The sequence below is a fragment of the Macrosteles quadrilineatus genome, unplaced genomic scaffold, assembly GCF_028750875.1.
Source record: "Macrosteles quadrilineatus isolate MER2022 unplaced genomic scaffold, UCM_ALF_1.0 Scaffold_2__2_contigs__length_208266976, whole genome shotgun sequence".
Lineage (NCBI taxonomy): Eukaryota > Metazoa > Arthropoda > Insecta > Hemiptera > Cicadellidae > Macrosteles > Macrosteles quadrilineatus.
The window spans coordinates 52,328,810-52,472,988 of NW_026542595.1; the positions used below are offsets into that span (position 1 = coordinate 52,328,810).

General features: G+C 34.8%; 2 protein-coding genes across 2 annotated transcripts; both read right to left on the bottom strand.

The window, feature by feature from the left end:
* Positions 1-3,574: 3,574 nt before the first annotated feature.
* Positions 3,575-28,473, bottom strand: LOC128986060 (proteasome subunit alpha type-1-like). Its single transcript, XM_054406156.1, has 5 exons — positions 28,335-28,473; positions 23,797-24,047; positions 10,409-10,568; positions 5,127-5,336; positions 3,575-3,985 (listed from the first exon to the last, which is right to left on the bottom strand). The coding sequence occupies exons 1-5, from the start codon at positions 28,335-28,337 to the stop codon at positions 3,779-3,781; spliced, it is 831 nt and encodes a 276-aa protein (XP_054262131.1). The 5' UTR covers positions 28,338-28,473; the 3' UTR covers positions 3,575-3,778.
* Positions 28,474-33,520: 5,047 nt separating this feature from the next.
* Positions 33,521-71,098, bottom strand: LOC128986301 (rab proteins geranylgeranyltransferase component A-like). Its single transcript, XM_054406596.1, has 11 exons — positions 70,877-71,098; positions 65,597-65,663; positions 63,814-64,011; positions 62,867-63,086; positions 61,146-61,389; positions 60,322-60,544; positions 51,720-51,941; positions 47,729-47,853; positions 44,482-44,618; positions 38,021-38,215; positions 33,521-35,379 (listed from the first exon to the last, which is right to left on the bottom strand). Exons 1-11 carry the CDS (start codon positions 70,920-70,922, stop codon positions 35,227-35,229), a joined length of 1,830 nt encoding a protein of 609 aa, XP_054262571.1. The 5' UTR covers positions 70,923-71,098; the 3' UTR covers positions 33,521-35,226.
* Positions 71,099-144,179: the final 73,081 nt, after the last annotated feature.

The following is a 144,179-nucleotide window of genomic DNA, read 5'->3' on the forward strand; positions in this document are numbered from 1 at the left end:
CTGTCTGTAACACTCAAGATGGCATTTTACGCAATCTTCTTCGTGAAGTCTATCCTATCAAGATCCAAGTCATTTTAATTTATTCACAGGATTGGCGAGAGTGTCTTTAGCGATTAAAATATGGCCTCACTACTTTGTAAATAAAATTACGGACGTTCAAAAATGCAGTTTTGTGCAGTTTTTGTCAAATTTTCGTTCAATTTTTATCCCATAATCGTCTATGAAATGACGAACAGCTGTTCGGATCAAGATAATTTTTTCTAGCTGTCACTGATATGTTTACAAATGTTGTTTACTAATACCGCAACCATTTCGAATCACGTTTTGAAAGCAAATCCGAAACAAGTGAGATTAAAAACGTTTTTCTTACATGATGGATTTAATTAATCGCAAGTGCAATATCATAGTGTAACCGTAAATGAAATTAAATAACTAGGCATCATCCAGGTCAGGAACCAGAAATTCATTGTGTATAAAATTGTTCTTGAGTTTTGATAACCAGAAAAAAGACCTTGAATCAGTGCTGTATATGGCTGGGACACTTAATGATCGTCGTCAATAGCTTACAAACAAGGTTTCCACTCATAGACGATTATGTCAATACACCTTCAATGGCGATTATGTAAAGTGTAAAGTAAAAAAATCACAACTGCAGTGGGTGATTGTAATCCAAGAAAATCAATAGTATAAGTACAGAAAAATCTTAAAGTAACGTAAATTGAGTCACTTTTAAACACTTAAAAAAATTAATTATTTTTTCCATTTTCAACCTTTTAAGGTTTAAGAGCTCTAATATAACTATTCAACTACATTGATACCAACTTTGAAGAACATCTGTTGAAAAACGGCCTCCGAAACGGGGGACGAAATTGACATGTTTTGTCAGAGGCTACTTCGCTACTAGCCTTTTACAAAACTTGGCTCAGGCGGCAGATGAATCACTGACATGTCTATTTAGTAGTTGTGTGTTTAAGATGTTTTCATAATGGCGTGCATAATGACCCCACGCTACCCTCCCGTCTACAACACCTTCCCCCCCAAGGCCATATCCCCAAAACGCAGGGTGATGAAGACTCTTAAGGGCACGAGATGCTCTCAAAGGTCTCATTTTCCCCATAAGAATTACATTGAAAAATAATTTAAAAACAAAAACAGCTATATATAAAAATAAACTAACCAACTTTTTGGTAGTAAATATTGATGTCTGTAATATTTAGGAGGTTATAGACAAATCTAAACAGTCATTCAGTTTTGTTGGAAGAACAGAAAATTTCTTGAGTTTAAAGGAGAAATCTTGAAAACAGGAGGAGGAGACAATTAATAGGAAATCTTCTTATACGTATGAGAAGAGTAGAGGAGAGGCTTGGTCTCACAGTACGGAATCCAGGTACACAATCACTTGGGGAGATGAATCATTTTTGCCAGTTACGCTAAGCGACTTATTTGGAAGTAAAAAAACTTGTGAATGTTTATTGAAAGAAAATATTGTCCTTGAAAACAATCATAGCCTAAAAAACACCTACGATTTCATAAATAAAACGAAAGACTTTAAAATAAAAATGCACCAATCTCTTGCCTCATTTGACATTGTAAACCTGTATACCAATGTCCCATTGAAAACCACATTGGACATCGTTCATGACAACCTAAATAAACATTCAAACTTACTACCTGAAGCAATAAATGAAATGTTACAACTATTAACTGAAGTACTCCGTCAAAACTATTTTACTTTTAATGGTAAATATTATTTACAGAACGACGGCCTTGCTATGGGTTCGCCACTATCAAGTATCTTATCTGATATCTACTTGAATCACGTTGAAAATAATAACATATTTTCAGATAAAAACAAATATAAAGATAAAATACTCATGTACTATAGATATGTAGATGACACCATTGTATTGTTTGATGGCAACAAGAGACAATTAAACCTCCTCCTCAAATATTTAAATCAAATAGCACCAAAATTAGAATTCACACTTGAAACAGAAGAATCGAACTGCATACATTTTTTAGATTTAACCATAAGGAAGAATGTTGACAGTTTCGATTATAGCATCTACAGGAAACCAACTACTTCTGCACAAACTATCCACAATACTTCATACCACCCATATTCTCAAAAAATGTCAGCATTTAATTCATTGGTCCATAGGATGTTAACAGTTCCGTTAAATGCAGTAAATTATGATATTGAATACAAAATTATAAAACATATAGCTACAGTCAATGGTTATAAAAGCGGTTTGGTAGATAGGCTCATCAAAAAACATAAAAACAAACAAGGTGTGAAGATTGACAGCTCAGAGAAGAAAAAATATGTCTGTGTGGAATATAGTCACACTATCCAACACGCATTAAAGAAAGAACTCGCTAAACAAGGCATTGAACTAGCCTTCAGAACCACAAACCGTACCAGGAACGTATTGGCAAATAAAGTTGAGATAGGTGACAAAGTAGATAAGACCGGCGTGTATAGGATATCTTGTCCGGATTGTCCTAGCAAATACATAGGGCAAACAGGTCGTGCCTTTCAAACACGATATAAAGAACACCGACCAGATCCTAAACACCATAAACAAAAATCTGCGTTTGCTCAACATCTTGTAGATTGTAATCACTCAATGAGTGATATTAAGAACGGCTTGGAAGTTCTACATTTTTGCGGGAAAGGTAATAAGTTGGACACACTTGAGGAGTACGAGATATATAAAATGAACGTAAACGAAGAACACAAGGAATACATCCTCAATGATAAACTACAATTCAAGTCCCACTCCCTCTTCAACACCGTTATCTCATCTGGAACAGCTGACCACCGAGCTGATAACAGAGAAGGACGGGACGAAGTTACTTAACCCGTGTCCAGTCTACCTACAACCGCTGCCGTGCCGTGTCGATAGCGCTATCGTGTTATTACGTGTTTAAATGTTTCGTGTTCCGTGTTTTGTCCTATGTGTAAATTATTTGATGTTTTTGACAAAAAGCTCTGACGATGTTGCAATGCAACGAAACATGTAAGCTTTGAACAACATTAGTTGAAAAAGACACAATTTTGGACTACTGACGTAGGTAAGCCTATATAAGTCATTATTCGTAGTCCAGGGGCTATCAAAATGAATAATAGTAAAAAAACCATAAAGTATATACACATCATGTTGTCACAGTGGTAAAGTAAACATACATAAAGTCAGATCAAATAAATACATGCAAGAAATGTTTACTCACTGGTAAAAGCTTTAAGTCGGGAAACATTTGTAGAAAACACAAAAATATAAGGCCGGGTCCTAAAATATTTTTACAAGAAGAGTTTATTATTTGAAAGCGCTATTAAATAGCGTGAGTATTTCAATTAGTTATGTAAGCATTTAGTCGGGTCTTTTAAACTCATCGAAAATTATGACTGTTATTACTGTAGTTTTAAAATAACTTCTGTATAATACCGGTAACTTGACAATTGCTCGATTTCGAACAACAGGTACACTAGTATTTTATATTGTTCAATATATTTTCTTTGTACAGTACATGGTATTGTTTAGTTTAGGTTAAAAAATAATACTTCAATTACCAAAAAATCAATTTTATTAATTTAAAATGCATATGCAAATATTGTTTATTTTGGCCGTGGTTGCAAATAAAAATTATTAGAAACACAATAAACAATGATAGAATAAATTATTGTTGAAAATGACCAAAAATTCAGCTATCTGCAACCACGGCCAAAACTTGTGGTTTAGGATCTCCAGGTAGGGGAAAGGATTAGAGAAGGCATCTATTCTGTGTCCATGGCTACAGATACCCGGGGATCCTGGGACTCTTCCCCCGCATCAGGGGGGCCCGGAGGAGGAGCAGGGGGGTCGTCAGCGGGGGCACCACCACGTCGCTCCTCTCCCTCGATGAGAGCCAGGTATCGGCCAGTTTCCTCCTCATCAAAGATTCTAAGAGGTGTTTTCTCTCCAACCAGGGCAATAGCAACGTTCTAAATAACAGAATACAAGGGTTAAAATGCATTAATTAACAAAACTAGTTTCAGAGTTAACTAAAGTCACTCACACATATTTATGCAAAATAAAATTAAAATAACATTAATGCTGCAGGTACCAGTTCTACATAAAATGCTACATTGTATTGCTATGTCAAGGAAGTACATTAGATATCTGATTTTACAATAAGCAATAATAATAAGTTAAGACATTCACAGTCTCATAATTCACAAGTAAATAATTTTTAAGGCATTTTTAAAGGTTTTGTTGAACTAAAAGCAATACCGCAAACTAGACCTTAAATGAACAGCCGAGTCAAAAATTACAACTGTTCAAAGATGCATTGAAATTGCAATGCTATTATACGCTACCTCCTCAGGTCCGTCTGCTAGAAGACGGAAGAGAATTAATTATAAACGTTTGCATAGGTCAATATGCACATCGATTTAAAGGTCTTTATTTGTAGAATACAATGCCACAGATTTGAGCTCAAAAGAACAACTGAGTAAAAAATGGCAGCCGTTTGAATATTCAAAATGGCAGATTCAAGAAATCTTTAACAGCTGCCATTTTTCCATTTGTCCATTTGAGGTCCGTTTTCGGCATTGTTTTTAGTTTAACAAGACCTTTAATTTAATGTACATATCAACCTTTGCTTACCTTTAATATTGTCAACTTACTCCCTATGGGGCATCGCCCATAGGTGACATCGGATCACCATGTACACCAAAAAGTAGATTACTATTACCAGTAATGATTTGACAAATTTGGTTGTGATATCTCTTTTTGTTTTTAAGTTATAAAGTCGTCTTAAGACTTAATTGTCACCCTGTGTATGTGAAGGGTATACTTGCGTCCTTATAACTGATTGCAGGAAAAACAAAGATCAAAACGTTAATTTTTCCTCCAGTGCAGCGTTAACTAGCCTATTGATGATTCATGGTTTTCACTAAAAAACTCACGCATAGTCTGGCTACAACTGACATGGCACTACATCGTGCCCAATTGGGATATTTATTTGAGAAGTACCAGAGACTCAGGCCAAAAAATTCAGTAAGACAAACAACACATTTTTTATCACTACGCAGGGTTTGGATGGTACATATTTTCTATGGCACGATGCATGTAAGCTAATACCTTTGTGTTCAGATCAACTTCATTAGGCAGAGTGTCCCGAAGAGCGCGTAGGCCATGTTTGAGCAGTTCTTCTGTGTCACATCCAGGGAACTTGTCTAGATTCTTCTCAAGGTAGGTGCGAGCACTCTGAGAACGAGACCCGATAGCCATTGCCTTGCAGTCAAAGAAGTTTGCTGATGGACAAGTCTGGTAGATATGAGGTCCTTGATCCTAAAAATAACAGTGTTCATCAAAAACATCTGCCAGTTCTAGAGTAATATCATAGACAAATAGAATAAATATAGACCGACAGCAGTGCTGCGGTTAGCATATGTTAAGGCGCCAACTGCTAGGAGTGCCGTGTAGTAACGGCGCACACTGCTACAGGGTCTGCTTGTAACTACACGGCCCTACTAGCGGCACATTGCGGAACCTTCCTTTGACAGTATATATATTTATTCTATTTTGTCTATGGTAATATCAAACAGATGGTAAGTAGGATAAAATATGTTTCATTTCATACCGTAGAAGTAAATTATTGAATATAACGTAATAATACCGATTTTATTAGTTTTGGAATTTTTTATAGCCTATTTTATTTGTTGTGTCCCTATTCTATGCCTTGGTATTTCATTAATTTTTTTTAGGGATTGGTATAAACCCTCATCTTGTTGCTATATTTTAATTATGTCTGATGTTGAAAAAAAAACATTTCACGGTACTAACTTCATCACACAAATGGTAAAATGGTGTTTGCAGTACATGTAATAAAAAAAAAGCAAACTACAACAGTTTACTTATTCTCCGTAAGAATAACATGGGAATTAAATTTTAAGTTTACAACTTTTGAATTTTCCCCCATAACCAATAACTGTATAAAAACACTACAATATAGAAGAAGCAGATGTAATTGGAATGATTCGTTTCTTAAGCTCCTCAAAATAGTAGAGAGAAAGTAGGAAATTGTATGTTTTGAGGGTTGAAAATAAGAAAAACAAAATTTTGTACCCATAAAACCTCATTTCCATTGTCCGATCCTGCTGTTTAAACTCTTTGAAGTTTATTCCGCCCTAAAACTTCAAGCCAAATTTGATCAAAATCAGAAAAAAATTACTCAAGTTATCAACACAATAATGGACACACATATTATATATAAACATATATAATATTTTAAAGGAATAGTGTTTTTGGCCTCTGGGGACATCAAAATGAAAAAGTAAATCGGTCCTAGCCTAGGTCTTACCGTGCCACCTATGTGTAACTAAATTGCACTAAAATTGTCTAATACCCCTGGCATAACATAAGAGGAAGTAAGTTGGGATTTCCTAGTCTAAAATGGTTTTCTTTATGCAATGAAATTTACTGTGTTTTATCATACAAACTCTTACGTTGAGGAAAGCCATCAAGAAATTGACAAAAGCTAAGATCTAAAAAGAATACCGGCCATGCAATTTTTACCAAATATTAGGTTAAAAAAATTTCTTCACAAAAATATTAAACTATTTATGTAACATTCATTTGATACTCTTTGTAACAGGTTAAGATTAGCAGATCTACTTTATACTTTATACCTAGGAGGTGTTAACAACGCCAACTTTACCTCGTTTATGATTTAAATAAACCGTTACTTTCTTGGCATCTTAAAAGTTGAACACTATTTATAGAAAATGTAAGTCACTTTCTTTCAAATGTAATGTTGTGTGTAAAATGTATAAACTCCAAAACCAAAAGTTTGTCTGTAAAACTAGTCTCAAACTAAATGTAAATTGTCATGCATTGTATTTAGTTTAAATCATCTTAGTTATTTTTTCAACTCTTTTCTATGTTAGCAAAGCAGTAATTATGTTTCAAAATGTTTTGTAAATCGGCAAATGATAACAAAACATGTTTGGTAAACTAAAAAACACATTCAGCAAGCAGTTTGTGTGAGCAGCGCACTAGGGACACTCATACGTGAAGTAGCTGCACAAACTGGACGAGTTTACGCCTCGCGATGCACACACCTTCCTTTATAGCCTTGAGTGTATATAGTGTGTACAGTATAGTAATCTTAAAGAGATAAAGGCCTTGTCAACAGCCCAAGCACTACAGTGTAGACGTTATTTCAAACACCCAACACGCTATGGCGTGCTTACTATCCATGTTAAGTATTCCAAGAATCATGAAAAGCACACTTTGAAAATGTAGAAAATTCTATGCACTTTTTCTGGGATAATTTTTTTTAAGAAAAAAATATCAGTAAAATTTTAGTATTTATAACATTAACCAGGTCAATATCAGTCAGTTGGTAGTGGGTTTGGCAAGTTTTGTAGGCATATCCATGATGGTTTTTTCAAAAATTTAAACAAAGAGTCGTAATGTATGATCATAACAAACCATCTACACAGTATACAGGCAAATTGCATAATACAGTTCAAAAGAAAAGTAAATTTGGATGAATACCATTGATCATATAAATTCAATTCATACACCCAAATTACTGAGAAATAGTATAAATAAATATGACTACTTTAAATAATGTTTTTGGCTTCAGGGACTGAAAAATGAAGTCAGTCCCAGATCTAGGTCTTCCATGCCACCTACAGTAATTAGCTACTTCCATGTAGGGGTAAGTTCACTAAAACACTGTAACAAAATGTAAGAAAGACTGATTCAATTTTGCCAAAGACATCAGTGTGTGTGATGATTTTATCACAAAATTAACTTGTGATTTTAACAAATCATCATCATTATGTAAGGATGAAGGTCCTTACAGTGATTACAACATTATTATGAAAGTTTAAGCCACAAAAAGACATTTTAGTCTATTACTCTATATATAGAGTGGCAAAATAAGGGACTCGTTAAAGGTCCTAATAGATTTTTTATTTTATGCCTCAAGAAATTAACGTTTAAATACAAAATAGGCTATCCAAAAGTTTGTTGGCAAGTGGAAATATTGTATCTATAGGTAAACTACATAAATAGAAATTTTTTCAATAACTACAGTCTAACCTTGATATAACGAACCTCAATATAACGAATTCCTTGATATAACGAAATTTTTTTAATCCCCTAGAACTTTCCATAAGAGACTATGTATATTTTACCTCTACATAACGAACAAACCATAACAACGACCTTGATTTAACGAATTTCTCGTGATTTCGGCTAAAATAAGACACCTCAATATAACGAATTTATCATTGTCAGAACCTCTACATTGCGAATTTAACCTCTGCATAACGAATTGTCTACGTCTTTCCCTTGATATAACGAATCCCCCACCCCAGTATTGTTTTTGGAAAATCTGTTTCTTTATCAAATGAAATGGAAAGGTGACGTCATCGCTTGCGCTAACATTCGTCTGCTCCGTTTTACACATCTCTCTGTCTGCTGTCGCTGCGCACGCAATGTTGCAACTGAGAACTGATTTCATTCCCTGAGGACTGATGACGACGTAATCTGTAGTAAGCTGTGATTGGGTGAGAAGTAAATATGGTGAATTGTACAATTTTTGGATAAAGAGAAATCTAAGAAAGAATATAAAAACAAAAGCAAAGAGAAAGAATAGCAACATCGTTATTTTAACATTCCTTAATTTACGAGTGTTTTTATTATCTTTAAGTTGGCTATGAATATGCACTTTTATAATGACTTATCTAATAATTTATTGTTTTCAATACGATTTGTTTCAACTAGCAACACCAATGCTATAGTTCATGATTATTATTGAGATTCTTCTGATGTGATAAATCACTAAATCAGTACTGTACTGTAAGTAGCCTATCGGCCTATCACGGAGCCGTCAGTAGCTTACAAAACTTTCTACTGTTTTGTTTTGTTTTTTACATGGTTTATGACTACGCAATGTAGTGTTTGGCTAGGTTTTAGGAGGGTTATAACAAGCTGTGATTTTAAACTTACAGTTTTTAACCTGTACCAAGGTCAATGCCATTGTCATGATTGCGCAATATTCAAGATCCCTCACCTTTATTAGGCCGGATAATTTAGGTTCTAACATTGACTATTGGATACAGAAGGTTCTACTGTACAATGAACACTGTACTGTAAAGTATTGTAGCCTATGCTACTTTAATTGTGTATTATTGAGGTCAAATCCCGGCCTATATTGACCGACGCTGGTTCTGAACCTTGACTTAGCGTAATTCCTACAAACCTAACCTCTATATAACGAACCTCATTTTAACGAAATCCTTGATATAACGAATATTCAGTTCGGTCCCTTCAGATTCGTTATACTGAGGTTGGACTGTATTAAGTGGTCAAATAATTACATATCTTGACAGGCCAATCTTAATGTCCAAAGGGAACGTAGTTAGTGGTCAGTGAGAATTTTCCTCACCTTACCTACTCATAGTCGAGAAATGCAAATTAAAAAATTACCCCAATAGGTCAAATAATACTTAATACTTACTTTTTACTAGGTATTGTATACAAGACCTTTTTAGCAATGGTAAATGAAAGAAAGTCAGTTTTTTACATTAAGGGCAATGTGTGCAATATTATGTATAACTTGCAAACTCAGTTGTAATACAATCTTTAGAGTAGTTCATTAGCTCCTCGGTGCAGTAGTTGTTTACTCAGATACTTAGGTTATGTTAATGTTATGCAGCCGATGACATTTTGCTGAACCTCAGCTGTTGTGCTGTTGTTTCTAAGGTAGGGTCAGGTGTAGGATATGGAATTGCTTCCCCTAAAACCGCCTAAATTTTTTGAACGTAGTAACAAAAGGATGCTTAAACAGTGTGCTGTTTAAATTTGAAATCAAAATATTATATTCTGCCTCATGTATTAATACGGTAAAAGTAAAACATATAATCCTTTGCAATTTTGTAATAAAATCACAGTTACATTTTTAAGGGAAGCCAAGTAGCTGATTGGGATTTTTTGTAAAGGGAATGAGTTCAGCTAGCTTTCGTGAGAAATTAGTGTCGAGTTTTAGTGACAGATTTTACTCTAAAAGAACACATGACGATTTACTATCACAGTATCGCTTATAACATAAAATAAGCGTTGTGTTATGCAACCTTTTCTTGTGCGTTGTTGGCCCATGAACTCTAACTGTCTCAGGCAAGCTTGATGAACTCTATCCCTTAAAAAAAATTAAACTGATGTAAGTTAACCACAGGTCAAATGGTACACTTTGCGAAAGTAAATATTTAACATAGTAAAAGGTGAAGCGTTCAAGCTAAGTATGTGATTTTCTGGATGTGAGCTGACATGAAAATGTAAATGACTTCATCAAAAATATTGTTCATTTTAAAAGTAAAGTTGAATACAATATTAAAAGTAAGACTTACATCATAGCCAGCAACCAAAAGTCCCACCCCAAATGGTCGGCGGTCGTACCGCTGAGTACACACTTGCATCTTGTTCCCCACATTGGCAAGAAGGCGAGATACAGGCATTAAATCATCATGGCTGTATTTGTAGTTCAAACACTCTGTGCGCATGTAGCGGCTGAAGACAAACAATGAGATCAAAGACCTAATAATGTAGAGGTTTTAAAAACTAAATCAATATTACAATAAATTGTTGAGGTTGATCGTTTTAATTTGTTTTAGATGAACTTAGTAATTCATAGTCTTATAGAGATGCCCACCAATTGTTTGACACACACTCTCTCTCGTTCAGACACAGCACGATCAGCATGCGTAATTACCGGTACCCTAAATATGGCCACTGCTTCACGTGAAGGGCTGCTATGGTGAAGGGTTGCAGTTGGCCTACAGCGTGTAAAATATCATAAAAATGTTTAAGACCACATCCAAACAACATTGACCCTTTGTGTGGATTTTCTACATTCAAACACTTTACTCCATCCAAACAGATAGATAATTGCACCCCTCTCCACCTATATTGTGAGGAATTTTTCTCTACCCCGCATCCTCCGGCCCATTTATAAAAGCGGCCCTGCATCAAAAATCAAAGAACATCAATAGGGTTGCCCACTGAGACAACGAAAATTTAATCGCAGAACACTATTTATACTTGGTGGGATTGTACATTTTATTTCACAACGTTAACTAATACCATGACAATAGTCACATAATACATAAGAATAAAGTAAGGAACATGACGTTGGTCTAAGATTTGAACTCACTTAGCTGCGACCAGAGCTTGATGGAGATCTCAATTTTCTGATAACGCTTATCTATACAAAACTTTATTACAATGATGACAATTATTTCACACAAAAATTACAGGGTGTCTATTTAAAAATTACAGTTTATTTCCATTTTAAAATTCAAGACTAATTCCGGACTTTTTCAAGACTAATTTTTCAACAACTAGGATAGTTTTTCAATCAAATCACCACTTAGACCTTTACCAACTATATCGCCACCTAAACCTCAAGCAGAGTTAATTAGTCCAAGACAATCATCAAATCAAAAAGTTCAATGATGGACAATCTCAACAAGGTGAAGACACAGAATCCATTAGGCGGTCCCAAAGCCATCAGGCGGTTCCAAAGGACTTGAAAAGCACCTGATAAATTAAATCTACTGTATAAATACCCCCGCCACAGCAAACCTGCAGACTAAGCGAATTTCCATTAACCTGATTGGATTTACACTAAAATGCCTTCATAAAAATAGCACATTTATTTCCTATTTAAATAGAATTAGTTTAACGAGTACTTAGGTTTGCTGCAAAGGGGAGGGTAAAAAAGATTTTTTTTATAAATAGTTTAGTAAGAAATAAAAGTATTTTCCAAAATCAATCAAAATATGTTCATAAAGAAGCAAACTACAACAGCTGACTTATTCTCCATAAGAATAACATGGGAATTTTAAAATTACAATTTTTTTGAATTTTCTCCGTAACAATTAGGCGCATAACAACGCTTCAATATACTTAATTATTTGTTTTTTTAAGCTCTACAAAATGGTTTAAAAAGAAATTGTGAAATTTTGTGTTTTTAGGATCAAAAATGGGAAAAACCTATTTTTACCCCATAAAACCCCCCATAAACCCCCGTTCCCATAGTCCGATCATGCTGGTTCGCGAACTCGTTCAAGTTTATCCTGCCTTACACCTTCAAACCAAATTTTATCAAAATCGGACAAAAATTACTCAAGTTATCGTGCGGATGGACACATATATATATATATATCTCTATATATAGATATATAAAAATTTGAACGAATGGTGTTTTTGGCCTCTGGGGACATCAAAATGAAAAAGTAAATCGGTCCCGGGCTTAGGTCTTACCATGAGACCTACGGTAATAGCTACTTCCCTACAGGGAAATTCGCTAAAAAGAAGATAGATGTTCCCTTCCAGGAAGATGAGTATTTCAGTATGTCAGTATTTTGTTGTTTTATTTAATACTAGCTGTGTGCCCGTTCTACGCATGGGGATCTTATCATAGTCAGTTAAAACCTTCTTATATAAAGCACAGCAGTTGGTTTGTATACTTTCAGATATGCTGACAAAACTATTCCTTCGCAAATACAGTATCTGACAGTTTCAAGCCAAAACTAATGCTTCGCAATTAAATGTCACCCGGATCTTGTTGGTCCATATGTTATATCCAATGATTAAACTAAATAAACGGTATCAGCATTCTGACACATACTTTCTCCCATAAGTTTGTCAACAGCCTTTATCATGTGTAAGCGGTGAGAGTAAACATACGGAAATGGGATTTGTACAATTTTGTTCAGAATTTAAAGGACTATAACATAATGGTTAAAAGTATTTAAGGTACTACCTCAACCTCTTAATTTAACACTTTATTCGGGTTGACATTTTCATTATCAAGGCGCTCTTGTCCTTTCCGTGAAACATTGAGAAACAAGGACATTAATGCGTTACCATCATACATACACACAAAAATACCGAACTTAATTAGGGAATCTGCTACGCTTTAAGCATAAAAAGGTACATATAAAATTAGTACTTGAAATCTTTGTTAAAGCCATAAAATTTGATCATAACAATTTATATTTGCTTGGACCGGAGATGACTCGAAATTCTGTCGAAATGCTATCTGAATCGGTTTGCTATATGAAATGAAGTACAGTAGGCCTACTATAGACGATTTAGATTGGTAATTTGTAATAAAAATTACCAAAATAGGCCACGAACTATTGATACATAAACAACGTTCAAAGTGTTTGAACAATTCATGATGGTTTGCTGAATAAATGTTTTACTAAAATGCGTTATAGTTTTCTTAGCATAACATTTTGGAATCCAGACAGAAAAAGCAAAAATTATACAGTTAAGACATCAATTAAATTGAATAGGCCTACGCCTGTAATAAATAAGGTGCAACACCAACGATAACTAATTTGTAAATTACTGTGATGTGTTGGTACGTAAAAATGATTCTTGCTGCTACTAAAGGTTAAAAGGAAAAGAACCAGTACCGTACCAAAAACCAACGTTTACAGTTAAGAACTGTAGTACAGCCGACCAATTATATGCGTTAATCAAGGTTATTGATCTCTTGGTTTTGGATTTTCTCGTAAAAAGTTATCGGCAATCAAAGTTATTTCCCATTAATTGCTTTATTTGTACACAACTCTTAATGTAAACTTATCGGTGTCAGTTTGAAAAAAACCTTATACAACATAACTTTCTGTTATTTAATAGATTACGTATTCTCTAAACAATGGTTGCTGGTATATATATTAACATTATAAGGAAATGTGACAAAAATCACACAACGTTGGGTTTTTTGACATTTATAATTTCATTTCTTAAGTACCTAGGTAGGCCGTGTATTCTATGGAAAAGTACCGGTATCAAGGATCGTTGTCGAAAGCGTTGTTATAAATAATTGGGTAAGCATACGTACCACACGTACCCAAGAGAAGGGCTATGGGCCTATTGGCTGTATGGTCCAGCGATTACATCACACGGTGAGTAGGAACTATTGACTTTATATAGTCAATGGTAGGAACAGAAAGTGACACATTGGAAAATCGAGTTCAGCATCATCCGTAAACCTCTGTTACAATCACCCACTGCAGTTGTAATTTTTTGCTTTACACTTTACACAACCGCCATTGAAGAGCCGTCAATGAGTGGAACATTGTTTCTAAGCTATTGGCGACGGTCATTAGTAAATTTAAGTTTCCCAGCCGTATAAAACACTGATTCAATCTTGATTCAATGTCTTCTTTCTGGTTATCAAAACTCCAAAACAATTTTATACACATATTTCTGGTTCCTGACCTGGATGATGCCTAGTTATTTAATTTACGGTTACTTTATATTATTCCACTTGCGATTAATTAAATCCTTTATGTAATAAAAACGTTTTTAATCTCACTTGGATGGGATTTGCCTTCAAAACGTGATCGGAAATGGTTGTGGTGTTTGTAAACAACATTTGTAAACATTTCAGTGACAGCTAGAAAAAATAATCTTGATCCGAACAGCTGTTCGTTGTTTCATAGATGATTATGTGATACAAATTGGAAGAAAACTTGACAAAAATCGCACAAAACTGCATTTTTGAACGGCCGTAATTTTAATTACAAAGTAGTGAGACCATATTTTAATGGCTAAAGACACTCTCGCCAATCCAGTGAATACATTAAAATGACTTGGGTCTTGATAGGTACTCTCGTTTTCCTGGAGAAGATTGCGTAAAATGCCATCTTGAGTGTGTCAGACAGACAGACAGACAGACAGACAGACAGACAGACAGACAGACAGACAGAAATTTAGATGAGATTTGTTTCGGCTTCTTTAATGTATAAAACGTAAAAATAACCTAAAAATGTATGATTCTGAGCAATGTACAGACAAAACTCTAATTTTATTTATATAGATTGGAAGGGAATTGTCTTAAAAAAGGTGAAGTAACCTAACAAGTTTTTATTTTTTGAGAAGATTAAGTTTTCTTTTATAAGTCGGAGGGAGATGTAAAGTAGCCATAATAATACTAAGAACAATAGATAAGAAGTGAAGGTCCAAACAAGTACAAAGGTCAAACAATGGAGACGAGACGGTGAGGACGACAACATAGTCTATTTATACTCAAGATACGTGCATGCACATCGTGTTTTACCGTAGGCCAATGTACATTAATCTTTAGTATAAAGCATAACAATCGTCTTTTGAGACCCCTCAAAATCATGAACTCCTACCAGAGTTGTGTGAATATTATCGTGATCTTCCAGAATCGCAGCGAAATTCTGATCATTTTCTGTGGTCTTGTACACATTATCATCGCCTCCCACAGTCATGGAAGCTATCATCGTCTTCCTCTATTGCAGCAAACTTCTGATTCTCACACGCAGTTCATATCATTGTCTCTTGCGATGAAAGCAAAATTCTTATCACCTCCCGCGGTCGTGTGGATATTATCAACGTCTACAATTTGTAGCACAATTCTGATCGTCTCCCGCGGTCATGTGGACATCATCGTCGTCTCCCGCTATCGAGAGAAAATACTGATCATATATCGCGGTTGTGTGGACATCATCGTTGCCTCCCACGATTGCAGCCCAATTCTGATCATCTCCTACAGTCGTGTAGACATCATCAATGCACGGGAAATCGTGAACATGCTTGCGGTAACGGAAACATCACCGTCGTCTTCTATGATCGCAGAAAAAGTCTGATCGCCTCCCATGGTTGTGTGGACATCATTGTGGTCTCCCTTGGTCACGGCAAAATCTAGAATATCCCCGCAGCAATGGAACTATTATCGCCGCCTTCTGTTTTCGCAGTAGAATCACACACATCTCCTGCGGGCGTATGGACATATTGTCGACTTCCGCAATTGCAGCAAATTAAGATTAACTCCCCTGCTGTCATTTACACATCATCTTTGTCTTCCGGGGTCACAAAAACGTTATTGTAATCACCCATGGACTTAGGAAAAGTGGTAATTTTTGATTGCGTGATCTTCACAGGCACGTCGGTAATCGGTATTGACTTTAGATGATCAATTCCCAATACCAATATCCAACTATCGGTGGTACCTATCTAGAATCAGTATCGATAATAGACACATCCTTTAAAATATGTTTCAAGCATTAAGTGGACATTTGATTAGATTATACATGGTCAATAAAATTCCCAACTGTGTCAACAAAATAAGACTAAATCCTGGCTTTTCAAGAAAATTTTGAAATTCAATACTAATTCCAGATTTTTCTGTTTTTCCCGACTACTAAAAACGGTGAATAAATATTGTTATACAAGGCTAAGGCATATCAGAGTATAATAAAAGCATGTTTGCAATTTACATCATTGTGTTATAAAATGTGCAGTATATTTCTTCAATTTTTGCACTTTAAAACAAAGAGCATTTTTTGCCCATTATAGCACCATACCTAAGTTGGCCTATGCATTTGTATTTTCGTTTTTCTTGTGGATAAGGTTACTGTTATGTTAGTTAAAGGTTTAATTATATTGAACTTTGTCTTTCTTTAAACAGATGATTACAAAAAATATACTTCTATTCCAATTTGTAAATAAATAAAGATTTTTAGTGTTGCTTAAATGTTCACCAAGGAACATCAGTTTTTCATTTACAGATATAATAAATAATTTAAACTATTCATTTTGAACATTGGTGCCGAAACTTTTGCGAATCAACTAAATGTCGACTACTGGAGCATTTACAAGGTCCAAAGTCAAGAAGTCTGCTATAAAATCTCAGGATTTTGATGGTAAAAATAATGAGGCAGTAAGTGATAAGCATATTCCTTTGTCGGTAAGATCTCATAAAACTAGCTCAAGTAGGAGTAGGAATGAAAGTGTTTTAGAGGTTATGGACGAATTGATTAAGATACAGGAAGAAGAAACGTCCCTTGTTGTATCATGTGCTAAAGCAAAGGCGGCGGCGGAGAAAGCAGAGGCAGAGGCAGCAGTAAAAATAGCAGCAGCTGAAGCAGAGGCAGAGGCAGCAGTAAAAATAGCAGCAGCTGATGAAAGACTTGCCCGAGTGGAGGAAGAAGCCAAGCGGAAGGAAATAGAAATGAAGAAGAAGCTACTTGAAGACAGACTGTCATCGCTTAGCAGGGGATCGTCAAGAGTCAGTAGCAGATCATCTAGGACTTCAATTTCTTCTCTTCCACGACCATTGCCCACAAAGGAAACTGTTGAAAAGTGGATGCAGACAAAGGATCAAGCTGAAGACATTAATAAAAATAACGTTTTGAAGCCTTGTACTAATGTTCCAGTAAATATTATGAAGAGTGTACAGCAGGAGGTATCCTTGCCGCATCACGAAGTACAGTCTAGTTTCCAGCCTCGAGAAGAAAACTGTGAAAATCCTCGAGAAGCAAGGACTGTAGCTTTCAGCGAAGGAAGGAGAATTCCTCGAGATGTTTTGTGTTTCCCTCGAGATTGTCAACCTGATAAAATGATATTTAGAGAGAAGATGCCGGCGAGAATATTGTCAGCTCTACCTAATTTCAGCGGAGATCTAGACCAATGGCCCGCTTGGATAGCTGAATACAGGCGATCTACTGAAATTAATGACTACACTGATTTGGAGAATCTTCAAAGACTTCAGAAGTGTATTACTGGAAAAGCTAAAGAAATGATATCAGCACTGTTGATATATCCTGAGAACGTACCAGAAATTGTTAATTTGTTGGAACGGCGTTTTGGAAGACCAGATATAATTATTAAAAATCTCATAGCAAGCGTGAAAGGTCGACCACCAACTAAGGACTATAAGCCTGACACTTTGGTTGCTTTTAGTGACATGGTAAGGAACTTAGTAGTTACGGTAAAATCCTTGAAGCAGGACCACTACTTGTTTAACCCACAACTTATGGAAGAGCTCACAGAAAAACTGTCCACCAACATGAAGCTCAACTGGGGAATGTTTGTCACTTCACCACAGTCTCAATTGAAACAACCAATTGGCCTCGACAGCTTTTCGACGTGGCTCTCTTCTGTGGCGGATGCAGCAATTATATGTGCTCCCAGTACATCTACTAGTGGAAACTTTAAAAACATGTCATCAAGAAATGAATCAAACTCCAAGAACTTTGTATTAGTACAACATGAAGGTGACAAGAAGTTTAAAAAACGTATATGTGTTTGCTGCAAAAAACAAGACCATACATTGACAGAATGCAAGCAATTCCTAAAGTATGATGTAAATAAAAGATGGGAGACAGTCAAGAGTAACAGTCTGTGTTTCAATTGCTTGAAGACTAAACACCGAGCGATGACTTGTCGTAACAAACTTGCTTGTGGAGTTAATGGCTGCACCTATTTCCATAATAAACTGTTACACGTGACCTCAAAAGAAGAAGGTGCTAATAAAGAGACACCTAAATTGGAAATTCACAGTGAACATATGGGGTTTCAAGAAGAACCTGTTGCAAGAGTGTTGTTGAGGGTTCTCTCAGTAACATTGGTAGGAAAAAATGGCAAGCAAATTGAAACATTTGCTTTAATTGATGACGGTTCAACTATTTCTGTCATCGAAAAGGGATTGGTTGAAGAACTCGAAATTGATGGACCTACTAAACCTGTATCTTTCTCATGGACAGATGGATCTGTTTATACAGAAAAAGAATCTCAGACTGTAACACTGACAGTTATAGGAGATACAGGCGAACACTTGACTCTAAACAACGTGAAGACTTTGACAGCCTTGCAGTTACCAATACAGTCTATGAATTCAGAACAAATGAAAAATAAATGGTCTTATTTACAGGAAATCCCTGAAGAAGTGTTTCAGCGTGGTCGTCCACGACTACTGATTGGACATGAACATGTACATTTGACAGTGCCTCTGAAAGTAATCATTGGACCTACAAATGCACCGATTGCTTTGAAGTCGAAACTAGGTTGGACAATAAATGGTCCTACTGGAAATGTAAACTATCAAACTCGTATAGACAACGACTTTGTTATGTTTAAACATGAAACAAATTCAGATATGTTGGAGCTTAACACACTAGTTAAAGAAAGTTTTGAGAGGGATTTTATCGACTGCCCGATTAAGGAATCCAATAAAAGTGATGAAGAAGTTAGAGCAGAAAAAATATTGGAAAATACCTGTTCACAAACAGAAGATGGTTGTTGGCAAACTGGTTTGTTATGGAAAGAAGACAAACCATGGTTACCAGAAAGTCGTTCCGTTGCATTGAAGAGATTTAACTACGTTGAAAATAAAATGAAAGAGGACCCAAAACTATGTCAACAATATCATCAGAAAATAGCAAGTTATGCTGAAAAGGGATATGCAAAAAAGTTAAATTTGGATGAGGTGAAGAACAAAAGTGAGAAAACCTGGTACCTTCCTCACTTTCCTGTCTACAATCCCAGAAAACCAGACAAGTTCCGTTTTGTGTTTGATGCTGCGTCAAAATCACATGGAAAGAGCCTGAACAGTTGTCTACTACCTGGACCAAATTTATTCAATAGCCTGATAAGTATTCTGTTCCAGTTCAGAAAACATGAAATCGCATACGCAGCAGATATTGAAGAGATGTTTTTGAGAATAAAGATTATTCTAGAAGATCAAGACTCACTACGTTTTTTATGGAGGGAAGAAACTGACGGAAAATTACAGGAGTGGTGTATGACATCAATGCTTTTTGGGGCAGTTTGCTCACCAACCAGTGCCATTTACGTAACTAGAAAAAATAGTGAAAAACATGGAGAGGAACATCCAGATGCAAAGCTAGCTGTAAATCAACAATTCTACATGGATGATTATCTTGATAGCAACCAATCTGTGGAAGAAGCTAAGAGCTTAATAGAAGGAGTTGTAAACATATGTAAAAAAGGTGGTTTCAATTTGAGGAACTTTATTAGCAATTCACCAGAGTTAATGAGCTGTCTGCCAAAGAAAATTTGGTCAAAAAACTACTTGAAAGAAGAAGATGTTGGGAATAACAACTGATGACACAGAGCGAGTACTCGGGATACACTGGAATTTCCATGAGGATTTCTTCCTTTTCAAAATCAACTTTGTAAAAGTGAAGAAAGAAGTCGTTGATCTAAAAGAGCCATCAACCAAACGACAGGTGCTCCAGGCTGTGATGTCCATTTATGATCCAATAGGCTTTATCACTCCAATCACAATGAAGGGCAAAATTCTGGTACAAAATCTGTGGAAAATGAATGTCCAGTGGGATGAAAGAATTCCAGCGCAGTTGGAAAAGGCATGGAGAAATTGGATGAAAGATGTGAAGATTTCGGAAAATCTGAAAATACCTCGATGCTACAACTTGACTGCAAACTGCACTGTATCATTACATATTTTCTGTGACGCAAGTGAGAAAGGATTTTGTTCAGTTGCTTATTTTAGGACTGAAAAACCAGAAGATTGCGTGGAAGTTGTTTTTGTACTGGCAAGATCACGTGTTGCTCCCCTAAAGTCGTCCACCATCCCTAGACTTGAACTGCAAGCAGCTGTATTAGGCAGTCAAATTGCATCTTTGATCTATCAGTTTCACAAAATGGAAATAGACCAAACATACTTTTGGACGGACTCAAGAATTGTGTGGTGCTGGATTCAAGCAACTCAAAAGCAAAAGTCAGCCTATGTTGCTAATCGTGTTGATAAAATACTGAGCAACTCAGACAGAAATCAATGGAGGTGGTTACCTACGACAGAAAATGTAGCTGATGAAGCTACACGGGAATCAGCAACTCCATTAACGAACGATTGCCGTTGGCTCCAAGGTCCATCCTTCTTACTTAAAAAAGAAAAAGAATGGCCAAAAATTGAAAGCATTCCGAGAAAAGAAGACTGCAATGAAGTAGCCTTAGCAATTTTACCTGAAAACAAAGAAAATGTTATCGATATGGAGAGATTTTCAAAATACTCCAGACTCATAAGAGCAGTAGCATGGATGCAACGATTCATTTCCAATACGAGATGTAAATCTGAGAGAAATACAAATGTGAGTCTTGGTGTTGAAGAGCTTCAACGAGCTGAAGAAACCTGCTTCAGACTTTCACAACTAGAATCTTTTCCTAAAGAAATGAAGAATCTTGAGGAGAACAAGCCAGTTCCTCGAGAAAGTCGACTTCATAAGCTAAGCCCTATTTTGACAGGGAACTTATTGAAAATGAGAGGAAGGACTGAATATGGGAACCAAATCAGTCAAGACCTGAAAAATCCCATAATTTTAGATCCTAAACATCGACTTACAGTCCTATTGATCCAACATGAACATGAACAGGCAGCTCATCAAGGTCAAGAAACCGTGGCAAATAATTTGGGACAACGATTTTGGGTAATCCGTTTGAAGCGAGCAATTAAGAGCTGTTGGGCAAATTGTAAGAATTGTCAGCTGCGCAGAAACACACCTAAAAATCCTGAGATGGCTCCTCTTCCGGCAAACAGATTAGAACCTTATGGACGTCCATTCACCTGTGTGGCTGTGGATTATTTTGGGCCTCTGGAAGTCACTATAGGTCGCAGAAGAGAAAAGCGATATGGAGTGTTGTTCACATGTCTGTCAGTGCGAGCGGTACACTTGGAGATTGCAGCTTCTCTCAATACAGACTCGGCAATTCTTGCGATCAGGAGATTTGCAGCAAGGCGGGGTTGTCCTTCGGAATTGATATCAGACAATGGTACCAACTTTAAGGGCGCAGAGAACGAATTAAGAAAAGGACTTGAGTCGTTTGATAACGAACAAATTAAAACGTTCTGCGTGGGGAAGATGATGAAGTGGACTTTTCTACCACCGGCGAGGCCTCACATGGGTGGTGCGCATGAACGTCTTATACAATCGGTGAAGAAATGTTTAAGAGTGATTTTAAACACCCAAGCTCCTAAAGAAGAAACGTTGACTACTCTATTATGTGAAGTAGAATACATAATCAACAACAGACCCTTATTTCCTGTATCAGACGACCCTAATGATGAGCTCCCTTTGACACCAAACCACTTTCTCCAGGGAGGAGCAGATAGAGTCACACCAGCTGTCATTATAACGGAGAAGCACCTGCATAGACAATGGAAGATCGCACAGGACATGGCAGACAAATTCTGGAAACGTTGGCTGAAAGAATATGTGCCTTTACTAAACAAACGCTCCAAGTGGCACACAAAACAAGTAAATCTGCAAGTCGGTAACTTGGTCTTAATAACTGATGAAAACCAAGCCAGAGGAAGGTGGACAAAGGGTGTAGTTGAAGCTGTTTACCCTGGACGAGATGGCCAAGTGAGGGTGGCAGACATCAAAACGTCCACCGGCACCTGGAGAAGACCGACTGCTAAACTAGTCAAGCTGATGACTTAAACTCGCCCCGGAGAAAATGTTATGTTAGTTAAAGGTTTAATTATATTGAACTTTGTCTTTCTTTAAACAGATGATTACAAAAAATATACTTCTATTCCAATTTGTAAATAAATAAAGATTTTTAGTGTTGCTTAAATGTTCACCAAGGAACATCAGTTTTTCATTTACAGATATAATAAATAATTTAAACTATTCATTTTGAACAGTTACTTTGTTACAAAAATTTTGATTTTTTTATAACTTAAAAACTATACATAAGCCTACAAAAGATTTAATTCTTGCGCCATATTATGTGGATGGATGTTATCTATAACTTGTCCATTGTAAACAAATTTTGATGTTATAGATAAAAATAAAAAATATTTTTGAGACTGTTCAAAGTAAGAACATGGAAGTGGATGGAGCTTCTATGAACATAAACTTTAACCTTTTATGTCTCTGGTACTGTTAAACCTAGGGGCTTCATTGATATACCATAAAAAAGCTTGGGTTTCAATGAACAAATACATCCAAAAAATATTGAAAAATATGAAATAGGCCTATTAAAATGTTTACAAAGTAAAAATTGAAACAACTCGCCGAAACATTTGTGATTTACTCCTCTATCAGTGTATTTGTTTCTAGTTCTTCCTGAGGCCTGGTAGCTTACACTTCTTCTTAATTAAGTAATTAATGAATATTAGAGTGAAAAATAATTGTTCAATATTTTTAAAGTGCTCTTAAGTGTCTTCAAAAACACCACAAAAACCGACGCCAAAAGAGCGCCTAAATTTTACTAAAAACGACTAATATATTTACAATATTTACAGTTTTTTCTTTCTTTTCTCTTTTTATTTCTTTGACATGATACTGAAGTTGCTGAGGTCAGCATAGAAGGTAAATAAACCTGATCCTCGTGAAGATATCATTGACGGTTCGTGGAGAACTTGTACCACATCACTGTATGCTATGTTGTAAAAATCTTCCTGAGGGGGCCAGATGAACTTATTATTTCCCTGGTTCCTTAGGAATTTTACCTCAGCTCCCTTCTCATATGAGCTAATGATTTGCCCTATGAAATAGTGATAAATCTATTTTTTAGAGGCATATTTCACCACTACCCATGAGCAGATGATGGCGGATCAGCACCTTTCTCTGTACCAAACATTTTTTTGTGTTTGAATTTTTTTAAGAGACATGAATATCAACCCAATTACCTGAGGTAACTAAGGATTCGTTTTTTAAGGAAAAACGAGGTCTCAGTTAATATCTTTTTAAAAATGTTTAAAACAATATTGCACTAAATTTGATATATGATATGATATATTCTTAAAGTAAATAAACCAAGGAATTAGAAAATGTGTATTAGATGCAGGATTTGACATATTTAATGTGTGTTACATAGAGTCAACATCTTTTTTTTTACTTTTCGTTCATAGTAGCCCCACATTTCAAAGTATCTGACAGTATTTAAATATAAGCTTAGTCATAAAAACCCATTAACTTACCTCAAAACACGTGCATCTGCTGTCAGGCCAGCAATACTGACTCCAATATGACTATCTATTGGGATAATTTTTTTCTGGTGAGCTGAAAGTTCAGATGTTGCTCTCTTTAATGCTATTATTAAAGCATGGGTCTTGTTTTTCAACCCTACTGTAGCAGAACCAAGTTTAACTGCCTCCATGGCATATTCAACTTGATGCAAACGACCCTGTGGACTCCATACCGTGACATCACTGTCATATTGGTTTCGGAACTGAAAAATAACAAATAATGAATGTTAATATCTGTAATCTCTATAAAAAAATCTTTTATCATAGATTTACAATTTTATTTTTGTAGAAAAACAAGGATTTGATAAGACCATAGATTAACCAACACAAGGGAGTAGCCTACATGTTTTATTTCTGATAAGACTTAATTGAGCGGAGCGAGCGAAGCTCTTATACGTCGACTTTTATGCATTTCGTAATACGCAAACTCCTCCTAGACGGCTGAATCAATCGTTTTCAAATTTTGGATGGTGATAAATACCATATCGGTGAGTGCCAACATCTATATGGCGTTAAAAATAACTCTCAGGAATCCGCCCCACTGGGTCTCAAAGTTTCAATGTAATCCTTATGGAAGCAGTATTTGACACATAAACAAAGACATATGATCAGCTGTTGACTTTTGAATGCAGCAGATGAAGAAAAAGCTGATAGCATTATTCCACAGATATTAGAACAGAAACGGTATAGATCATAAATATAATCAAATGACGACACTAGCTTGAGGTCCGTGACGTAGGAAGTGCTAAAGGAAGTACTAAAGGTGAGCAGTCTGGAGTGTGGAAACTGTTTATGACGATTAGATTTAGGTATCTGCATTCCTAAAATTCTATGGGGGGAAGGGAGGAAAACGGGTCCGCGAGGTAGGAAGTGGTGAAGGAAGTACAAAAGGTGACAGTCTGGAGTGTGGGAACTGATTATGACCATTAGATTAAGGCATTTGCAATCATAAAATGTTATGGAAAGTGAGAGAAACAGGTCCCTGGCGTTAAAAGTGGCGAAGGAAGTAGTAAAGGTGAGCGGTCGGGAGTGTTGGAACTGTTTATGACCATTAGATTAAGGTATTTACAATCCTATGGTGCTATGGGTAGGGAGGGAAACTGGTCCGCGACGTCAGAAGTGGTGATGGAAGTAGTAAAGGCGAGCAGTCCGGAGTGTAGTTCCCACACTTATGTTATGACGATTAGATTAAGGCATCTGCAATAATAAAATGCTATTGGAAGGGAGGAAAACGGGTCCGCGAGGTAGGAAGTGATGAAGGAAGTAGTCAAGGCGAGCTGTCCGGAGTGTGGGAACTGGTTATGACGATTAGATTGAGGTATCTGCAATCATAAAATGCCATGGGAAGGGAGGAAAACAGGTCCACGATGTAGGAAGTGGTGAAGGAAGTAGTCAAGGCAAGCTGTCCAGAGTGTGGGAACTGGTTATGACGATTAGATTAAGGTATCTGCAATCATAAAATGCTATTGGAAGGGAGGAAAACGGATCCGCGACGTAGGAAGTGATGAAGGAAGTAGTCAAGGCGAGCTGTCCGGAGTGTGGGAACTGGTTATGACGATTAGATTGAGGTATCTGCAATCATAAAATGCCATGGGAAGGGAGGAAAACAGGTCCACGATGTAGGAAGTGGTGAAGGAAGGAGTCAAGGCAAGCTGTCCGGAGTGTGGGAACTGTTTATGACCATTGGATCAAGGTATCTGCAATCCTAAAATGCTATGGTAAGGGAGGTAAACAGGTCTGTGACGTAGGAAGTGGTGAAGGAAGTAGTAAATGCGAGCAGTCCGGAGTGTGGGAACTGTTTATGACGATTAGATTAAGGGATCTGCAATCCTAAAATGCTATGGGAAGGGAGAGAAAAGGTCCGAGACGTATGAAGAGGTGAAGGCAGTCGTCAAGGTGATCTGTCCGGAGTGTGGGATCTGTTTATGACGATTAGATTAAGGTATCTACAATCTTAAAATTCTATGGGAAGAGAGGGAAACAGGTCCGCGACGTAAGAAGAGGTGAAGGAAGTAGTAAGGTGAGCAGTGTGGAGTGTGGAAACTGGAAACAGTTTGTAGCAGTTGCTGAAATGCTATGAGAAGGGATGGAAGCATCCCCACGACATAGAAAATGGTGAAAGAAGTAGTAATGGCTAGCATTGCGGAGTGTGGGGAATGTTTGTGGCAATTAGATTAACGTATCTAAAATACTAAAATTGCTATGGAAAGTGGTGAAAACAGGTCCACGATGTAGGAAATGGCTTAGAAAGTAGTAAAGTATGAGCATAGTGTGAAAACTGTCTGTGGTAGTTAGATTAATGTATGTTTAATCCAAAAATGCTATGAGAAGGGAAGGAAACAAGTCTCTGACGTAGGAAATGGTGAAGGAAGTAGTAAGGCTTGCAGTGCAGAGTGTGGGAATCTTTGGCAATTACATTAATGTATCTGCAATCCTAAAATGCTATGTTAAGAGAGGGAAACAGGTCCACGACGTTGGGGGTGGTGAAGGAAGTAGTAAAGATGAGCGTGTTGAGTGTGGGAATGGATTATTGTATCTGCAATGCTAAAAGGCTATGGGAAGAGATTGTAGACTGTAGGTTAAAATAACTACGAAGCACGAATCGATACATATTTCGATACATGCAATCGTTTACAATATAGAAATTTACAACTGAGTTGACAACAGCTGATTTTTACTCCATAGAGGATACAAACTATTTTTACTTCCTAAAGAGTAAAAATGCTACTTTAGACCCGCAACGCATGCTTTAAAAACAACTGGTATTACTGTAGTATGACCAAAACAATATAATATAAACTCTTGATGACTCCGCTCAATTTTGTGGATGCCTCTGCAAACGCCACCTAGTATATCTCTGAATGAGGGACGGTAACTTTACCTACTTTTTCAATGGCAAGCTATAGGAATTCATTAAAATTATACTAAACCTGCCTCTTTTCAGTTTGATGGGTTTTGACATGTGACAGTAGATCAAGTTTAAGAGGAGTGGCTTTTTCAGTATTTTTTTTTTAAGTTTTTGGCCATGATGGCTCCTAATTAGAGAAAAAGTGTTTTTAATGAATGACAAATTTTGTTACTAAGTTGCCTAAGTATATAGTTAATTAGTTCAAATAAGACAGAGAAATTATATCAGGCCTACTTAAGACAAGAAGGTCAACATTAATATAAGCAAATATAACTAAGTTTAAAATTGACGATATTTATTTTAACCTTTGACTACAGATAGTTACTCGCAAGAAACTTTGATGTCTAGCTTAAAAACTTACTAAAAATTAAAACATAAGTTTAAGTTGACGGGAATTCTGCTAGAAGTAGTATTATAGGGTAATTAATAAGTCATTAAATCATATTAGCTCCTGACCATATGGGCATGGGTTTAATACCTGATCCTGTATTCCTCTGACTAGGGTAGACTACTGTAAAGATAGACTGAAGACGGACAAGGTAAGTTACGTTTAACTTTTGGAGGCCTAAGATTCTTCCTTTGTTTGCTCAATTCTGGTAGGCCTAGTAAGAATGTTTTAAATTTCTGTCCCGCTAAGTCTCAATCAATGTTATTAAGTAGGTGAAGTGAAAACAAATGCATACGGACTGAGTGTAAAACATGTTTGAATCAAAAAAAGATTATGGCTTGCGAGTTATAAGTCATAAGCCCAATATTCAACCAAATATACAAAAAATGCATTAGCTACAGTCAAAAACATAGGTAGGCCTAGAGACACTAACAACTATGCTACTGTATTTACACTACCAGTTTTAGGCCAAAGAAATTCACGAGCACGCTGCAGAAGGCATTATTCAGCCAAAAACTCTTTAGGCTTTTCTGACATTCATTTAAATCCTGTTCAGTCTTTAGAGAAGGAGAAAGGTCATTAAAAAGCTTGACGGAATTGTATTGAAAAATCTTTTAGATGAATGATGTTGAGTGATTAGGAATTGCAAGGTCGGAAGAATTACTAAATGTATATCTGTTGTTAAGTTGCTAATAAAAAGAAGATTTATTTTTATTAGTGAAGGATAATGTTTCAAAAATGTAGCCTACATGAATAGAAAGTTTAGAATTCAGAATTTGTTTAAAGTTTCTGTAGGCCTACTGTAGGATTGACATTTAAGTAGGAGGGAAAAATACAGTGCGGATGGCCTTCAATTGACGTTGAAAAAGAAACTTAGTCGACTTTAGTGGCTTACAGACTTTAGTGGACAATAGTCTACACATTGTTTGAAAATTCACCTAACATTCAGTAATATTTCTTTCAATTATAAATAATGAAGTAAATTACCTACCAAGAATAATAACAATACAATAACACTTCTTTATCTTTGTCACCGGACTCTACAAATTATTAGGCCTAAGGCCTATGTTCAAGAGAATTAGATTCTAGGCTACTAAAACGGAGCTTATGATAAATGTGAAGTAAACATGATATGAGGGGAGAAAATCGTCTTATTATTTATGAATATAGCTATTAAAGTATTAAATTACTTACCATGATAAATATTTTATTAATCCAACACTTCTGGACTTACTTCAGCTTTCTTTGGCTTTGTCGTCACCGAAACCGATAACAAACGCACAGATACAGAACAGACTACAACACACACACACACACAGACACAGCACAGTTTAAGGTTAGGTTTCAAACAGCAAGTCATAGACATGACATAGAGTACAAACTTAAAGGCGACATTGGCAGGCCAAGGATTTCACCATGGTAATAATCAATAATGAGGCTTTTATCAAAGTGACTATTGACATTGATTATAATATTTTGTTTCAAAATCAGTTATTAATGGTCCAAAATTCTAGAACTAATGACATAGATCCAACAAATATCAAAATAAATAAACATTATCGACAATCTGACACATAATTTCTCCCAACAACATGTCAACACAACAACGTTTACCTTTATCGTGGGTAAGCGGTGGGTTAACTATGCTATTTTATAGGGAAAATCACAAAAGTTGCAATAACTCTTGAAACATAATTTTTACAGCAATGGTGGGTTGCACTACATTTTGTTAAGAAATTTTTTCCCCCGTTTTAGCGAATTTCCTTATAAGGAAGTCAATAGATTGTTTTCTTTTTCTTTTTCTTTTGACGATTGTCATGAACTTTGTACTCAGTTTTAACGACAATAAAGCATTTCATTTAATTTCATTTCATTTCAAAATTAGTCATTTACGTAGGTGGCACGTTAAACCTAGGCCCGAGGCCGATTAACTTTTTATTTTAATATCCCCATAGAGGCCAAAAACACCATTCGTTCAAATTTGGTTTAAAGGTGTAAGGCGGGATAGACTTGAATGAGTTCGCTAACCAGCATAATTGTTGGACCATAGTAACGGGGTATTACGGGGGGGGGGGGGGTAATCACAGCCACCTCTAATACAAGGCCGCGGCGAGCGAAAAGTGGCAACGTTGCATCCGTGTCTTGGTGCGCGGTCGTCTTACCATTACAGTGAATGGAGGAGTCGCGTACTCTACGTACATAATCGCGTTTCTACTACCCTTAATCATTACATTAGTAATTACATTGAACTTGTTACTACAGCATGCCAGATAGATGTGATGTGCCTGGATGCAAAATTAATTACGATAGCTCAATTAAAAATTAATAATACGTACAGTGTTCTAAGATTGTAAGTGATCCGCCGCTTAAGCAACAATGGCTTCCTGCTATTCTTCGGTCAAATAAGACTTAAAACAATTCTCAAAACATTTTCACGAATATGAACTTAGATTTGTAAAAAACTTTAAGAATAAGACAATGATTCGTGTAAAATATAGACGCGAGAAGTGAGTTTTAGGTATGAGAATGCCGTAATATTTCCTTGTTTATTTGTCTATCTTATTGATAAAAGCTGTTGTTAAGTGATTAAATTAACTAAAATAACTTGCACTTCGAAGAAATAAACCGGTGTTTCTATTAAGTAGGCCTACTAGTAAAAAATATTTACTAAACCATCTAACACAATAAAAGCATCATAGTCTCCGACTCCAGTCTGAATGTTGATGTGATAACACAATTCTATTAATATTGTGGAAAGCAATATAGAAACCTAGCTTCTGAAATCGTTTACAAAATGAAAAACGTTTTGCTTGGTAACTATTCAAAGAAAATAAATTATTTATTGTGTAAAAAAACAAAAATAAAAGATTAAATGCAGAGAGATTAATTAAGCTTTGCAGGGGTTTATATAGCTGGAATACATAAACAATTAATTTGTGTAGATAGTATATAATCATAAATAAAGTACCTATGTAATACAATACACTGACAAAAGGAGAAATTAAGGAACGTGGTAGCGTTCCGCAAGTCCCCCAGCGGTACAAAGCTGCTGCAGAAGTGTATATATACATGACGTGAAAAAGTGGCTTTTTTACTCGTCTATAGCTCTGAAGAAACAAAAGCTATTAAAATAATTATTCATCTACTGGATAGGGGCACTCATTCTCAACAAAATAATTAAAAAGAATTTGAAAAACGGTTGTGTTTGAGCCAAGAAAAACTAGTTTGAAAATTTACATATTTTCCGTGTTCTCCTTCTCCTTCTCCTTGAATGTTGACGGACCTACAGCCCAAACCACTGGCTAAATTTTAATGTTTTTTATGTTGTTTGAAAGCCCTTAACTTGTAGATGTGCCTTTTGAGGGTCTCAAGTCGGTGGTGCGTTGACCCATAAACCCTTGGCAAGCCCTCAAAGTACGATTTTGGCCCATTTAAATAACATGGGATTAAAATCAAAACAAAAGAAGGACCAGCTGCGATTAAATATCAATTAATTTAAATGTTAGACAAATTCATAGGAAGAGCTGATATAATTATTTTAAAACTTGTATAAAGTTTTTTTTTCAGGCATACCGAATGATTTGATCTACTTACTATAGTTCGGCCGCTTAGAAAGCGACCTCCTCCAGCATTGGTTTAGCATTAGTGCGCAAGTCGTTTTCTAAGCGGCCGAACTATATATACAATTACTTAGAGCAGTGATATTCCCCGATACTTTCCATTGAAAAATGCAGTGTACCCATGGTACATTGGTACAGCAGCTCGTCATTTTTAACAGTTTAATACTACTTATCAAAACATATGAAACCTAGGAACTTGAAACGTAGTACTATAGTTCGGCCGCTTAGAAAACGACCTGCGCGCTAATGCTAAACCAATGCTAGAGGAGGTCGCTTTCTAAGCGGCCGAACTATAGTACTAAGGTTTGTGTTATGTTTTGATACAGTAAAACAAATAAAACAATCGGGAAAACAAGCAATTAAAAAGTGATATGTAAATTTAGGATGAATGAGTTTTTCAATATTAGTTTTGCCTTATGCTATTTCTAACCAACCTAAACTGTTTGATTACATTTTTACTTCTATAATAAGGGCTCAATTTACACTAGTCTTTAGATGTACAAGTTTAATTATCAGAACACTTATGTAACACCAACGCATTTTATGTTGTTCAAGATGAACATTGATGAATTTACAGCCCCAGACACAGAACCTATATTACGGTAATAGATGATGACTAGATTAATTTAATGCAGTTGCAAAGTGTGTGTTTAGTGTAAAATAAAAAATGTTCTTGACAAAATCAGAAATAGAAAAAAACCGCCCTGTTGACTACACGTTTAACACGTGTTTTCAAAAACTTCAAACGTAGCAATTTGAAACTGAGTTTAAGCCCAGGGGGTTTGTTAAATAGTAATTTTGGTACGTGTGTCAAAAAGTTTTTAATCGGTTTAAAGCAGATAAGACCAAAAATGTAGAAATTAGTTCTACACAAAAAATATTATTTAAATGAAAGAAATGAGATGTAGTTGTACTATATATTTCACCCAAACTGTTTTTAATTTAACTAAATTACCCTTTAATTTATTTCAATAAAATGCTTACATTACAAGAGATGGCTTCTTTTATTCTTTATATTGGAAGGATATGTCTTTTATACACATTTTCCAAAAAAATTAAATATAACCCTACAAAAAATAAAAAAATAAACTTTAAAATTGTTAATTTTTGCCTGAATTTTAAGTCAATTATAAATTGGTGCTAAGTAGGCCACCAGATGCAAACATATTTTATACAGCATCCAATGATGAACACATAGCAAAGCAAAGATGGCCCATTGGATCAAGGAATTTGTACATGCTGTTATTATCAGAACAGTTGAAGCAGCAGTAATCAATTGTAGTTAAATTCCATCAGCTCAGTTTGTTTTAACAGAATTACTTTGTTACAAATAAAATTTATTTTAATTTTTTTCAAAGAAAAGAGGACTTTTATTTTAACTGTTAATTTTCTACAAAAATAAATAAAATCTAACAAAAACCACTAAGTGGTAACACTTTCCCCGCTAAGTCAGCAATCCAAAAAAGATAATAAATCATTGCTTTTTCCGCCAAGAAAAACAATGTAATGTATACTTACTTACTTACTTACTGCCGTGGCTCCACAAATCTCAGTTGATTCTTCGCCTCGTGTACCAGCCTCTTCCACCCTTCTCTGTCTTCTGCCAAGTTGACACTTGCACCCATTGTCCTGATGTCGTTCAATACTTGGTCAGTCCATCTCAATTTTGGCCTTCCCAATGGACGTTTACCTCCAGGTGTGGCTCTCCAAACTTCATACAGTCTTGTTCCTTTCTCTCTTCTTAGCACATGCCCTATCCAACTTAACCTTCTTCCTTTAACTATTGCAACAATATCTGGGTCGGTGTATAGTGATCTTAACTCTCTATTTTTCCTTATTCTCCACATCTGTCCCTCCTGTACTGGACCAAATATTTTTCTAAGTACTTTATTTTCAAACACCATGAGTCGGTTTTCATTTTTCTTGGACAATACCCATGTTTCACTACCATATAACAGAATATGTTGAATTATTGTCTTATATAACTGTATTTTGGTTCTGTGAGATAATACTTTAGATGAGATCAACTTCTTGCAGGCTCCCCAACACTTATTGGCATTTGATAACTTAGTTAATATGTCTTCGTCTTCTGAGTTTCTACTATTTACAGTTACTCCTAAATATTTGAAACTTTCTGTACAATTTATAGTTAAGTTCTTTATCTGTATGTTTCTGTTTCTATTGTTTGCTTGTCTTCCAAAGTTAATGATTTTAGTTTTTTCTACATTTACTTGCAATCCTATTTTGTTAGCTTCTGTGATAAGTACTTCGGCCAAACTTACCAAGTTTTCAACTGTTTCTGACAAAATGACCACATCATCAGCAAATGCCAAAATGTTTAGATCTACTCCAAGCTTAACACCCAATCCTAGTTCTTTTGTTTTCTGCAGGGCTTCTTCCAGTGCTAAGTTGAATAGTATGGGAGATATGCCATCTCCTTGTCTTACACCCGTGTTGATGGAAAACTCCTCAGATAGGTCTCCTTCCACTCTCACTTTGGCTTTTATTAACAGTAAACTTTTGCCATTGCAAAGATGTCATTAATGTTTTGAAGTATTTAACAAGCCATACATTACATTGCTTTTCTTGGCGGGAAAAGGAATGATTTATTATCTTTCTTGGATTGCTGACTTGGCAGGGAAAGTGTTACCACATAGTGGTTTTTGTTAGATAATATACTACCCCCATGAGAAAATTTCCTAGGAAAGACTATAAACATGAATAACTTACTAATAGACACCAAGGAATGAGTAAAAACAGTTTTCAGTTAAATAATAATATATTGGAGCATCAGACAAACACAATGTTCTATTTCTGGCCACTAAGCAAAGCAGTGAGGTTGAAGCTAGACTTTGAGGCTTACCAGTCACCAAGCTTCAGTTTCACAAAATATAAATCAGTAAACATACAACATGTTAATTTAACTTTATCATCACAGTATTTGGTTTACAGCACACTCTTTAATAACATATAAAAATAGGAACAAAAATATTAAAAAAAAACTAAAAAAAGATGTAACGTAAATACTTATTTTTAACAATAAACAGCCAGAAAGTATGACCCAATACAATATATCCACAAACACAAAAATTCCAACCCCAATCTTTGACTAGTGTAAAAAAATTGTCTGAGATCCTGAATCCTTGACTACATTTCATCAAGTGTAAACTATTAGGGAATGTTCCAACACAATTTAACAAAAATACTAAACTAATTTACTATATAAATTTTATAACCTGCTTTCCAAGATACAATTTTTTTGGGAATGTATTTGATAGCAATTCAGCTAAAAAGGTGCATCTGTGCATATAAAATAAGACTTCAGCATAAAACTATTAACAATATCTGATAATGTTTTTTGAACAAAAATATTACTACGAAAGACAATTGGTAAAAACAATTATTGGCATTATAGTACTTTTATTAATATTTTTAAAATATATGTATATAAGTCAGTTTGCCAATATGATATACAAAAATTGATCAGTAAAACTACAGCCTATTTGAAAGATTGCATTTTTAGTTTAGTTTTAGATTTCCAAAAAAACACAGAATGTTTTACTGGTTGTTACCTACTATTAATATACTATCAATACATTTCTATATTTGACAACTAAAAAAGTTTGGATTTTTAAAAATGTACCTAGTTAAAATTATTTCTAATTTGGGAATTTACTTGTAACTCTTAATGTTTCAGAATATTTGGAAATCCGAGTTAACTAGACAAATTTACTTCATTATTTACAATATCAAATTATAGTAATGTTTATAATGATAAGATTAACACAATTAATTATTTACTTTTGCTCAATATCGCAATATAAAAGGCACAAGGCCAAAAAACTACAAGTCCATTTAAGAAAAAAAATAAAATGAATACTTATTTTGAAAATACTGTACTACACAATCTCCATTTACTAGGCTATAAACACGAATCGAGAAAAAGGAGATGAATGTGAATTAATTTCTGAAACATTCAGTACAAGGTTAAAGTAGGCCTAATTCCAAATTACAGAACGATTATTACTTATGAGATTAGTAACAATATGACTATTTTTGGAAATCATCGTTTCAGTTTAACTTAATTAATTAACTATATTTGATAAAATAGCAATTATAGTGGTAATACATAAATAATATTACCATTTACAACTATAATACAGAAATAATGTGAAAAGTAAAAACTAACGCTAAAAAACAAATTGGAGCAATAAGCAGCTTTCATTAACCTTGATCCTTGCAAAAATGCAAAGCTTAAATTCTAGGTAAATAAAAAAGCAATTATATATTTGAATACATAGTTGTAGATTAAAGTGGAATATCTTAACCATCAACACACAATCATACTTTTAAGTACTGAGTTGTTTAACATGCAGCACAATAGAAATTTCTTGATGTTTAAATAAAGTTTTCACATTGTTAACTACAAAATATAAATAGTAAAGAATCAACACCAGTTATAAAGGCTACTCAGCGGGGGCGGGGGTGTCAGACTCCGCCTTGTTGTCTATGAAGGCGGGGCCGGGCTCTGTGTCATCATCTAGCACTATTTCTTCTGGGTCTGGAGCTCGGGGCAGAAACTCACAGTCTGGGTACATCTTCTTGAAAATATCCTTTGCCTAATAAACAACATACATGTATGTACATTTTACTGTAGCGGGGTTTGCTGAACAAAATATCTTCACATTGGGCAAAAAATGAGAACCAAATTTTCTCCACCTCATACGAATATTTTCTACCACCAAACACGGTTCCATTTACGGTTGTCAACTGGCCTTCAGAACAGAACATCAATTGGGGTTGACACTTTAAATAACAGAAAGTGATTTCTAACTTGGCGGGAGCATTAATTTTCACTCACACTCTTATTGGCTACTACAACAAGACTAATTGTTGCATAGTGGTAAGGACCTGCAACAGCAGCAATCCATTTTTTGTTACCTATCAAGTTTTCTTTATGCAATATTTTTGTTAAAAATTTCAATACTGTACTTCAAAATCAAAATATAAAAATGAAAAACGGATCGTGGAATTAAGTTCAGCTTAAAAAAGTAATTCAAAATGATGGGTCACAACACCCCCTTCATATTTAAAATAATTTATCCCATTTCAAAATGGCAGATCCAAGATGGCGGCCAAAAAAATTACATCCGTCATAACCAAGTGAAAATAGGTCGACAATGACTGGTGGTGTATACTTATCTTAATCTAGCACTATTTTGAGATTATGGTCTTAGTTTGTAAATGGACGATGTTAAAATGGGCTAAAAATAAAGTTATAAAAAGCCCTCATAATTTTGTAATGGATCAAGATTATTAAAAACTGTTTGTGGCATTGTAATCAGGGTAAAAAAATAGTTCGAAATAATGGGTCACAAACCCATTTTTACATTAAAAAAAATATTTTGCATCCAATATGGCGAATCCAAAATTGCGACCGGAAATGACCACCTTGTCAAAATGAAATACTTACCATCCAACAATGTTTGGAAGTGGTCTGGGATTGATATTTGAAAAAATGTAGAAAAATCCTAGGGGGAAGGGACTTTATAACCAACCAGTATTATTATTATTATTTTATGGCCAGCATTGGACCACTTAAGTCAATATAATGGTTAGATTCTTTTTAAATTCTATCTCTTCTTCTTGTCCGCCCAATACTTCTTCATTCTTTCCAACCGTTGTTTTCTTTCTTCTTCCGAAACCACTCTTCCTTGTCTCTGATTGTTTGCTCCTATTGGCAGGATGATATTTTTGTCTTTGAGTACTGCAAGCGCCTCTGACTTATTTTCCAAATCTTCTAATGATATTTTCAACCTTCTCAACCTAAAGTCACTTTTGCTATTCCACAACTTGTCAATTATTTTCTTGCTTATTCTATTTTCCGGTGTCCTTAAAAGATGACCAATGAATGAAATTCTTTTCTTTTTAATTATACTTAATAATGGCTCATTTCCTTATATACAGTTTTATTTGAGGCCAGTCTCCAAACTCCATCTTTTTGATATTTTTTGTTTATACATGTTCTGATGATTCTTCTTTCTATTTTTAGTATTTTATCCATTGCTTTTGCTACAGTGTTAGTTGTTTTAAACATAGTTTCACATGCATATGTTATTTGTGGAAGTATAACTGCTTTGTAGTTTTTCAATTTTGTTGCTATTGATAGGCATTTTTTTGTTGTATGTGTTTTTAGTAATATGTTGCATACTGATCAATTTATTAATTCTATTTTGCCATGATGGATTTTCTTTAAGATTGTATGTTATAACTTCACCTAAGTATTTGAAATTTTCTACAATTTTGATGCAATGTTCTGTTCAATGCAATGTTTTGTTAACATTATTTCAGTTTTCTCAAAAGAAATTTTTAGACCTATGCTCTGGGCTATTTCCTGAAGTGATTTTATTTGTTGCTTGGTTTCTTGGATGTTATTAGAAGAGCCAGATCGTCAGCAAATCCTAAACAGTTTAACTTTATGTCATCTTTTTTTGTTCCAACAGTAATATTTTTTGGGTTTGTTTTAAGCCATTCCCTCATAATGTATTCAAGTGCACAGTTAAAAAGAAGTGGTGAAAGGCCATCTCCCTGTCTCAAACCAGTTTTGACCAGGATAGGTTCTGATATTTCTCCTCTAAATTTAATTTTATTGAAGGTATTTGTCAAGGTAAGTTCTATAAGTTTTATTAATTTTGGATGGAGTCCGAAATATCTGAGAATCTTTAACAATGATGGTCTATGGATGGAATCGTAAGCTTTCTTAAAATCTACAAATGTTATTGAAAGAAGTTTGTTTCGTTTTCTGTAGTAATCCATAATCAATTTCAGCGTAATTATTTGTTCTGCACAGCTCCTCCAAGGTCTGAAGCCTCCTTGGTATTCTCCTAGTTCATTATCAAGTTGTTCAATTTTTGTTCAAGTTGTTCCTTAATCCTATTGTATAAAATTTTTGAAAAAATCTTATATGTGCAATCCAAAAGTGAAATTCCTTTATAGTTATCCGGGTTGCTCTTATCTCCTTTCTTGTGAAGTGGATTGATTACGGCTGTGGTCCAATGCTCTGGGAATTTCTCGGTTATCCAGATATTTTGTAATATCATATGTAGAGATGTTTTTGTCGATTTGCCCGTATACTTCCACATTTCTGCATAAATTTGATCTTCACCAGATGCTTTATAATTTTTCATATTTTTTATCTTTTAGTGCTAACCAACCAGTACATTAATTCAAAGCATAATAGTACAAGTTATGACAGATTACCTGTTTCACAGCAACTTCAAAGTCCAAATCAAGATCAGGACCCGAGCAAAGGTGTACATTACTTGGAACATCCGCTGATAGATCACAACTGGAGGTTTCTGGACAGTTGAAGTAGAGAGACCAAAGTAGCTGAGGTTTGACAGGCTGAATCACTGCTTGGCTGATATCAGTGCCTTCTACATCCTTATCTTCATCCTGTTTTGGATCATAGAAACAATAGATACAACTTTTTCGCTAAAAGAAGCGAATTATACATTATACACCCTCCACTGCAAACCTGCAGAGTAAAAAATTATTTATTTATCTGGTTGAATTTTCAAAAAAATATCCCCTTAAAATTGTCAGATTAGTTTCCTATTTAATTAAAATCAATTTTAATGAGTACTTATGTTATGTTTGCTGATACAGGGATGGTAATAAAGTGTGTTTTTTATTGAAATGTTAATAACTTAGTATAAAATAAGCAATTTTGTAAACTTTTATCTATATACATACCTAATAAAAAAACTAATACACTTTATTTATTTAACATGAGAATTTTTAATTCCCTTCAGTCATTTGGCAATGAATTTTGTCATTTGGTGCGTGTCTTGTATGTGCATTAGATATTTTTCTTGTAACCAAAAAACCTGCGGCAAGACATTCTATAATTTTCTATAATTTAAGTTAAAACACACAGCGAAGGGTACAAGTAAGCTACAGAGTTGCAAATTGTGTCATTCTGTTCAAAAATGATGTAAACGGTAAGAAGCCGCATTGTGGCATCCACACAAACTATGTAGCTATACGCAAAAACAACTCTTACTAAAAAACAACCCTCGTACGTTAGCCAATTTCAATGTGTGAGGTGTATAAAAGATTTTCCTGTTTATTATTTCTAATATTTTTGCCCTCAATAGCTAACAAACTGATACATAAACTTGAAGGACATGACATCTAATGATAAACTACATGCAGCTGATGGTTACAAAGAAGTTACGTATTATGCATGTCATAAGGTGATTTTTCCCACCTTACAGACAATTTTTAATATTATTTTTCCGACGCACTCCCAATTCTCTAAGAGCATGACTTTTAAAAGGGTATTAGATAACCCGTTGTTTAGGAAGATATGGGGGTTTAGGGAGTGGGAGAACCTTTTGCGGCGTTCCGGCCATACCTCCCATGCGGGGCTGGTTTGGCAGATTGGCCACACACTTCAACTCTCACTTTTTAGCTGCGGAGAGCTACCTTCTGCCCACTGTGTGTTGGTCCACCTACAGAACCAAGTGAGGGGGGCCCTAGACTAAGGTGTAACGCGATCCGTGCTGAGAGTCTCATGGCACTGGGGGCCTAATATTCAGTGTCTTAACGGAGCCTTCTGGGAACCAGGAGGAACCCAGTCGTATGTACCCCTTATCTCTCTAATCGGGTCGCTGGGGAGGTGGACCTTAGATACCCGGTATTCATGGGAACACATAGACCATCTGACCCCAATGGATGAGGAAGATCTACAGTAGACTCCCTCTAGTTTGGCCTCGGTTGGATCGGCTGCCGGATGGTTCGGCCGGTCTCAGAAGTGAGTGAAACTCCCTCCAGTTCGGCCGCGGTTGGATCGGGCGCCGGATGGTTCGGCCGTTATCAGAAGCGTGAGTCATATCCGCTACATCGTCGCGCCACTAGTGACTACTGTAGTAATTAAACTTCGACAGGATTCAACGTGAAAAGTTTAGTTTCCGCCCGTTGTCGTTGAAGTTAACATAGTTACCTACTGTGGTATTGTAGCGTGAGTTAAAAGTTGTTCGTGTACCTGTAGTGTGTTAAGTGTGTGTAGTGTGTTCGAGAAAAATGTTTTCTAAAATGTCTGAAAAACAGAAACATACTTTTGTTTTAATGGAACAGAAACTGGCTATCCTAGAGCGGTTGGATAAGGGCGAATCCGTCCAGAGTATTTGTAGAGAATTTAAGGTGGGCAAGAGTACGGTTAATGACTGGCGTCGGAACCGAAAATCAATAGAAACCTTTTGCACGCAAATCGAAGGTGAAAAAGTGTTGTCTAACCGTTGTACTTCAAAAAAGCCTAAACTAGAACAAGTTGATGATGCTTTGTGGCTGTGGTTCATGCAGGAGCGTAGGCGAGGCACACCAATAAGCGGTCCAATTTTAAAGGAGAAGGCAATAATTCTTCACAGGAAACTGGAAGGAAATGACTTGTTCACAGCAAGTGATGGCTGGCTATCAAGGTGGAAAAAACGACATGGAGTACATTTCATCAGCGTGTGTGGTGAAAAAATGTCAGCGGACCAGCCGGCGGCAAATGAATTATTTCAGAAAACCTAAGGAGAATTATCCTCAATGAAAACTACAGTCCAGAGCAAATTTATAATATCGACGAAACGGGACTAAATTACAAACTGTTGCCACGGAAAACTTTTGTCACACCACAAGAATCGTCAGAACCTGGGTTTAAAATAAACAAAGAAAGAATTACAGTTGCATTGTGTTCAAATGCGTCAGGGTCACATAAGCTCCCTTTGTTTGTGATTGGAAAATCTGTTAAACCTAGAGCATTTAAGAACTTGAACTTGAGTTGTCTACCAGTGTACTATAGGGCACAGAAATCGGCCTGGATGGACACGTATTTGTTCAAAGAATGGTTTGTTTCCGAATTCGTTCCCAAAGTAAAACAGCATTTAGCATCTTTGAAGTTGCCGATTAAGGCGCTTCTTTAACTTGACAATGCTCCTACTCATCCTGAAGAGGGCCTAGAAAAACTTTTGTATATGCCACCAAACGTCACAAGTATTTCCCAACCAATGGACCAAGGGGTCATCGAGTGTTTTAAAAGATATCGAAGGAAACTCCTCTCTGAAATTCTAGGCCAATTGGACAGTGAGGGTGACACAGGCCTAATTTAGGCCCTAAAGTCAATCAACTTAAAACATGTAATTTATATGGCAGCTGAAGCTTTTGACGACATTCCTCCCTCCACTTTTACGAAGTCTTGGAGAAAAGTGTGGCCAGATGTAGATGAGATAGTTGACGCAGTCCAACAAGGAAACCCAAACACCCAGGCATTGGAACCAGATGACAACCTGTCAATGTTGTCAGACCTTCAACGGCTGCGTAGAGGTTCTGTTGACCTTGATGAAAGTGATGTTGCAGAAAGGATTGTAAGCAACGATGATGAGCTTGGAAATGAATTATTAAAGGACGATGAAATTGTCCAAGCAGTAATAAATAAAGAAGGTAATGACGAGGATGAAGATGAAGATGACAACGGGGAAGAGGTAGGAATTGAGGGAAATTCAAGCCACGAAGAGGGAAGGGCCGCACTGGAACGTGCCGTCATGTACGTAGAGCAACAAGCCGCTGCAACTGCTGTCGACGTGATGTTATTGAGGAAGTGGCGTGACTATGCATTCAAAAACACTATAACGCAGAAAAAGCAAAAGAAAATAACTGATTTCTTTTAACTTTTGTCGGGTTTGAGACAACCAATAATGTCAAAATACATTATTCAATACACGTGAGCAGTTCTGTAATTTTATAAGTGTTTTGTAAATAAAGTTGTAGTTTTTTGTAGAGTTGTAATATGCGTTTTCTGATCAGTTTCATCCTTACTACAGTATCGTGTTTATTTTCAATGTGTGTCACCAAAATATATTTATTTTTGACGTCAAACACATCCCTTTGGTAAGTAAATTATGTTTTGATACGTATAAACTAAGTCTCTGTTTAATTTATCCGTAGGTGATGCAATAAATAGGGTTATTTTACATTTTTGTCGTACATCCGGATAGTCCGGCCATTTTGTAGTTCGGCCGGGGGTCCGGTCCTGAGGTGGCCGAACTAGAGGGAGTCTACTGTACCGGTACTGAAATCTGACGATGACGACAAACTCGCGGAAACCGGAAGGAACGGAACAAAAACTACTTTCCAGGGGCGAGTTGCAAAGAAGGAGGAAAGCGGATGCTTTAGCCAAAGGCGAAAAGGTGCTATCCAAAAACTCTGCTCACTGCAAAGCCAGTTTCTCCGGGAACCAGGATGCTGGGAAAAAAGCAGGGCAAGGGCGGCACACCCAAAGCTGACTCTAGTGAAGGTGGAAAGAGGGGGCGAGAGCACCTGACAAACGAGGATGTCTGGGCGAGAAAAAGAAGACGAGGACGAAAGAGAGAGAGGGCTCGGGTGTTTCACAGAGAGCACCGGCACCAACCTATTCGGAGACACTGTCCGTGAAGGAGATGGCCATCGCCAGATCTGAACACCCGGACAGGTAACGGATGGAGGATGAAGCCAACAAAATCAAGGGGGAGCTGTCCAGGTGGGCCATTTGTGGCAAAGAAGTCAGGATAAGCAGCTGCCATCTTGAAGGCGGAGCCTTGGTGGTTGGCTGTGCTAACATAGCCACAATGGATTGGCTGGTCAAGCAAGTTTAGGAGCTGAGTCCCTTTGGGGAAATCTCGCTACAGCTTACCCCAGCCAGAGACCTTGTGAAAGCTGTGAAGGTATCAGCATTTGTTCACCTCAATGGGGGCAATGACCAAGAAGGCCTCAAGCTGCAGAATGACCTTGACACTGACCACTGGGCGGTTGTCGGGGGAAACTCAAACCCTGACGGACAATTCCTGGAAATGATAATGGCAACGTACAGTCAACGAGAATGCTGCAGACACCTACCGGTACGATAGTGGCAGATGCCCTTGAGCTGAATAGGAAGACCTTGCAGAAGGTGGTTGGCTTCATCAGCGGCCATTGGATATTCCCCGAACATCTACACAAGATGGGAACTCAAGTTGAAAGCCTCTTAATGTAGGAAATGTGGTGAGGAGGAGGAGACAGCTTTCTATGTCATATTACGTGCCCAGCCCTACAAGGTCTGCGTATGAGATCCCTTGGCCTATCGACTGGAGATCAAAGGGAACAGGTTACCATAGTCAAAAGGATCTCGTGGTTCACCAAGGACCTGTGAATGAGGGTGCACAATAAGCTGTTTCAGCTGCGATGCAATCCCATGGTCACCTGTAAGCTCTCTGTTAAAAAAACCTCGTTGTTTAAAATCAAGCAAAACGTCAACTTTTAATAAAAGATTAAAGAACGAAAACATAAACAGCTAGACCTCAATCAAAGAGTCACGTATGAATCTCATTTGACTCCTCGGAGCTTGCCAATCATATTAAAATTGAAGCGCTTGAAAAATAATGTCCGAACCGCCGTCAAACAGCAGAAGGCAGTCCTAGGGTAAAAAAATTGGACAAATTGGTTGGGGTTTTTAATGTGTGACCCAATTTCCCGCATAAGATTTTTATTACATTTTTTGTCTGCATTTTGTTTCATACACTGTTGGGTTACAGTTTCAAAATATGTCGTACATATAAATCTGTGTGTATTTAAGTGCCCAACCTTCTTAAGGAATGAGAGGACTTACTCGGTGGTAAAACGTGCCATTGATCTTGAAATTGTAGATCCCATGCGTGACCCTCTCATCTAAATGAGCTTTGGAGCTGACCTCGACAAAAACGGAATTGAGTTGACCAATGTTATCCGAATAATTTCTGAGTCTAAGTCACGCACTCCTGTTTCCTATAAATTCCTTAAAGTATGACGAATTCTGCAAATGAGGTAAACGAACCTTTTCCTTATCGCAACAAAGAGTTAAAATTGAACTGTCTCGGCCAGCTAAAAATGTTTCCATCACAATGTAAACATTTAACGTTCATTTGTCCGAGGTTGGATGTATCACCACGGTGGTCTAGTACTGCCACTCTGTATCTGTCAAATGTTCCATTGGGAGGGTGTTGCAAGCGGTCACGTTCGTGTTCCCTCCGGCCACTCTCAGTTCTTTGTCTTATAGGGGGCATTTAATTTTAAATTTAAAGGTTCACCAATCAACAGAAAACTACACTACAACTATTACAAACAATTTGTTGTCAAGTCTTGCTACGAAATACTTTATTTATGAACCAGACTAAGTTAACAGATATTTAAATAAAAATATAAATTCGGGCTTTGCTCTGGAAGTAATAAGTCCTGCAGTCTGTGGTTAACCTTCAAACCATGCCCATATGTTTAGTTGTAAACAAAGTGAATTGAGTTTTTCCAATGTCGACGGATAGTGCCACCGTCCCAAAATGTTAGCCCTTAACTCTACTTAAGTAATGCAATTTTTTAATATTCTGATACATATTTGCACATCTACGTGAAAATAACTTTAATTTGACACTTCAAACATAAAAATCCGTTCGACCGTTATTGAGTTATGACTTTTAAAGCCAACTGTGTTACCGTAGGTCTACTCTTTACACTAATTTTGTTCCCACGTAATAACTGGTATGAATACCAAAGGGTATTTAATACCTTTTTTGTGTTTTTACAATGCTTTATACAGTTCACTGAACTTAGCTTCAACTCTCTAATGTAACTGGAAGTATGAGAGACAAACAATGCATATTTCTTTTATAAATGTATTTCATAAAACTTACATTCTTCTGAGAGGCCTGAGATTGGGTATCGGATCTATAAACTCCTTCACAAGGTTCGGTGTGCAGTAGTGTTGATACAGCACTAGCCAAGTCCTCCCTTGCACTCTTCACTTGGCGACAAGTCATGTGTACAACAACTGCCAAACACAAACATTTCATACAATTATCTACAAACTTTTTCACAAGGTTCGGTGTGCAGTAGTGTTGATACAGCACTAGCCAAGTCCTCCCTTGCACTCTTCACTTGGCGACAAATCATGTGTACAACAACTGCCAAACACAAACATTTCAAACAATTATCTACAAACTTTTTCACAAGGTTTGGTGTGCAGTAGTGTTGATACAGCACTAGCCAAGTCCTCCCTTGCACTCTTCACTTGGCGACAAGTCATGTGTACAACAACTGCCAAACACAAACATTTCAAACAATTATCTACAAACTCCTTCACAAGGTTTGGTGTGCAGTAGTGTTGATACAGCACTAGCCAAGTCCTCCCTTGCACTCTTCACTTGGCGACAAATCATGTGTACAACAACTGCCAAACACAAACATTTCAAACAATTATCTACAAACTTTTTCACAAGGTTTGGTGTGCAGTAGTGTTGATACAGCACTAGCCAAGTCCTCCCTTGCACTCTTCACTTGGCGACAAGTCATGTGTACAACAACTGCCAAACACAAACATTTCATACAATTATCTACAAACTTTTTCACAAGGTTTGGTGTGCAGTAGTGTTGATACAGCACTAGCCAAGTCCTCCCTTGCACTCTTCACTTGGCGACAAGTCATGTGTACAACAACTGCCAAACACAAACATTTCATACAATTATCTACAAACTTTTTCACAAGGTTTGGTGTGCAGTAGTGTTGATACAGCACTAGCCAAGTCCTCCCTTGCACTCTTCACTTGGCGACAAGTCATGTGTACAACAACTGCCAAACACAAACATTTCATACAATTATCTACAAACTTTTTCACAAGGTTCGGTGTGCAGTAGTGTTGATACAGCACTAGCCAAGTCCTCCCTTGCACTCTTCACTTGGCGACAAATCATGTGTACAACAACTGCCAAACACAAACATTTCAAACAATTATCTACAAACTCCTTCACAAGGTTTGGTGTGCAGTAGTGTTGATACAGCACTAGCCAAGTCCTCCCTTGCACTCTTCACTTGGCGACAAATCATGTGTACAACAACTGCCAAACACAAACATTTCAAACAATTATCTACAAACTTTTTCACAAGGTTTGGTGTGCAGTAGTGTTGATACAGCACTAGCCAAGTCCTCCCTTGCACTCTTCACTTGGCGACAAATCATGTGTACAACAACTGCCAAACACAAACATTTCAAACAATTATCTACAAACTTTTTCACAAGGTTTGGTGTGCAGTAGTGTTGATACAGCACTAGCCAAGTCCTCCCTTGCACTCTTCACTTGGCGACAAGTCATGTGTACAACAACTGCCAAACAGTCCTCCCTTGCACTCTTCCCTCAAATTAATTAATTAAATTTAATAAAATGACTGGGAACATGGCGTCGTCCTGAAATCCAGCTAGTTGGAGGTCACCAATTGTGGATATTTATAGGCATGATCTGTGGATGCGTTACTCCCCACCCAGCACAAGAATATCCTTGGAATGTCCTGGGGATATCCTATCCCGCAATGTCCTCAGGATATCCTGGGAAACTCCCTATGTCCGCCCAAATCCTGATCCCTGGGATATCCCACCAGGATATTATATCAAAAAACACAAAATAATAAATATTTAGTCTGAAAAGCACTTTTACCAGTTAAGTATTTTAATTAAATAGGTCATAAAAACAAATTTTGGAAAAAAATAGAAACAAAAATATTTTTGCCCAGACGAGTATTGAACCGGGTACCTTTGACTTATGAAACTCTTACCTTACCTCCTGAGCTATTTGTGATTGTTGATATTGCTAGTTTTCAAGCGGTTAAAGAAAAGCCGACAGCTGAAATGGTCGCAATACTTAAATATTTTTGATACTACGATTCTGTTTAGGAATCAAGTTGTTAAATTGTTTTCATGGGAGTTGTAGAGGATACTGTAATAAGAATATAGATTATAATTGTTATATGATTAATTAATATTTCCCCTAAAATTATCAACCAATAAGTTTTCTCAAATAAGTTAGAATTTAAATTAAAAAGAAAATATTTGCATTATTATTATGATTGTAAGCAGGTGTATTATTATTATTATAAAATGGTAAAAATTTAGAGTTTGATAGTTATTATGCCCCACGGGGATATCCTACGGATCTCATAAGGATGTCCTATGGATATGATCGGAAGACATGATTAATTTTTATAAATCATTAGTAACGTTATTAGTTATTTTAATTTGAAATAGTATTGAAATACTTTTTAATAACGTTTCTCAAGCACTTGTCACTTGAAAAAATACATCCAATATTATAAAATATGTTTTAATATAGGTAGCCTACAGAGAATTATAGGAAGTCCCCAGGATATCCTCAAAATGCATTCGTTTGTGTTGGATATGTGCAATATTTTAGAGTGATCCTAGGGACATTCTAAAATCCTGGGATCTATGTGGGATATGTGGGAACTCGCCAGAATCCTGTGCTGTGTGGGAAAGCTGTATTCGGTAGCATATTTCGAGAAGTACTTGAGTTATTAGTGGATTTTACAAATAAATTATGAAAAAGGATATAGTGGATATTCTAGGGATATGCCAAAGATATTCCTGTCCCTCGATTAAAACCCCTAAAAAAATTCAATTAATTATTGTAACGGGAATATGCCAGGAATGTCCCAGGGATATTCCTATATCTCATGGGATATTGGGACGTTTCGGGAACTCTGTGGGATATCCTGAGGTTATTCTGTGCTATGTGGGTCCCAAGTGTGGATTAAAGTCTGCACTAGTGAGTACTACAACTATTCGCAGTACTATACCGATAATTAGACCTCAGAATAATTAGATAGAAGGCAAAAATATGGTTCGGATTCCACTATAAACTGTGAACCCTTGGTTGCAATTTGCTGTATGTGCTATTAATTATTAGTCCTGGCCAAGGGACATGTCGGCCTTAGTCAGTAACAAGACTACAGGATCGCGCCACTTATCCCCATTTATACTTGGCTTAAATACCTAGGCCACCTTTGTACAATTAATTCGCCATTTCAGATAAAAGTATAACAAATTTACAATCCATTATCACCTAAACAGTTTTATTTGTTTATTGACTTACAAAGACCAGATGGACAGGCGTTGGTAGAAGGCCCCACTTCGATGACAGTAACAAGTTCTCCATTGCCGTCTTGAGGAGGAAACTGAAGCAAAGTCAAAGACTCCTTGCTTCCAGTCAGGATTGACCTGTTACAAAATACAGTCTTATGGTAGTGTTTGTTGGAATATGAAAATTTCTTTGTTGGGAATAAGCAAATCGTATTTTGTAGGGCGACGACTGTGTCAAACTCGACAAAACATTTAAGTTTTGGCCTCCATGCAGAGTGCCATCCTGGGGGTGACTTGACTTCCCAACAGTTGACAATCAGATCATCCCGATGATGGCAGTCTGTGATAATAAAGTTTTGTCAGTTTATACAAGTCACGGTGACACAACTGTTGACAATGACTTTGATTCAACAATAAGGATTATTATGTACAAGGATAGGGATCAGCTAGTTTACCTGGTAGATAGAGTCCAGATTAGCTTTGGTAACACACACAAAACACATAACACAAAACAGTAAAACTTAATATTTCGTCCATGTTAGGGACTTCATCAGAAGAGAGAAGAAAGAAGACTGGCTGTTAAATGTTCAAATTCAAAAGTTCCACAAAAATTCCTGTTGCTTTGTACATATATATACACACACTCATATATTCACATGGTAGGTTGATTTTATTTAAAGCTCAGTAAAAAAATGTGAAGCTAGCTGTGGAAAGGGGTGGGTGGATTATCTATGGTCAGGAGGGTTTCCGGAGTCACTAATGTTATTGGTGTGTTATTGGTCTTTGGGGAGGGATTTGATGGCTTTTGTGGTAAAACATGTATCATAGTCTAAGTTATAGTTTGCTGCATGTATGGCAATGGGTTTGTATTTGTTGGTTTTAACATCCTGTCTATGTCTATTCATTCTTTTTCTTAGGGTTTTTTTTTGGTTAGGCCTATTATAATAATAGGCTTTACAGAGTTTACACTGTAAGATAAGGTAGATAAGGTTTTCACTATTGCATGTTATGTGGTCCTTTATTTCGTACTCTTTGTTGTTATGTAGGATGTGCTGGTAAAGGTTTGCAGATGGAATGTTGATGCCAAAGGTCTTGCATTTACTTCATTTGCATTTATTTCATTGCATGGGTAGGGACTTGGGGGCAGTCTTAAAGGTGATACAACGGACAGGTCAGGGTGTCTACTACATTCTGAATAAAAAATTCATGGACAATTCCCGTACATTTAAGGGCACTTTGGCGTAACCTTTGTCGGTGTCATTAGGCCTACCGAATAATTTTCCTGATTGGTCAAACTGTATTAATCTTGTTATTAACTGTAGTTGTACCAGATAGAAGAGTAAATAATAATAGATAGCCTAAGAGTTAAAAATTTCAAAATAGAAATTTATTGACAGTAAACAAGCATAGGCCTACCTATACTTTAGGTAAAACTTTTATAGTGTAACAGAGAAACGCAATCTCTTTAATGCATATTGTTGCTCAGTTCTTAGTACAAAATCAAGGTATGGTAAGCGGCTACCAATAAGCAATAAGCACAGAGTAAGATTATTGTATTTTCATTTGCAAAGTTAATATCGACACATAGCAATCATTAGTTGTTTATCTAGGCTCAATTACATTTTCTTAATATATTTTACAGCACTTTCAAGAATCAAAATACCCAGGCCTAGGCCTAATTATTTAGGAGGGCCTAAATAAACTGAGTAACAAACAATGAGGTTATAATAGCAGCAAAGTCACTATCATCATTCTAGTTCTTAAGATTTAGATTGCTTAAAGCATACAACTCAACAAATAAATATATGGGAAACAAAAAACATTTAAACCTGAATAGCCAACAATATAAGACAAAGATACAGAAAATGCAATGACATAATTTGAAACCAAGAAGGCCTACATAGTGATAAAACATTCATGCAAATAACAATGCTTGTAGTTTTGTCAATTGAAAGATAAAACATCCATAAAAAAGGGGTTAACTTACAAAATAAGACTGTAGATTATTTACATGTTTAATATGAAACCATAAACAGTTTTATGGCACTAGGCAATGGCCGCGGCAAAATGAATCTTCAAGCCAAGTACAAGTAAGAAGTGAAATTTAACAGCCATTATAAAGCTATTATTTTCACGATAAAATAGGTTTGGGATCTCATAATAATTCCTCATAATATAATCTCATAATAAGCCCTAGTAATAAAAACAGAAGTTGTAAAGGAATAAAAGTGATACAACTTTTATGAGCTAGCTAACTGAGTCAACAGTTCTTGGAAGTACTTGACTTGACACTTGATTGTCGTGATAAAATATTAATGGGTTTGAGATTGTTAATGGGATTTTTATTGCATAATTACTCTAGTAATAAATTATGAAAATGTAAACAAACATCTGATAAACCTTTTATGTGCTCCTAACCAACTAGCGATCAATAAAATTATGACCCATTAAAAATTTAAGGACATAGTCTGGCATTTAAGGACAATTCCCGTACATTTCATGGCCAGTAAAAAATTAAGTACAATTCCCGGTTTTCCCGGATTTCCCGGTTGGTAGACACCCTGCAGGTTGAATAACTTGGAATGTTTTTTTTAGATTAGCTGGTTGTCTGCAGACTATGGTGGGGGTTTTTGAAAGAGTTCTTTGGTCTGGCTGGAACTTCAAAGCATGTTATAACTGGTTTTCAAAAAGGTAATAAGCCTATTGAGACTTGGATGGTATGTAGTCACCAGGTTGACGTTGGTGGTTTTGGTTTGCTTTGGTGGACTATCATTGGCATTTTTGGCATTATCTGCGAAGAGACTTTTTGTGTCGGGTATCCTATACCTTCCAAAGCAGTTTGGAGTTGTTTATTGTAAATTTTAAAGACTTTTCTCGTCCGAGTTAAATCGTTTCCCTCTTAGAGCACGACTGTATGGCAGGGAACGTTTGGTGTTGTTGGGATGGCAGTTGTTGTAGTGTAGGTACTGTTGGTGGTTGGTGGGTTTGGTGTAGACAGATGTAGAGATTTAACCATTTTTCAGCTTAGATAAGTCCCAAGTGAATTTTAATGTTGAAAATATGTTTAGGTTGTTTAAAAAATAGTTGAGGCTAGTGACTTCCACATTTGCTATCAACCCCTATCAAGGAAAATTTTATCTGTTTTACAAGTAAAAAAATGTAAACTACTGTCGGCTTTAACAAATTTCCTTTGTAAAAGGAAGACAATAGGAAATGAAGATACAGTTTTAACTATTGTCTGGAAATACAATGTCATGGACATTTTTCAATCAATATCAATCAAAATCCATATGTTTAGCCCCTGAGCTGATCTTGTGACTAAATCAATAAATAGAGTTACCTTCGTTAATCAACTCATAGTAGTTGTACCATTGTTACGGCCGTTTCAGCATCTCCGTGCCATCATCAGACGTTCAGCCTTAGTGGCGTCGTTAATATACAAAAACACAAACTGTCACACGCGACGTACACATACATAAACATAAACATTTAACTAAACAGGCCTGTTGATTACACATATCCGCACTCGAGCAAGTAGCTGACTGGAGTCATCTTGCGGTGTCGTGTCAGCAGCGGCATTATCATTTGTACTTTGCCCTCTTGGTCTTGAATCCTTCTTCTGTTTTAAAATACTATTGAAAATTACGTGTGATTTGAATTGTAGTTTGTCATTTAAAATAAGTTCCCTATTGTGCTCGAGTGCGGATATGTGTAATCAACAGGCCTGTTTAGTCAAAAACCCCCGTTTATGTTTATGTATGTGTACGTCGCGTGTGACAGTTTGTGTTTTTGTATATTAACGACGCCACTAAGGCTGAACGTATGATGATGGCACGGAGATGCTATGCAGACGGTCACTATTACAATCTCTATAGTCTCATGGTCTCATTGTAAAGATTCTCTCTGAACGTTTTGCCAAGAAGGGTACTGCAAAAATCATATGCTGGTATGTAAATAGTTAATGAGCACCCAAATTATTTACTGTTAATTTCCTCAATAGATACCTGTCAGTAATGAAGATGCCTCGAGATAGGCCCCCCGTAGGAGCAGACTTGAGAAAGGACTTGGGTGCATCAGACACAGCAATCACCAGATGTTGAGTAGTGAGACGCTGGGAACCTGACACAATACCCGCACAATGAGGACCTCCCTCCCCACCCTGGGCGACTATCACAGAGTTGGCTGCTCTCTTCAGGTGATACACTCCACCAAACACAGCACACAACCTGAGGATCAAACATACACAGCAATCACCAAGATGTTGAGTGGTAAGACGCTGGGAGCCTGACACAATACCAGCACAATGAGGACCTCCCTCCCCACCCTTAGCGACTATCACAGAGTTGGCTGCTCTCTTCAGGTGATACACTCCACCAAACACATCACACAACCTGAGGATCAAACATACACAGCAATCACCAAGATGTTGAGTGGTAAGACGCTGGGAGCCTGACACAATACCAGCACAATGAGGACCTCCCTCCCCACCCTTAGCGACTATCACAGAGTTGGCTGCTCTCTTCAGGTGATACACTCCACCAAACACAGCACACAACCTGAGGATCAAACATACACAGCAATCACCAGATGTTGAGTGGTAAGACGCTGGGAGCCTGACACAATACCAGCACAATGAGGACCTCCCTCCCCACCCTTAGCGACTATCACAGAGTTGGCTGCTCTCTTCAGGTGATACACTCCACCAAACACATCACACAACCTGAGGATCAAACATACACAGCAATCACCAAGATGTTGAGTGGTAAGACGCTGGGAGCCTGACACAATACCAGCACAATGAGGACCTCCCTCCCCACCCTAAGCGACTATCACAGAGTTGGCTGCTCTCTTCAGGTGATACACTCCACCAAACACAACACACAACCTGAGGATCAAACATGCACAGCAATCACCAGATGTTGAGTGGTAAGACGCTGGGAGCCTGACACAATACCCGCACAATGAGGACCTCCCTCCCCACCCTGGGCGACTATCACAGAGTTGGCTGCTCTCTTCAGGTGATACACTCCACCAAACACAGCACACAACCTGAGGATCAAACATACACAGCAATCACCAGATGTTGAGTTGTGAGACGCTGGGAGCCTGACACAATACCAGCACAATGAGGACCTCCCTCCCCACCCTTAGCGACTATCACAGAGTTGGCTGCTCTCTTCAGGTGATACACTCCACCAAACACAGCACACAACCTGAGGATCAAACATACACAGCAATCACCAGATGTTGAGTTGTGAGACGCTGGGAGCCTGACACAATACCAGCACAATGAGGACCTCCCTCCCCACCCTTAGCGACTATCACAGAGTTGGCTGCTCTCTTCAGGTGATACTCTCCACCAAACACAGCACACAACCTGCAGATCAAACATACACAGCAATCACCAGATGTTGAGTTGTGAGACGCTAGGAGCCTGACACAATACCAGCACAATGGTCTCTACCCACCCTGGGCGACTATCACAGAGTTGGCTGCTCTCTTCAGGTGATGCTGTCCTGCGGATCAAACATACACAGCAATCACGAGATGTTGAGTTGTGAGACACTGGGAGCCTGACACAATACCAGCACAATGAGGACCTCCCCACCCTGGGTGACTATCACAGAGTTGGCTGCTCTCTTCAGGTGATGCTGTCCTGTGGATCAAACATACATAGCAATCACCAGATGTTGATTGGTTAGACACTGGGAGCCTGACACAATACCAGCACAATGAGGACCTCCCCACCCTGGGTGACTATCACAGAGTTGGCTGCTCTCTTCAGGTGATGCTGTCCTGCGGATCAAACATACACAGCAATCACCAGATGTTGAGTTGTGAGACACTGGGAGCCTGACACAATACCAGCACAATGAGGACCTCCCCACCTTGGGTGACTATCACAGAGTTGGCTGCTCTCTTCCGGTGATGCTGTCCTGCGGATCAAACATACACAGCAATCACCAGATGTTGAGTTGTGAGACGCTGGGAGCCTGACACAATACCAGCACAATGAGGACCTCCCCACCTTGGGTGACTATCACAGAGTTGGCTGCTCTCTCCAGGTGATGCTGTCATGCGGATCAAACATACACAGCAATCACCAGATGTTGAGTTGTGAGACGCTGGGAGCCTGACACAATACCAGCACAATGAGGACCTCCCCACCCTGGGTGACTATCACAGAGTTGGCTGCTCTCTTCAGGTGATGCTGTCCTGCGGATCAAACATACACAGCAATCACCAGATGTTGAGTTGTGAGACACTGGGAGCCTGACACAATACCAGCACAATGAGGACCTCCCCACCCTGGGTGACTATCACAGAGTTGGCTGCTCTCTTCAGGTGATGCTGTCCTGTGGATCAAACATACATAGCAATCACCAGATGTTGAGTTGTGAGACACTGGGAGCCTGACACAATACCAGCACAATGAGGTCCTCCCCACCCTGGGCGACTATCACAGAGTTGGCTTCTCTCTTCAGGTGATGCTGTCTTGCAGATCAAACATACACAGCAATCACCAGATGTTGAGTTTTGAGACACTGGGAGCCTGACACAATACCAGCACAATGAGGACCTCCCCACCCTGGGTGACTATCACAGAGTTGGCTTCTCTCTTCAGGTGATGCTGTCTTGCAGATCAAACATACACAGCAATCACCAGATGTTGAGTTGTGAGACGCTGGGAGCCTGACACAATACCAGCACAATGAGGACCTCCCCACCCTGGGTGACTATCACAGAGTTGGCTTCTCTCTTCAGGTGATGCTGTCCTGCGGATCAAACATACACAGCAATCACCAGATGTTGAGTTGTGAGACACTGGGAGCCTGACAAAATACCAGCACAATGAGGACCTCCCCACCCTGGGTGACTATCACAGAGTTGGCTTCTCTCTTCAGGTGATGCTGTCCTGCGGATCAAACATACACAGCAATCACCAGATGTTGAGTTGTGAGACGCTGGGAGCCTGACACAATACCAGCACAATGAGGACCTCCCCACCCTGGGTGACTATCACAGAGTTGGCTTCTCTCTTCAGGTGATGCTGTCCTGCGGATCAAACATACACAGCAATCACCAGATGTTGAGTTGTGAGACACTGGGAGCCTGACACAATACCAGCACAATAAGGACCTCCCCACCCTGGGTGAAATTCACAGAGTTGGCTTCTCTCTTCAGGTGATGCTGTCCTGCGGATCAAACATACACAGCAATCACCAGATGTTGAGTTGTGAGACACTGGGAGCCTGACACAATACCAGCACAATGAGGACCTCCCCACCCTGGGTGACTATCACAGAGTTGGCTTCTCTCTTCAGGTGATGCTGTCTTGCAGATCAAACATACACAGCAATCACCAGATGTTGAATTGTGAGACGCTGGGAGCCTGACACAATACCAGCACAATGAGGACGTCTCTCCCCACCCTGGGTGACTATCACAGAGTTGGCTGCTCTCTTCAGGTGATGCTGTCCTGCGGATCAAACATACACAGCTATCACCAGATGTTGAGTTGTGAGACGCTGGGAGCCTGACACAATACCAGTACAATGGTCTCTTCCCACCCTGGGCGACTATCACAGAGTTTGCTGCTCTCTTCAGGTGATGCTGTCCTGCGGATCAAACATACACAGCAATCACCAGATGTTGAGTTGTGAGACGCTGGGAGCCTGACACAATACCAGCACAATGAGGACCTCCCCACCCTGGGTGACTATCACTGAGTTGGCTGCTCTCTTCAGGTGATGCTGTCCTGCGGATCAAACATACACAGCAATCACCAGATGTTGAGTTGTGAGACGCTGGGAGCCTGACACAATACCAGCACAATGAGGACCTCCCCACCCTGGGTGACTATCACAGAGTTGGCTGCTCTCTTCAGGTGATGCTGTCCTGCGGATCAAACATACACAGCAATCACCAGATGTTGAGTTGTGAGACACTGGGAGCCTGACACAATACCAGCACAATGAGGACCTCCCCACCCTGGGTGACTATCACAGAGTTGGCTGCTCTCTTCAGGTGATGCTGTCCTGCGGATCAAACATACACAGCAATCACCAGATGTTGAGTTGTGAGACACTGGGAGCCTGACACAATACCAGCACAATGAGGACCTCCCCACCCTGGGTGACTATCACAGAGTTGGCTGCTCTCTTCAGGTGATGCTGTCCACCAAACACAGCACACAACCTGCAGATCAAACATACACAGCAATCACCAGATGTTGAGTTGTGAGACGCTGGGAGCCTGACACAATACCAGCACAATGGTCTCTACCCACCCTGGGCGACTATCACAGAGTTGGCTGCTCTCTTCAGGTGATGCTGTCCTGCGGATCAAACATACACAGCAATCACGAGATGTTGAGTTGTGAGACACTGGGAGCCTGACACAATACCAGCACAATGAGGACCTCCCCACCCTGGGTGACTATCACAGAGTTGGCTGCTCTCTTCAGGTGATGCTGTCCTGTGGATCAAACATACATAGCAATCACCAGATGTTGATTGGTTAGACACTGGGAGCCTGACACAATACCAGCACAATGAGGACCTCCCCACCCTGGGTGACTATCACAGAGTTGGCTGCTCTCTTCAGGTGATGCTGTCCTGCGGATCAAACATACACAGCAATCACCAGATGTTGAGTTGTGAGACACTGGGAGCCTGACACAATACCAGCACAATGAGGACCTCCCCACCTTGGGTGACTATCACAGAGTTGGCTGCTCTCTTCAGGTGATGCTGTCCTGCGGATCAAACATACACAGCAATCACCAGATGTTGAGTTGTGAGACGCTGGGAGCCTGACACAATACCAGCACAATGAGGACCTCCCCACCTTGGGTGACTATCACAGAGTTGGCTGCTCTCTCCAGGTGATGCTGTCATGCGGATCAAACATACACAGCAATCACCAGATGTTGAGTTGTGAGACGCTGGGAGCCTGACACAATACCAGCACAATGAGGACCTCCCCACCCTGGGTGACTATCACAGAGTTGGCTGCTCTCTTCAGGTGATGCTGTCCTGCGGATCAAACATACACAGCAATCACCAGATGTTGAGTTGTGAGACACTGGGAGCCTGACACAATACCAGCACAATGAGGACCTCCCCACCCTGGGTGACTATCACAGAGTTGGCTGCTCTCTTCAGGTGATGCTGTCCTGTGGATCAAACATACATAGCAATCACCAGATGTTGAGTTGTGAGACACTGGGAGCCTGACACAATACCAGCACAATGAGGTCCTCCCCACCCTGGGCGACTATCACAGAGTTGGCTTCTCTCTTCAGGTGATGCTGTCTTGCAGATCAAACATACACAGCAATCACCAGATGTTGAGTTTTGAGACACTGGGAGCCTGACACAATACCAGCACAATGAGGACCTCCCCACCCTGGGTGACTATCACAGAGTTGGCTTCTCTCTTCAGGTGATGCTGTCTTGCAGATCAAACATACACAGCAATCACCAGATGTTGAGTTGTGAGACGCTGGGAGCCTGACACAATACCAGCACAATGAGGACCTCCCCACCCTGGGTGACTATCACAGAGTTGGCTTCTCTCTTCAGGTGATGCTGTCCTGCGGATCAAACATACACAGCAATCACCAGATGTTGAGTTGTGAGACACTGGGAGCCTGACAAAATACCAGCACAATGAGGACCTCCCCACCCTGGGTGACTATCACAGAGTTGGCTTCTCTCTTCAGGTGATGCTGTCCTGCGGATCAAACATACACAGCAATCACCAGATGTTGAGTTGTGAGACACTGGGAGCCTGACACAATACCAGCACAATGAGGACCTCCCCACCCTGGGTGACTATCACAGAGTTGGCTTCTCTCTTCAGGTGATGCTGTCTTGCAGATCAAACATACACAGCAATCACCAGATGTTGAGTTGTGAGACGCTGGGAGCCTGACACAATACCAGCACAATGGTCTCTTCCCACCCTGGGCGACTATCACAGAGTTTGCTGCTCTCTTCAGGTGATGCTGTCTTGCGGATCAAACATACACAGCAATCACCAGATGTTGAGTTGTGAGACGCTGGGAGCCTGACACAATACCAGCACAATGAGGACCTCCCCACCCTAGGTGACTATCACAGAGTTGGCTGCTCTCTTCAGGTGATGCTGTCCTGCGGATCAAACATACACAGCAATCACCAGATGTTGAGTTGTGAGACGCTGGGAGCCTGACACAATACCAGCACAATGAGGACCTCCCCACCCTGGGTGACTATCACTGAGTTGGCTGCTCTCTTCAGGTGATGCTGTCCTGCGGATCAAACATACACAGCAATCACCAGATGTTGAGTTGTGAGACGCTGGGAGCCTGACACAATACCAGCACAATGAGGACCTCCCCACCCTGGGTGACTATCACAGAGTTGGCTGCTCTCTTCAGGTGATGCTGTCCTGCGGATCAAACATACACAGCAATCACCAGATGTTGAGTTGTGAGACACTGGGAGCCTGACACAATACCAGCACAATGAGGACCTCCCCACCCTGGGTGACTATCACAGAGTTGGCTGCTCTCTTCAGGTGATGCTGTCCTGCGGATCAAACATACACAGCAATCACCAGATGTTGAGTTGTGAGACACTGGGAGCCTGACACAATACCAGCACAATGAGGACCTCCCCACCCTGGGTGACTATCACAGAGTTGGCTGCTCTCTTCAGGTGATGCTGTCTTGCAGATCAAACATACACAGCAATCACCAGATGTTGAGTTGTGAGACGCTGGGAGCCTGACACAATACCAGCACAATGGTCTCTTCCCACCCTGGGCGACTATCACAGAGTTTGCTGCTCTCTTCAGGTGATGCTGTCCTGCGGATCAAACATACACAGCAATCACCAGATGTTGAGTTGTGAGACGCTGGGAGCCTGACACAATACCAGCACAATGAGGACCTCCCCACCCTGGGTGACTATCACTGAGTTGGCTGCTCTCTTCAGGTGATGCTGTCCTGCGGATCAAACATACACAGCAATCACCAGATGTTGAGTTGTGAGACACTGGGAGCCTGACACAATACCAGCACAATGAGGACGTCTCTCCCCACCCTGGGTGACTATCACAGAGTTGGCTGCTCTCTTCAGGTGATGCTGTCCTGCGGATCAAACATACACAGCAATCACCAGATGTTGAGTTGTGAGACACTGGGAGCCTGACACAATACCAGCACAATGAGGACCTCCCCACCCTGGGTGACTATCACAGAGTTGGCTTCTCTCTTCAGGTGATGCTGTCTTGCAGATCAAACATACACAGCAATCACCAGATGTTGAGTTTTGAGACGCTGGGAGCTTGACACAATACCAGCACAATGAGGACCTCCCCACCCTGGGTGACTATCACAGAGTTGGCTTCTCTCTTCAGGTGATGCTGTCCTGCGGATCAAACATACACAGCAATCACCAGATGTTGAGTTGTGAGACACTGGGAGCCTGACACAATACCAGCACAATGAGGACCTCCCCACCCTGGGTGACTATCACAGAGTTGGCTTCTCTCTTCAGGTGATGCTGTCTTGCAGATCAAACATACACAGCAATCACCAGATGTTGAGTTGTGAGACGCTGGGAGCCTGACACAATACCAGCACAATGAGGACGTCTCTCCCCACCCTGGGTGACTATCACAGAGTTGGCTTCTCTCTTCAGGTGATGCTGTCCTGCGGATCAAACATACACAGCTATCACCAGATGTTGAGTTGTGAGACGCTGGGAGCCTGACACAATACCAGCACAATGGTCTCTTCCCACCCTGGGCGACTATCACAGAGGTGGCTGCTCTCTTCAGGTGATGCTGTCCTGCGGATCAAACATACACAGCAATCACCAGATGTTGAGTTGTGAGACGCTGGGAGCCTGACACAATACCAGCACAATGAGGACCTCCCCACCCTGGGTGACTATCACAGAGTTGGCTGCTCTCTTCAGGTGATGCTGTCCTGCGGATCAAACATACACAGCAATCACCAGATGTTGAGTTGTGAGACGCTGGGAGCCTGACACAATACCAGCACAATGAGGACCTCCCCACCCTGGGTGACTATCACAGAGTTGGCTGCTCTCTTCAGGTGATGCTGTCCTGCGGATCAAACATACACAGCAATCACCAGATGTTGAGTTGTGAGATGCTGGGAGTATATATGCTTATTATTGTTACTTTTTTCATTATTTATCAATAATTGTTAAAAACTGACTACTTTAAATTTTATGATTGGTTTGTTATTTATTTTGGTATAATATTGTATTCTGTGTCATGATATAGTTTATTTACAGAAACACAAGGGAAACAAAAGACTGATTGAATAAGAAAAGACTGATATAATAACAAAAGACCGAATGAACAAGAAAAGACTGATTGAATAAAAAGGCACTGTGAAATAACAAAAATTATAATAATTGCTGGAGACAAACCATAAATGGCTTTTGTAGCTAAGTTATATGAGTTTTGTAAATTTGTAATTTTTGGAAATAAATAAAATTAATATGCTGTAGGCTGGGAATTGACTGCTGGTGCCATAAAGCTTATGCTTACATCTGCCTCTAGAAACTTATATTTACTAACCTACAAAAGCATTGGGGGAGTTCTCCACTGCCATACATAGGCCAAAGGAAGGGAGTGTTGCCGTAACGTCCCAGGCTTGTAAGGAAGCGTTGAGTCCGCTCCACACCCTCCATGCATGGTGTTGAGTTGGTGGACATTGCGATGGCGTACAGCACGTAATGACGCAAGTTGGTTGTCAGCTTCTTGGAATCCAAGTACTCCACAAACGTCTTATTCTCAAACCCTAAAACAACATCCATATTAGTTATATTACCTAAGTTAAGTTTAACAACTTCTTATGTTTACAGAGAATGTGGTAGGTTCTTTACGGTTTTTAAACTAGGCAGTAGATTTGTCAGTTTTTGTTTGGGCTTTCATGCTAGGCCTATACTTCAATAAAAAGATTCAGGATTTAAGGGGAAAAAAGAAGCAATCTAAAAATACTATAACAGTGTAAATGGTATTATGAATCAGCATGAGACAAAGTAAACCAGAGCTTAAGTAGAATACAATTTACCCATGGGGCTTTAATTGATGAATGTTTACGTATGCTTTGAATTTGATCAATGAGCACATCAGGTAAGGTTTAGTCATACATGCCACATACAGGAAAATACTAAAACCAACAACCTGAAGAGACAGAACTTAATGTGGTCATTGCAATTGATTTAACCCTACAAAACTTGTGACATTACCTTGGTATAGGCTACAAGATTGTCAAAACCAACAAAACTACGTACCATATTTATTTGCCTGAAAGCATGCCTTTCAATTCTGAATCCAATATTCAAAGATTCTACTGTATAATTACAATACACAAGTAACATTGAATAAATGACACTGACCTTGAAATTCCTTATTGTCTGGATCTTTAGCATACTCATGACATAACGTGAGCAGTTGCATCAGCATTCGTTTTTCAACGACTGAGATTTCTTTTGTAGAGAAGACATCAGCTCGAGAGCATGGGACAGTTTCAAGCTTGTCATTAATGTACGTCAATACTCGAGATACACTTCGGAATTCTGCATATCGAGCGATGTTGGAAGAAATTAAAAGCTCTACAAGTGATCCTCTGGCATACAGAAGCTGGAAATGATAAAAGACGGATGTTTTAAAATACTGTAAGTCTTTAAGAAAAACTAAATGACATGTTAAACAATAAAAAGCTAGAATTAATTTTCATAATTGTTAAGGGTCTGCGGATCCCCGAGATCAGGTCGGGCAGGGCCAATAGTTGGCCCGAGAGATAGATTCGGGCTAGAAACAATTTTTGGGTCATTGATATTGGAGATGTGCAAGTAGCTTGATTTACAAAGTTTTATTCTTGCAATCGTTTAGTGTCTGAGAAGATTGTGTGATAAAACATTCATGATTTTTTAGCATCTGCAGGGATGTTCATGCTTTCATATTTTTTTTTAATTTGGAAAACGAATGTTCCTAATAATTAATTAACACTCAGTAGGCCTACCTGTTAGTTGTATTATTTTTTTACGTTAGACAATCCTGGATATTCTGGTTTTGTTGTAGGAAGGTGATAGGTGGCTATTTTTGGGGGGGGAGGGTAAAAAAAGGGCAGCATTAAATGTTGGGGGTGGGGGTATGCACCCTTGACCTTGGGGGGAGTGGGCAACTCTGCCGAGACCCGAAGGTGATCATTTTGTTTTGAAACAATTCAAAATGTAAAGTCTGCATTCAGACTTTAACTACTTCTCTAATTATCAACAGACAACTAGATTTAAACATTTTTTAAAAAAATTCTAATATTGAGTATTTTTAGTTAATTTCATTATTCAGAAGAACCTAATAGTGTAAGTGGCACGGCAAAACCTAGACCCAGGACCGATTTACTTGTTAATTTTGTCCCCAAAGGCCAAAAACACTATTAGTTAAAATGTATATTTAAAATAAATATGTATCCTTGTACACAATAACTCGATTAATTTAGGTCCAATTTTAATTAAACTCGCCAAGAACGAGTAGGGCTTTTAATACACCCTAATGTGTACGCAAACCAGTAAGATCGGGTCATGGGAACTTTAGGTTATTTAGGTCTAGGAGAGTTATGGGGTTGTAATTTTTTTTATTCTCAAATTTTTATCCGTACAACAAAAAAATGCCCAATTATCATAGCAAACATTGGGTAGAGCTTTAAACAAAAAAATGTGTATGTTGAAGCGTTGTAGGATTAAAGGTTACGGAGAAAATAAAAATAACTTCTTGATCAGCATTGTACGTGTAGTCTTAACAAGAAAATAATAAAAAAAAAACAAAAAACAGTATGCCTACATTTTTAATTCTAATGTTATTCTTGTTTATACTGTAGATTATTATTAGTTTGCTTGTTTAATATACTAGCGAACCTGACGCACGTAATCGTGCGTAATCTAGACATAGGAGAAGAAGGATTTGTATTGATCTGGTTTATTTGGCGTTTTTTTTTTTTATTTAGGCAAACAAAAATTTGCTTGACACTGGGTTTGAGAGGTACGATTAAGTTAAAAATTTTGAAACCCTAAAAATTTTATTTCATACCTACTCACTAATAAATTTACATTTTATTTACCTTGGGAGCAAGATCCAAATTGAATTTCCTGTACAATGTTTTTAGTTTGTTTTGGCTCCAACACTTAGACTGTGATGAATCCTTGTCCTTTTCACTTTCAGACGATTCTTTTTCACCCTTTTCTAAGCCACCTTCATGTTCCTCTTTGGCTAGATCACAATTGCCTTCAGTCTGTGTGTCTTTTGATGGTTGAGGTTCCCCATCTTTTTCTTGTAAAACTCTAAAAAAGGTACAGGGTATATTCTTTAATGTCTTTCTTAAGGAACATTAGATTGAAGTATTTAAACATGGTACCTTACTTACAAAGACAACTCATCACTATAAAAACAACAAATGTCAAAAAAGATGTTAACACTACCAACTGCTTTTGTTATCTTTATCTTTGAGCAGAAAGATGAACACATAGTGATTTTTACCATAACAGAGTTAAGTTTAATGTAAATTTTTATGATTTTAGCATGTTGTTGTTTTAAATAGGAATAGCGAAAACATCTTGCGTCTGCAAACTCAAATACTGCCAAAGCACTGCAAAGCTGGAGAAGGTTTGCGTTTGTTTAAAGGTTGATTCAAATGTCATACACATATTAAGGTAGCCAATTTATGAGTTTGGAGAGGACTACATGCAGTTATAGTACTGAACATTTATTGGCAAGTCATGACATGAAAAGAGCAAACCCACTGGTTTAGCTGCGATCTATCGATGGTATAGAAAGTCCTGAGTGGTTTTACTTCTATAAAATATAAGTGGGTATCAAATTGATTGATAATAAAAGCAAACTGAAAATGTTAATATCACCATAATACTTTCTAAGTTATAATTCATTAATTAAGTTTATAATTAATTAAAAATTAACATTGGATATATAGTATACTTATATACTTATACCTAGTATACTGTATAAAAATCTAGTTATGCTAGTGCATAGTCATTGTTAATAAAAACTTACTCAGGTATTAACCATTTCTCCTCGATGTTGAAAACAGTTGCAAACTGACTACCAGCTTTGACCAGACTTTCACCTTCTTTCAACAAATTGTCAGTGCTCTCATGTTCTAGTTCACTTGATTTGTTTTGACATTCTGCTAACCATTTTTGAAGTCCATCGAAATTGAATGCTGCCCACATTCCTCCATAGTATTCATTACTGAAACACACAATATTATTATTAAAATTTATACAATTTAAAAGAGAAAACAAAATTTACAGAGCAAGAACAATGTAATTTTATGCATACATTAATAAAAAAAGGTATAAAAACTACGTATATCAATAAAAGTCCCCTCTCAGGGACGTGGAAGGGTGGTGGGGTAAATCATCATAAGAAATCGTCACTAAGTTTACCAACAAGTTACTGATTTCTTTTTAAACAATAATAAAGTTATTTACCAATAAAAAATAACAATTAACAGTAACTAATACAGTAACTAACTTTAACTTTGAATGCTGTAACAGTTTCAGAGGATGTAATTTTCATAGTAGGCCTACTAGAATAAGTTAAAAATGAGGTTAAAGGTTATAGTTGGAACAAAAGATATACAACACCTAAGGTGAAAGTTTTGTATTTTAGTACAATAAAATAATATGAAATTATTACATTTTTAAGAATTAACTTTCTTTTTCTGTATAGGCTTTATATACATCTGAATCTGATTAACCATTTGGCTTACTATAGGTCGGCCGCTTAGAAAACGACCTCCTCCAGTATTGGTTTAGCATTAGCGCGCAGGTCGTTTTCTAAGCGGCCGAACTATAATTTGTAACTGCTTTGCTACGGGGTGAGAATGCAGAAAAGAATAATTCGGTTTTTTAATCTACTATAAGAAACAGTTTCAACACACTTACCAGGAAACATAGGCAAAGTTCAACGGAACTAATTGATTATTTAAATGCTGATTTCTTAATGTTTTATAGTGAATTGCATTTTAAATATATGCAAAAGTCTAATTCATTGACCACATGGCGCCAAGAAACAAATCTTCATAATAAACAAATTTAGTTAAATAGCAGAACGAAGCATAAACAGCTGGGTTAGTACATTTTCTTCATAAGAAATACATTGGGATTTTAATGGTGGGGAAATGCCCGGGGACTTTTATTACAGGAATTGGTGAAAGGGGGTCTACACAAAATATACTTAATTTTGACACATTGTTTGTAAAAATCCGTCCATTATAACGGCTGTAGTGTTTCGTAGAAATCACCTTCACGTATATACATATATAAGGATTTAGTACATGAAGGGAGGGACCAGACTCCCCTATGGCTATGTCACTGTTGGAGTGCCCCCTTGTTCAACACAACTTATTATTTATCATAAAAGTTCAGAATATAGTTCTGCTGTATTAATCACAGGCATTAAACAGCACTGGCCGTAATGGTATGGTTTTTACATCATACTACGGTTAAAACAGGTGCTTTTTTATTCACACCTTGCGGTTCTAAAGTAGCATTTTTACTCCCTAGTTAGTAAAATCCTTCTTTTAGTTCCTAGGGAGTAAAAATCAGCTGTTGTAAACAGTTGTAGATATCTATGTTAAACAATCACATGATATGGATCAAAACTATTATTGATTGATTTGGTAGATTAGGGATTTGCTTATTGTTGCATTCTTGTCAATTGTTTGACATATTGGTACAATGTACACTAACACTATCATAGCTAAGCTTCTAGTAAGATTTAAGGAGATATTTTAGGATTAGTCTCAGATGCAATAGGGTAGTGAAATTACCAATCAAGATGAAGTACCCTTTTACCAACACGACTAGCAGCTGCAGCTACAATTGACTCAGTCATCCCTGTAAATAAAAAATATTTTGATTAGGCTACAATAATTACCGTAGTAAATTTATTGACAATAAATACTTGTGGTTTTATTTGTAAAGATAAAAACTTTTGTAATGTTTACACAATGATCCCGTGAAGATATTGTTAACGACACAAAAAGAAAATTTAATGTACAAGCCTTGGCGAGTGCCTTAAAACTTCTAATGTGTGTCATTAAGGCTATCTACGCAAGTTGCGTACACTACTTTACATAAGACAGTTTTTTAATTACTAACAATCACTACTCGTAACTTCTAAAAGAGGTTATGTTTTTGTTTATAACCTCTCATTGCCACTGACAGTGATGCAAGGAATCATTGTACCAAACACTAATCCACCACTCATTAACAATTAAATTGGTCTAAACAGCTGATTAGTTGATGTTAGAAAATGCATTACAATTGTACTTCTTCTCTCTCAATCCTTGACCCCCATTGGTCCATTACCTGAGTTGGTAAGTAAAATAACGATGCTGTTAAGTAAGTAAACAATGCTGTTATGTGAATCTTTTCAATTCTAAGACCTGGACTGAAACAGCTACTTTAAAGGTAAAACTAATAACGTAATTAGGTCTTCTTTGTGCCAGTACATCTAGATACCTACTCAAAGAACCTATCCTCATTTTAGCATATTTCCCATTTAGGGAATAAGCTATTAAGCTTATATGATGGGTGAATATCTCATTATAAATTATGAGGACTGTCCAGAAAGTAACGGATGCAGGCTGTGGCTGACTTCCGTTGGCCTTGCTCAGCTCTAACTCATTAGGTATTTCTTTGCTACCTAAAATACTACCTTTGACTATTAATACAACAACTAGACATTCCATCCCCATGTTAAAATTGTAGCCAGTTTTTTTATAAAATTTGTCTTAGTTGATGTGAGTCACCTACAGATTGCGCTGATCTAATTACTGATTTCAGCAGATTACATGATGGTTTTTACCAAGTCAAACTGATGGAATGACTTATTATGAGCTATAGCAACTGTTGTGACCCAGCAACTATGTCAGTACCGTAAAAAAAAAATAAGGTACAAAATAGAGTTTTAGCGCAATCTGTGACTGGCTCACACAACTACATTCTTTTTTAGTAAAAAATTGGCGACAGCTGATCCATATAGATGGGATGTCTTCTTCTGTATCCAATAGTCAATGATACTACACAGCCTGACAATAAATGAGTTTTTGTAAAAAAAAATGCAACAATGATGTAGGATACATCACAGCTGGTAATACAGTAGGCTACCGGTAGGACTGTTACAGCTTGAAACTTGAGACTGGTATCTCAAATATCTCTAATTTTGTTTCAAATCCTCTTGAAATCGCATGTTAAAAGTACCTTTATAAGTCAAAGGTTTTAAATATTTAACCCCAATAAATTGAATTTGAACAGGTTTTACCAGTAATACTCAACCTCTAGGTATGACTCAAATTTTCCCGAGCCTTACTGACTCAAAGTTTTATTATCTTCATAAGTCGATGTTATCACGATGTGCCCCAAAAACTCAAAGTGTTGCTTTACAATACAAGTCAGCTTTGTTTAGATTCCTGTTGAGACATGAAAATCCAACTGAACTAACATAACTGTCAGTATCTTAAAACCTCGGTATCTCAAATTTTCGATACAGCACCTTCATAGCTCGAACCTCGCTTACTCAAACTTTGGGAAGGCTACAGTTCCATAGGGAGCCTGAGATTTATTATTGTTCTTATCAACTTCAACAAATCACTAGAGACATTGTACATAAGTTAAACTGAAACAGTTGGTTGTAGAAACAATCTAGCTAATTCTGGCAATCAAGGTAATTAAGGCTTAAATTATTAACTTAAGCTGAGCCAAATTTATGTCGCCATATGGACATCCCTTAACAACTTAGTAGCCTAGTCATTCCTTAAGTAAAAAGGCCAAAAAAGTGCAACCATTCCGTATATCTAAAATGGTAAAAAATGTAGTTTTGGTATGTTTACTTACAGTTTTTTGCATGCTGAATCCGAAAATTCAATCAGTTTTTGTCAGGAGATTCCTAAGTGGCTCAGTTAAAATGACGAATCTAAGGTTCATTGAGCGGTACTGGTGGTAATATGGTGGTCTGGACAGGTCCGTATGTGAACTGAGGAGAGCAAACAGCTGTTTATACTCGACTTAATGCGCAAAGGAATCAATTTGTTCTGAACGAATCGTTCAGAAAGATCCGTTTGCAAACTAAGTTAATCAGCCCTTAAGTTATTTAGGCATGTGGGGAAGATAGGACGGGTTTTATAAAGTGTATTCGTGACTGTATTAAGTGTTTTGAAGTTAGGTTACATCAAGGAAAAGTTTAGGTTATAATGAACCGGACTTGTTAATTAATGTTACCTCCAGACTGTTTTTGCACAATTGAAATAGTGGGTGAAATACAACAAAATAACAAATTTCAAAAATGCTTAAACTATTTATGCACTATGGCAAGATTTCCCTTTTAAAGCACTTTGATATTATGCACTATGGCACGTTTTCACTTTTTAGGTACTGCGGGTTTATGCACTATGGCACTAGTTAACAGACGTTGAGGGTTGAGGTGAGGACAATCCTGTTGTTATTGAAGTGGCAGTGACGTAGCATCTATTCCTTGTATTTTACGAATATAGATTACATTTTTTAATGTTTTTAATAGTTTATGTATTAATACACAACAAACAATTGTTGTATTAGGTCTACTGTATTTTCGAAACGGCATCGAAGTCTGTTTGTTTTTACAAATCAAATCGTTGTTAGGTAACTGATAGCCTATTAAGATTTTGTTTTCATGTCGTCGTGTGTGGTTTTGTTTCTTTAACAACGAATGTAAACAAATAACAGCTGTTTCCACTCCACAAATCTTCCTCCCCTTCATGTAGCCTATTAGTCGCTGCTAGAGCTTGGACTCGCCCAAACCACCACTATCTGGATTACACAACGAAGTTACTCAACTTAAGTTTGTTATTAATTAAATTGTACGGTCACTTAGGAATTGACAAAATTATATTGCATTTTTCGATTCAGCGTGGAAAAACAGAAAGTTTAGGTAGACATAGTCCTATCAAAATTAAATTTTTAACCATTGTAGCCATACGGAATAATTTTTCCAAAAAATATAGAAAACTCCCTAAAAATATAAGAAAGGCCTTTTAAAATTCGTAGACTGCTTTCGGGTACACTTCCGCAGTACTGTACTGTACGATATACCATCAGATGAATAAGTTAACTGATAAAAATATAAATATTTATCTGGTTATCTGGTTCAATATTATAATATTGAAATGATTTTAGTTAAACCGTTATGATAACAATTAAAAATAAAATTTAAAAAAATGTATTCCTTAGTTTACACAAATATTAAAGATTAAAAATGGAAGAAATGGTTTGTAGGTTTTTTTAGTTTATTAAATACCAATAAAAACGTACCAGTAAACAAACCAATTTTGAAATCGATGGTTAGGCCTACAATAGAAACAAATTTTAATCGGTAGGCTAGGCTATATCAAACCGAACAAGTTTCGATATATATATCGTTATTTATCCGATAATAGCCTATATCGTAGGTGCTTTGCGGAAGTCTAGCAAAAATACTGTTTATGTATCTCTGTTAAAAATGCTACAGCCGTAGACAATAGAAAAAAGAAATCATAAACATAGGGCTGACTAACTTATCGGTTGAGACGTAGTAGGCTATGCAACAAATTTTTCAACAAAAGAACTTTTGTTGAAACACTAAGACAAAAATAAGACACTTGTTTCATGTAAGTTGACTTATAACTTAAGTTGATTTTGTTTTTAGAGAAGTTAAAATGAAATATTATAGTGTTCCCTACGAATACTTGAACAGCCGGTATGGTTCATAAACAAAAACAAATGACATTGCTGGCCCGAATCCTAGTAGGCCTACAATAGCATCAACCCTTCCAGGACTAGCTATAGAGGAATATATCCGTTAGCATTTTGTGCGTAGCGGATGGTAGGTGGATATATCCGCTATATATTTGGGCTCTACGGACGGTAGGCGGATATATCCGCTGATTATTATGTCAGTTATTGTTATAGTTGATTGTCTAAGTTATAACATCATTAGGCTAACTTAATCATTTCTAAAAACGTCATTTTATTAAATTATACCTTCAACCGATGTAGGCTAATAGGAAAGTTTTTCTAGAAAAATAAGAAATTTAATTTTTAAAAAATTGTTATTATGAAAAAGAGTTAAAAAAATATAAAAAAAAGTAGGCCTAGGCCTATAAAAAAATATTTTGGATAAAAGTGCTGCACAGATTATATTTAGGTACCGGTACAACATTCTATAAATTATAGATATAAAAAAAATATTATTTACTTAGTTTTTATTTAACCTAAATAAAATAATTTTGTTGTCTGTAAGTATACAATAGGCCGTCTGGGAAGGGTTAACATATGTTTAGGCAGTTCCATTTAAGCAATTTTAAATAAAGTTCCCTACAGTCTCCTGACAAAGTGGCCTTCCTTGCACTGATTATAGCACAGAAAGTTGCTTGCTGCATCTACTTACTTTTGCCGCACACTTTTTACTTTTGCCGCAAACCAGTATTCCAACAAACAGCACAAAACAGTGTGATTTTATTAGGCACGCAATACAAGAACGCTTGAAAATAAGTTGGCAACGCTTAAATATTACGACTACAATTAACTTTAAGTTAGCTGGTGTTTAGCGTTTCCCACTTCATTCAATGTTTGGATTTAACCTTACCTAAGAACATGGTGTACAGTGTTTGAAATACTAATTATTTATATGCTTTATAGTAACTGTAGGAGGAATATAATGTGTAACTAAAGTGAGTGCAAACTGCCTTTGCTGCACTTAAGAAACTTTCCAAACTCGCCTACAGCTACCGGTAGTGCGTAAACAATTCTCTCGTGTGCAGCAAAGTGCCACTTTTCCCACTAATTATCCAAATAACTTTCATTTGTTTTTATTATGTTTATGATCCACACCAAGTCTGTTCAAGTATTCATGGTGTTCCCTGCCCTAGGTCTTGGAATGAAAACTACGAAAATTAGTAATCTTACTTCTCTTTGTAGAAATTCCCTAAGAGAGCCCCCAAAGATAGAGGAGTGTAATATCTCTATAGTTCTTGTGATCTCAGGTTAACTCGTTAACTAGCTTGGTAAATATATAAAACTAATCCTAAACTTACCAGTACCAATGACAATAACATCGTATTCACTTGGGAGATCATCCATGTTGAATAGTCCAAAAGCTCAGATTAGTATATCACACAGAATTAGAATAGAAATGTACACATAACAAAATCAAGTATAATGTAATTTGAGTTAGATCGCAAGAGTTCAGGAAGCAATTACTTGGAAATACAAAATTCGTCACAGTGGGAGTCAATACACTTGGTGTCCTGCTTGCTGCTGACGGACGCTAGACGCTACGCTTTCTCCAATCTCCTGCCTGACTTTTCTTCTGCTAAAACGTCATTCAATCAGCTATACCATGGAGTAACAAGAATTGCTTAAAAAATAAGTAATAGTACTATATCCAGTGGAAGTTAATTTGTTAGCTTTGACTTGATGCTTCATGAGCTTCATTATCAAAATCTTGTTGTTGCTTACAAGCGTCTACAGCCTGACTGATCACTTATTGCAAACGAAAAAAACTGGCCAGTAGCCACTGAAGAAGAAGAAACAATTTTTTCCTACAGTTACCTAACAATGTACATGTTCTCTCACTGATTTGAGAAAGCAAAGTGGCCAATTCGCTCACCAGTGAGACAATGTTAACATTGTCTCACTCTAATTACTTTGTCTCACTCCAGATTTGCAACGTGAAGGCACGAAATAGTGAGCGCGTAACATGCAGGCAACGTCGTATGCGCGCGAAATACGTTGGCAGCACTGGCTGTAAATCAGCTGGTCAGCTGTTGTACTGTTGTATTTGTCACTTCACATTAAATGTTATATTAAAAGTTCACTTCTGTGTAAAAATAGGTTATGTTTCTTCATGATTCTTCACAAATGTTTTTGTTTTATGGTAACTGTAGGAAAAGTATAATGTGCAACTCGAGTTCAAAGTACAATTGCCTCACTCGAGAAACCATTCCTCACTCGCCTACGGCTCGTGAGTAAGGATTTCTCTCGAGTGAGTCAATTGCTCACTTTTCTCACTAGTTGCACAAATAACTATTGTCTGCTTGATTTTATGACGTGACGTATCGTATCGTTCTGGCTGTCGGCTGTGTTTTGGTTTAGCTGTTTGTTTGTTTCCATTACATCAAAAGTGTAGTATTTTGATTTTGTCTATTTCATTGCAATTATTCATTTTGTTTCCATCTCCATGTAATGATTAAAAAGAAGTTCTTTTCCTTGTGATATTTATTTATGATCGCTGGACATGTAGAAGTTGTGATATTTACGTTTTGTTATCCTATTGTGTAGTCTTTTGTAAAATATTAATCTTGTGGGTAGTGTTATACATTTTTACTGCATAAATTAAAATCCATTTCTGTGAATAAATAGCATGTTTACTAAACTTTATAAAAATGTACTTTTATCCTTTTGTAATTTTGCCCCTTTAATGTTTTTTAGTGTATGCCTATGCCTACTCAATTTTTACATTTTATTCTTAATGATAATTAAAAATAAGACATTTAGGCCTATGTCTATCATGGTTAACCTCCCGGCCAAGCCTATGAATTCTTGCTCCTTAGCATTCTTTTACACTCCATAGCAAAGATCTAAACATTTAAAATGTCCGTTGAGTCTTTCACCATAGGCAATGCTATTTAACTTACATGAATGCAGGCTACATAAGTTACAATGAAAGTGCAATGGATGAAACTGTTGAGAGATTGTAATACGATTTTTGGGTGGACTTCCGTATCTGTTAGCACAAACAACCGAATAAGGGTACACTTCCATATCTGTTGGCACAAACAACCGAATGAGTAATTTTGATTATTCGATTGTTTAATTCGATATATCGTTTGGTTAGTTAGGTTAGGTTAACCTTACCTAACTAACCAAACGATATATCGAATAATCGATATAGCCTATCGATCGTTATTTTCATTCGGTTGTTTGTGCCAACAGATACGCGATTTGTTTTCTATCCGATATATTGATTATAACAAATTGAAGGCTGCACTTTACTTTAGGTCCTACACTCATTCGAATGAAAATATCGATCGATATTGATTAATCGATTTTTTCATTCGATATATCGAATGAAACAATAGAATAATCGATATTTGCATTCGAATGACTGTAGGACCTAAAGTAAAGTGCAGCCCAAAAAATATTGTAATTTATTTATTTATTTATTTATTCGTACATACGGCAATCGCCACTTTACAAAATATGTTTGATTAAGTATACAGAATATTATGATACATTTTTCTTTCAAAGCCGCTTAAGTTACATGTAATAATAACTACTAGATTCAATAATTTAAGTTGATTCAGTTGCAGGTACAATTAATATGACACACAAATAACACAAAAATAGAGCATCAAAGACAAAATAGAACAAAGTAAATTTAAGCGCAGTAATAATATAGTTCATGCTACATGCTATAAAAATCATTAAATACTACATGCCAAAGTGCATTTTACTGTAATGAAATAAAACTCTTTTAAACTAAGCTAACAAACCAAACTTGCTGTAACATTTCAACTTTCCATTAGCCCCGTTTGATAGCCTATTCCCCATATGCATTTTCTGTTATCAAATGGAATTTTGAAATGGTAACTTAGCCTACAGCAAGTTTGGTTAGTATGGGCTATTATTTTTGCCTAAACAAGGTTAGTTCTTAATTTGTAATTTAAATGTGTTTGAAGATATTAAAACAGAAGGAATACGGATCGTAAAGTAAAACAAAAATATCGATAAATCGAAAAGAAATCATCGATAATAATTAATGTTCCCTTTAACAGGAAAGTACCCAAACAAACTTTGTGGTCTGGTGAAGACCCAGTGTTAAACAATTTGCCCACTCCTGTTAAAAATCTGACCTTTGCCAAGTTAGAGCAGTATTTGGTGGAAGGAAATTTGTCTTTGGAAAAGTTGTTCCTGTATCCTTGGATTCAAATGTAATGAAGGATATACTTGTAAACTGTTTGTTATGACCTAACTTAATCAATCTAATAGTGGCTGTGGCCGCCATACACAAAAATTGCAGTTGGAATGAATTTCTAAATTTTTATCTTCTTTTTTGACACTGTTCTCTGTATACCAGAGGCATTTTGTAGGAGAGCTAATCACAAAAACATTCAAGGTAAAGCGGTCCAAGCCCATCAAATGTTGTGGATGATGTGTCAGAAATCGAACCTATCATTCTTGCTCTGAAGTCGAAGACACTAACCACTAAGTAGGCTAGCAACACACCACCTTGTATTTCCTTTCAAAAATAAAAAAGGTTAAATTTAAATACTTGAAATGTAAGTATGGAAGTATAAACAATAAAATAATAATAATAACAACAATAATTACAAACCCCAATTCCAGTGAAGTGAATACAAGAGGCAATGTTTTCCAATCTACTTCAAAAATTTGTAATTTCATTCAAGGGTACAGTTTCTTAACTGGGCTACGCAAACATTGATTGAAACTATCGAATTGAAAATATTGATTAATAATCGATATTTTAAAATATATCTATTATAAAATTAAACTATCATAACCTAACCTAACCAACCAAACTTGCTGATGGTGAAAAAATCGCATGAAAGGTTTACTAATCGAGTCGATAGTTTCAATCAATATTAGCGTAGCCCAGTTAAAAAACTGTACCCAAATTCGATTCAACACATTTACTTGTTACTTGTGGGTGTTCGCCTCCGCTGTCCTTAAGAAAGGGGGCTCGTGGGGGCATTAGGACTAGTGTTATAGATTTGCCATTGGTTTCATCTAATCAGAATTAAATTTGGTTTGTTAACATAAAATTATACTATCCAGGTAGGTTTAAACTAGGTTAACCCTCATAACCAAGAAAGTATGAACTGTCTAGTTTGTTTAGAACCTAACTTACTAATTTGGAAATCAAAGTAACAAATGGTGTAGCAATAATTTAAAAAAACAATAAGATAAATGATAACGTCAACATTAAAAATAGCTTATATTTATATACTGTACGTTAGTAGGATTCAAGGTGAAATAATATACTACAAAATATTAGTTGGTTTTGAGGGTTGAGGTTATGTTTTATATCTGGGAGTCTGTTTGTTGACTTTGTTTATGCTGCTAAGTAAAGCACGGGTCACACTAGGCTGGCATCAGCGGCGAATTGAAAGAAGCCGCGACTGTCAGCTTAATGTGACCACAAAATTCGCAGCTGACACTGAGCTGACTCAGCCTGGACTGGATTGGTGAGCCGGTGATGCTGGTGCCAGCTGCTGATCACCAGCGGCTGGCAAACAGCCTAGTGTGACCCGTGCTTAAGAGACGACAGACCGCAGTCATCAACAAGATGGTTCTTCTTCTTCATGGGCCAGTTTTTTTCGTTTGCAATAAGTGATCAGTCAGGCTGTAGACGCTTGTATTATGCTTTGATGTATTGTGAAAAAATTTAAAAAAAGTCCTTATCTATGAACCAATTCTCAGTGTAACAACTATTGTTTCAGAATAAGTCAAAAAATACAAAATAAATCACATTTAAAGACTAACAGTGACCAAAATAACAATTCTATTGAAAAATTGGTTATTGTTCACATGTGGTGTATTTTAACGATTCACTTTTTTTGTCAGGTGAAGGTAATATTTTTTCCTACAGTTACCTAACAATGCACATGTTCTCTCACTGATTTGAGAAAGCAAAGTGGCCAATTCGCTCATCAGTGAAACAATGTTAACATTTTTTTTTTTTTTTTTTTTTTTTTTTTTCTTTCTTATTCTGAGCTCTTATGGCTCAAGGCTTGGATAATTGCTCCACGCAGCCTGTTCGATGTCTAATGTTAACTATTACTCACTGAATCCTTCTGTGGTTGTCTTTGGGCATTTGACACTTTCTGTAACAAAGGTTAGGTTATGTTAGTTACACAGTTTACATTAATGTTGTTATTATTTTGATTGTTATGTTTCTTTTTTTGTTACGGAGCACACAATAGGCTTTTTGAGGTTTGTTACGTTATTTTTTTTCATACATGTGTAAAACAGATAGGAAATCTAGGGTTCCTGGGATTTAGGGAAGGGAGAGAAGGTATCTTCTTCGCCTGGGGCCCGTCAGGCTTGCCTAACCCAGAAATGGGGAGGGGGGCCACGGATGAAGAATCCCAAGAATGGACAACATAAATGTGACAATTATGTGCAGTTGGTGTTTGGAAGGTTTCTTGTCTCTTTAAAGTCTCTTATTTATTTCTTTCAGATATATGTTAATTTCCTTATAAATTTTGTCGTTTTTGGAGCTGAGTGCTGCTGCAAGGTTAGTCTTATACTCTTTGTAGATTTGTTTTAGGCAAGATTTCCTCTCACTCTAATTACTTTGTCTCACTCCAGATTTTCAACGTGAAGGTACGAAATAGTGAGCGCGTAACATGCAGGCAACGTCGTATGCGCGCGAAATACGTTGGCAGCACTGGCTGTAAATCAGCTGGTCAGCTGTTGTACTGTTGTATTTGTCACTTCACATTAAATGTTATATTAAAAGTTCACTTCTGTGTAAAAATAGGCTATGTTTCTTCACCAATTCATTTGGTTTTTTTTATGGTAACTGTAGGAAAAGTATAATGTGCAACTCGAGTTCAAAGTACAATTGCCTCACTCGAGAAACCATTCCTCACTCGCCTACGGCTCGTGAGTAAGGATTTCTCTCGAGTGAGTCAATTGATCACTTTTCTCACTAGTTGCACAAATAACTATAATCTGCCAAGCCCTTTTAGCGAATTTCCTATATAGGGAATAAGCTATTACCGTAGTACTCCATGGTGGAAGGAAAAAAGGAATGTTTCACCATGGTAGTACTCATGGTAAGACCTGGACCCGGGACCGATTTATTTGTTCATTTTGAGGTTCCTAGGGGCCAAAAACACCATCCGTTCAAATTCATATATATATACTAGCTGTAACCCGCGGGCTTTGCCCCGTTTAACTTCTTAATTTTCAAGATTATCTCGTTCGCATGGCTCAATCACGTCCTGGTTGAAGTTTGTTCGCTACGCTCACTCACCTTTAGGTTGGAGCTCGTTCGCTGCGCTCACTTGCCTTCAGGTTAGCTCGTTCGCTACGCTAACTCGCCTTTAGGTTGAAGTTCGTTCGCTACGCTCACTCACCTTTTGGTTGCAAATTAGCTGTTGTCATAAATGTAAAAGAAATAATATTGCTGCACCCTTTTGGTAATCCTTGTAACTTTAATGCCATTGAACATCATAGAACAGAACCAACTTGTTTAATTAATTGAAACAGCTGTTAAGATTCAATAATTCCATTTCTCATAAGGTTAACATGGGAAACTCCAGAGCCACTGGGGCGGAGCCCGAAAGGATTTTTGAAATAAGAATATGCCTATATGTTAATCGGGAATGTGAGCTATCATCATGCCAAATTTCAGCCCAATCCGACCAGTATTTTTCGCGTTCACTTGTCACAAACATACATCCATACATCCAAACTTTCTCATTTATAATATTAGTAGGATATATATATATATATATATATTTATTTATTTATATATATATATGTGTGTGTGTGTGTGTGTGTATGTTAGCGCGATAACTCAAGCAAAAATGATCCGATTTTGATGAAATTTGGTACAAACGTGTAAACCTATGTTTATTCGAACGAGTTCGCGATCCAGCATAATCGGACCATGGGAACAGTGGTTTATATGGGGTTTTATGGGGTAAAAATGGCGTTTTTTTACCCTAAAAACAAAAAAAACTGCAATTTCTTTTTAAACCGTTTTGTAGAGCTTAAATAAGAAATAATTTAGTATATTGAAGCGCTGTTGTATGCCTGACTGTCACGGAGAAAATTCAAAAGTAGTGTAAATTAAAATTCCCATGTTATTCTTATGGAGAAAATGAAAATTGTTGTAGTTTACTTGTTTATGGATATATATTGATAAAACTTGGCAAACACTTTTTACCTTCCCCGTAGCAGCAAACCTAAGTACTCGTGAAATCTAATGTTATTTGAATAGGCAATAAATATGTCTTAAAGGTCTTATTTATGGAAATATGTTAGTAAAAATGTAATCAGACAAGTTGAAATTCGCTTAGTCTGCAGGTTTGCTGCGGCGGGGGTATTTTAAGAGAGCCAGGCCGCGGCCTGGTAGAATTGGCAACGTGGCAAGTAGGGGCGTTTACTTTCATACGTTCCATAAGATAACATGGCAGACAGGTGACATCAGCTCATTAAATCGCACTTAATTGTTTTAAATTTAAATTTATGAACATAAATTTATTAAAATATTGAAAATAAAACATACAGAATTGAAAGTCAAAACAATATGAATTGAAAATCTATATCCTATATCTGCGCATATAAAGCAAGTCAATATTTTCATAGTCCAGCGACTAGGCTCTTGTAAATATACACAAATACCATTAGCTGCTTCCAAACAAAACAGTTGTTACAACCCTACTTTCGACGTAGCTACTTCGTCGGCCGCGGCCTGAAGTTAAAGGCGGCCTTGGCCAGGCTTATAAGCAGACCATGGGATTGCTTCGCAGCTAACAGCTTATTGCTCATCCTCATTCACGGTTCCTTATTCTCCGTCAGTTCGTCAAATCCCAGGTTCTTAGTGAACCATGAGATCCTGTTAAGTATGTTTTCCTGTTCTGCCATTTGATCTACAGTAGGCCAAGGGATCTCTCACGCAGACATTGTAGGGCTGGGCATATAGATATCACGTGGAAGGCTGTCTCCTCCTCGATGTTCTATGCCCATCCTTTGGTGAACATCTCTCTGTGCTGTGTTGTAAGCAATGTCACACGTCTGATCTGGACCCATGATCGGGCTTTCAGCTCCTTTATTTGCCCACTCGTCACCTTCCTCGTTGCCATCAGCAATACCTTTGTGCCCTGGAACCCAACTAAGGATAACCTTGTTCTCTCCCAGGGCTTTCATAGCCTGATGACAGTCCCATACTGCCTAAGAGGTAAAGTCAAAACTGTCAAGTGCCATTAGTGCTGCTTTGCTGTCCGAATTCATGCATATGTTGTGGCCTGTCAGACCACGCTCCAAACACACTCTTGCACACTTGGACAGGACAACCACTTCAGTCTGAAATGCAGAGGTAGCCAATTTCCCCAGGCTTACGCATGACTGCACCTTGGGTCTGACTCCATATATTCCAGCCCCAGTGCCTGTTGGCTTTTTCGAGTATACCAAGTGATCCCCCTTTTCATGTATTCAGGTTTACCTTTATCCCAGGCAGCCCTGTCAACAATGATGACATTGTATGGCTTTTCTAGATCTGTGATTTTCACCATTCTGTCTGGTAGCATTTCCAAGGTGTCTATCTGCACTGAGTCCACAATCCTTGTATGCTCACTGGAAGCATACTTCCAGTTGCCACTACAACCCATTCTGAAGGATGCCATCCCTGCCTCCCCTTTCACAATAATGTCGAGAGGTGGAAGGTTTAGCAATACTTCCAGGCCTGAAGTTGGAGTACCTACCTCTAATGGCTCCTGTGGTGCTAAGGCATGCCACTCGCTGGAACTTTTGTAGTCTCTTTACAGCGGTAGTTTACATTACATTGGTCCACCAGACTATCGAGCCATACACCATCATTGTTCTTGCAACCCTAGTGTATAGCCAGTTAGTCATTATTGTAAGGTGAGACCCCATGTCTTCCCCACAGCCCGTCTCATCATCATAAGTGTGGTCTGATAGCGTTGCGTTACATGTGACAAATGGCTGTTCCAGGCGTGCTTGTCGTCCGGCCTTATTCCTAGGTACTTGAACTTCCTCTTAACCTGGATCTGATTACCAAAGAGAGTTGGTACTCTAGTAATATCAAAATTTCTCTTCCTTGTAAATGGTACCATTACGGTATTCATTGGATTGGATTGACCCTCAGACAATCCTGGTTACACCACTTTCCACTATGACAATGCCCTCTGCATGAGTTCAAGGTAAGTGTTAAAAAGTTTTCCTCTTATTAGGACAAAAATCTCGCCAGCATATCCTTGAGCGTACATTCCCTGTGTATTGAGCTCGGAAAGGAGATCGTCAACCCCCAGATTCGACAGATTTGGTGACAAGACGCCACTCTGTGTACACTCTCTTTGGGCCTTGGACTCTCTCACCGACCCACAAGATGATGCTTGCGCTCCCCTACTTTCAAGTATGTTGCCTTCCCCACCTCACAACAGTGCTTTCCACATTCCTTGACACCATCAGCTTTGATACAATAGAGCGAGTACTAGTGTTATCAGAAGCTCCTTCTATATAAAAAAATTTCAGCCACCGCTATTACCTTGTTCGAGATAGCATTTTCAATCTTACAAACCAGTGCATGCAGGGCGGTTTCGCACGACTTTTATTTCTGATTGGCATGTTGGTTTGGCTGCAAAGGATGGCTTACAAGGACCCTATCCTTTATTGATCGTCTATCTACTAATATCGACGCACCAAGGGGAGTATCAGCTGGTCCCCACCCTCCTACAAGAACACAGGATAGATGCCATCGGTACCATAGGAGCTTGATTTTTTTAAATGCCCTAAGAGCTCATTTTATACTCGTAAAGGTAAAACATGTATTATTTTATTTATTTACTTTACAATCCTATAAAAATACCCATGTAGCACAGATGGTTGGGCCAACGTTGATAAATTGTGGAGCCACACAGTTGGCCAACGGTAGAAATGTCACCTCTTTAAACTGTTCCAACCAACCATTGTCCAACAATGGCCCAACCATCCAAAAATACTGATGGGCAACTCACCATAACACAACTGATATCCAACCAACCGTTTTATTTCACACAAAATAATAAAGATTTCGTATGAAAAGCATAATTATTAGTTGAGTAAATTGATTAAATAGATCATAAAAACAAATTTTGAAAAAAAGCTAGAACAAAATTTTTTGGCCCAGACCGGGTCCTTCGACTTATGAGCACTTACCTTACCACTGAGCTATCTGTGATTGATGATATTGAGAGTTTTCAAATGGTGAAAGAGTAGCCGACAGTTGCAATGGTCGCAATACTTAAAACATTTTTGATACTACACAGTATAATATGATTCTGTTAATCTGTTAAGGCATCATAAGTAGTTTTTTTGGGGGGGGGGGGAGTTAGAGAGGATACTGGTATTTGAATATAGATTATTAATACTATTATAATTGACTGTTATATGATTAATTACTCTTTCCCCTTAAATTGTTGCAAATATAAGTTAAAGAATATTAATTAAAAAAATATTTGCATTATTATTATAATTATGTTGTGAAAGCTAGATCCAGAGAATAAAAGTCGTGTAAACTCAACTATGGACCATCGTTGGTCCAACAAAAGTATCTTTTGTTGGTCCAACAGAGTGAAAAACTGTTGGACAACGGTTGGCTTGATGTATGATACCCAGCAATGCATATTAATTTATTTCATTAACAATGAACCAATGTTGGTCCACAGTGTTGTAAATATTGGTTGGCCTAACTACGAGATATACAGTTGGACAACGAATGGTTGGTTGTGGAAGCTCCAACCAACCATCAACCAACTGTCCCACAGTTGGCCAACGTTGGCCCAACCATCTGTGCTAGGTATGATGAACAATAAGTAAATTCCATGCAATAACAAAGTAACTTTTAAGCATTGGAAATAGCTGTAAAGCACTGTCAACAACAATAAATTAATAAACCAAAAAGTTAAGTTATGCCTGATGGGCCCCTGGCCGAGAATAATATCTCAATTTCAAAACCATATTTCCTATAAAATCCTCTCCTTTAGGAAATCCCTCTTTAAAAGCATACATAAGATTTTGAGGTGATTGGGATTCCGTCTCTTCATGTTTATGCTATGGTTCACCGAGTTGTTGACGGGATACGTACGTCAATGTATGGAAAACCACCAAATCAAGTTAGTTCGTACCGACCTATCAGTCTCCTCCCCTACAAAGGCTCATTGCCTCAAAGGTTTTTGAAAGACTTTTAAAGCGCCTTCGTTTTGTGATTGATGAATCGAACTTAATTCCTAATCATTAATTTTGATTTCAGCAAGAACATTCTGCCATTGAGCAGGTTCAACGGGTGGTGGATGTTATCAAAGAGGATATCGAGACCAAGAAGTTTTCTTCTGCTGTGTTCATTGACGTGAGTCAAGCGTTTGACAAAGTTTGGCATCCTGGTTTACTCTACAAACTAAAACTTAATCTTCCCCACACATTTTTCATTCTCATGAGGTCTTACCTTTTCCATCGACACTTCAGAGTAAAATTAGGTGATATTGTTACCCCACTTCACGAAATTCAAGCAGGAGTTTCCCAATATGAAGTGTATTGGGACCCGTTCTCTACACATTGTTTACGGCGGACCTCCCTGAAAATCCTAATGTCGAAATTGCAACCTTTGCTGGTGATACTGCGCATTATAGCATATCATGAAAACCCTGTGATAGCTTCACAAATGTTGCAGACTGGACGTATGGTATCCAACTGTGGGGGCCATCCAGTGAATCAAATCTGAACGTCATCCAAAGATTCTAATCTAAGGTTCTAAGGCCCATTCTACACGAACCATGGTGCCTGTAGAATGTGCCTTATATAGTTGTGTTCGATGTTGCCAACAAAAGAGCCAAACTTGATTGTTCTTATTCTTCTTAACAAACGGAAACTGAAAAAACAAATGAAATCGGAAAAAGTACTGACTCTCGACCAGTGTTGCCACTTTTGGGGATTTTTCTAAGCCTTGGGGATTTTTTTGGTGGATTGTGTCTGTTGAAGGATTTTTGCGGATTACTGAAATGTTATCGAATTTATTGGAGAATTGTGATTTTGAGCACAATGTTTTGAGTCAGGAATAAGGTTAATATAGTTAAAGAGGGATTTCAGACAAATAAAACCGCGGAATGGCAGAATAGATTATGCAAACACTTTGTTAACAATATTGTCCTGAGATTTAGTAGGAATATACAACATGACTCATTTTGTAATATAGGCTATTATAAATGTATGATTATAAAACTAATAATGAGGAGTAGAAAGTCAGTGATCAATAGAACAACCTTTAACTGAGGGGGAATCATTTAAGAAGGAAATCTGAAAATGTTATCAGTCCCAATCCTACCTACTTCTATATAGTACTGTAGTAGTTACTATACATTTCATATGGAGTGAATGTATGTATGTTTAAATAATATATTTTAATCATTGGTACCATGGTACCGGTAGTTAAAAGGGGATGTTTATAGAATTTGCCAGTTGGATGGAGGAGAGTTGGGGATTTTCTTTAGATTTTTATGGCTTGGCGGAAAATTGGAGGAATTTTACTGTAGCTGGGGTCCTGGGGATAAAATGGCGATTTTTCCTCGTCAGCACATTTAATATGGAGTGAATAATAAAATATGTATGTCATAGTGTAATATAATCACGGAGAGTGAATTTTTACCCACATAATATGGCATAGATAGGTATGAATTCGGGATATTTGGTAGTTAAATGGGATTTTTGTAGAATTTGGATGATGGATGGAGGAAAATTGGGGACTTTCTATAGATTTTATGACTTGGCGGATTATTGGAGGATTTTTGCTTTAGCTGGGGATTTTTTCTTAGTCAGATGGGGAATTGTCACAGGTCCAGGGTGGCAACACTGCCTTGACTCTGCGACGGAGCGGAGGGAGGAAGACTGAGTCTTTTCTGTGTCTGTGTGGAAAGTTAGCAAGAGTAAGAGAAGAGAAGAGGTTAGGTTTTAGGTTATAGCATAGTAGCATAGTAAACATAGTCCCTTAGGTTCTTAGGTAGGGTGCTACATGTGTGATCGTCGAGTAGAGTAAACAGTGTAACAGTCTAAGAAAGAAGATGTCGAAGATGATCTGAGAGTGTTTTTTGGGCGTGGGTCTTTGTCTTGGTTGGTCGGTAGGTAATGCGGTAATGGGTAATGGTAAGTTAATTATTGTGGTTTGGTGGGAGTCGGATCGGAGCTGATCTTAGCTAGAAGAGTCCTTGGAACTTGAGATGGAGAAGAAATTTCACTTTTCACGTTGGAATTAGGAACCTTTGTTTGTGTTTAGGTCATAAGCCAAGCTTAGGTCTAGGTCTAAATGCACCGTCGCTGTTTAAGCTTATGGACTAAGGAATGAACAGTTCAATTCAGCCTAGTAAGGCACATACCAATTTGGTTGTAGCCTAGGCAATTTGGATTTAATTTTGATGATTTGCCTTTAAGTTAGTTAGTTTTGTTAACCCTCCGAGTGTCACGTGTTTTGGCCTTAATGTCAGCCTATTTTTTGCTCATTTGCAAGGTTTTATTAAAACTGATCTGAGAAGCTTAAAAACAATGTTAATTATACTGTTCTATATACCATTTTGTTTGGAAAATCTTGGGCTTCAATATTATATATAAAACATAAGGAAGATTTAAAAAAAAAAAATTTTTTTGGGTAAAAAAATGTATAATTTCGAAAATTTTCAAAAAAAATAAGTTTGCGCTCAATGAAATTGTATAAATTATAGGCCTATAAATATTTGAAAATAGCCACTTTGTTCTAAATTTTATGAGGATTACAAATCTATAATAATATAAGGAAGTAGATTTGCAAATAAAAAAGTTATGGGCAAAAAACAGATTTCAGTACATAGCGTTTAGCTAAGAATGCATAGCCCAACCATAGCTAGGAATCTGGCTGATAATTTACATCAATATCACTACCTACTTCTTCAGGATCATCAACCAGCACTTCAAAATCACTTAAATCTTCTTATAATGCACCACGTATATCACTACTTTTGATTTTTAACACTAAAACAATGATAAACGTAATAAAACACAACAGTCATCGGTCCGAGGGTAACCTAGCTGTTTACAAATACACGCACGTCAGCTCAGTCAGCTGTCTGCTACAATATTTTCGGAACTAAAATGAATAGTGCTTAGAGACAGGCCTCTGGAGAAAGCTTAGAATATTACGGACAGAACGATACCTAACTCAATCCAGTACAGTCCGATTCAGTTAGTCATAGAGCCTTCGCCGTAAACAGTGTTCGCGAGTCGCTGCAGCGACGCACGACACTATACAAAGTGCGTTACGCGTCGCTGCAGCGACGCATGACACTCGGAGGGTTAATTTACGATCCCTGTAGATACCCATTAGGGATGAGCATCAATAACTTAGGTCATTCATCGATGGTAAAATTTACGCTTACCATCGATGTACTGTCAACACCTCAATATAGGTACCAAATTAGCCTAGGAAACTACCCAGTAATTGGCAGTGTTGTTGAAACTTTACGTTTAACCCTCCGAGTGTTATTTGAACACACTTGGTGTAGTGTTTTGTGTCGCTGCAGCGACTCACAAACACTGTTTACGGCGAAGGCTCTATGACTGACAAAATCGGATTGAACTGGATCGAGTTAGGTACCTATCGTTTTATTTGACAGATTCAGAGCTTACTCCGGAGGTCTGTCTCTAAGCGCTTTTCATTTTAGTTCCGAAAATATTGTAGCAGACAGCTGATGTGCGTATTTGTAAACATCTTGGTTAACCTCGGGCCGATGACTGATGTGTTTTATTACGTTTATCATTGTTTTAGTGTTAAAAATCAAAAGTAGTGATATACGTGGTGCATTATAAGAAGATTTCAGTGATTTTGAAGGGCTGGTTGATGATCCTGAAGAAGTAGGTAGTGATATTGATGTAAATTATCAGCCAGATTCCTAGCTATGGTTAGGCTATGCATTCTTAGCTAAACACTATGTACTGAAATCTGTTTTTCACTCATAACTTATTTATTTGATAACTTACCTCACTATATGATTATATATTTGTAATCCTCATAAAATTTAGAACAAAGTGGTTATTTCCAAATATTTATAGGCCTATAATTTATAAAATTTCATTGAGCGCAAACTTTTTTTTTTTTTTTTTTTTTTTTTTTTTTTTTTTTTTTTTGAAAATTTTTAAAAATATTTTTTTTTTTTTAACAAATGTTCCTTATGTTTTATATATAATATTGAAGCCCATGATTTTCCAAACAAAATGGTATATAGAACAGTATAATTAACATTGTTTTTAAGCTTCTCAGATCCGTTTTAATAAAACCTTGCAAATGAGCAAAAAATAGGCAGACATTAAGGCCAAAACAAGGGACACTCGAAGGGTTAAAAATTTCTGCAAAGTTTATTTTAGTGATAAAAAAATAAGAAATGAGGGATTACTCAAAAACTTACTATGATTGTGGTTGGATAATTTATTTAACAAATAAACCTTAACTTGAATTTAAATTTTATTAAAAGTAAAATACCCCCGCCGCAGCAAACCTGCAGACTAAGCGAATTTCCATTTGCCTGATTGGATTTACACTAAAATGTCTCCATAAAAATATCAAATTTATTCCCTATTTAAATAGAATCAGTTTAACACATACTTAGGTTTGCTGCAACAGGGAGGGTAAAAGTGTTTTTTTATGTAAAATGTTAATAGTTAGTAAGAAATTAAAACATTTTCCAAATTTGGGCGAAATATGTTAATAAACAAGCAAACTACAACAGTTTACTTATTCTCCATAAGAATAATATGGGAATTTTAAATTAACAATTTCTCCGTAACTATTAGGCGCATTATAACGCTTCAATATACTAAATTATTTGTTTTTTTAAGCTCTACAAAATAGTTTGGAAAGAAATTACAAAATTTTATGTTTTTTGGGTCAAAAATTGGAAAAACCCATTTTTACCCCATTAAAGCCCCCATAAACCCCCGTTCCCATGGTCCGATCATGCTGGTTCGGGAACTCGTTCGAATAAACGTAGGTTTACACGTTTGTACCAAATTTCATCAAAATCGGATCATTTTTGCTCGAGTTATCGCGCTAACGGACACATATATATATATATATGAATTTGAACGGATGGTGTTTTTGGCCTCTAGGGACCTCAAAACGAAAAAAAAAATCGGTCCCGTGTCCAGGTCTTACCATGAGTACTACGGTAATAGCTTATTCCCTATATGGGAAATTCGCTAAAAAAAAACACATTGCACAGTAATTGGCATATGTCTTAAGTAATTGGCACTCAGAAACCTAGTCTTTGGCACAGTGTCTTTGGCAAAATAATAATGTTGAAAATACATCTATATATGCCTAGGCTTGATTTATCAACAACTTTTGAAAGTAAAACTGTAAATAGGCACTACATATCATCTTCTTCCTCATCTTCTAAGTAGTCTGCTAAGTTGCTTTCTTCGCCTTCAACACATTTGTGGCAGACAAAGGCAACTTCATCATCATCGTCGTCATCTTCATCCAGTCCGTATTGATCTAGGTGTTTTTTGGGCAGACAGTTATAGTGGTATTGTCCTTTGCATTGGTCACATTCTATCCATTTTTTCCTAAATTTTCTTATCAGTTCAGACGAATATCGCTCGTTACAAACCTTACACTTCCAGTCTTCTTCTTCATCATTTATTTGTTTTCGCTTTCTTCCTCCTTGTTTAGTCTTGCATTTTTCTTGTTTCAACAGCTCTCTTTTCTGTTTCCTTTCTTCTTTTTCCTTTTCTTTCTTTTACTTCTCATTCCTTTTATTCTCTTCATATTCCTGCCATTTTTTCAATGATACCACACTTGGCATACGGACAGTACTACGTCTTTTTGCGGCTTTCTTAGGTGTTCCTGGCCAAAATAAATGTTTCTTAAAAGGTGAAGGCACTCCCTTTCCATTAGTTGCAGGGGATATGGCCTTTAGCATTTTTTCGGGAACTGGTTTAGATCCGTCACTAGAAACTGGTGAATCATGCTGGACTCCAAAATTCGCAGTGCCTGATGTTGAGGGCTGATGGATTTCAAGGACTTCTCCACAGATGTTTTCTGTAGAAGAACCCGGTGAAGAATGCTGAACTTTATAGCTACTTGCGTTGTGGGTGGAACATGATCAGGTACATCACAGTATGCATTTTCCATTACACACAAACTGCTAGGAATGCCGGGGTCATCCACTAAACTTTCAGATTTGTCATCTTCAGAAATGATTTGTTTTTCCGTAATATTTACCAGGGTGTCCACATTCTGGAAAGTCAGGGATAGTCATGGAAAAAAATTTTGGTCATTGAAAGTCAGGGAAATAGGCAAGAAGTCATGGAAAGTAATGGAAATTTCCAATTATGGATGGATTTGAGGGGACCATTCAATGCTCTAGTCAGCCGTAACCCGGACTGTTGTAGCATTTTTCAGGATTTTTCACAAATGTTCAACAATTCAATTTATTACAGTTGTATTATTTTATGAGTTTTCGGTTTCTTTTAGTTCATTGTTGTATCTATTGTACTCCATTGTTATCTGTTATTACATATTTCAGTATTTTCTGCAAAATAACATATCCAGGCAGTATTATTTTTGTGTGTATGTTATATTACAATTTGCGTGTAAAGTTCGTGAGTCATGGAAATCAATGGTAAATGGTCATGGATAGTCATGGAAAGTCATGGAAATGAATGACAAATTTTTTGTGGACACCCTGTTTACAGCAGATTTTGATTGATCAGTTGCTTTCTTCCAAATAACATACAAGTCCTGGGATCTTTCTTCTCCCATCCACACTGGTGTAAATTTTTCGTACGTTTTCTTAAACTCGTTCAGTTGTTCTGGATTAATGAAGGACTCTAAAACATCAATGAATTGTTTAGGCCTAGAACTACACTCAGATTTGTCCTTTACACCAGAATGTGATTTAGAAATCGTGATTTCTGCTTTCTTCTGTGTGTCTATAACAATGAAGATGTCCACTTTTGTGTAGTCAACGGTTTCGGCGTCATATGGGTACAATCCACACTTTTTGAACCCATTTTGAACAGTTTTATCTTTAACTGTTTCATCCATTGCTTTTTTCACCAGGAATGAAAAATTAAACTTAGTGAGACGTTCCCCAGGGTGGGTTATTTGCCAATCATGAACTAGCTGTGCCCAGCCATGTTTCAACGGTCTGAACACAGATACGTCAAGTGGCTGTAACACATGTGTCGAGTTTGGGTGCAATGCTATTTAAGGATAATTTTGTTCTCTTCACAAAACCTGCTCAGGTAGTATGTTAAACGTGAGCAATGTCCGTATCCTTGGGGAAGTCATTGACCTGGCAACACAACCATGGATGGAGCTACTGTACCATCTGCAATTACATTAACTAATAGAGTAACACTCTCTTTCTCAGGCCCATTCACTACTTCAACCACATTGTTCTGCCCTTTTATGCCTATGACTTTGTCGCTTTTTGGGCATAACTGAAAAGCCGTTTCATCGGCATTGAAAATACGGGACGGTTCATTTAGAATTTCTTTAAAACCTTCACTTTCTAGGTATTTGTCAACTTCTTGGAACCAGTTTTTTATTCCGGCTTCTGTCACATTAGCCCTGACCTGGCTCAATTTTTCAACTGTCTTGAGACCCAATGTCCGGATGGCGTTTAAGAAAGAGGCTAAGCCATTTTTTCCTGACTTTCCATCTTTAAAGTTGTTAGGCAAATTCATTTCTTTTATGATTTGCTGGACTGACCTTATAATATCCTCTTTCCATACTGGAAATCCTCGTGCTTTAATCCAATTCACTAACATCTATTCTCCCTCCTCCCCGAAAATTGGTGCCGGACCCATCTTCCTTCCAAGTGGACTCTTGCCTTCTACTTTGTTCATTAATGTTGATCTTGGTATACTTGATATCTTTTGCTGGTTGAAAATCCTGACTCCCCCTTCTTCACTGCCTCTACAGCCAGCATCATATTAGTTTCACTATAAAGGAATTTCGGCCTTTTCTTCGGCGGCGGACTCATTTTGGCTCCTAGAAAGAAAAAAAAAACATGTATTAAAATAAATATTAATAAGCTATTTACTAGGCCTTAAGGTTTTAAAGTTAACCTACCTCACCTAGCCTAGACAAGTTGGCACTTTTAAGGTAACAAATTCATGATGCCAATTACAATTTTGGGTGGTTTCTAGTAAATGGCACAAACTGCCAATTACTGGGGAAAAGCACATTCTGCTTTCTAGTAATTGGCACAAAGCTTTCTCCTCCTAAAATTTAGAGGTTAAGTTATAAAGACATATTGTTAGTATAAAGAATTTAATGTAGAATCCAGTGATATTAATAAGAAAATGATAGTGAAATAAATAAGTAAACTACGGAAGAACAAAGTTATGCTTACCTTAACGGGCGAACTATAGTTTTTGACGAAAATGGTGTAGAATAACTTGGTAGAATTTTTTCCATCCAAACTGAGAACTGTAAATGGCTGACTGATGCTGCAGTTGGAAAAAAGTGTCCCAAAAAACACTTACAAAGGCCACAGAGTATAAATGCAAATACAAACCTTATTATACCCATTATATTGTAATAGTAGGTACCAATTACAAGAATTTGCCAATTACTGGGTACTTTTATTTGTTTTTTTAAGCTCTACAAAATAGTTTGGAAAGAAGTTGCTAAATTTTATGTTTTTAGGGTCAAAAATTGGAACAGCCAATTTTTATCCCCATAAAACCCCTGTTCCCATAGTGCAAACATGCTAGTTCGCAAACTCGTTTAAATAATCATAGGTTTACAGGTTTGTACCAAATTTTACCAAAATAAAAAAAAACCGAAATGTATACACGGCCAGAAACCAGTTATTTACTGGGGATGTGTGCTCTTATTTTTATTCTGAGCCTGAAAGGCCCTCCAAAAATGTTATGGAAACACTCCTTATGGATACCACAGTTGCAACGAGGACACCAATAAGTAGCCTTCCTGGGAAAAAATCCACATACTCTATTGGATTTGTTTTTGCTATTTGTTAAAGCATGTGTGACGAGTCACCGGAGGGGCCCAGATACTGGTGCGAAATCACTGCTCCGAGCAAGGTCTTTGACGATGTCCACCAAGAAATTCCTCCTTGTCATTGGCTTCCATAAAACACTGCTAAATATACATGTTATGACCAAAAGCCACCCTTTTTGACCGAAGTTAGTGTAATTTATCTTGTTAATGTTTATGTTTTATAGGCCTAGCCTTCCTCATCCTAAAATTGACCTAAGAATTTAATCATTAATATAACAACTTAGTCTAATTTAAATTGAATTGTTAATAATTGGCGTTTTCTTTTGTTACAGAAGGAGAAAGAATTTCACCACCATCGCTAACCATGTTTTTAATAAATTATAGGCCTAATCTAAATAACCCTATAGCTAAAGCTACACGTTTTCTTTCCGTCAGAGTTTTTTCTTAACTCACATCATCTCGTGTAAAAATAGTTATGAAACATTTATATATCTTACCCAATTGATCTCTAGTTAAAATTTGTATCCAGTATTAAATTTAAAAATTGTTTTTAACATACTTTAATTTGTAAGTTCTCTCCAAAAGTGATAAGTTAAGCCCGTATCTACAAGCATAAAACTTAAGTTTCTGTAATACCTAATTACTTTGATTCATAATGTTTTAACTAGTGTGTCCCTCTTTTCCTTTAGAGGGGGTATCTTACAAGTCATTGGTTAACTGTTGTGACAATTTTGAAACGCCCCTTCTAAGGCCCCGTTTATGCACCAAGAGCGGGAGCGGGGCGATAGCGGGCCCGCTCCCGCTGTGAATGGGCCTGTTTATGCACGAAGAGCGATAGCGGTAGCGGTTGGTTAAAGGAGAATGGAAGGGGGGCACAGTCTTGCCAACTCAAACTCTGCAAAATAAGTAACACAACTATTTGTCCTAAGTGCACGTGCGCGTGGGTCAAGTTGGCAGCCCTGGCTTGCGCCCAAGCAACCGCTGCGATTTCTAACTACACAGCGGGCGAATTAGAAACCGCAGCGGGAGGTCAACCGCTATCGCTGTCGCTCTTGGTGCCTAAACAGCCCCATTTAACTCAATGGTGTTAGAAATCGCTCCCGCTGTCGCTACCGCTCCCGCTCTTGGTGCATAAACGGGGCCTAATATGGATGCCTCTCTATAGTTTTTAACATACTTCAATTTTTTAGTCTCTTCAGAGTTGATGTCCCAAGTTTATTTACAAACATAAAACTTAATTTCTGTTATAATTATTTTGATGGAATACTTAAAATAATTTTTACTTTTGTATATGTCCCTCTTGTCTTTTAGAGGTAACATCTTATTTAGGCTACAAATGTCAATCACAAGCCTTTGGTTAAACTTTCATGATAATTTTGAAACACCCCTTCTCATATGGATGTTTCTCTATTGGTTTTAACAAGCTTCAAATTTTTAGTCTCTTCAGAGGTTACGTCAAGTGTTTATATAAAAACATAAAAATTAAGTTTCTGTTACCTATTTTAACTTCTGTATATGTCCCTCTTGTCCTTTAGAGGTGATATCTTATGTAAAAGATTTAACACTGGCTTCTGACCTAATGATTTTGAAACACCCCTTCACCTATGGATGCCTCTATTGTTTTTAAAAAGCTTGGATTTTTTAGTCTTTACAGAGGTTATGCCACGTGTTTATAAAAAAAACATAAATCTCAAGTTTCTGTTACCTATTTTAACTTCTGTATATGTCCCTCTTGTCCTTTAGAGGTGATATCTTATGTAAAAATGTTAACCCTGCTTTCTGCTCTAACGATTTTGAAACACCCCTTCACATATGGATGTCTCTATTGTTTTTAACAAGCTTGGATTTTTTAGTCTTTTCAGAGGTTATGCCACGAGTTTAAAAAAAAACATAAAACTCAAGTTTCTGTTACCTATTTTAACTTCAGTATATGTCCCTCTTGTCCTTTAGAGGTGATATCTTATGTAAAAATGTTAACCCTGCTTTCTGTTCTAACGATTTTGAAACACCCCTTCACATATGGATGTCTCTATAGTTTTTAACAAGCTTGGATGTTTTAGTCTTTTCAGAGGTTATGCCACGTGTTTATAAAAAAAACATACAACTTAATACTGTTAATACTGTTCTATGAAATGGCGACCATACAAAGTAGGTATTTTAGCCAAGTTCTAACGATTTTGAAACACCCCTTCACATATGGATGTCTCTATTGTTTTTAACAAGCTTGGATTTTTTAGTCTTTTCAGAGGTTATGCCACGTGTTTATAAAAAAACATAAAACTCAAGTTTCTTTTACCTATTTTAACTTCTGTATATGTCCCTCTTGTCCTTTAGAGGTGATATTTTATGTAAAAATGTTAACCCTGCTTTCTGTCCTAATGATTTTGAAACACTCCTTCACATATGGATGCCTCTATTGCGTTTAACAAGCTTTATTTTTTTTGTCTCTTAAGATCTTATGTACAAACTAGTGGCTTGTGGGGACATAAGCCCCTAAAAAGCTCAATAATATAAAACAAATTATTCTAATATCTAAACAAATTAAGAAATATATTATCTATGTGTCAGAATAGATATCCCTGTGCGCCATATCTTTGTGTAAAAAACAGTTCGTTGATGTTATGTTTAATAAATCATTCAAATTACTGCATAGGTTTAACTCTGCGAAAGGCAGTAAACATATAATTGTTTGTGAATAAATGGGTCGTTTTACGCTTTAGGAACAATTTGGAGACAAATTTTTTTTTATATAATTATGAAAATTTGTGTGGTTTAATACTTCCAAAAAATCAATTAAATATTTCCCTTTAAGATTATTAACCCTTTCAGTGCTATGAAACGATATATCGTTGTTTTAAAAGATCTCTAAGGGATATAGAGAGGAAGGTTATTTAAAGAAAAATAGCAAAACGGCCATTGGTGACCTGCATGATCATAGGATACACTAACAACCACTTAGCTAAAAGATTCGCCCAATCCGATGTTTCGAGGTGTATGTCTAAACCTAGGATTAAGAACACCTCACTATGCCCCAGTGGTTGTAGTATATCGCTACAAACACACAGGTCGCCAATTATTTGCCACACAGGACGGGTTTCGAACCCGAGCAGACGAATGCCACTGGCCAAGTGACACACGCCCTAGCCTTCTCGGCTATCTGTGCTTGAAGACTGAGGAGTCAAAACCCGGTATTTAAGCTGACGCCACCGATTGCGAACAGATAGCGCTACAGATGGTTGTTCAATGCGTTACTAGGTAGCAGCACCAGTTAGTCACGGACTATTTCGATGAAATCTTTTAGTTTAAACACAACAGTGATCATAAATGTGTTCCTGAGGTTTTGCTGCAAAACATTAGTTTCCCTAAATTGGCTATATTACGATAACCTCGTCCAACTAAATCAAGGTTAAATTCAATATTACATTGTAAACTATATGTCTTGATTTTATGAGATTTTGGTTTCAAATAATGCTATCAGAACATAAAAATTTATAGGAAAACCAGGAAAATTACAACAAAAACTAAGTTTTATTTAATGTTTACTACAAATATCAGGATTTATCTTTCTTATATATTTTCTTATTGTGTTATTATTCAAAATTAGCTTAATTAATAAAAGAGTAACAAGATGACAGTTAAAATTCAACAACAGGTAATGGAATTAAAAGGCAAACAAAAAAGTCTTACAAAAGAATAAAGATGAATTATTCACTGAAAGGGTTAAAGAGGCAGAGATCAATCTTTTTTTATTTACTCAAAATAATATATTTTCAGTTTTGAAAATGTGAGGGTATGATGCGTGAGGGAAGGACAGATTGAGGGAATTAGGTTGACATCGGTTTTAATAAAACTCACATGGTTAGTGCAATAATAGTTTAATTATTATTTGTGATAAAGCTTTAGGGTAACAAACATATTATTTTTCAATAACTTGTACTGATTGGTCAAATTTATAAGAAATCCTGTCCCCACTGACAACAAGGTTTGGTGGAGGCAAAATGCAGAGAATGTCTGTGTAATGTATAAAAGCAATGTCATTTTCAACAGTTTTAAAAGTTGTATTATTTCACAAACTTTTTAAAAACATCACTTCCATTTCACCGTTATCATCCAACTCATCATTACAAACAGCCACGTACTTGTAATGATTGCTTGACTTGCTGTTGTCTTTCACTTTGGCCAAAATAAAAATTCCAGCTTTTATATCTGCTGGATCTGTAACAAAAATAAGCCCTTGACATTTTTTACCTTTGGTCTATGTGGAAATAACTTAAATACATGTATTAGAACATAAAACAATTTTGATCAGGTCTTTAGTTAAAGCTCCTTTAAAACTGTAGCTAGTATGTTGGCATGGTTTAGAAAATATAATTGTTTTTTAATAATTGGGCAAAATCTATTATATTTGGTCATAAATGGATTTAAATTTAAATATGCGAAACATACGGATGCATTTTGAAATTTTGCATTATTATGAAGAAAGTTAATTGTTGTTACAGTACTACAAAATCATTATAGCTCAGTAAGCTATGCAATATTTTCTCTTGAATTACTCACCTACGGTTTGACCCTCATGAACATTCATGGACTTATCTCCTAGCATCTCAAACATAGAATCTTCTTGTGCTTCTTCAACTTCAAGTGATTCTTCTGTAATTGGTCGTTTTATTTCAAAGGCTTAAGCTGCACAAACTTTGAGAAGCTTACGTAAAACTCAACCTCAGAAAGAAATTTTGCATACAACACTTTTTGTGTCTCGTACAGTAATCGTTTTTGTACTTTAACCTTATTTTTGGTCTAGCAATCTTTTTTCCCAGGAAGGAGCATTGAGTTGTGGTCCCTTTCATAAAACTTCCTTATTGCAGATACTTTTTCATCTTTGATATAATTTTCACGTTTTTTACACTTTAATACGTAAGAATCTTGTTCAAGATATACTTTTAAAGCAGCTTTTTTCAAGCCTTTGTATCTTAAAAAGTTACCATTAGCTTGGTTTATCAATCTGTATTTTTTCCAAATCTTTCCTTTGATGATTGAGTAGAACATTTTTCTCCCTCTTTGAGATTGTTTGATAGAGTTGTAACTCTCCTTCAGTTCTTCATTTAATACTTCACCGAAAAGAAGCTTCTTTCGTACAGCAGGTGAAACTTTTTCATTGCCAATCAGTTTTGCAACTTTGCTCTTGGGGGTTTTAGGAGACTTCTCACTTTTTCTTTTTAATGTCTGGTACCTTTTCTTGTACCTTTCAGCGCAAGCTCTGACTAATGTTATCTCTCCTTTAAGTCTTTGGTTTTCTCTGAATAGCTTTGTTCTATCTCTTCTAATTCTTTTCCTTCCCAATGCCTTTCGTGTTAAAGAGTTCTCTATACTTCTTTCTTCTACACCATCTTCTGATTCAGGAGGAGTATTGTCTTCTAAGTGTTGTTCTAAAACAATATTTTCTTGGAGTTTCTTTCTGTAGGCCCTTGAATTTTTCTTCCACTGTTTTTTCTTTATTCGATGTTCTCTGTTGGTCATTTGTGATTTCACCTGCTTTTTGGCCTTTTTGTTTAAATATTTTCCTTTTTAATTCTCTCGGAGCTTTTCAGGATTATTTTTTTTTTCAAAAGTTCTCTTCTCTTTTTAATATTCTCTTTTTTTCAAACGTGCTTCTTCACTCGTCAGTTTTGTTTTAGCCATGATTTTAAGAATAGTTGCTGGGTTCCAACCAACCTGAAACCCAAAAGCTGCATATAATTGACTGGAATACACTATTAAAAATTTACAATAAAGTTTAAAATCAAATTGTCTGTTATCTTATTGTAATGTTGACTGTTGACTCAATACATTTTATATTAATAACAAATTCAAGGCTCAATGGTATTATTTTAGTTATTATAAGTAAAAAAAATAACTATTCACCCTACAAAATGCTTAAGTAAATACTATTAAATAAGTAGTAGGCTAATTCTCATAAAGACAATCGATTGTTAATTTCATAAGATTTAACATGTTATTTAAATATATAAGTCATTCCCTCACAATGTCATCATTCCCTCACAGTGAGGGAATGATGGTGAGGGAATGATGAATCTTCACAAAAATGAGTTTTTGAGGTTATAGGTTAGGCCTACTGTCATAGCAACACAATCTTTAAAACTTGTAACATTTGACACACAAATGAAGAAGTATTAATATATTTTAGCAATACTCACCTTTTAATAGTCGCAGATGAGGGAATGATGTAGATTAAAAACACTGCCCTGTCTTCAAAACTTTAAACAATCACAACTTATGTTCATCATGAAGAGGGAGTTCTAAACAACAAACAAACTGAAGAAGGAGAACAAGGCTGCCTTTTCCCTCCTAAATATTGAATGACAGTTCACTCTAGTGGATTTATTTGGAAGTGAAATCACCCAGTGAGGGAATGACAGTTTAAGAAGGGGAAAGCCTATTAATCAAAATTTTATATTATATTGATGTATACAACAATATTTTAACTTAACAATAGTAAAATTTACTATGCTAAGAATTAAATATCAGCAATCAACCTGTTTTCTTAATGCAAGTTTTTATTCAATGTTTACTTAAATAGGTACATAGGTAGGTTTGTAGGTAGGGAATGATATTTTAAATTTTTTTTACATTTTTAAATAATTAACCTATTAAAAAATGGGGGTTTCTTCTCTGATTCATCAACTAGTAGTGTTTAAAAATAGCTATAAAAAGATTGTTTCATGATTTAAACTTATTAAGTTGTAAAACTTTCAAGGGGAAGGCATTTTGACCCTATAGCGTGAAATGACCCAAATACTGGTTAACAGTATTAAGGTAGCTTTGGTCCTGTGGTTAAAACAGTTGAGTGTTTTTTACAACTTTTAAGGTAAATTTGAGGGACCCATTACATTTTACCATTAAAATTTTCTTTTTGATTTTGGAGACGTGACTTTTGAAGAACGTTTTGTTATATTTACCGCAAAAAACAATGCATTTAAAATTAGCATTGGCCATAGTCATAGAGAATATACAAAGCCCACCCCTTTGCAGCTCTCATAATAGAAAATATCAGCTTATGAATACAATTTAATAACAATTAGTTCAGTTAAAGTTAATGTATGTAATACTGTATGAAAACATACAATGCATTATTTAAGTTATTAGGTATCGTAAAATAAGTGTATTTAAATTTTACATGGTAATTTTTGTTTCAGTTTGTTTTGTATATTGGTCATTTGCAAAAAGTTTGACCATTTAAAAGTGTTTAAAATTTAAATTGGAATTTAAATTTTCTAGATTTTTTATTATTTAGCTCTTTTATGTTACTCCCCAACTAGTCTTGTATACGAATCTTCATATTTTACGTGAGTTTAACGTTTTACTATATGCATTTTTTTACTTTTTTAAAGATGTAGGGCAGGGTTGCCGATATTTGACCGTTTGCTCAGTTTAATTTTTTTTAAATTCATTCCTTAGCTAAATTTCTTTAGGAACGAGTTCATCTTAAACATTTCCAGGTCTGTACATATGTAAACAGAGAAGGGAAAAATTATTATCAAACACCTTGTCAATGGTCCGATTTAGGAAACTGGTATCCTAGATTGGACCAGTGAGTTTCCTATTTTGGACCAGGTTCCTTAATCGGACCATTGACCAAAATCGAATTCAAGAAAACACTTTATTTAGGTCTATACTATACAAAAGTGTTAAAGCAAGAGACTTGAAATAAAGTTATAAAGTGTAAAATATGCAATCAAAACAAAAAACTCATTTGTATGAAATATAAAACCAATAATGTTTAAGTATTGCAAAAATTAATCAAAAAGTCCATATTTCATGGACAGTACATTTGAAATAATTAACTGCGGCATTTTGGACAGAAGTACTTGTTTACTGCATTACTAACACCTGCACAGCGTGTATGTACCCAAGAAGAACATTTTAAGCACAATATCATATCTTCTTGAACACTCTCTTCACAAATCAAGCAGTACCAATTGTTTTCATTGTGCTTTAGCTTGGAATTTTTGGGTTCCTTTTTAATTTTACTCTTCCTTTTTACTCCAGTGAGGTAATAATACAATTTGAATATGGGAAACAATAAACATTTGCTATTTAAATTAATAAAATGCTGGCACCCCAGCCCCATCTTCAAACTCTCTAAAGGTCCTCCACTTCTTTCTTGTCCTCCTTAGACACATGCTGCTGGCCCTTAATGTCGCACAGATGGTTTTTACCCTTATCCAGTTCATCACTAAACTGTAAGGTTTCTTCCATTTTTCTGTTAGGCGTTCTGCCATTGCTCTGAGCAAGGTCTGAAATTCTTTCCCTAGCATTCCATCCACAGACGTGACTAGTGGGGTGAAAGAAGCATTTCTTGTTTCTGTTATCGTTAAATATTTTCTCTTCTTCTCTCTTTCCGCATTTTCCAAAACTTTTTCGTATGGGAGGTTCAAGTACGATGGAGCATCAGTGTCAAAGACACGTACATCGAATAATGCTTCCATCTGAACCTCCCATACACCCCTACAAGCCAAGTCTGCTTTCAGAGCTGCAGCATCCAATGACCCTTGCTCAGAGATCATTGGTTCTCGAACACAGTTTCCCCATGTAAGCTCCATCAAACTTCCAATTGTATCCCTTACCTCATTATGTCTTCTTATTATCAACCCTCCTGTGCGACAGTTAAGGGCATGTTCCATTTTGAAGTTTTTTCCACAGCCATCACATGAAGAGGGTAGGTGTATAGGAGTTTTCCCATATCTTGGTGCAAGAGCATCTCTGAATTGACTCTACAACGTTCAGTGGCCTATCCATGTACGAATTTATTTCAAAAAATCTTAAAACATATCTCACAAGGTCAGTTCTCCCTAACTTAAAATATCCTTCTCCGAACAATTCATTCTCGTATTTACGCTGACATGATTTATTCCAAAATTTCCTTTTAAAACTATCCTCAAATTCCTTATAGTTTTCAATACTTAACATAACTTCCCTTGCCCAGTCATTTGCGGAACCTTTTAGATGTTGCAAAATTACTAACTTATCGGTTTCCCAATTGTTAGTGGATACCTCCCTAAACTTTTGCACAAATTTCAAAAAATACATAGGATTTGTCTTACTATCATTTTCACCATAGAAATCTATTAAATATGCCTCTGCATTCACTACACCTTTGCTTAGCTTGTTTTCCCCCATTAAATTACCCTTATCTCTAGTTCTTGAGAGTTCAACATCATCTCTTATCTTTTCAATTTCATTTGATAGGTGGTTATTTACTAACTATCCTGTTATTTAAGCTTTGAAAAGTACTAGACATTTCGCTATTAACACTACTGATTTCCTGTTTTAACTGCTCATCAACCTGTTGTTTAAATGAAATCTTCCAAGCGTGTTGTTCAGTTTCGAACTTAGATTTAAAGTTCACGCATTCTTCATTAATTGACTTTATATCACTCCCCATCTTAACATTGTTTGCTTCTACTTGTTTCGTTATTGCTTCCTGTACTTGAGCTATTTTTTCATTGACCCGCATTTCATTATCATTAAGTTCCTTTTGGTTTACTTCTATTTTATTTACAACTAACCCTACATTTTTAATCTGTTCTATTGTTTTTTCATTATTTAAAACAACTTCATTGATAGCCAAATTTAAACATTTAATACTAGTTTCATTAACTTCTACCCTATTTTCTACATTTGTTACCCTTAACGACATTGTCTCCCTATACTGGTCTACCTTTCTTTCAAGATTCCCTATCTGTTCCCCAACTTCCTTTTTTAACTCTTATCATTTCCCCTTTTAATTCATTTTTCATATTTCCCATCTGCCCCATTTAACTCTGCATCATTATCATGATATCCGCTAACTCAGGTTGCTTACTTTTATTTTCATTTAATACATTGTTACCCCCCATTCCTACATGTTCAACATCATCACCCCTCATTCCTACATGCTCAACATCATCACCCCCCATTTCTACATGTTCAACATCATCACCCCCCATTTTTACATGCTCAACATCATCTACTTGATTTCCTATTTCCTCATCTAGGCCTAAACACACTTTCTCTTGCTCATCCTCATTCATTTTTAATTTACTAACAATCAATTTTACTAACGGGACATTGTCATCTGATGAGTCTGATTCTACACTATCCATGTAAGTATGCCGTTAAACTATAGCTAACATATATTCTAGCTAACTTATAATTAGGCCTAATTAAGTACGTACATTTTCTACTCTTCATTTTACAAAATTCTTTGAGCAAAATTATCACCAATTTTTATTTTAATAAGGATTTAGGCTACACCTTTTACTTTAATCATCAAGATTTTACAAATTAATTTCAATCATCAGGGTTCTTTTATAATTTTATAAATAAATTATTGCCACTAGTTGGAGCGCCATTTTGTAACGGTGCAATTTCTTTCCTTGTATTAATGGATGACTAGTGTTATGCCTTCACACAGTCAATTACACCAGTTACCTATTTAACTAATTTAATTAAATTTCACTATAGGCTAGAAGAGCCTTTCTCTTATCTCAGGGTTAATTTTGTCAATTGGTGGGGCTTACTTCGTTGTTATAAAATAAAGAAGAATTATCAGCACATAAAAGATTGTTTTATTAATTTAATTTAAACTAAACCAGACATTTTTAAATAGGCTAATTTACAAAAGAAAATCTGTTATTATAATTTGGTTGTTGAAGATGAAGTTAAGTTAAGTTACATCATTAGTAATAAATTAAATTTACATTAGGCTATAGATTAATTTAATCAGCTATAACCACTAAGTTTGAGTATAGACACTTAGCTTAGTCTTAGAGGTGAGATGAGATGTCCAGCCTGCAATGTAGGTAGATGGTCACTTGCCGCGTCTAGGTAGATGAGCGTGGCATCCACATGTCTGATGGTCGTGTGGGTGTCATGGCGTCGTCCGGCCTAACCAATCATCACCTCGAACGAATGTGACTATAGAACGATGGTTGCACCGTCACTAGCACAGTCCAATCACTTGGTATATAAACCGGACCAAACTACAGGTATTAAACCTCCGGCAGATGATAATCAAGTGAATTTTAGACAAAAGTTGGTAAAAGAACTAACTTAGGTCCGACGTCTACGAAGAACAGAGAAGAAGTGTCTCGTTACCGAGCTTGCGCGTCGGTTACTCAACCCAGTAATAGGAGAACACCATGAAAACGGAAAAGTTCCGTTTTGGAGCCCAAAAACGTTTCAGTAGTTCTCAAATCTCAACCCGGGTGCGCATGCGCAGAACACCGATTTGTGTCTAACCCCGCCCTTCGTCTTGGTCAGCGACAAACAGGGCTTTCACCTAGCCATCTTGGAATATTTACTATTTCCTTTTTAAAAAAAACCATTTGACTCTAATTTAACCACCATGTTCCTAACTGAGCGCCCATTATTGAATTTAATATTGATAATTGGTTTAATTACCGTACCGTTCCGATAATTAATTTATTATTTTATGTTCGATTATTACTATTATTATTATTATTTATTTTATTATTTATTGGACCCATCACAGATACCCCCCAAAATTTAGAACAAAAAATGTCAACTCATTTTTTTCGAAATTTTTTCAACATCTCATCTTTCATCTATTACAACAATTTTAAAATATTCAGATACATACAATATTCTTACATCTATACACACTATAATATATATAAGTAGATATATTCATGTCACTTCTGGGCCAAAAACGGAGCCACTCAAAAATTAAATGAATTTTCCTATTTTTCTATACAATATGCTATATTTTTACCCTTTTAGGTCAATTTCTAACATTTTCATATTTTTCTAGAAAAAGTATATAATTTTGATGAAATTTTTATGAATATGTCTATATTTTACATAAAATTGACTACAAAACAAAATGTTTTTAAAAACAAGTAAAATTTTAAAATTTAATGAGTAGTTTTTATACAAATTTAACTAAAACAGTTTCTTTATCTTTGAATGTTTTAATTTCAGTAATAATTAAGTTTAAATCTTTTTTATTTAATTCTTTAATTGAGGCGTTCAGAAGTCAATCCGACTAAGTCCTATCAATGAAAATGTGCAGTATGGAGAATTAAAGTTATGTTTAAATGGAAAACTCTGAGAAATTTTTAGCAATTTTTTATTAGGCTCAACATATGTGTTACAATAATGTCCAACTATTTAACCTATATTAACATAATTATAAAATTCAAATTTCTTGAAATTTTAAAAATTGTTACTTTTAATGGAGTTAGTCACAATGCCAACAGAAAAGATTCTATTAAACATTCTGAGTGGTTTGAATAAAAAGATACTTTATTTAACAAATACACAAAAAGTTAAACTCAATCAAATAAAAAGACCAAATTATTATTTCAAATCATTTAAATACAAATGCTGGCATTTAATAAAACATAAATATGGGTTTCAAGCCAAATACAAGTCCATCATTCTGCGTAGTTAATGCAATCGTCGTCACTTTCAACTTCGCCTTGTAAGATCCCTCGTTCAGTTCTCAAGTCCTTAAAATACTGATGATGAATAGGTGGTATATATTTTAAAAGGTCCATCATGTCCTTCTTCTTCGACATCGTAATGGGTCTTGAAGTCTGATACAGCAGTTCTTGCGTAACACTAGCAAGGCTCGCCAAAGGTCGTCCGTTTTCATTTTTCTTTCTTATGTTTACTTTTGCAAATGGCATCTCTGACATGAAAGTGCTTTTGAACTTAAATGCAAATGGTTCATCCTTCTCAATTCGGATCCACCTCATGGATAGCCAGTTGACCGGTTCGCCGTTGATAGTCTTTTTTCTGTTGGTAACAGACTTTTCCAAGGTCTCTGTGGAAAAGAAGTCATCGTGGTTCATTTCTGTAAGGAAATACTTGTTTGTTTTCCTGCAGCTGAGAATTATGTCGTACCAATCCCTTGGAGAAAAGATATTGGTAGTAGTCTTGGCTCTTTTTTCGATAAATGAAAAATCAGAATCATTTGGGAGATAGCTGTGTCCTGGCACAAGGAACTTCAAATCAATAATTTCAGTGCATCCACTTCCAGTTTGAAGGTGTTTCATTAAAGATAGGACCACTTTAATATTGCGGTTTTGCCCGCCACAGGAGTCAGAGTACATGACAACATGTTTTGCATTGCTGGCATGAAGAGATAGGTGTTTTATCAAACAAGAGCTGACTTCCTGTGATCCTCTTGATCCCTCAGTTTCTGGCCATACATACATGTAGGATTTTTTTTCGTTACAAACATGTACACCAAAATTATAAACATACAGGTTTCGTTTGTAGTATGCTACCGATGTTGAGAGTTTCGGAAAAGCCAAAGCTTTCTGTAGGTCGAAGGTTAACACGTAGTAGTCTTCAGAACATTGATCCTTGTCTTCTTTTAAACTTTCTCTAGCCTTTTCAGCTTTTCTTAAATGCAGCTCCTTCTCAGTTTGGATTATTTGCTTTTCTTCATCAGTTGCCACTGAAAGTCTGGTAATTAAACCATCACACACTTGACAGGTGTCTTTGAGGGGTGGTTTGAAATGCAGATTGAAGTTAGTTGAAAATACATGGTAGTACATTTTTTCTTTAACCGGCGTTTTGTGGTTTTCACCACACCATAACACATATAAATCATACATTTTTTTGATTGTGAGGTCAGAGTTCAAATACTTTCTGTTAGGGTTGTGTGACCTGGTGTAGTGGCTAAAGTACGCAGGAAAAGACTTGATATGATTTACAACATCTGAAATGTCAACTTTATTCCCTGGAACTAACTTGCCCCTCTTATCTGTGATGCTGTTTACATCATTCTTTGTGCTACAATTATGTATTCGGCCATCAGACACTTGGAAGGTTTCCCTAAAGTATTTTTTACAAACCTGTATATCTTCATTCTTAACTCTGAGGAAAAATGAAAAGGTGTGGTTCCGCGGAGGCTTAGACTCATTCTTAGGTCGACGTCTCTTAACATTTTTTGATTTTACACAACCGTTAAGGAATATGTTTTGTTCATTATGTTTGGTTAAGCTATAAAATGAGGTAAAAAGAGATTGTCTGTCATGTGATGATATTTTTTCATTGCACTTCCTAGCACATTTACATTCTTTATCGCTAAATATCTTAGCAGCCACAGTATGGCCCGATCTTGTTTCATATTCTTGGCCTGAAATTCTCTTTTTATTCTGACGTGCTCTCTTCCAATCACTGGGATTTCTTTTACGTTTACGGCCCCTAACGTCCTCAGGGCTAGGCCTAACCTCAATATCTGAAACGTCAGAAAAACTGATTTCCTCTACTAGGCCTACAACATTAGGCCTATTATTATTAGGTGCAGTATTATTTATGTCCTGATTCTCATTAGAGACTAGGTTGTTTGACCTGTTAAGGATTTGACTAAATCGAGATGAAGTATTACTAATACTAAGTCTAAGTCTGAACCTGGAATGTAGTCTGGATCTGAGTCAGTATTGTCCCCAAAAAGGTCACTTTCACTGCTTTGTTCACTCATTTTAATAAGTCATTTTAAAGAACTCATCATACAAAAACACTATAAAGCACAACACTTAGTAAAACATAACCTTTTACAATGACAGTTCAACATAAAACATCAGTCAGTTTACTGTTGTTATGGAAACATGGAGTTAATCAAACTGGCCTCCGAAACAGCTGGGAAAAGGTTCAGTTGGCATAACATCTAGCGCATTCTAGCGGCAAACTAATGAACTAGGGAGTTAGTCGTCTTGGCCAGTGAAAACCCTTTGCAAAAGCAATCTAACAGTGTTATTAACTCAATTTGAAAAAAAATTGGACTTAGTCAGATTGACTTCTGAACGCCTCAATTGTTTTTTCATCAAATATATTAATAAATCTATGAGGCAAATGAACTTTACATTTTTCTAATTCAACAATAACTGTTGGTCCATATTTATCTTTAACTTTTTCAAATTTTTCTATTTTATATTTTGTATTCAATTCTAAACTTTTTATTGGTTTATATTCTTTGAATTTACATTCTCCAATATTATTAATCTCTTCTAATAGATCCATTTATTAAAAAAATAATTATAATAATTTTAAACAGTTAATAATTGAAAATATATGAAAAGAATTTCAAATATCACACAACAGTTTTTTAGAACTGTTGTGTGATAGATGAATATTCTATTTTTTTCAATAATATCTGATGTATCACTTATGTTATCAGAAAAACCATTATGTTGATATATTATGCATGGATCATTTAAAGTTGATAGATGTTTTAGGAATTTTAAAAAAATATCATCAAATTCTGGTTTTATATAAAAATTCAATTCTAAAAGTTTAAAAATCATTGGTAATAGTTTCTTAAATGATATATTTCTTTTTGTAAAACTGAAATATGCATTAAAAATTACTGTAATATTTCTTTTATCTTCAAAATTTAATTCAAAATCAATATTGAATATTTTGTTTAAGAATTGATAGTAAAATATCCAGTTTGTATAATTTCTTTGTTTTAAGAATAATTTTATATTTTTAGGTGTTATTTCAAAACTATTGTCTAAAATACATAATGTATAGATTTCATTGATTAATTGTTGTGTACGATATGGTTGAAAATGATTAAATTCTCTTAAAATATTTATAAGATGTTTGTTCTTATTTTTTCGTCTATTAATTTTTTTTCAGAAATAATTATTTTACATATATTACATCCTATACAATTTTTAATAATTGTAAAGTTATTAAAATTATGACATCTATAACATATATCCATTTATATATAAAATAATTATATCTAAATAGAAGAACTTATTCAGTGTCATAAATGTAAGAAGAAAACTAAAAATATTAATCCAGAAATTGTTGAAATGAAGAATGGTTTGTTTAGAATTGCTACGAAGTGTTCAATATGTAAAACAAATAAAAGTAAAATAATTAAAAAGGAAATTAAACCAATAATAAAAAAGGAATTGAATAAAAAAGATCAAATAATTGAAGCTAAAGAAATTCATGCTCTAATAAGAAAAAAATTTCCAAAAAGAAAGATAGTTACATTAGGTATTGATGATTTATGGGCAGCTGATTTAATCATTATGAAAAATTATGAAAAAGAAAATGATGGTTATAAATATATGTTGAATGTTATTGATACATTTTCTAATTATGTTTGGTCAAAACCTTTAAAGAAAAAAGATGCAAAATGTGTATCTATAGCATTTGAACAAATTATAAAAGATGCAATAAAAATTGGTCATAAATCACCAAACTTATTACATACAGATAAAGGACTAGAATTTATAAATAAAGAATTTAATGGAGTTTTGAAAAAGTATAATATTAAATTGTATCATACAGAAAATAAAGAAAAATCAAGTATTATTGAAAGATATAACAGGACTCAAAATGAAAAAATGAAAGTTCTATTTGAAATTAATAAAAATTTTAGATGGATTGATATTCTTCAAAAAATAGTTAAAGAATATAATAATTCATATCATTCAACAATTAAAATGAAACCAATTGATGTAAATAAAGAAAATGAAAATGATTTATTAGATACAGTTTTTAAATATATCCCACCAAAAATAATTACAAAATCCAAATTTAAAATAAATGATAGAGTTAGAATAGGAAACAAAAAATCAACTTTTTCAAATAAATATAAAAACAATTGGTCAAGAGAAATATTTCTTGTTTCCAGAATTAATAATACAAATCCTGTTACATATAGTATTAAAGACTTGAATGATGAAGATATACTTGGTAGTTTTTATGATTACGAATTGAAGAAAACTAATTTGTAAAATTTTATACTATATAAATGGAGAAGGAATGTTCAAAGTGTAAACAATTAAAAAATATTAATAATTTTTATAAAAATAAAAAATATAAAGATGGATTACTTTCATATTGTAAAGAATGTGATTTAATTTATAGAAAAAAGTTATATGATAATATTATAGTAGAAGAAAAAAGTGAAAAAGTATGTTTGAATTGTAAGGAAACAAAAGATATGGAAAATTTTCATAAATATTACTATAGTAAAGATAAAAAATTTGCAATTTGTATTGAATGTGTTAGAAAAATGAAGAGAGTCACAACCCATTGTGAATGTGGTAGAGATTTAAAATAGCTTAGTTATCTTCAAAAACATTTACAAACTAAAATTCATAATAAAAACATAAATAAATTAGAAAATTCATAAAAATAATATTAATTTTTGAAAGTATTATTTAAAAAAATTACTGGTTTTAAAAAAGTTTAAGTTTTATTTAAAATACTTTATAATTTTTGAATTAATACATAAATATTTATCTTAATATTCATATTTTACAACAACAATTATTTTCAAATAAAATTATTCTTAATAAATCGTGCAAATTTTTCCCCTAATAAATGGAGCGTACAAATAAAAATATATTATGCCCTTATTGTAATAAGAATATATTATCTAAAAATTATAATAGACATTATAATTCAAAGAAACATTTTGAAAATAAAACTAAATATGAAACTGAAGTTAATAACTTAAAACTTTGGTGTAAACAAAATAAAATAGTTGATTATCAAAACGAAAATTTAGATCAATTAAAAGAATTAAAGAAGTCATATGATCCAACAAATTATTCACTATTTAACAGTGAAAAATTAAAAGAAATTGCTAACAAATTATCTGTTAGAAATGTTGACAATTTAAATAGAGATGAACTAATTAAAAGATTAAATAATATCAAACAAAATCCTAATAATCTAAAATATAGATCATTAAAATTTATTCAAAATCTATCAATTAAAAATGGTATTAAAATAAAAGATAAAACTAGAAAAGAATTGATTGGATTATTAACTGATCATTTAAAAAATAAACCAATTCCAAAGGAAAATGTAATAAATATTCAGGAAGTGTCATCATTCAAAGGTTATTTTCAAGAGTATTATTTAACAAATTCAAATGATGATTTAGATATATCTGAATATTTAGAATCACAAAGAAATGAAATTAAAAAATTGATTGAAAAACAAGAATTTAAAAATAAAAGAGGTCAGTTATCATTATCTTGTGAATATGAAAGACAATTAGTAAATGGTGATAGTCAAAAAACCCAAATGTATTATCCTTTAAGAAGTTCAGATATATTAAACATTGATGAATTTATTGATGATCAATTCAAAAAATTAATATTAAGAGAAAATTTAAATCAACCATCAAAAGGATCTGGTTGGTCATTAAAAAGATGTTTAGATTTAAATATAAAACTAAGTAAACATAATTCATTAAATGGTGGTACATATGTTGAATAACCAATTGAAATAAAAAATAAAAAGTGTTGTATAAATTTCAAAAATAAAGATGAACATTGTTTTATTTATGCAATTAGATGTGCTATTGATAAATATGAAGATAAAAAGTTTGATCATCCACATAGAGTAAAACAATATAAAAATTACTTGAATGATGAAATTTTTAAAGAATTTGATTATCCAATGAGTTTAAAAGATATAAAATTATTTGAAAAAAGATCATTTGATTCTAAATATAATTATCTATCCATGTCAATTAATGTATACAGATTTGATGAAGATAAAAAGATCGTTCCATTACAAATATCTGAAAATTACAATGCGAGATTAGATATTGATCTATTGTATATAAAAAATGATAATAATTCACATTATGTTTTGATAACAGATTTAAGTAAATTTGTTTCTACTCAATTAACAAAAAGTAATAGACATAAGAAATTCATTTGTAGAAGATGTTTAACACATTTTTACAAAAACAAAGATTTAAGTGAACATTTAATAATTTGTAAATCTCTTGAACCTTGTCGACCAATTATGCCATTTCCTGGTGAAACTGTTAAATTTGAAAATTATTATAAAAAACTTGATCATCCTTATGTAGTTTATATGGATTTTGAAAGCATTCTGAAAAAGATTAATACTTGTGAAAATAATCCAAATAACTCATATACAAATAAAATTCAGAAACATATACCTTATGGATTCACAATTTATTTAGTTTCTAGAGTGACTAATAAAATATATAAACCAATTTGTTATAGAGCAAAAACAGATGAAGAGTTGAAAAATGTACCAAATAAATTATTTGAATACTTAGATGAGATTTCAAAGTATATAGCTAAAAAATATAATTCGAAAAACAGAAAGCCTATGAGTTTAACTAAAAATGAAGAAATTGAATATCATAAAGCAAGTGTTTGTCATATTTGTGAAACTATTGGTTTTGATAATGACACAAGACGAAAAGTAAGAGATCACTGTCATTTAACAGGAAAATTTAGAGGTGCAGCACATTCAAGTTGTTATTTAAATCTAAAATTTCCACAAAATATACCTGTGTTTTGTCATAATAGTTCAAACTATGATACACATTTGTTTATTAAAGAATTAGCTAAAAAATATGGTAAAATTGATTTAATAGCAAATACTGATGAAAAATATATAAATTATTCAGTTAATTCAGGATATGGTTATGAATTTGAAGATGATAAACCTAGAAAATTTGTAAAATTCTCATTTGTAGATACGTTTAGATTTATGGCCTCATCAATTGATAAGTTAGCTAAAAATCTGAAAGAATTTAAACACTTGACTAAATTTATAAAGAACATTGATATAATTGAAAAAGATGATGAAACATTTGAAATATTATCTTCTAAAGGTATATTTCCGTATGAGTTTATAGATGATATTAAAAAATTAAATTATGATAAAATATTAGATAAAGCACAGTTTTATAGTTCTTTAACTGATGAAAATTAAGTGATGAAGACTATAAACATTATCTAAAAGTTTGGAACAAATTAAAAGTTAAAACATTAGGAAATTATTCTGATTTATACAATATTCAAGATGTGATGCTATTAGCTGATATATTTGAAAATTTTTAGATCAGTTTGTTTAAAGAACTATCAATTAGATCCTGCACATTATTTAACATCACCATCATTAGCATGGGACTCTATGTTAAAATTAACAAAAATAGAATTAGAATTGATAAGCGATTATGATATGTATTTGATGATTGAAAAAGGTATAAGAGGTGGAATTTCTCAATGTGTTACAAGGTATTGTAAAGCAAATAACAAATATACCAAAAATTATGATCCTAATAAACGTGAAAATTATATGTTATATTTAGATGCGAACAATTTATATGGATGGGCCTTAAGTCAAAAACTACCATATAAAGATATTAAATGGATGAATCCCCATGTATATACAACAGATGAATGGATAGAAACAATTTTAGAATTAGATAAAAATGCTGATTATGGTTATATTTTAGATGTTGATTTAGAATATCCAAAGGAATTACATGATAATCACAAGGATTTACCTTTAGCTCCTGAACATTATAATAATAAGCTTTGTACTACATTATTTAATAAAAAAGACTATGTGGTTCATTCAAGAAACTTAAAATATTACTTAAAAAAAGGATTAAAATTAAAAAGGGTCAATAGAGTGATTGCATTTGATCAAGACAATTATATGAAAAAATATATTCAATTGAATACAAAATTAAGAGCTCAATCAAAATCAGACTTTGAAAAAGACTTCTTTAAGTTAATGAATAATTCTGTATTTGGTAAAACAATGGAAAATGTAAGGAATAGATGTGATATAAAATTAGGTAATGAAGAATATTCATTAAAACTAGCTAAAAAACCAAACTTTAAAACATTTAAGATATTTGATACCGATTGTATTGCTTCTCACATGATTAAAGAAAAAGTAAAATTTAATAAACCAATTTATATAGGATTTTCAGTTTTAGAATTATCAAAGCTATTGATGTATGAATTTTATTATGAAAAGTTGAAGAAATTTGATCCAAATATAAAACGATTATATATGGACACTGATAGTTACTTTGTGGAATTAAAGAAAGATCCTTATAAAATTATTAAAGAAAATATAAATGATTTCGATACAAGTGATTATAAGAAAGATCATGAATGTTTTAATAAAAAGAATAAAAAAGTAATTGGAAAATTTAAAGATGAATTAAACGGTGAAATTTTAGAAGACTATTGTGGATTAAGATCAAAGCTATACAGTTATGAGTTTGATAAGAAAAATCCAGTTTAATGTAAAGGAATCAAGAAAAGTGTTGTAAATAAGTCAATTAATATGAATGATTTTAAGAAATGTTTGTTTGATGATGTGGAACAATATAGAGAGATGACATGTATTAGAAGTTTTAAACATGAATTATACACAGTGAGAATTAACAAATTAGCTTTAAGTAATAAAGATAATAAAAGATTTGTATGTGAAAATAGAGTAGATACATTACCTTGGGGACATAAAAATATTACTAAATGAGCGATCAACCACATGCATTAATTATACCAAAAGAAATTTTAAATATAAATGATAACCAAATAATATATTTATATCCAAATATGACTTATGGTAAAATATTTTTATTTAGATATAAAAATTATAATATATATCAGAATAAAGAAGATATAAATTTAAAACCATATAGAACTAAAATTAAAGAATTTATTAAAAAATATTTTTAATAAATGGAAATAATAATTATACCAAAAGAATTAATAAATAGTAAAAATGATCAAAAATTATATTTATATAAAACAAAAATATCAAATAAACATTTAGTTTATCTTTTTAAGTACAACCAATATTATGTTTATCACTTAACATTTAATTTTTGTATTATGCCATTTTTACATATAGTTTTAAAATATGTTAAAGATAGTTTTAAAGAAAATGATCAAAATATAATTAATATGTAATATTTATAGTTGAATTATTACAATTTATAGGTATATTACTTTTTTCCAATTTATTAAATTCTTTCTCTTTTATTAAGTTGTTTTATATCATTTTTAATAGAACTATATAATTTACATTTATAATTTTTATAATTTATTTCTTCAAACTCTATATTATTTAGTTTTAAAACCTTTATAAACTTGTTTTTTTAATCAATTAAACTTCATCATGATTTTTATGATATAAAAAACTTTAATAATTTTAATAAATTTCATATTTTTTAATAGTTTATTTGATAATTAAACCTTTATAAACTCATTTTTTATCATTTATTGACGCGTCGAGATTTTTATGACGCGTCAAATATTTAATAAATTCTATAAAATCTAATAGTTTATTTGATAATTAAACCTTAAATAAACCTTTATAAACTTGTTTTTTTAATCAATTAAACTACATCATGATTTTTATGATATAAAAAACTTTAATAATTTTAATAAATTTCATATTTTTTAATAGTTTATTTGATAACTAAACCTTTATAAACTCATTTTTTATCATTTATTGACACGTCGAGATTTTTACGACGCGTCAAATATTTAATAAATTCTATAAAATCTGATAGTTTATTTGATAATTAAACCTTAAATAAACCTTTATAAACTTGTTTTTTTAATCAATTAAACTACATCATGATTTTTATTATATAAAAAACTTTAATAATTTTAATAAATTTCATATTTTTTAATAGTTTATTTGATAATTAAACCTTTATAAACTCATTTTTTATCATTTATTGACGCGTCGAGATTTTTACGACGCGTCAAATTTTTAATAAATTCTATAAAATCTAATAGTTTATTTGATAATTAAACCTTAAATAAACCTTTATAAACTTGTTTTTTTAATTAATTAAACGCGTTGCAATGTTAGTGACTTACATCTTAATAAATTCCATAATATATCAATTGTTGTTTCCATTTATAATAATTAATTTTGTATAGAAGATTCTTTTTTTAATTTTAAATACACAATCGATCTTACATTTTCATTATTCAATAAATTTCCTTCATTATCTTGAATAGTAATTTTAATATTTTGAATTTTATTTATATTTTTTAAAGGAACATAATCAATTTCATTTGGTTTTTCACTAATCTTTAAACCATATTCAATATTTGGAAAGAAAGAATATAAAATTTCAGATTCTCTATGTAAATGTGAATGATCTTTATGATTTTCAATGCTAGGTTCAACTAAATTACAATGGATTTCAATAACATCAAAAGGTCTTAATTTTGGTAATTTTATTCCTTTCATTAATACATTTGGTTCAATCATTTCATCTTTTAACCCTAATAGATCAATTATAAAAGCTGTGACTATAATTTTAACAGGTGATTTTATTACAATAAAAGGACCATTGTTTTCTAATAAAAATTCATTTTCATTAAATTTATCATATTTATTTTTAAATTCTGTTAAACTTTTTGTAAATAATTTTTTTATGTCTTCTAAGGTATAATATCCTTTCTTTATATTAAAATATTGATCAATTGTTTTGTTTTCATCAATAATACTAAAACCATATACATTTTTATAATCATTTGGTACATTTAATATAAAATTATCTGAATAAAATCCACAAAGACCAATACTATAATTTCCATCCAAATGAATTGGATGTTCTAATCTTAGTTCAGTCTTTGAAGAATTGCCTATAATTTTAAATAATTTCATCTTATTTAAATGGAAAAATTTTTAAAGGAAAAAAATAAGATAAAATTTGATACATATGATGAAAAAATCAAGAATAATCAACCAATTAGATTGTTAATAATAGGATCAAGTGGTTCTGGTAAAACAACATTACTATTAAATTTCATCTATAAAAGATTGATACCATACACAAATTTATATGTTTTTAGTAAATCATTAGAGCAGCCTGCATATATAAAACTACAACATAGATTTAAAAATATTGAAATGAACATTAACAAAAAAGTTGCAAATTTCTTTGGTTCATGTGAAGATATAATTTCATTAAATGATTGTAAACCAAATTCATTAATTGTTTTTGATGATTGTGTTTTAGAAAATCAAGATAAAATAAAAGAGTATTTTGTAATGGGTAGACATAAAAACATATCATGTATTTATCTTTCACAATGTTATTCAAAAGTTGACATTAAATTAATAAGGAATAATTTAAATATGTTATGTATTTTTAAGCAAAATAATCATTATATAAAAGAAATTTTTGATCATTTTGTAGGTTCTGATATGTCATTTAATGAATTTAAGGATATTTGTAATGATTGTTGGAAAGAAAATTATGGATTTTTAACTATGAATTTGATATTAAAAACAAATGAAGGAAAATATATGAATAAGTTTTCTAATATAAAATTTTCTTCTAAATAAATGTGGTGTATGCTTGATTTAATTGTTGATAAACTATTTGTTATAATAATATTTGCCTTATCTTTAGTGTTTATTTTTCTTATTAAATTTACAGAAAATAAAAAATGATGTGTTTGTGTTTAATTTTAGATTTACTTATTATTTTTGTTTTATTTATATCAATCATTAGTGTAGTGTTGATTGTGCTTAATCGACATAGTTTATGTTTATGTTAACATGGTTTATGTTTATGTTAACATCATTTATGTTTATGTTAACATGGTTTATGTTTGTGTTAACATCATTTATGTTTATGTTAACATATTTTTTCTTTTAATAAATGGATAACATAACTGTTGACAAGGCTAAGAAGTTAGATGAAATTGAAAAAAAATTAATAAAAGAATTTAAAAATCAAATTAAAATTGATGAAAATTATGAACAAATTAAACAAAAAGCATATGAACCAATAACATCTGCAATTGGTAAAGTAGAAAATAAAATTGGTGATGTTTTAAATGAAAATAAAAATTTAATGGATTTAGTACCTATTGTTAATCAATTTGCTAATATGTCAATACCACAATCTGAAGAAGAATTTATGTTACCTTCAAGTACTCCATTTAGACCAATAAGAGAACAAATTATTGAAGAAGAATCAACATTTATAGATCCAAATATTGTTTCACCTCAAATATTAAATAAAATCATTGGTCCAATTGCACAAAAATATTTACCTAGAGCAAAAGATGATAAATTTGGTTTGTATTGGGATAAACATAAAAAATCATTTATGATTGGTGATAAAATAACAGTAATTGATAATGATGATTTACTTGTTAATGGTAAAACATATACTGGCACTCAAGGTTTATGGAGATTATTGACATATAAAGACAAACCAGATGATAATTTATATAGTCAAGATGATTTAAATAATTACTCAAAAATTTTATGGGAAACAGATTCAATTTATAAAAATAATGATCCAAGTACTAGAAAACCAAAATCAAGTAAAGGTAATAAATATATGAATTTGATTAAATTTATTTGGGATTCTAAAGGAAATATTGAAGGATCTGGTATTAGAAAATATACAGAAAATAAAATTGAATACAGATATATTGATGATTTAAACAAATTGGAAAGTATAATCAATTATATATATGCTCAAGAAAAAGCTGGAAATAATAACTTTATCAATGAAAAAAGGGCTATTAAGGATTTTATTTCAACCAAATTAGATGAATTGATTGAAAAACCAGATGGTATAAAATATTTAAAAAGAATATTACCAACTATAACATCACCAATTATAGGTTCAGGATTATTAAATGATTTTATAAATAATTTACCATTTGAATTGCATGTACCTGGTTTTCAATATCTAGGACCTGGAACTAAGCTACAAAAAAGATTAAATACCCCCGCCGCAGCAAACCTGACGCCTAAGCGAATTTCCATTTGGCTGAATTGATTTTCAATTGATCTACATTTAAATAACATTAGGTTTAACGAGTACCTAGGTTTGCTGCTACAAGGAAACTAATAAAGTGTGTGTTTTAAGTAAAATAATTATTGCTTAGTATAAAATGAATATATTTGCCAAGTTTGATCAAAAGATATCCATAAACAAGCAAACTACAACATTTTACAATATTCTCCATAAGAATAACATGGGAATTTTAAATTTACCGTTTTTTTAGTTTTCTCCGTAACCAATAACCGTACAAAAACACTTTGATATACTGAATTGTTTGTTTTTTTAAGCTCTTTAAGAAGGTTTAGAGAAAAATTGGGAAATTTTGTGTTTTGAGGGTCAAAAGTGAGAAAAACCAATTTTTACCCCATAAAACCCCCCATAAAACCCTGTTCCCATGGTCCGATCATGCTGGATCGCGAACTCGTTCAAGTTTATCCCGCCTTACACCTTCAAACCAAATTTCATCAAAATCGGATAAAAATTACTCAAGTTATCTTGTTCACGGACACATATATATATATATATATATATATATATATATATATATATACATATATAAAAATTTGAACGAGTGGTGTTTTTGGCCTCAGTGGACATCAAAATGAAAAAGTAAATCGGTCCTGGGCCTAAGTCTTACCATGAGACCTACGGTAATAGCTACTTCCCTATAGGGAAATTCGCTAAAAGAGGTGATCCTGGAATAAATGATTTAGATAAAGCTGCTAAAGAACATGATATATTTTATAGAGATCATAAAGATACAGAATCTAGAAATGATATTGCTGATAAAATATTACAAGATAAAGCATGGGATATAGCAACATCTAGTGATCATGATATAGGTGAAAGATTAGTTGCTTTACCAACATCAGATGCTATGTGGTTAAAAAGAAAATTTGGAATGGGATTAGAAATAGGATTAAAATTTTAACCTATATAATTGGAGAAAGTTAAGGTAAATTTAACTGATTATCAAAAATCTAAAATTAAATCTGCTTTTAAGAAAAATAAAAATTTGACTATACAATTTGAAATAGATCAATTTAAAAGTGGTAATGATGTATTATTATTAACTAAAAGACAATTGAATAAATTAGAAAAACATAAAAAATTAAATACTGGATTAAGACTTGAATTTTCTTATAATCAACTTAAACAAATAAAAGATGGTGGTTTATTAAATGAAATATTAAATGTTGCTGATTATATTCCTGGCATAAATAGTTTAACACCAAAAATTAGAAGAGGAGCTAAAGTAGTAAAAGGCAATGTTATTCCAAAATTTAGAGAATTTATAAATTGGTTAGATCAAGAATTAGCTAATGTAAAAGGATCTGGATTAGATGAAAAAACATTAAAATATGTTAAGAAAAAAATTTCAACCCATTGACTTTAGCTGATTTAGAAAAATTATGTCAAAATATTAAGAATTTTAGAGGTGTTTTTATGAGAGATATGCTTCCAAAAACTGTTAATAAATTTGAATGTGGTGTAGTCAATTTAGATTCTCTTTCTGGTAATGGAACTCATTGGATATGTTATTATAAAAAAGATAAAATTAAACATTACTTTGATTCTTATAGAAAAATTGTTAATAAACCTTTTAAGGAAATTGTTAAATATTTAGGAAAAGACAATATATTTTTTAATGATTCACAAATTCAAAATTATGATGATCCACCTATATGTGGTCATTTGTGTGTTTTTGTATTAAATGAGTTGAATAAAAATACAAGATTTGATAACATAATCAATAAATTAATTCTTAATAAATATGGATTCATTAAATATATTTGATCTATTTGGTAGACAGAAAAAAGATTTAATTGAAGTAAAAAATGATTATATTAATTCAAAATTAAATTCCATTTTTAATGATATTAATAAGGATTTAAAAAACCATATTAAGATAACTAATAATTTTGTTAATGCTATTAGTTTATCTAAAAATTATTTAAGTATTAATTCTAGAAGAATTGTTAATGTAAAACCAAGTATTAATGATTATGATGTTGTTATAAAATCTGAGTTAAATGAAGTTTTAAATTCTATTATTAAGATTGGTAATGATCATTCAAAAACTAAACAGGATTTAAATGAATTGGTTAATTCATTATTTAATCTAAAAACATATGTTGAAGATTTAGAAAAACAACTTGAAGGTAAACTTGCTGAAGTGATAAGATTAGTAACTACTGGATTAGCACAAATAGCAAGTTTTACATTAGAAGATAAACTTAATACAGAAAACCAAGAAGATGAATAATTTTTACTATATAAATGGAGTTAATTTACTGTCTTAAATGTAAACAAAAAACCAATTCTAAAGACATTCAAGCAATAAAATTAAAAAATAAAAATATGATTAAAGCAAAATGTTGTATATGTAATTCAAAGAAAAGTTGTTTTGCAAAAATTTCTTCCTAATAAATGGCAAACTATAACTCATTTGATCTTTTTATTATCAAAAACCAATTTATGTTGACCAATGAAGATTGGAATATTATTTCAGAAAAATATGAATTGAATGAAGATATGATCAGATTGTTTCAAAATAAACTAAATTGGGAAAAAATTGCACAATATCAAACATTAAGTATACAATTTATTGATGAGTTTATTAATTATCAACTTAATGCTTATATTAATTTGGTTTGTAAGTATCAAAATTTAGATGAAGATTTTATTGATAAATATAAAAATGATTTGGATTGGGAAATAGTGTTACAATATCAAAATATATCAGCAAAATTCATCATAGATCATGCACTGAATATTGAACAGTTTAAAGAAAAAATGGATTATGACGAGATTGATTAAATTATTCCAAAAAGATTTATACAACTATTCTTTATTACAAAAATGTTACTGGTTTTTAAAAACTTTGAGTTTATAAATTTTTTCCTTAATAAATGGCTAATTCTTATGAAATTGAAAGAGCTGAATATAAAATTTTTTATCCATTATCTAAACTACATTTGAATGAACCTAACAAAAAAACTGAATTTAATATTGATTTTGGTGATGGATTTTGTACATCTAAATTTCAATTTTATATTTCAGGATCATTAAAAAAATCTGATGATAGAGACTATGGTGCTACAGATAATGTAAAGTTGATTAATAATTTTGTACCATTCTTATTTTCAAAAATTGAAATTAGAAAACATAATAAATTAATTGAGGAAATCGAATATCCTGGACAATTAAGTACAATAAAAGGTACTGTTACTTATTCAAAAACAGAAGCAGTATCTAACATCTGTAATGGATTTCAATCAGATTTCAAAAAAACATTTGAAGCTGTGGGTAATCTATCACATTTTGGATTAGGTTTCTTTGAAAATGTTAATGTTCCAATATACAAAGGAGGATTCAATATATGTTTTGTTAGATCTGAAGATAATGATGCCATTTTTAGATGGAAAACTAAAAAAGTTGATGGAACTTTTGATGATACTACATTACCAAGTGCTGGAAAAATAATTATTGATGACTTTTTTATTTGAGTTCCAATATTTGAGTATAAAACTACAAGTAAAATTCAATATATTAATGAAATAACTAAAAAAGAAAAAATACTATTTCACTTTAATCATCGGCAATGTATTGAACAAAAGACAATAACTGGAAAACAGTTAGTTTTGATATAACAAATATTTATCGAAACATCTATAATCCAAAATTTATAATAATTGGTTTTCAAAAAGGTAGAACTAATGATCAATTATATGACACTTCAAAATTTGATAGTATGTATATTAAAAATATTAGAGTAAAATTAAATGGTCACTATTATCCTGATGAATTAATAAATCTAGATATAAATAATGGAAAATTTAGAATTGTATATCAAATGTATCAAGATTATAAAAAGGTTTATTATAACAATAGTGAAATGTATTATGATCCAACAGAATTCATTGAAAATAGACCATTGTATGTGATTGATACTACAAAAACCACTGTAAATATTTCAGGATCGAAAAATGATATAATAATAAATATGGATTTTGATTATGATATAACTGTTGCTAGTAAAACTAATTGCTATGTAGTTGTTGTGTCTGAAAGATTATTAGAGTATAATGTAATTAAAAATGATATAACTGAGATCAAATAAAATTGTTATAAAACCACCATTTATTTACTACTTTTTGACATATTTTTCAAAATATTATTATATTTTATGAATAATGAGACTACTATTGTTAATTTAAAATTTGTTTCATAAAAAAATATTAATAAATAAAAATTTTTGATTTTCAAGATCACAAGAAATGAATATTTTAAATTTTATTATTTAATAAATTTGTACTTACCTTATAGATATATCATACCAAATTTCATAAAAATATCTTTAAAAACAAAGAAGTTATTAAGGTTTTTAGTTTAAGGGTAGTTCACCCTAAATTGGAAAATTTTAGTAAAAACATTGATTTTAAACATAACTTTTCATAATTTTTAAGTTTTAGAATTATTCAATAATTTTTTACATTTTTATAAATAAAATACAAAATAAGGGATGAAACTACCCTTAACATAAGTCAAAAACATTCTTTAATATTCAATGAGTGTATGTTTCAAATTTGGTTAAGATTGGTTTAAAAACACTCAAGTTATAACATACAATATATTTCAAATAATTTCATTCGATACTAACAATCGAATAATAAGTTGAAACATTCGATATTAACAGTTAAATTACTGAATAGGAATTCAAAATAACTCACACAAACATAAACAAATAATATTTACTAAACATTTCAGATTTATCAAAACGTGCATTCAATGCACGCTTTCGTTAAACATCATTTGGTTTAGCAAAAAAAAAAAAAAAAACTGTCAAATAAAACAGCGCAGTCACTTAAATTTTTCTACACAAAATATTTACTGTACAATTCAGATTCAGATTTATCAAAGCGTGCTTTAGAAGCACACTGTCCTTGAATGTCATATAGTTTGGCAAAAAACTATCAAACAAAGCAGCAGTCACTTGACCTTGAAAATTCTGATTGTTTTATAAACAAGTTATGATTGCAAACAATAAAAATAGTCTATAAATAGTTCAATAAATCACTTTTACTTTTTAAAATATTAGTTAAAAACACTTGAACAATCCAAATATGGTGATGAACACTTCAAACACATTTCACTTCACAACACGATAGTTTCACAATTTTCATAGTTAATCTTCTTTCATCTTCAATCAATAAATAATAAACTTTTACCATCAATAAACTCTTATTTTAAATATTTCTTCATAAAACAAAATGAGAATATACATAGAAAATCAGCCAGTCGACAGAGCCACACCCATTATGATAGCTAATGACGAGATTTTTGCTAACTTGACACTTTTTTGTTCAATCGGCTAGTTTCATTAGCTAACTATTTAACCATTGATTATACATTTTAAGCATTAATTATAAAATACTTTTCGATTAGTTTAAATAAATCAAAATAATTATTTTAATCCACACTGCATTTTACTAACATTCAATTAGTTATTATTTTATTCAATCACTTATTTTCATAAAAAGATTGACCAAACAAATTAGGCCATAGACTAATATTCCTTCAATAAGATTATATTTACAACGCAATTTGTTTTTGTTGATTTTTACATTATCTTTAATCATACAGAAATGTATAATATATTAAATAGCATTAATTTTTAACAAGCTATTCATTGGTGACATTTATTTTCAATTTTAATCAAGACTTATCTTTTTATCTTAAGATTATAATTTTTTATAACATTTCATGTTAGTATAAAATTATTTAAAATGAAATATGGACTTGTAATACATCAAATATCATTGGAATTTTCTGAGAAATTTAATACTTTTAACAGATTTTGAATAACTCAAATAAGAAAAATATTATTTACAAAAAACAATAATTTAAATAAAATATTTAGAAAATTTTAATAATTTTTTTTAGAATTTTTACTTGTTTTTAAAAACATTTTGTTTTGTAGTAAATTTTATGGAAAATATAGACATATTCATGAAAATTTCATCAAAATTATATACTTTTTCTAGAAAAATATGAAAATGTTAGAAATTGACCTAAAAGGGTAAAAATATAGCATATTGTATAGAAAAATAGGAAAATTCATTTAATTTTTGAGTGGCTCCGTTTTTGGCCCAGAAGTGACATGAATATATCTACTTATATATATATATATATATATATATATATATATGAAATTGACAATTCAGCTACAAAAAAAACAGTAATAGACCCTATCGCCTTATTAAATGACTACTTGAAAACAACACAATATCATAACTATTTTGCAACAATAAAAATTGTTTTGCAGAATTAGTCCATCATTATGCAAACATAAGTCCATTGTTCGTTTCACTAGGTTTTATACAACCTTTTAGAAAAATCACTTAACATTTCATACCTCACTGCGTTTAACATGTTACCATCCCTTGGGCGTCCTTCAATGCGTCCTTCACTGCACTGCACACTGTCACTACACTCTGTCCGAGTCTCTTCTCGCCCAATATCTGAACACACAATATAGTACCCATTACTATAGTGACATGAAATAGCTTAAACCCTAAAATAACATATAAATACCTAAGAGCACAATAAAGACAGTGGACTGTACCCTGAACCGGAAGAAAACCTTATTCATATAGTGATATCATATAAAATCAACAATAACAAAAATCACTCTAATTTATAATATTCCTTAAAACTACCTACCTATTCTCAGGTTTGTTATATACAACACATGTTTTTTTTTATTTTATTTATTTTTTTTTTTATTGATAATTATCATTCCCCTTTCTATTCTACATTGTACATTGTCGTACCCATTCATCTACTTCTTTGTTGATCTTGTTGTAGAATTCTCAAGTTCTTCCTACTATTATTCTAACTCAAGATTTGAGCAAACAATGTTTCGTCTTGTTTAAATGTGTTCTTTTTTTACTCAACTTATTAATCGCGACGTTGATGAGCAGTTTTCATAACTACTACGTCTTTATTTAATATTTAGAAATATGTATCATAACATTAATTAGAGCAACTACATGATACATCACCCTACTGATATTCAAACCTTTTATCTTATTATATATATTGATAATATAATACATTTTTTGAAAATATTTACATCAAAGGCATTGCATCTGTATTTACATTATTCATGGAATTTCTTCAACTGTCTTACATTATATACACCCCTTATTTTACCTGTAATTGGGTCTTCTACCTCATAAGCATTTTCCCATTTTATTTTGGTTACTACATACGGTCCTTCATAAAGCTGAAAATACTTTTTTATCTTTTTACCTAACTTGTCTGATAAGTAATGGGTTCTTACTAAAACTTTATTTCCAACTTCAAAACTCATAGCTTTTATCTTTTTATTAAAATTGGTTTTTCTTTTTTGTAGTTTATTTTTTACCCTTTCCCTGGTTAATATTACTATTTTATCGTGGTCATACTGTTTTGCTGGGAAACTTAATAACTTATCCAGAATTCCTTCACATTTCTTTCCAAACATGAGTGTATATGGGGCCTGTTCTGTTACACTATTGATTGAATAGTTCAAACAATATTCTACCTGAGGCAAGTACTCTGCCCATTTAGTATGTTTTTCTGAACAATACAATCTACATAAGCGATTAATTTCGCGATTGTATCTTTCAATCGGGTTACATTGCGGTGAATATACTGATGAATGTATATACTTAATGTCTAGTTCATCCAAACCACTGTACCATTTCTTAGATGTAAATTGTGTGCCATGGTCACTTAAAATACATTGAATTTTTCCTATGTTTTGTTCATAGTTTTGAATTTTCCTCAAAATTGTAACTGTATTTGCGGTTCTTATCGCATACAACTTTACATACTTGCTAAATATATCTATAATTGATAGTATATGACGTGTCCCAAATTTTGATGATGGAAGTTCACCAATTAGATCGATACTCACTAACTGTAAAGGTTCTTCTGCAGTTACTGATAACAGATTTCCCACCTGTCTTTGATTACTATGCTTTGTTTTTTGACAAACCTCACACTTTTTTAGTTGACTCTTAATTACTTTTTCCATCTGCTTGAAAACACAAAACTCTCTTAAAATAAGATAAATCTTATGCCCACCAAAATGTCCATATTTCCTATGCGTAAAATCTACTAAACTATGTATTTTATTTTATGGTATGCATACCCTCCAATTCTCATCGTCGTCTTTACTATTCTGGAACAGTAACCCATCATGTAAACAGAAAGTTCGTTTTTAGTTTTGAACATCATTCCTATCGTCTTCGATTGCACGATTCTTTTAGATACCTTCAAAGATTTGTAATTCTTTTAGATTCCTAGGTTCTTTCACGTTTGCGATTTTTTCAACCTTCTCTGGATCCATCTTAATTCCCTCTGTTGAAATGATATAACCTAAAAAGTTTACTTCTGATCTAAGAAACTGTGATTTACTGAGTTTAACTGTAGCCCCATACTCTCTCAATCTATTTAGTATTAGTTGTATATGTGTCAGGTGTTCATTTAACGTAGGCGAAAATATGATTAAATCATCAACATAGCAAATCAAAAAATGATCAAAGTCTGATTTAAAAATATGTGACATGGCCTTAATAAATATGGCAGACGAAGTTTTTAAACCAAAAGGCAATCTTTTATAAGCTAGGTTCATGCCCTGGAAAACAAAGCTGACATATTTACGTGAGTCCTTATTAAGCTTTACTTGCAAAAAACCTTGAGTTAAATCAATAGATGTCATATATTTAGTCCCGGCGAATCGTTGTAATATTACTTCTATTTTCTCAGTACGCTAACAATCACCTACAATGTATCGATTGATACGTCTACTATCTATACATATTCTAGTGGATCCATCTTTTTTAGTAACTGCTACTAAACTGTTATTATATGGACTATCTGATTTTTCAAGGATGTCATTTTTTATTAAATTGTTTATTTCCTGTTGAACTTCTCTTCTCTTATTAAATGGTATTGGATAACTTTTCCCAACAAATGGATCAGGATTAGTTAAATTGATTTTAGCTTCAAAACCTCTAATTAGCCCAGGTTTGTCTGAAAAAACACTTTTGTTTTCATTCAAAATATCGTTCAATCTACTAAGGTCTCTATCACTTACTTCCGGATTTCTTTCGGCTATCTCCTCAAGTAAATAACCTATCTTGTCATCTTGTTCTAAATTTACAGTTCTAAATTGTAAGCTTTCATCCTGATTGATCGAGTTTATCAATATATTTGTATCCCTCAATTGATTTTCCACATATACCAGTTGGTCAATAGAATCTTTTGTCTTCAGGTAATTACAGCAAATTACTTTAATACCATATACTTTTCTAGATTCTGCTTCTTCAATTAACTTAATTTTTATCACTTTCCTATCATGACTAAGACGTAAGAACCTATTTTCAAAGTCTAAATTCGCTTTGTGTTCCTCCAAAAAGTCACAGCCTAAAATGATTGTAATAGGTATGTCATGTATTACAAAACATGGCATGTCAAATGCAAATTCATCGATTTTACAAGGTAAGTAGACTTGCTTGTTTATTTTCTTAGATTTAACCCCAGTCACGCCCTGTATTGACACATTTGTCACCGGTAATTCTGGTATGTTTACATTTGCAGTCTCTTTAATTTTGTCATAAACATCATGAGAAATTAAAGTAGCCTGAGAACCTGAATCGACTAAACATTTAACCATTTCTTGCCCTATTCTTAATTCAATGTATGGTAGCAGTGCCCCTACTTTATTATTAACTGGATTGTTGAAATTGTCTTCACAAAGTAACTCATCCCTCATTTCTTTGTTTCCTAACAATTGATTGTGATTTACCAATACCTCATCTGCACTAGCTTTCGTTGACAACATACATTTTCTTTTCTCCATTATGAATTCAACAATTCTATTTTTCACTAACTCAAGCCCTTTTTTATTTAGATGTATTTTGTCTACTAAAACACGATTTCCTAACACGATTTCTTTCTCATAAAGCTCTTCCATAACAATACCATTTTTTAAACAGTAAGTCATTAACCTGTAATACCTTAATCTTATTTAGTCCGTCAAACGATCTTAAAATGCATTCATTTCATGTATAAACTCCAAATGTTCCTTATTCTGTTCAAATAATTTGGCAAGTATCGGTAACTCTATCAGTAAAATATTCTTTTTCAGCTTAATTAATTTACTTAATAACTCCCTGTACTTTCCGCACATGTATTCAAAACTGTCACCTCTTAAAATATTGTTGGTACCTATCCAAACAATTACATTATACAACATATCGCATGGTTTGTTATCCAACATCTCACTTAAATCCTCTATCTTATTTCCACTCACACAATAGTTAATAGAATTTTTTTCCGAGCGGCGAGCGTCTAACTTTATTACCAAGAATCTTGCTTCCCATTCTGACACCATAGCTGTCAGATAGTACCTGAAATCCTTCGATTTGCGGGGTATTAATTTCATCCCATACCTTAGGCCTATCATTAGTTCTAAAAACCCTACCATGGTTTATTAAGTGTTGTTCTTGGCAATCGCTCGCTAGCCTGTCTCACTTGTTATTATTACTTCTTACTTCTTGAAATGATCGGTTACCCTCACCTTGACTTGACTTATTACCTTTAAAGTCACCGGTATTTGAGTTTACCTTCTCAGTTCTCTTATAATATGGTTTGTAATTACCCCTGTCATTACCATGGCTATTGTAACTTGGCCTATGATTATTTCTGTCATTATTTTGGCTATTGTAACTATTGTTACCTTTCTCTTTGTTTGCTAGATAATGTTCATTATTATCTCTTCTACTTGCAATACTTTCCCCTTGATTCTCAGTAACCCCATCAACCTGTTTTAACAACTCAACTAGCTCATCCTTTGATGTTATGTCCCTAGCAGTTGTCAACACCAATCCGATAGTTTGTGGCAAATGTCTAGCTATTTCCCTTATGAACTCTACAACGTTCAGTGGCCTATCCATGTACGAATTTATTTCAAAAAATCTTAAAACATATCTCACAAGGTCAGTTCTCCCTAACTTAAAATATCCTTCTCCGAACAATTCATTCTCGTATTTACGCTGACATGATTTATTCCAAAATTTCCTTTTAAAACTATCCTCAAATTCCTTATAGTTTTCAATACTTAACATAACTTCCCTTGCCCAGTCATTTGCGGAACCTTTTAGATGTTGCAAAATTACTAACTTATCGGTTTCCCAATTGTTAGTGGATACCTCCCTAAACTTTTGCACAAATTTCAAAAAATACATAGGATTTGTCTTACTATCATTTTCACCATAGAAATCTATTAAATATGCCTCTGCATTCACTACACCTTTGCTTAGCTTGTTTTCCCCCATTAAATTACCCTTATCTCTAGTTCTTGAGAGTTCAACATCATCTCTTATCTTTTCAATTTCATTTGATAGGTGGTTATTTACTAACTATCCTGTTATTTAAGCTTTGAAAAGTACTAGACATTTCGCTATTAACACTACTGATTTCCTGTTTTAACTGCTCATCAACCTGTTGTTTAAATGAAATCTTCCAAGCGTGTTGTTCAGTTTCGAACTTAGATTTAAAGTTCACGCATTCTTCATTAATTGACTTTATATCACTCCCCATCTTAACATTGTTTGCTTCTACTTGTTTCGTTATTGCTTCCTGTACTTGAGCTATTTTTTCATTGACCCGCATTTCATTATCATTAAGTTCCTTTTGGTTTACTTCTATTTTATTGACAACTAACCCTACATTTTTAATCTGTTCTATTGTTTTTTCATTATTTAAAACAACTTCATTGATAGCCAAATTTAAACATTTAATACTAGTTTCATTAACTTCTACCCTATTTTCTACATTTGTTACCCTTAACGACATTGTCTCCCTATACTGGTCTACCTTTCTTTCAAGATTCCCTATCTGTTCCCCAACTTCCTTTTTTAACTCTTATCATTTCCCCTTTTAATTCATTTTTCATATTTCCCATCTGCCCCATTTAACTCTGCATCATTATCATGATATCCGCTAACTCAGGTTGCTTACTTTTATTTTCATTTAATACATTGTTACCCCCCATTCCTACATGTTCAACATCATCACCCCTCATTCCTACATGCTCAACATCATCACCCCCCATTTCTACATGTTCAACATCATCACCCCCCATTTTTACATGCTCAACATCATCTACTTGATTTCCTATTTCCTCATCTAGGCCTAAACACACTTTCTCTTGCTCATCCTCATTCATTTTTAATTTACTAACAATCAATTTTACTAACGGGACATTGTCATCTGATGAGTCTGATTCTACACTATCCATGTAAGTATGCCGTTAAACTATAGCTAACATATATTCTAGCTAACTTATAATTAGGCCTAATTAAGTACGTACATTTTCTACTCTTCATTTTACAAAATTCTTTGAGCAAAATTATCACCAATTTTTATTTTAATAAGGATTTAGGCTACACCTTTTACTTTAATCATCAAGATTTTACAAATTAATTTCAATCATCAGGGTTCTTTTATAATTTTATAAATAAATTATTGCCACTAGTTGGAGCGCCATTTTGTAACGGTGCAATTTCTTTCCTTGTATTAATGGATGACTAATGTTATGCCTTCACACAGTCAATTACACCAGTTACCTATTTAACTAATTTAATTAAATTTCACTATAGGCTAGAAGAGCCTTTCTCTTATCTCAGGGTTAATTTTGTCAATTGGTGGGGCTTACTTCGTTGTTATAAAATAAAGAAGAATTATCAGCACATAAAAGATTGTTTTATTAATTTAATTTAAACTAAACCAGACATTTTTAAATAGGCTAATTTACAAAAGAAAATCTGTTATTATAATTTGGTTGTTGAAGATGAAGTTAAGTTAAGTTACATCATTAGTAATAAATTAAATTTACATTAGGCTATAGATTAATTTAATCAGCTATAACCACTAAGTTTGAGTATAGACACTTAGCTTAGTCTTAGAGGTGAGATGAGATGTCCAGCCTGCAATGTAGGTAGATGGTCACTTGCCGCGTCTAGGTAGATGAGCGTGGCATCCACATGTCTGATGGTCGTGTGGGTGTCATGGCGTCGTCCGGCCTAACCAATCATCACCTCGAACGAATGTGACTATAGAACGATGGTTGCACCGTCACTAGCACAGTCCAATCACTTGGTATATAAACCGGACCAAACTACAGGTATTAAACCTCCGGCAGATGATAATCAAGTGAATTTTAGACAAAAGTTGGTAAAAGAACTAACTTAGGTCCGACGTCTACGAAGAACAGAGAAGAAGTGTCTCGTTACCGAGCTTGCGCGTCGGTTACTCAACCCAGTAATAGGAGAACACCATGAAAACGGAAAGTTCCGTTTTGGAGCCCAAAAACGTTTCAGTAGTTCTCAAATCTCAACCCGGGTGCGCATGCGCAGAACACCGATTTGTGTCTAACCCCGCCCTTCGTCTTGGTCAGCGACAAACAGGGCTTTCACCTAGCCATCTTGGAATATTTACTATTTCCTTTTAAAAAAAAACATTTGACTCTAATTTAACCACCATGTTCCTAACTGAGCGCCTATTATTGAATTTAATATTGATAATTGGTTTAATTACCGTACCGTTCCGATAATTAATTTATTATTTTATGTTCGATTATTACTATTATTATTATTATTTATTTTATTATTTATTGGACCCATCACAGTGGGTGTCCAATATCGGCAACTACGCATGGGCTAAGAAAACCTAACCTTAAATACAAACCGTTCGACATAATTTCTAAGTTAGTAATCCTAAATATAGCATGATTATTGCAGTTTTAAAGGATATAACTGATGATGAAGATACTTACCATCCAAAGATGTAGTCGCCAAATAAAACAAAGACAAAAAACTACTAAAAAAAACACATTTACTGTAACTCAACACACAGACGTTACACAATGCCAAGCGTAGGCGCGGAACTTTCTCCCACCCTAGGACAGTCAGTGTGACCAACATTATAAACTCTAAATTCCCTACATTTCCAGAAATTAAGGTGGTCCATTCAAGGCACCGGTCCAATATCGGCAACTCTCCCCTACGTCTGAATTTCTCATGAGTGTTACTACCATTTTAATTTTTCTTAACCTTTGTGTAATAGGCTCAAATAACTTTAAAGTCTAAAAAACATGTATATTAGTATTGATTTTTTATTTTATGCATTAATTAAAAATGTTTTAATAAATACTAGGAAAAAAACCCGTTTTAACTCGAGAGTGTTACTTAAACAAGAAAAAGAATCAACCTAGTTCCCCGTTATTGATACCAAACAATTTGTAATTCAATAAATGTTGCTTCAGAGTGAAGGTATGGGTCTGGTTGCATAATTTAACATTTTGTCAGATTTTAGGAATAACATTTTGCCAAATATAATTTGTTTCATTGAACAAGTAACACTCATGAGTAGCGGTAACACTCTTGATCTAAAGTAACACTCATGAGGCAAGGTTCCAAAATGTGTTCAAGGAATGTAATGACTGAAACATATAGGTATCTTAATATAAATGTGTTTGTTGTACAGGCTAATAAAAAAATTGTAATGCAGAAATGCTACTGAACAGTACCTAACAATATCATAAGTATGAAAAAAACTGTCTATTCAGGTCACAAATGATATGGCCATACAATTTTAGAACCTCTAAAATACAATACTGGAAATAAAACAAATCTTACAATTATACAAATACAAAGAGGCCTATTTAAGTGAAACATTTTAAAGAATAGTAAACTAAACAATAGGCCTATAATAATTATGAAAAACTAAACTGTCTTTCAGGTCGCAAACAATAGCCTATACCATTCTCGAATACATCAAGTTGAACCTCTATAAGACGAATTTCAAGGGGTACGGGAAAAATTCGTACTATAGAGGTATTCTTAATAAAGAGGGTCGTTTTAATCGAGGTTTAATGGTATTCTTCTTATAGAGGTTTCTCCTCGCTCCAAGGTTTCTCCAAACAATGACTGAGGAAGGAAGAGGGATGGGTGGGGGTTTCATGTTGAGACAAGCTTCTGTTTGTTTTGAAAACTACGTACTCTGGAGGTTAAGATTATGATAAATTCGTCTTATAGAGGTCATAGAGGTTCGTACTAACAAGGTTCGACTGTACTTTCTTGTCAAATTCATACGAGGAAGTACCCAAAAATAACCGGAATTTTGTTTAAAATATAAATATATTTATTTTTTTATTTACAAAACAACCTTATCACCTTCAAAGTACTCTCCACTGCACTTTATACACTTATCCCATCGTTGTTTCCACTGTTCGAAACATGCTCGGAACTCCTCTTCAGTGATGGCTGCCAGTTCCTCCGTAGTTTTTTTTCTTGACATCATCCACGCTGTCAAATCGGAGACCTTTCATGCCCCTTTTCATCCGTGGAAATAAAAAGATGTCGCACGGAGCCAGATCTGGTGAGTAGGGTGCGTGTGGTAGCGTAACCATGCCATTTTTGGCCAAAAACTGGGCGACAGAGATTGCCGTTTGCGCAGGCGCGTTGTCGTGGTGAAAAAAAAACAGTCCCCTGTTTGCGACAAATCTGGTCTTTTGCGACGGATGCTGTTCCGTAGTCTTCTCAAGACTTCAAGATAAAACACTTGATTTACTGTCTGGCCCGGTGGAACAAATTCTGAATGGACAATCCCCTTCACATAAATAAAAACAAATGAGCATTGTTTTGACACTCGATCTGACTTAACGGAATTTTTTTGGCCTGGCTCTTTTGAGTGAGCCGCCAACGCCGTCAGGTGCTCCCTTTCCATGTGAAACTTCAAAAAAATTCCAAGTTGAACTTGTGAATCCCATATCAAATGGGAAAACAAAGAAAGGGTATCATAAATTTTAACCTTAAACGTAGTTTTCACTTCTTTAACAACATTATTCCCTGCAACAGTCTTTGATTTATTCTGTTTAACTATCTGCCATTCATGCCAAGAAACAATTGTTATAATTTATTGCCTGCCTTGGTCTTTCTACATAATTAATACCGTAATCACGTCTTGACCCGAACACTATTTTATGGTTTTTGGGCCACTGCTCAGTTATAGGTTAAGATATTAAAACGAAACAATCACCATTCGATTTAGCGTGTTTCATTTATCCTATTCCTGTATAAACTTCCCTCTTTACCTATCATACAATAGAAAAAATAAATAAATAAAAGTGTCCGGGTCAACCAGGCAAAGTGGTGTTGACCCGTACACTATCCTAAATTACGTTATAACTTAAAAACTAACCTTTACAGTCCGCATTTGGACACGTAATTGTAATCAGCAACTTGTTTACTATGAGAGTTGTTTTTTTCAACCTGCGATAGGCTATAAATAAAAGACAAGTCCATATAAAATAATACATTTATTACCAAAAGAAAGGTACACTTACGGCTACTTTTCGACATAATCGCCATAGAGATTCAGACATTTGTCGTATCTGTGGACAAGCTTTTGTATGCCCTCCTCAGTCCTCATAGAAGGTTGCCGCCACCGCATTTAGGTAGTCCTTGACGTTGGTTTGGAGCTCCGCATTGTTTTGAAAACGCTTCCCACCAAGCCACGTCTTCAGATGAGGAAAAAGGTGAAAGTCGCTGGGTGCAAGGTCAGGACTGTATGGCGGATGATCGAAAATGCCCCATCCAAATTGGTCGAGAAGCTGTTGAGTTGCTCCAGCAGTGTGTGGACGGGCATTGTCATTTATCAAAACAACTCCGGAAGTCAGCATTCCTCTTAGTTTGTTCTGAATGGCTCTACGCAAACGTCGTAAAGTTTCACAATAAACAGCTGCAGTGATTGTGGTTCCATGAATTCCACAAGCAACACATCTTTTTGGTCCCAAAACACAGTAGCCATGGCCTTTCTGTTGTTAAAGGTTTGCTTAATTTTTTTTGGTTTGTTTGGCGAATTTGAATGCATCCATCGTTGTGATTGTCGTTTTGTTTCCGGTGTGTCGTACTGAATCCAAGTTTCATCCCCAGTCACGATCGATTTCAAAAAGTCGTCTCCGTCATCATGGTAACGCTCAAGAAACTCCAAAGCTGACGCCATTCGTCGAGTTTTGTGACCATCCGTCAACATTTTTGGGACATCACGTGCACAAAGTTTTCTGTAGCCTAACCGTTCAGTAACAATAGAGTACAAAACAGACCTTGAAACATCGGGAAATTCCAAAGACAAAGCAGTAATGGCGAATCTGTGGTTACCTTTCACCATTCTGTCAACACGTTGAACCAGGTCATCTGAAATGACAGATTTGCGTCCTTGTCCCCCTTCATCGTGCACATCATTACGGCCGTCTTTAAACTTTCGACACCATTCACGCACAACACCATCACTCATAAAGTGTTCCCCATACACACAACTCATTCTCCGATGGATTTCTGCAGCACTATGGCCTTCAGCCTGTAGAAAACGAATAACACTTCGCAATTCGCACTTGGCGGGAGCATCAATGGTGGCAGCCATGTTTATGTGGCTGTAGCATAACGCCAACTGACGCGCGAATGTCAACAATGGCGACAGGTGTAGTGGAAGAGTTGCGCAATCGCCTATGGCGCATGTCCGCCTTCTGCCTCCCGCGTAGCGTCTGCACAGAGCGATCGGAGGTTGAAAAAAACAACCTTCGTACAATATGAATCACTTTGGAAAATAATTTAGAGTTAGGGGAGGGGTAGGAGGGGGGAGAGCATAGAGTAATAACACAGTGTATGAACAAATCACACTATATTGTACAAAAAATGGTAAAGTATACATGGATAAAATGGTGCCGTATTAGTTTACAATATAACCATCAAATGATTATTTGAATTTAAAAGACACCAAGCGATCATTTTTGTAGTTGAAAGTTGGCAGTCCCAGATTTCTAACCACTTGATCGTAGTCCACCACACATTTATCTTCGGGCTCTGCCCATTTAAAAACAAACCCCTCGCAAAGTCCTACAAAGAAAGTACAAGGAAAGTATTGTACAAGGAAAGTTGTCTCTTTTCCTACAAAGTTAACAAAAAGTCTTCAGCAACAACATCCTCCACTTGCCCCACGAAGTATTTTGGGTTCTTTTTTTTCGCAAACTTTACGAGGAACCAATCTCCTGCACAAGGGTCCTTGAAGACCAGCTCACCATCATTTTGTGGCGGACCTTCAGGTCCTGACATCTGAAACTCATAAGATGAGTCTATCAAAGACAAATGTCCCTCCTCACTTGACGACGAAATTAGTCTCCTCCTCTTCTTTTTCCCTGGGACACATTGAGCCCGCTTCTTTGAAGTGCCGGTATGTTGGTCACTAGTCGATGGTCCTGGGTCATCAACCCTCTCGGCCTCAATGTCCTGGGTGGAGATGCTAAAACCAGAAGGAACATTGACTTTTTTCTTCCTCTTAGCTTGGTTTTGATGAGGAGAATGACGCAAGTTGGACAGGAAATCAATGACAGTTTCTCCTACCCAGTTTCTCTCTTTGGGTTTCTTGGTCGGCGACTCTGGAACTTCGTCTCCCTGCTTCTGCACTACCATCTTCTTTAATACTTGTGCCGGATTCAGGGGACAAATCTCACAGTTGTAGAAACCAGACTTTAGATTTTTGCCTTGATTGGGTGAAATCGCCTCACACAGCTTTTTTAGCAGATCGGGGAACAAGTGCTTCGGAAGATTAGATAGCCTCCTGTCTGCCCCCAACTTCCACTCAAGGAGAATTTGCCTCCACGCCCCCTTTAGGGGCCTAAAAAATGCCACATCTAGAGGTTGTAGTATGTGTGTTGCGTTTGGCGGCAGACACAAACTTCCCTAGTGAAAACAATCCAGTTACTGGCCAGGTTCTAGAATTGGCAAGAACCTGGGCCAGAACCAGAACCCGGCCAGTACTGTGCCAGAACCCGACCAGTACTGTTCCAGAACCCGGCCAGTACTGTGCCAGAACCCGACCAGTACTGTTCCAGAACCCGGCCAGTACTGTTCCAGAACCCGGCCAGTACTGTTCCAGAACCTGGCCAGTACTGGTTCAGAACCTCGCCAGTACTGTTCCAGAACTTCGCCAGTACTGTTCCAGAACCTGGCCAGTACTGGTTCAGAACCTGGCCAGTGCTGGTTCAGAACCTGGCCAGTGCTGTTCCAGAATGTATTGGTTGTTTGAGCTTGCGAAGACGACCCACTTTTACGTCTTTCACATTTTCTCAAATTAAAATACAGTAACGTTTTTGTATCCATAGTTTTTTGTATTTTACGTGAATAACTCGTTAAAAATATATACCTTTTTACTTGAGAGAAAAGAATTTATCGATGGATTTTCCAAAAAATAAAATTTGTATGCTGATTTTTTTACATTATTGGTACATGACGATTGTTTGTTATTTCCATTTATACAACTCTTTTGTAGAAAATGATTTTAAAGGGCCACTCTTGACTTAAACTTTCCAATCAGACAAATACTGCCATTATCTTATCACAACTTCCACTCTTTCCTACTACTGAAATCAATGGCAAGACTCATTAATTTTATAAGGCCTAAACCATGGTTATAGTTGAGCATGATTACTTCTTACTGAAATGGTTGAGGACCCTATAATTCTGCAGTCTATGTAAGATTAGGTACTCAATTACAATAGACACTTTTATAATTAAAAAAAAAAAACTTATTTTGTTATTTCCGTGCTATTCAAACCGTCAAACAAAATGAAAATAATCAAATACATATTAGTCTAATATTAACATGAATCTCGATCATACCTATTATCAGACAATTTTACGGATTGTTACACAATTTGTAATTGAGGTTAATTAACTTTTTAAAATATAACGATATTGATTGATTGTTAAATTAACTAATTTCTATTGAAACTGTTTGTAAAGATGGCTTTAGGCCAGCATTTTAGGGATTTTTTATAGGGCCTATAAATCTTAGGCCTACCTTAGTGACAAAATCAAAAGACAATGCACGATTTAACACAGGATTATTAGGTCTACTAGCTCCTTTGTTGGTAAAAGAATTATTTTTTGTGAGTTTTCTTCTATTTTAGTCAGCAAGGTAATACTGCTGTTAAATTTATCATCCATTACAAAATATTTAATTTTGTTAATGTTTATCTTATAGGTATTTGAAAAATTACCTCATTAGCAAATGTGTAGGCCTTAATCAATATTCAGCATTATACTCCAACATGTATGTATTTGGAAATTTTTCATTAGATCTTTGCACTTAAAAATAACAATGAGTTTTAAAGACTTAAAGATTATCTAAAGATTGAGTCCATGAGCCATTTATGGGATGCAGTCTTCGTCCTCCTCAGTCGTTTCTCTCCTAAAAAAAGTAACATTATATTATTAACATTGAATATATTCAACTGTTGTTGGATGTAAATTTTTTAGAGATGACTCATGAACAGATTTCTTATTCTAAAGCAGAATCAGAACACCTGGCTTCTTTCAATTTACTGAGCCCTTTTTTGCCACTAACTCCTTAAACATATAATTTTGCTTTGGTCGAGAAAATGTTGCAGTTTCCGCAGATTAAGATAAAGACTTACCTCATAAGACACAAATAAAACACAAGTTAAGAATGATGATTAAGAAATGACTTTAAGTTTAATGTGGGCTAAATTAGTAGCCAAAGGTATTTTGTAGGCCTAATGAATAGATCTAAAGAAAGCTTTATGGTGCGTAGCAAATAAGAAAAAAATAATAATTAGCTCGGACAGCAAATGGTCAAACTTTTTGCAAATGACCCATATATGCAGAAGCCTATATTCCAAAAGTTAAAAACCAATAATATATTTCGAGAAAATTAATATTATACCAGTATTTTTGCTGAATGGTTGCAAAATAAAATGATATTTTATACTTTTAAAAGTGTATATTTTCACAATAACCAGATTATATAAGCTTGTTTAATAACAAGGGAGCATATTAAGTTAATGGAGCATAAGCCTTCTTTCAGTTACTTTGGAAAATGTTCAACTAAGACATTCAGTTTTTCTTCTTGCATGTATTTAGATGTAATCTCCTGTTCAATAGCCATCAGTGCAAGTCCATTTAATCGTTCTTCCCTCTTTGTGCTTCTTAGGTATGTCTTGAGTCTTCGTAGCGTCAAAAATGACCTTTTGGCACTTGCGATTGCGATAGGCCACGAATGTGATATTTCTAACGTTTTGACGAAATAATTCTTACTGTAGCTGTGAAAAAACTAAAAAAAAAAACCAAAAACTTGAGCTGAGAAGTGAAGCTTGAGGATAAGTTATATAACTTTTGGACTTGTAAAACAGTATTGTTGTTAATGGTGATCCAATTGAATAGAAGTTGAGCAATACTGTTGATTTTGTCGTAATTATTCTTTGAGAAATGTGATTGTAGGTTTGTGATCACTGTGTCTAGCCCAGCAAAGTAAACTTCAGTCTTAAAGGATTGTTCGGGTGTTAGATGATGGAATGTAGACTGAGACAAGTTAATATTTTCAAGCTTTTTGGGGTGGCATATTCCTTGCATAGTTCTTCTGTTTCTTCACATTTCTGAGAAAATCCATCGTCATTCCTTACAAGTTTAAAACAGTCTATCACTGCTTTGACCTTTACAAAAACCCTAGAGATGTCCAGTCTTTCACTCTGGAGCTCTTTGGAGAGAACATCTGACTCAAAACAGTGTACAATAGTTTAAGACAGACCAAAAACCAGGCCCGGATTAGCAACTATTTACGCCCTATGCCATTTCTCGGCATATTAAATGGTGCGCCCTACCTTTCCGGCAAAACAAAAAAATTGTGTGGGAGATTACAAATATCTTGGTTATTATTTAGGTTTACAGTGATCTTACACATTCATTAGCAAGAAAATTATTTAAATCAATCAGTCAATAACAGTGAATTTCCAAAATGTGTGAAAAGGAAATACTTACAGAAAAGGTTATGTTGAAAAATAAAACACACTACTTAATTAACACAAACAACACTGTATAATTAAGTACATTTATTAACACAACACTGTATTTACTGACGAAATAACTTTTAACATCGTTTAAAATAAATTTCCTCTTCCTGGCTTTGGCCCAGGCAAACGATTGGATGGTGTTGGTGAAATCCAATGTTTTGGCTACATCATTTTTAATATTGAGGAGAGCTAGAGAGTTGAGCGTTGTTTGGGTCATGTTTGACGTATGGTATTCCTTGATCCTCCTTAAGCAGGAAAATGACCTAAAAATGCAACTAAATTGTGACACTTATGAAAAACATTATACAGAAAACAAAGCAATCAAAAAGTAGAGTATTAAATTTTATGAAGTGATTAAAGATTCATAAAAGATGAAGTATTAAAAGTTAGTACAGTATTAAAAAGTTAGAGTAATATTTGGAATCTTACTTGCCCATGAAAAACTGTGATACCAAGAAGCTGACAGTAGTATTAAAAGTTAGTATTAAAAAGTTAGAGTAATTTTTGGAATCTTACTTGCCCATGAAAAACTGTGATACCAAGAAGCTGACAAAGTAGACTTTGTTTAATATATGTTTATGTTATTTTAGTTTAGATTAAAATCTGAGGCATTGAAAATGTAATATAAAGTAAACGGTTTGTTATTGTTTGACTTACCTCTCGGCTAATGCGTTGTTGTTACTGGAGTACAAATAAACATTCTTAGCCAAATTTAAACATTTGCATAGATATCTTCCAATTTGTTTCCTATGATCCACTTGTACAAAGACATAGGTTTTTCATTTTTATTTTCTACTAGCTGTAACCCGCGGGCTTTGCCCCGTTTAATTTCTTAATTTTCAAGATTATCTCGTTCGCATGGCTCAATCACGCCCTGGTTGAAGTTTGTTCGCTACGCTCACTCACCTTTAGTTTGGAGCTCGTTCGCTGCGCTCACTTGCCTTCAGGTTAGCTCGTTCGCTACGTTCACTCGCCTCCAAGTTGAAGTTCGTTCGCTACGCTCACTCACCTTTTGGTTGCAAATTAGCTGTTGTCATAAATGTAAATGAAATAATAGTGCTGCACCCTGTTGGTAATCCTTGTAACTTTAATGCTATTGAACATCATAGAACAGAACCAACTTGTTTAATTAAAACAGCTGTTAAGATTCAATAATTCCATTTCTCATAAGGTTAACATGGGAAACTCCAGAGCCACTGGGGCGGAGCCCGAAAGGATTTTTGAAATAAGAATATGCCTATATGTTAATCGGGAATGTGAGCTATCATCATGCCAAATTTCAGCCCAATCCGACCAGTATTTTTCACGTTCACTTGTCACAAACATCCAAACTTTCTCATTTATAATATTAGTAGGATTTTGTTTGTTGACATGTGCGACCTCAGGTGGACAAGTTCATCAAAGATTCCCGGCTCTAAATAGTTTTCAAATACACTGAGAAGTTTGTTAACCTGAACTTCAATTTCATCTGTCGCGAGATCTGAGAGTTTGATTATTGCAACAAACCTTTTAACACATTCTGGTACTTTCCTGAAAAGGAACATTCATCATTATCGATGATTTTTTTCTCGATATATCGATATTAACAAATTGAAACTTATCAGCTGACAACTGTGAAAAATATTGTTCAGTATCATCAAACATTAATGAAATGAAACTGTTCTAAATCAAATAACCTAACATAACTAACCAAACTTGCTGTAACATTTAAAAATTCCGTGTTTATAACTTGCCTTTTATATTCAAACCCAAACGGAATTTTTAAATGGTACAGCAAGTTTGGTTGGTTAAGTTAGGTTAGCTTAGAAACAGTATCATTTCTTAATCCATATAATAGAAAATTTTAGCCTAAAAAAGATCAGTTAGTTGTTGTCAATTTGTATTGGATCGGAAAACAAAAGCATCGATATATCGAGAAAAAATCATCGATAATAATGAATGTTCCCGTTAACAGGAAAGTACCCAAATTCCTCATAGAAATGCATTCTTGCTATAAGTTCTTGTTGATAACTTGATCAATTATCGTAATAAATGTGTTAACTCTAAAGCTGTCTCTTCCAGTAGTAAAGAAAACTTCGCCATCTCGAGTCTCATCATCTTGAAGTTTTCTTGTTTTCTTACATCTGTTATCAAGCTAATAAACTTTGGTTTCACTAACATCAAGTTCTTTGTTTTCATAAACATCAAACTGATTTCTGAGCTATTCAAAGAAAGATATCATTGAGTTGAAAACTTCTGTTACGGCCAATGCATCAGTGTCTTCATTTTGCACATATTTGTTAACCTTATGGAGCCTGAAAAGAATAGTACCTCATAACTTTACCATTATAGCTGTTTCCAAAGGGTCCAATCTGCTTAGTAGGCCTTTAGCTTCTGCTCGAGTGTAAGCCTTCTGATCTGTGTCACTTTCCAATATTTCTAGAGCTCTGATTGCAGGCCATTATTCTTGTAAGGCTCTTAAAGCGTCATGTCTAGCAGACCATCTTGTTGTGGAAAGGCTTTTGGTTGTTAGTGTTGTGTTTTTGCAATTATTTAACACCGCCCATCTATGTGTAGAGCTAGAATAAAAAATATACAGCTCTTGAAGCAGAGTAAATAGTGACACCGTCTCAATACAAGAATCTACGGTGTGAGTCCCAACTAGGTTTAGAGAGTGTCCTGCACACGGGATATATGATGCAAGTGGACTGACATCAAGAATTCTAGCCTGTAGTCCTGAATATATTCCAGACATGTTCAAAGCGTTATCGTAGGATTGCCCGCGGCACTTTTGTATGTCCAGACCGTAACGTTCCAGAGTGTCTATCACAGAGTTAAACATGTCAAGAGCCTTATGTCCAATATGTGGCAAAAACTTGAGAAATCGTTCAACAGGCTCTCCATTTTGTTTCATGTAGCGTATTAAAATTATAGTTGGTCTACGTGGGAAATATCAGGCATTTAATCGTCAAGTATTTCACTTTGGCTACAGCGTCACTTACTAAAAATCCTTCAGAAAGTTTTCCTGTAGTAGACCTATTTTGATCCACCTCTATTACACCTCCAGAAGGACCATAGGCCTACAGTCTGTATCACTCGATGTAGGGGAGACCGGGACTGGTTGTCACAATTTTTAAATTTAAATTTTTAAATTTTTTTCTACTTAAGTAAATGAGTTGAACTTTATCCCATTTACATTTTTACCTTTTTGTGTACATTTGCTTCAATTTTCAAAACGTTATTGTGATTTAAAGTATATAACAAAAAATATTTTATATATTTTTGCAAGTGTGACAACAAGCCCCTGGGTCGGGGTTGGTTGTCTCACAACTTGGGGTTGGTTGTCACATAAATTTTATATGAGAAAATTGTTGTCAAAGTCAAATTAACAAAATATTTTTTTGCTATAATATTTATTAAGTACAAATACATTTTATGAACACTGTAAGTAGCTAGAAGAATTATTGAAAAATTAACATATTCTGTCCATTTTATTAAGGTCGGGTCGTCATTCACTATCTGCATCAACAAAGCTTCCACATTTTCAACAGACAACATTTTTTATCCATCTGTGCAAGCACAAGGAGTCCACACATATACAAAAACATGAGTCGTCTTCTTCACTTTCAGAACCTTCGTCCGCCTTGATTTTTTGTGTTTTTTTGCGCACCTATTATTTATTTATTTCGTTTCCTTTGAGAATGTTTTTAGGAATGGATTTGGAGTGTTTTGTGTTCATAGCATTCTTTGAAAATATTTCTTAAATTTAAATAGACAGACCTTTGCATATTTTTTTCTCCAAAAATAAAAATAGTCTACGAATATGGGGTTGCTTGTCACATGTGACTAACACACATAAATATACCTCTAAATGTGAGCTTTCATAAACACCTTAGCAATAAACAAATGACTTAAGTACTACAGTACAGTATTGTAATATGTCAACGAAGAAAAACTTCTCAGCCAGTCGAAAAAATTATTTTTGGACACAACACAACCACATGTTTACTTAAGGGTCTGTTACTACTTTGAACAAACAACGGAAGGATGCTGCATAGGCTGAAGCACAAATCGGCACATTCTACTTGAAACTAGAGGAACTACAACGCTTGTGACAACCAGTCCCGGTCTCCCCTACTAGGCCTCTCTTCATAAGTAGGCCTACTTTCACTGGCAATGTTTGTAGGCCCTTTAGCGTCTTTGTTAACTGAGAATGAATGTAGATAACTTTGTTTGCCATTTGTCAGAGTTTAGAATAAATTTTATGTTTTTTCCCCTTTGCATGGGGTTTCACACAATTTATTCCGGAATGAGAAATGTCAAATTCTTTATTACAAAAGGAACAAAAAGCGTGGAATTTGTCTTTCCCTGGTCGTATCCAGAAAATCCAGTTCTTCTTCTGTCCAATTGTCCTGATAATGACACTTTCCAGTTTCCTTTACTTAACTAGACAACTAGTAAACTAAGTAGTCACACAGACAAGGTTAGTAGAAGATAGGCCTAGCCTACCCTAAATCCCATAGAGTCCGAATTAACAAAAACAAAAAAAAAACAAAAAAAACACAAACCTGTCTGCTCGAACAGACTTAAGGACTTTGACGAACTTTAAACATATTTAAGAGATTAAAAAAAGAAAGTCCCAATAGGGTGAATGTACTACCTGTGGACACATTAGTGGCAACGTTCACTTTTAAGTCAATAATACCAATTTCCTGTGTAGATTATATTCATTAAAAGTAATTTATTCTGGAATAATATACATTTCCACTTAATCTAATAATAAATTTAATGCAATTTCATCATAAATAAGATTTAATATTAACTATAGGTATATGAAAAAAATTTTCAAACATACGTCTTGTGGGCACTTATGTACCATCTATGAGCATTCTCATTACCACCTATGGGTAAGGGCTATTTATATAAGAAACAAGATGCATATAAAAGTGGACAAAATTAATTTATATAAAAAAAACTAATTTAAGTTTCATGTAACATAGAATGGCCTAGGCATAGCCCGAAACAATAACAGAAAATTTTGAGTTAGCCCTACAATATAAAGTAACTAGGCCTAGACGGATCAATTTACAATAGTAGAATAATATTTCTGCCTGTCAGTACAAATTTTAAAATGTTAATTTTTACAAAAAATCATCTTCAATGCATATGTGAGATTGAAAATCTATTGCTCTGTTGTCCATTATTTCGTCAGTAATGTACCAAGACTCTAGGTACACTTTTGGAATACATTTATAGTACAGTGTCCGTTTGCACACATCACATTAAATCAATTTTTTTTGTATTTTCTATTTCTTTTCATTGTTGTAACTCTCCCTGCACCGTGCACAAATCCAGTCTTTGTCATCTTTAGACCCCACTTTACAGTTTCTACTGTTATTTTTTTCTTTCTTTGATTCTCGCTCGATTCTCTTCATAATTTTTTCGTCTTCTTTCATTTTCTTCTCGTTTTTTCTTGCGTCACAATATGTTTTCCACGTTTTTTATGTTAGCACGCTTGGTATTTTCACTGCTGGTCTTCTTTTAGTCATACCCTTCTTTTCACCCGGCCAAAAGTGAGTATTGTGGAAGATATTCCTCACATGTGAAGGCTTTTCACGTGTCATGCCTGACTATGTACTGAGTTGCGGAATAAACGTTGTAGTTGAGGTAGATGTTGACTCTTTGCAATCGTTAATGGTCAAAATCTTTGGCGGAATTGGGTGGTTCAGTTGTATCATGATTTTGGTCTTTTAGAGGCGAACGTATAGCTGTGTTTAAGGATCTTGGTGCAGTTTCTTGCAGATCTTTGATGAGCTCATTTTCCTGATTTCCAATATTTAGGTGATGTTCCATTGTATTGGTAAATTCATCTGTAAATATGATTTCTGCTTCTGCGATCAACTTACTGTAGTCACTGTAATTTTCCTCTTTTTCAATGCTATCTAAACCAGTTCCAAAGACCTCTCCTTCTTAAGTTATTTCTTGGGGATCATCTACAGT

Excerpts from the sequence above, each read along its gene's own strand:
- LOC128986301 (XM_054406596.1), bottom strand. The coding sequence starts at position 70,922 with ATGGATGATCTCCCAAGTGAATACGATGTTATTGTCATTGGTACTG. Across the intron at positions 64,012-65,596 it reads AGGGTACTTCATCTTGATTG|TAATGAATACTATGGAGGAA; the intron begins GTAATTTCACTA and ends TGTGTGTTTCAG. Across the intron at positions 51,942-60,321 it reads CTCCCCCAATGCTTTTGTAG|GTTGTGTGCTGTGTTTGGTG; the intron begins GTTAGTAAATAT and ends TTTGATCCTCAG.
- LOC128986060 (XM_054406156.1), bottom strand. Across the intron at positions 10,569-23,796 it reads GCAGATGCACGTGTTTTGAG|CCGCTACATGCGCACAGAGT; the intron begins GTAAGTTAATGG and ends GTTTGTCTTCAG. Across the intron at positions 3,986-5,126 it reads AAGTTGATCTGAACACAAAG|AACGTTGCTATTGCCCTGGT; the intron begins GTATTAGCTTAC and ends TCTGTTATTTAG.